This window comes from Aegilops tauschii, chromosome 2 (assembly GCF_002575655.3).
Source record: "Aegilops tauschii subsp. strangulata cultivar AL8/78 chromosome 2, Aet v6.0, whole genome shotgun sequence".
NCBI lineage: Eukaryota > Viridiplantae > Streptophyta > Magnoliopsida > Poales > Poaceae > Aegilops > Aegilops tauschii.
This window is the reverse complement of record NC_053036.3, coordinates 544,717,504-544,861,682: the sequence shown is the minus strand read 5'-3', so window position 1 is coordinate 544,861,682 and position 144,179 is coordinate 544,717,504.

The window sequence follows — 144,179 nt, the reverse complement described above, 5'->3', positions numbered from 1 at the left end:
GGAGGCCGATGTTGTGCTCGAAGGGCCCGGGGGAGGGCTACTTATAGCCGGGGCGAGGGAGGCCGAGCTCGGGTGTTGCCGCGGGGTCCGACCAAAGCTCTGACGAGCTCAGCAAGCACGGGAGGGCGCGGGAACATGACGAGCCATTGATTCAGAGATCACGGAGGGGTAGACGACGCCGGAGAGCAGAGGAAGAGGCCGAAGTGAGCTCGGAGCCAAACGGAGCACTGTGCCCCCATGGGCGCTCGACGGCGAGCGTCGGTGACCGTCGGTGAGGAAACAGACGGAGGGGGAGAGGGGTCCACGGGAACGGCGACGACGAGAGGAAGACAATGGAGACGGTCACGCGCGCGAAGGCGACGAGGGGAGGAGGTGCCGAAGCATAAACGACCACTACACACACAACGCGTGCACTGTGATGCCATTAACGCGGTCACCGCGTGCACTGGCATGTAGCGGGGGAGATGGGCTTGAACATGTTCTCTATTAGTAAGTTCTTCCAGGGGAGGTTTCAACTGCGGTGGTAGATCGATGAAAACTGCTCTGGTTAAATGGTAAGTAACCTCTGAAGTTTACTGCAGTAAACTTGGTCGTGAACTGCTGATCAACAGGAAGGAGATTGGGAGCAATGGAGTTGTCTGCGAGGTTTAGGGTAAGAAGGACTTTCATCCTGGTAACTTTGAGAAGATTTGGACCAATAATGAATATAGTTGCTTCACAACTGCATTTTTGGTCCAGAAATAAGATTTGGATGATGCACTCACATGGAGCATAAACTTGAGCTCAAATTTGGCATAGGATGATGATTTGATCATATAAAGATGCTGTATAAGTTTCATACCAATTGGATTCACCAAAATGGTACTTGCTTCACAAACATCCTTGCTGACCAGAAACTTGCAACAATTTTTGAGAAATATTGGCTTAATGAAATGGTGCCAAATTTGGTGGAGAGATGTTATATAGGTAGGAGCATGATCTGGTATTTTATCAGGATTTTTGAAGCAATATAAAATGCACTTGCTTCACAACCTGAAATTTTTACCAGAAGCAAAGATTTGGTCCTGTGCTCACATAGATGATTGTATGGGGCTGAAATTTGTAGGAGTGGGATAATATGAGCACATGAAGGAGTGTGCAAAATTTCAACTCATTTGGATAACCCTAGCTAGTACTTCCTTCATAATGCCTTCTGTCTGACAGAAGTTTGAAAATTGCTGAGGAAGATTGGCTAGGCAAATAAAGTTGAATTTTGGCATGAGGCCATGATTTGGACATAAGCAAATGCCCAAAAGGTTTGGGAGCAATCAGGAAAGGATAGGTGGCACTTCCTTCACAGAAAGCCACATTGGACAGAAATGAAGAATAACTTTTGGAGAATTATTCTTGGGCTAGGACAGGAAAGTTTGGGCATATTTGAGCAATATATTACCCAAAGAAATTATGAGAATTATTATGGAATTTTTCGATGGACAGAAATATAGGTTGCTTCACAACCTAGGGCAGACAGGGTTATTCCTTTAATAGAAAAAGGAATTTTCCCTAGAAAAAAGAAATTAGGGTTTGGTCAAGCAGTGGAGTGACATGATCTTGGCAAGGTTTTGAGAAAGATGAGCCACTAGGGAGGGGGAATGAGGATGATTTCCCAGGTGGCAAGGCCACAGAACCACTCCAAAAAGAAAAACAGAGCAAAAACCAATTAAATTAAAAGAAAAAGAAAAGGGCCAAACACCAGGCTGTTACAAACCTCCCCCCTTAAAGAAATCTCGTCCTCGAGATTTGGTTGCTCAAGGAACAAGTATGACTTTAGGACACCGTTTCCAACTCGGGTATCCTTTTTTCCTTTATTTATTGTTCTCTTAAGAATTTCGTATGATTAACTTACCTTGCTCTGGGGTGGCTTGCTTCACCTTTCCCCAAATTCTGACGGGTCTTTGCTCATATACCAATTCCTTTTTACTGGCGTTGATTCTCCATACATGGGGGGATATCCAATGGATCTGAGCATAAATTTTCTTTTTGGTCATGAAAACCTTTTTACTTTTGCTACCAGGTTACTCAAACAAGTACATGAATTCTTGGTTCCATAAATGTCGAGAATCATGGCCATCTTCTGACGGGATCTGACTGCTCATAAGTGGTACTGATTTATTTGATTTATTTCTTTGGCTCGATCATGGGATATCTACCAAAGATTTGACTGCCTTCTGTCGTGAGAAATATAACAGGGTATAAACTTATAACTGTAGCATACCTCAAATGTTAACATCTTGAGACTGTCCCGACAGGTATGCTGGTGGGAAGATACTTTTCCTGACTGGCTGTCCGGGTACTTGGTTACACAAGTGGATATACCTGGTCTGAGCTGATTGTTCGATTTTTTATTTGCCCATGTTGTCGGTATACCCAGATGTGGTAATAAGCTGTGTGATGCTTTATACTGTCGCTAAAGTCAAACTGCTGAGGTTGCGAAAGAACCTTGGACTTGACATAACAAATTTGGATATTCCGCACTAACCATTTTTTCTTTAAGCGGGTCAGTGGGATATGAAGTCCTTGTAGAGGAGAGTAATCCACTGAGGGTATGCCTTTGTGGCTCCATATGTAATCTGGCCACTAACTGACTTGGGTATCCGGACCCTGATGGTCGTGCAAAAATCATCATACCTTTGCTATCAGTCTCATCCTTTTGATAGTCATGATTTTCTTGGTCAGGATATCTTACTGAAATAAGTTGGCCACATAGATCCTTGATTCTTCGTATGACCATGGTCGTGGCTAGGGCAATATTTTCGTCATTATCCCTGGTGCTTGGGTTCCGCACTTATATGACATATTCTCGGGGCTTGTAGCTGTACAGAGCTCATTGTTGAGGCCAACCATACAAGAGTTCATGAGATCTCCTTGTCGGTGCGGGAATATTGACCTTGGTGGCCACTGTCAAGACTATTGATTTTGTGATGTCTTATCCAGATCTTGTAGATCCTTGTATTACACAAGATGTGTATCTCTGCATATCTTCATTTGCATCATTCATGAGGTTGGGGGATCCTTACTTTCCTTAGGTATATATGTTGGATCCTTGTCGTACCTCGTATGAGTGACTGATATGACTGGGGATGCATGCTCACCATATATAAGAATCATATGCAACCAAACACTTGATTCTTGAGGTAGACATATGTTTTGACTGATTTGTGCTCCTGACAAAATTATTGCAAATCTGACCCTTGAAATGTACTGCCATCTATTGCCAACTCACCGCATAATCTCCCAGGATGGTGCAATACGGTGGTATTGATGTGGACTGAGTGGCTTACGAGAGAAGCCATCCGAGTATCTTGCTGAGGAAGACTTGTTAACTTCTGCTCAAATCTTTTGTCTGGGTATCGTGCAGAGGAAGGCTCTATAGCTTACACCCGAAACTGGGTGTGATTATTGTGCTGGAGAAGCCTGAGTTCCATACTTGAGAAGCTTCTCCTCGGGTTTGCTTGTTGAGAAAATTCATTTCCGCCTGTCAGAAGCTTTTACTGAGGTGTCTTGCTGAGAAAGACCGGGTATCTTGGACCGGAAATTGTTCACATATTATGCTGAGGAAATTTGAGGAGCCTTGCATCATAAATTTCTTCCAATAACGTGTGGAAGAAGACTGAGTTTCTTACATCCAAAGCTTCATACTAATATACAGACTGAAATCTACACACATGTCCATAATATCTTGTGGCTGATTATTTACATGAGAAAATTTGTTTGACTGTCTTCCTTGAGCGTATCACATTCTGACTTTATTTCGGATGATAACATATTTCAAGAATCATGCATTGCTGATCCAAAATTTTGTATATGATCCATACCTTTGACTGGAAATATACCGTTGATCTTGTACCTGACTTGTCTTGCTGCTGACTTGATCATTACTGCTGTGAGGATTTTGTACTGATGTAGACCTGACTTATCAGTACTGTTGGGAGGAGTGCACACTGATGCAAAATTGATTATCAGCCTCAAAATCAGATATTCCCCATTTCACTATAGTCGGCTGAGAATTCCATTCTGTTTAGCTGAGTTTCCAAATATTTAAACTCCTTGTTGCTTCTTTGAGTCCGGTGTTGGTTGATGAGCAACTCTTTATAGGGAAAAAATAATGTAACACCGGGTCCCAAAAGAAAGAAGCAAAAGAAAACTCAACTAAACAAAAGCACACAGCAACAATCAATTCACACACAATCAATGGCACATATTACTACTAGTCACACAATATGCATGCCTACTTAAACACACAACTCTCGCGGGATCTCCGGTTCTACGATCTAGCATGTTGTGACGGTGTGCACGAGAACGAATAAATGTGTGGAAGAATTGGTGTAAACAGCGCTACACGAAGTGCTAGCTTAGCCAGGTAGCAACCTGGACTAGCTTGGAGGCGAGGACGCACTCGATAAACCTGCAGTGGGACACGAAGATCGCAACCACATTATTATCAAGCAGACGGAAAAAGATCCGTACTCGTCCAAGGAATAGGATAGCGGGGGAAAACTGAGGCTGCTGACATTGCCCTTTCTTGATAACTAAGATCATTAAGGGTTGCTAACATGACAAAATGAAAGAGTGATTCGGGATAGAAGCAGGTCCATCACCGAAATGATAGGCAGGGCTGAAAGGAGGATATCGGCGAGATACCTGAGCACCATTTTTGCAAACAGTGTCGGGATCACTTGGCATCACTCTGCTGGGACAGAAATGACACCAAACACCGAAGAACGAGCAAGAAAAGAAAACTGGAGAAATGCAAAGGTTGAGCTGTAGTGGATCTGAACCGATGCCAGCTACACTCACCAGATAAACCGTTAGCAACAAATACTAAGGCTATATGCATGTTATGCAACAAACAAATGCAATAAACGAGCCGGACTTTAAACTACCGATTTCTACCGCTCGCGCTGACTTGGGCATCCTATAGCCAGACCTGCTCTGATACCAAGCGCTGTGGCAACCCGGCTCAAAGAAACCGGAACGCCCCGTATTCTAGCCCAGAGATCGAGGAGAAGTCTTCTGGAATACGACACTGCTCAGCATAGAACAAAGCAACTTTCTATTATTACACGAATATGAATACAAGGTCTCCGATATTACAACGAATAACATCGGCACGGCGACACTACGCCATCCTCAGTTGCTCTATGCAAGCAGCAGAACAACTCGAAGCAGCGGAAAAACTACTGGCAGTGGAACAACGATGATGGTGGTGAACTCCACTCCGTAGCTACTCTGGCTGGAACGCTTATCCTAGCTCGCATGAACGGAAACCACGACAAGCAAGCAATCAAATCCGGCATGACCTGCAAACTGGCATGACACGCCAGGTCAGTACATTGAATGTACTTGCAAGCTCACAATTACCAGAAGCATTCAAGACATACAACAGCATGGCAATTACAGGTTAAGCAGGAATTATCATGAGATCATCAGGATGACATGGCATGAACAAGATGAACATAATACCGCTAGAACAATATGAGCATGGCATGAACATATAAATCTGACGATACTAGCATGCAACATGATGACACTATATGCACCACTTATTCTGCTCGGGTTATCTCATAACCATCACATGCAGGACTTACCAACCTCGGACATCATCATGATCATCTCAGGATCAAATCAAGCTTGGTATAAAAAATACCGTAGTAATCATTAAATGACCACAAGGAGCTTGATCTTTACCCACGATTCTCACACAACATCACGAATATCCAACAACTCGGTATCCTCGATACCACAGTGATCATCTCATGATCACGAACGGAACCACTCTTGGTTCAACGGGTTACCTCGTAACCAAACGGTGATCATTCCGGCGATCACAACCATGACCAACACTTGGTCTCAAACGGTGGTCTTTCCGGCGATCACAACCAACTTATCTCATCATCGAACCGTGGTTGTTATTAAGCACATCATTAATATTATTACTGTTGACTCATGGTGTGACCAACTACGAACTGGGCCCTTATCCGCGGGCGCGGCTATCGATAGATTTAATATACACTCTGCAGAGGTTAGTACACTGTACCCACACTACGGAACCCATGGCCTCGCACTCCCATTCGGGTGGACCGACGGCATTCCGACAAAACTGATCTACTGCCATGACACTCTCCCGGCCACTCCGACTCACTCCCCACTGGGCTAGTCCTGGGTGGCCCCGTGTCTACCAAAGACACCAACGGCCACCGTCGTGGCAAAACGGCCAACATCGTGGCAAAAATGGTCCCAAACGGGGACAATGATCCATAACAACAATAACGGGCACACAAGGCTTATGTCCGCCTACCTGATCAGGGTACCGCGCGCCCATAACCTTCCCTTGTTGGACGCACCGGTGAGAGGCATGACAATAAACCCAGTTAGGACCTTCCCATAAAGGTAAGCGTGGTTGCACTGGTCAGCTCGATATGGTGGCACCTTGACTCAGCCAACAGTTGTTCAAGTTCAATTTAATCTGGCTAAACTTGAATGCAATATGCTGAGCCATGATAAAAATAACATGATGCAATTACAAGGCATGATCATGCTATCAACATAAGCATGGGGGTGCAACATAACTATCCACCATATCAACAATGAATCATATCCAACTGAGCATACCATAATGTTGAGCATGAATATTAGAAGTACAACACTACTCATAACATGACCACTAGCATCAACAATGAATACCATGCAAGAACACATCAATAACATAACCGAGTAAATACTTATCCAACTAACAGCAAAGGAAACATGCATATTAAACGGTACTCGGTAACCGACGTTAGTCATGCCCCAAAGAACATGACCAACCCAACATGTACTATTATCAAGCATGGCAATATGAAAGTAATAGTAGCAAGTAGAACATAATAACAGAGTGCAAGAAAACGTAGCATGACGGTAACCACCGATCCATAAACATAACCGAAATAACGACAACAGTAGCAAAACAATCATACAGTTATTAAAGATTCAAGTTGAAAACCAAAGCTACTGCATGTCTATCATGCAAATGGTGGTTGTGGCTTGCCTGGGGTGGAAGAAATCACCGGGACAAAGTGCGAGAAGCTTGCGAAAAGAATCGCCGGAAAACGTTCTCTCTCGGAGGGGCTGATTAAGCATAAGGGCAAAATGGTCATTTTCAGAATGTCAAAACATCATGAAAATATTACCAACAGAACGGGCTCGATGAGACAAAGAAGTGGGCTTTGGATTCACCTGATTTGGAGCTATGGGTAAAAAGATATGATAGTTTTTCTGCCATGGACCTATCTGTAAAATGTTTTCTACAAACAAGCCCCTGACTGAGAAAACTTAAAACGCATTCGGGCGAAATACGCTTTCTGCAAAAAGAAAACGCACTTTCAGCCGAAGTAGACAGGGAATACGCTTTCGAACAAGGAAAACGTATTCTGGACACAGGCCGCGGAGGTTTACACTTTCTCTTACCAAAAACGTAAACACCGGAAATACGTTTCCACTTATCCCGCGTGGCAGCAGGGTCCGTGGTGCTGGGTCGCTGACGAGCGGGTCCCGCGGGCTTTCTCTCTCTCTCCTGGCTCCATTCTTCTTCCTCCCGCGTACGCGGGCCTGGCCGAGGGAGGAGCTCACCCCGACGGCGATTGCCGGCGGCATAGGTCACCTCAGACGGCGCCCGGCCTACCGGCGGGTTCAGGAGACCGAGGCACGCACGCCCATGTAGGTCTCGGCCGCTGTGGAGCTTGGGGAAAAGCGGGGCATCGACTGCAGCGGAGTATGCCGTCGGCCACCAGTGAGCTCGTGGCTACAAGCCACGGGAGGAGGAGGAGAGGCGATGGGGTGGTTCGGTAGTGGTGGTGGAGGCCTCTGGAGGTGGTGGAGCGGAGGGAGATGGCCTGGGTCATCGGAAAAGGGAGGACCCGAGGCGGCGGCCGAGGCAGGGAATGAAGCGCAGCGGAGCATCTTGAGCTCAAACGAGAGGCTGGGGAGGGTTAGTGGAGTGTGGGGAGGCCGATGTGTTGCTCGAAGGGTCGGGGGAGGGCTACTGATAGCCGGGGCGAGGGAGGCCGAGCTCGGGTGTCGCCGCGGGGATCCGGCCAAGGCTCTGACGAGCTCAGCGAGCACGGGAGGGCGCGATTCAGAGATCACAGAGGGGTAGACGACGCCGGAGAGCAGAGGAAGAGGCCGAAGTGAGCTCGAAGCCAAACGGAGCACTGTGCCCCCGTGGGCGTTCGGCGGCAACCGTCGGTGAGCGTCGGTGAGGAAACAGACGAAGGGGGAGAGGGGTCTAGGGGAACGACGACGACGAAAGGAAGACAATGGACATGGTCACGCGCACGAAGGTGACGAGGGGAGGAGGTGCCAAAGCACAAACGGCCACTGGATGCGGCCACTGCACACAGAGTGCGTGCACTGTGATGCCATTAACGCGGCCACCGCGTGCACTGGCATGTAGTGGGGAAGATGGGCTTGAACATGTCGTCTAGTGGTAAGTTCTTCCAGGGGAGGTTTCAACTGCGGTGGTAGATCGATGAAAACTGCTCTGGTTAAATGGTAAGTAACCTTTGAAGTTTACTGTAGTAAACTTGGTCATGAACTGCTGATAAACAGGAAGGAGATTGGGAGCAATGGAGTTGTCTGCGAGGTTTAGGGTAAGAAGGACTTTCATCCTGGTAACTTTGAGAAGATTTGGGCCAGTAATGAATATAGTTGCTTCACAACTGCATTTTTGGTCCAGAAATAAGATTTTGATGATGCCCTCACATGGAGCATAAACTTGAGCTCAAATTTGGCATAGGATGATGATTTGATCATTTAAAGATGCTGTATAAGTTTTATACCAATTGGATTCACCAAAATGGTACTTGCTTCACAAACATCCTTGCTGACCAGAAACTTGCAATAATTTTGGAGAAATATTGGCTTAATGAAATGGTGCCAAATTTGGTGTAGAGATGTTATATAGGTAGGAGCATGATCTCGCAATTTATCTGGATTTTTGAAGCAATATAAAATGCACTTGCTTCACAACCTGAAAATTTTACCAGAAGCAAAGATTTGGTCCTGTGCACATATAGATGATTGTATGGGGCTGAAATTTGTAGGAGTGGGATAATATGAGCACGTGAAGGAGTGTGCAAAATTTCAACTCATTTGGATAAACCTAGCTAGTACTTCCTTCACAATGCCTTCTATGTGACAGAAAGTTTGAAAAATTGCTAAGGATGATTGGCTAGGCAAATAAAGTTGAATTTTGGCATGAGGCCATTATTTGGACATAAGAAAATGCCCAAAAGGTTTGGGAGCAATCAGGAAAGGATAGGTGGCACTTCCTTCACAGAAAGCCACACTAGACAGAAATGAAGAATAATTTTTGGAGAATTATTCTTGGTCCAGGACAGGAAAGTTTGGGAATATTTGAGCAATATATGAACCAAAGAAATTATGAGAATTATTTGGGAATTTTTCGATGGACAGAAATATAGGTTGCTTCACAACCTAGGGCAGACATGGTTATTCCTTTAATAGAAAAAGGAATTTTCCCTAGAAAAAAGAAATTAGGGTTTGGTCAAGCAGTGGAGTGACATGATCTTGGCAAGGTTTTCAGAAAGATGAGCCACTAGGGAGGGGGAATGAGGATGATTTCCCAGGTGGCAAGGCCACAGAACCACTCCAAAAAGAAAAACAGAGCAAAAACCAATTAAATTAAAGGAAAAAGAAAAGGGCCAAAAACCAGGCTGTTACAGTATGTTACTTGCCCGAGATTCGATCGTCGGTATCTCAATACCTAGTTCAATCTCGTTACCGGCAAGTCTCTTTACTCGTTCCGTAATGCATCATCCCGCAACTAACTCATTAGTCACATTGCTTGCAAGGCTTATAGTGATGTGCATTACCGAGAGGGCCCAGAGATACCTCTTCGACAATCGGAGTAACAAATCCTAATCTTGATCTATGCCAACTCAACAAGTACCATTGGAGACACCTGTAGAGCACCTTTATAATCACCCAGTTACGTTGTGACGTTTGGTAGCACACAAAGTGTTCCTCTGGTATTCGGGAGTTGCATAATCTCATAGTCATAGGAACATGTATAAGTCATGAAGAAAGCAATAGCAACAAACTAAACGATCATCGTGCTAAGCTAACGGATGGGTCAAGTCAATATCATTCTCTAATGATGTGATCCCGTTAATCAAATGACAACTCATGTCTATGGCTAGGAAACTTAACCATCTTTGATTCAACGAGCTAGTCAAGTAGAGGCATACTAGTGACACTCTGTTTGTCTATGTATTCACACATGTACTAAGTTTCCGGTTAATACAATTCTAGCATGAATAATAAACATTTATCATGATATAAGGAAATATAAATAACAACTTTATTATTGCCTCTAGGGCATATTTCCTTCAGTAGTCCAGAATTTCCTGGCTGACTCTCCGGGCTGTTGAACTATGTGACTTAAGTCATCGGCATTTGGTGGCCGGACATATGTACCTTGGAAGTTGTCGCGGAAGGCTTCTTCCAAATCCTCCCAGCTGCCAATTGAGTTTTCAGGCAAACTGTTTAACCAGTGCTGAGCTGGCCCTTTGAGTTTTAATGGGAGGTATTTGATGGCGTGGAGGTCATCTCCACGGGCCATATGGATATGGAGAAGAAAATCCTTGATCCACACCGCGGGATCAGTTGTTCCATCGTGTGATTCAATATTCACGGGTTTAAACCCTTCTGGGAATTCATGCTCCATTACTTCGTCAGTGAAGCAAAGAGGGTGTGCGGCGCCTCTATATAGGGCCACATCGCGACGTAGCTCCGATGGAGTCTATCTGCGGTTTTCGGCCCGGGCGTGAGGCGGGGCGGGCTGGTGTTCGGCTTGAGTTGCCGCTTTATCCTGACCGCGTGGTGGTCGGTCAGCCGCATTACGCGATGATGGTACGGGCTCCGGTGCCTCATCATCGAACTGAGGTAGCAATTTGCGCTTCGGGTAACTTTTGGCTGGGCGCTTGAGGCCGTATTCTTCGGCTGCTAGGACATCAGTCCATATATCGTTGAGCAGATCTTGGTTAGCTTGAAGCTGCTGATGCTTCTTTTTCAGGCTCCTTGCAGGGCTATTAGCCGGCGCTTAAAGCGCTCCTGCTCGAGAGGTTCCTCAAGCACGATGAAATCCTTGTTGCCGAGGCTCACCTCATCCTCGGAGAGTGGAAGATAATTACTGTCCTCCGAGTTGTCGTGTATGGCCTGTTCATCAGGGCTAACTTGCCCATTTTTCCGTTCCTCCTATTTGGAAGTTATCTCCACGGGGTCTTCATTATCTTCGGCATCGTCCGGAGTATTATTTTCTCCCGTGCCAGTAATGCTGTCTTTTCCACGACGTGACTTAGAGCGGCGCCGCTGATGCCGACATTTTGGCTGTATCACAGGAGGTTCATCCTCAACTGGATCTTCTTTGTCATCGTCATTGGTTTTTTAGGTGTATCCACCATGTACACGTCGTAAGAAGAGGTGGCCATCCAGCGTCCGGTAAACGGCGGGTTTTGGCCCTGATCCTCATTGGCATCGTCGTCCATACCGTCGACGTCCTCGGAGCCGTAATCGAGCATGTCGGTTAAATCTTCGATAGTGGCTATGAAGTGGGCGGTGGGTGGGAAGCGAAGTTCTCCGTCATCAGGCTCCAGTTCGAATCGGATATAATTCGGCTACGAGCCCCCCGCTAAGGATAGTGCTTTTAACAAGTTTAACACGTCGCCCAAAGGCGAGTGCCGAAAAATGTCCGCGGAGCTGAATTCGACGATCAAAGACTGATTGAGCTCGATGCACGTGGACGCACATGGTTCGGAACCTATAGCCAGAAACGAGTCCGAGGCTCCGGTGACAGATTCCACTCGAGGTTTGGTCTGTGTGCGGCTCTAACGCCGCTGGGACTCCGGCATCCGTGGCGGGGTTGAGCTTCTCGTCTTCGGATGGCGCGATCTGCTCCGGATCTAAGGCCAGAGCAGTTACAGGTGCTATCTCCTGGGTATGGTCCGATGACAGATTCAAGTCATGTTCATCGTGGTGACGGGGAGCAGCTGCCGTGGTCTCGAATCCGTCGAATATCAAGTCTCCACGGATATCCGCGACGTAGTTCAAGCTCCCGAATCTGACCTGACGGCCAAGGGCGTAGCTTTCGATCTGCTCCAGATGGCCAAGCGAGTTGGCCTGCAGTGCGAAGCTGCCGAACACAAAGATCTGTCCGGGGAGGAAGACTTCTCCTTGGATAGCATTGTTGCAGATGATTGAAGGGGCCATCAAACCTTTTGAGGACGACACAGTGGAACTCTCAATGAAAGCACCAATGTCGGTGTCAAAACCGGCGGATCTCGGGTAGGGGGTCCCGAACTATGCGTCGAAGGTCGATGGTAACAGGAGACGGGGGACACAATGTTTACCCAGGTTCGGGCCCTCTCAATGGAGGTAATACCCTACTTCCTGCTTGATTGATCTTGATGAATATGAGTATTACAAGAGTTGGTCTACCACGAGATCGTAATGGCTAAAACCCTAGAAGTCTAGCCTGTATGACTATATCCGTCCTTCAGACTAAGCCCTCCGGTTTATATAGACATCGGAGGGGACTAGGGTTGTACAAAGTCGGTTACAGAGAAAGGAATCTTCATATTTGGATGCTAAGCTTGCCTTCCATGCCAAGGAGAGTCCCATCCAGACACGGGAGAGAGTCTTCGGTCTTGCATCTTCACAGCCCACTAGTCCGGCCCATGTCCAACAGGCCGGACGCCCGAGGACCCCTTAGTCCAGGACTCCCTCAGTCGGAGCTAGAAGAAGTTCAACTACATCAACCGCGTTGTCAAACGCTTCCGCTTTCGGTCTACGAGGGTACATAGACACACTCTCCCCTTTGTTGCTATGCATCTCCATGGATAGATCATTGCGTGTGCATAGAATTTTTTTGTTTTCCATGCAGCGTTTCCCAACAAATGCTTTAAAAATAACCTTTTTCAAAGTAACAATTTTTCCTGAGCAAAATTTTGCACTGGAGTAGGGCATTCAGACATGCATGTTGTATCTTTTTCTTCCATTTTTACTATTATATTGGATTTTACTGTTCATCCTGGTGCATATGCAACTCAGGAGCAGCTCGATGTCCCCATATATTGGTACTATTTGGTATTGAAATCTGCACCGGGCTTCCATGTATTTACAGTCAAGTACTCCCTCTGTCCCAAAATAAGTGACTCAACTTTGTGCTAACTTTTTAAAGTTTGTACAAAGTTGAACTTTGTACTATTTTGGGACGGAGGCTATGCAAACACCCCAAGGTTAGTACAAAGTTAAGCCACTTATTTTGTGACGAAGGAAGTACTATTTTATTGACGAAGGCTGTGCAAACACCCCAAAGTTTCTAGCTCAGTAAAGTGAAGTTCGATATCATCTACAAGATAAAGGTCAAGGTGGTTCTCGCCCAAAGAACCTGAAATAACCATTCAATGTAAGGCATGCCCGTCAATGGAACCATACGGAGCGTGCAGTTGGTGTCTAGAAGATGTGATTCCCAATTTTAAAAGTCGGCACGCATTACCCAATTGATACTCAAGTGAAAATTCTCATGGCAGCAATTGTATTTCACAACGTAATCTTGAGTCAGAGAGCTGATGAAGAATGGTTAAGTACACAACAAATGCAAATTGTCCCTCTTAAATTGTCTCTCCCTGATGGAAATTACAACATCAATCTTGAGTTTATATATGTTTTGAGTCTAGACTCGTAATAATAATTAGCAACATAAGTTATGTTCTCAAATATTAACTTCTACTCCAAGCACACGAATGGTTTGATTTACATGCACTTTATTAATTAGTAGCATTGTATTCATTCTTTAGAACAACACCGGTATTTACCTCATTGCAATCCATGATACATTATACTTTTTAGTGCAGGATCTATATGGAACCCCATGGCAATTTTGTGCAATTACCGCTTCTAATTGGTTCTAGTTCTTGCAAGCAATTTGATCCATTAAGGTCCTGAGATCTTTCTTGCAAATAACCTAGCAAGATTTTCTATAAGAACTATAAAAATGAGGGATATTTCAAAGAAACCAAATGGATGGTTGTTTGCCACTTGCCATCACAAGCTTTTGTTTACAACCTATCATGCATGTTGGGCTTTCATGTGCCGATTTCTTACGTTTACGTTGATATTAGCTATTATTTGTTGGGACCTTGAATTAATAGCTCCCATTTGTTATGGTTAAGAAAATAGAATAGCTCACCTTTGTTATGGTATACATCGCGATGTTCATTGTGATATGAATAAAGATGGTTTCATGGAAGTAGATCAACTAACATCATGTGTTTTATATCAAGTGTTGATCAACAATTTTGTTCAGCAATCAGGTCATACTAAGCTAACTTCCTAGTTTAGTTCACCTTCCCAGTTACGAGTGGATTATTTTCTCTTATCCAAACATTGGTTTACAACCTGAAAGGATGTCCCTTGTAAATACCGTGGTATCCTCCACGAGCAAGTGAAATACACTAGTATTATTTTTACGGGTGTAACATTTTACATGGCTTCCAATCAGGGCCTTGACGGGAAAATATAACTAATGTCTCAGAATTCATTAGTGACCCCCCGATCGACAAATTGTGAAAAACTTAGTACTCATTGTTCCACAAGAAAAAAAGGGATTTGTCGCTTTTCTTGTAGAACATAGTTAGGGCATCACAGAGTGTGGGGTGCACAGTGCTAGGAGTCGTAGGCCATTGGCCGAACCCATCGATGCATACGAAAAGGAGCTCATTGACCAACACCCCCATCCGCCGTCAGCATCGGAAGATAGAGTAAATTGGTAGTGGTTCTTAATTATGCTGTTTAAGCTTCATTCCTAATGCCTCCAAATCTAAAAGGTTCATGACACGTTGGTACCTTGTTGGATTTCCCCCACCAGTCGGTTGCATCAAAATATTGCGAACAAATGCGACAATGCAGACACACAACTTTAACCGAGGATACAAACAACACCCTCTGTTACATTATTTCTTCCCAACTAACATCTCACATGTGTAGTTTCACGTTGTTAAAAACCTCGAGCCCCCCCTAGTGTGCTTAAATATACACAAAACACCTAGGAACCAGACTCGACAAGACAAGAACACGCATAGATTAAATGACTCAAACCTACCTCCTCTTACGATAGCCGGGCATGATAATGCACCAATCCAAAGGCCATATGAACAACAATAGTAGTCCAACTAAAAAAAGTAGGAGGAAAATATGTTCGGTCTTGATTATTTAACACACATAGGTAGCAAACAACGACTTCAAATTAGACTCCCTTAGGGCAAGCTTATTTCCGATAACCTTTATTACTTGCCATCTCTTGTAATCCCTCGAATCTTGACTTGTTTAAGATTCATGACTTGTCGACATAACTCAATGCATTGACCGAGACAACCCGAATACACTAGCTCCCTCGTTACATATCGTTTGATGATCACACGGGCTCACGTAGAGATATGACCTCATTCGACATACTCGCCTTCATTAATTACCATTCCACTACTTCTCAAGCTTGATTTCTCGCGGAGACACATATACAACCACAAGGCATATTTTTTCCACACGCGTTTCGCCCAGAGTAATACACCTCACTGGATAGTGGTTCAACCGTGATACGCTTCAACTGCATTGGAACCAAAAATCAGAATGCACTTGGATATGAACACTTGACATGACATCGATTGGATGAGCTAGTATGCACGCACATGACTCCTTGATTTATCTGATTCCGCACAAAAACAATCTTGGCACACTCCCACCGATGAGGCTTGCGCCTCACTGATGACATCATTCTTGCTATCTTTGTCTTGTCAATCTACCGAACAGTGACCGACCACCTCAAATGCTTGCAGGGTTTTCCTCTATGCTGGAAGCATGGATTTAAACCTTAAAAACTTCTTGTGATACAAAATATTAGTTTTCTCTCATGGACCGGTCACACCAAAAAATCACCATCACACACAAATGCACAACTTTATGTATGGATGACTATGCAACCCCCTTTATTTAACCAAGCACAATAGATAAGCTGGGATAAACAATTTATTTCACCATTGATATGGAATTACTTATAAATCTTTTGGCCCCATCTACTCCACATTAGTTTGGGGAAATTTTGTTTTTGCCACTATAGTTTTTGCCAATTTTTTTCATGCCCCTCTAGATTTTGACATTTCACTTTTGGCACTCGTAGCTTTTGACAATTATCATAGTTGCCATTCCATGGCAAAAGCAAAATAAGTTTATTTCACGCTTGCCACTGTTAGCTTTTGAGAACGGACTCTAATTTTTTTGATTTTGCCACGAAATGGAAATTCTGGTAATTGTCAAAAGTTAAGAGTGGCAAAAGAGAAATGTCAAAATCTAGAGTGGCATAAGGAAAATTGGCAAAATCTAGAGTGGAAAAAACAAAAATTTCCCCATTAGTTTAGCTACTTAGAAGAAGAAAACTTCATGGTTATACAAGTTAAAAACAACATCGAACAACAAAACAATGTGATTCATAGAGTATTCATGACATGCTCTCTATGCTGCACTTATTGATCCATAATTATTTATAGATAAAGTCAAATAGTCGATATTGTCCACATGCCCACTCAGCTAGGCTACCAAGTGATTTTTTTGACCTGGACTAGTGCTGGACTAGTGACCTATCGTTTCTTCCTCCCTTGACCCAAATTCCACACCATCCGCCTCGGCCTCTCTCTCTCTTTCTCTCTCTCTCTCCCTCTCTCGCTCTTCCCCTCCAGCGGCTCGGAGCACCAGAGAGGAGGGAGAGGGAGGCTCGACCCCTGTAGTATGTATAGTAGGTTCCTTCCCGCCTCTAGTGAACCATATTTGTCTTCGGCTTTTCTCCTCGTGGGTTCGGTTGCGGCCATGATGGTTGGTAGTAGTCGTTACCCTTGGGATTTCGAACAATGTGAGGCCCTCTTCACGGGCTTCTCCCTTTTTTTCAACACAGTACAGACGCATGCGCTCACATATACGCACATACAGTCACCACACACACACACGCTACCCTATGGAACCTCCAAGAGACTGAGCCAACATTTCATCTTGAGATTGATGAAATCACCATAGGCGCCTTGTTGTCGACGGGAATGCCTCCTTCGACTGAACGAGCATCGCCAGAAAGCCTAAAATAAATCCAGAAAAATGTGAGCAGCAAGACTTGAACCCGGATGGGCTGGGGATACCACTATCCTACTAAACATCCAACCACAGGTTAGTTCACCACGGGCTTCCACCTGGGTGTGTTGGTATTATGGAATTTCACACTAGATATCGGGTAAACATAGCATTCTCTCCCCTTTTTCTTCACCACGTGGAGATGGAAGGAAGGAGGACGGTGGATCCGTGCGCTGCCCGCCTGAATATGGCTTTTGATGGGATTTGGAAGTTGGCATGGTCGTTCTTCGATTCTTCTTCATCCACTACTTGGACCTCAACAAGTGGACCTGCAGATCAAAAGAGTAAGATTGTCCATTGAGCTTCTTTCAACTTCCATGGCAAGGCCCTTTCCTCCTTGCTCGTAGATGGCTTGGTTTATGCTGGTAATGGTGGCCCGAGCATCACCGATGAGGTCGCTAGATGCTATAGGACTAGATTGCAATATATGTTTTACCTTTGGGGTCCTATGTCCAAAAATGAATGATGGATGTAATTTTTATTTCTTTAAAGGTCATTCATGTAGTGCTGTATCAATTGTGATATAATATATGCCATCTTCTGGTCCCTTCAGGTCCCTTCACTTGTTCAAAAAAAGCTAGGCTGGTATAATTAATTCATGTACCATGAAGCCATGACTACATGATTAATCTCAAGATTTGCAACGATTGCTCTTGCTCACGAGTCAAAACTTAGCTCTAGTGTCACAAGAAAAATGATACATTAGAGTATGATAAATGTATTTCCTAAGTGATCTTGTTCTACTTTTCGAGTATGATACATTTCTTGTAGTTTAATTAAATGCACTCTTGTTGTCCCCCCTCATCTCCTAATAGAAAAAATGTACTTGGTCTTTGTTTGACGAATTTACCAGTGTGGTATCTACTATCTACTATGCCATTTTACTACTTCAGGTGATCTTGTTTAGCCATTCCTTTGCAAAGTCTTGTGAAAATTTTAGTACAAAACTAAACCATCCTTAGCTTGATTGACCCCTCCTTGCCATTATATTTGCTTTGCTCGCATTGTTACATCTTGGAAAAACCTATAAGAATTCATATCAAAGCACTATAGAGTTGATATGTTGCAGTTTTGCTGACTCGTTTAATTTCATTATTTGTGTAGGTACCCTAACGTCAAGAGTGACAGGGAGATGATCTATAACAGGGATGATGGAAAGATCAACAAGCAAAGGATCAGATTGACCAACAAAAAGTCATTGAGGAGGGTTGCTTCTTCAACCATATGCGTCTGAGGCTCTTCTATGGTACAAATACATACTAAGTTGATTATTGCCATGTCAGCGTTCTTATCCGGGCATGGGAAAGCACAATATCATCTGCATCGAGGACCTTGTGCACAAGATCTTGACTAACAACCCCATTTCAAGGAGGCGAACAACTTCATGTGGCCATTCAAGCTGAAGGCACCCCTAGGTGGCCAGAAGAAGAAGAGGAACCACTACGTCGAGGGTGGTGACGCTAGTAGAACTACATCAACCGGCTACTTAGAAGGATGAACTAGTTTGAATGAGTTTTGATACGTCTTCAACGTATCTATAATTTTTGATTGTTCCATGCTGTTATACTATCAATCTTGGATGTTTTATAATCATTTTATAGTCATTTTATATCATTTTTTGTACTACCCTATTGACATAGTGCCAAGTACCAGCTGCTGTTTTTTGCATGTTTTTTACATCGCAGAAAATCAATATCAGACGGAGTCCAAACACAACGAAACTTCACGGAGATTTTTTTGGAACCGAAGGAACATAATGGGCCCTGGCTACGCCTGGGGGGTGCTCCGAGGAGTGCACAACCCACCAGGGCGCGCAAGGAGGCCCAAGCGCGCCCTGGTGGGTTGTGCCCACCTCGGGTGCCCCCCGGACTTCCTCTTTGCTCTATATATAGCCCAATATTCCCAAAACCCTAGGGGAGTCAACGAGATATTCATCCAGCCGCCGTAGAGTCCAGAACCACCAGATCCAATCTAGACACCATCTCGGATGGGGTTCACCACCTCCATTGGTGCCTCTCCGATGATGCGTGAGTAGTTCTTTGTAGACCTTCGGGTCCGTAGTTAGTAGCTAGATGGCTTCACATCTCTCTCTCTCAATTCTCAATACAATGGTCTCTTGGAGATCCATATGATGTAACTCTTTTTCGGTGTGTTTGTTGGGATCGATGAACTTTGAGTTTATGATCAGATCTATCTTTTTTATCCATGAAAGTTATTTGAGTTTCTTTGATCTCTTATATGCATGATTGCTTATAGCCTCGTATTTATTCTCTGATATTTGGGTTTTGTTTGGCCAACTTGATCTATTTATCTTGCAATGGGAAGAGTTGCCTTGTAGTGGGTTCGATCTTACGGTGCTTGATCCGAGTGACAGAAGGGGAACCGACATGTATGTATCATTGCTACTAAGGATAAAACGATGGGGTCTATCTCTACATAGATAGATCTTGTCTACATCATGTCATTGTTCTTATTGCATTACTCCGTTTTTCCATGAACTTAATACACTAGATGCATGCTGGATAGCGGTCGATGTGTGGAGTAATATTAGTAGATGTAGGCAGGAGTCGGTCTACTAATCTTGGACGTGATGCCTATATAATGATCATTTCCTGGATATCGTCATGAGTATTTGAAGTTCTATCAATTGCCGAACAGTAATTTGTTCACCCACCGTTTGCTATTTTTCTCGAGAGAAGCCACTAGTGAAACCTACGGCCCCCGGGTCTCTTTCTCATATATTTGCCTTTGCGATCTACTTTTTCCTTGCATTTATTTTCATATCTATTAAACAAAAAATACAAAAATATTTTGCTGCACTTTATTTTATTTGTGATCTATTTATTCAATCTACTACAATTTTGTCTCACGTCCGTTTGCGTATCTTGAGGCGCCGTACCCGGAAGGGATTGACAACCCCTTTAACACGTCAGGTTGCGAGGATTTCTTATCTGTGTGTAGGGGCTGTTTACATTGTGTTGCTTGTTTCTCCTACTGGTTCGATAACCTTGGTTTCATATCTGAGGGAAATACATACCGCCGCTGTGCTGCATCATCCCTTCCTCTTTGGGGAAATACCGATGTAGCTTCAAGCGACATCAAAAGGAATTTCTGGCGCCATTGCCGGGGAGGATCTTCAACATATACCAGGTTCCTAATCACGAATCTCATCTCCTCACAATTTATATTATTTGCCATTTGCCTCTCGTTTTCCTCTCCCCCAGTTCACAAAAATTTGCCGTTTTATTCGCCTCTCTTTTTCTTTTGCCGGTTTCTTGCTTTCCAGTCTTGATGGCTAACGTTCCTACTCCTCCTTTGTCACCCGATTTTGAAGTTCTTTACTTCAATCAAAGACAAGGAGAAAATTTGAAAGATGCATGGTATAGGCTTATGGAATCATATCGTATTTCCAATTTAAAGGGGGACGCTAAAGTTTTGCTTCGTAATTTTTACATAGGATTGGCTTTGCATCATAGAAAACTTCTAGATTTTGCCGCTAAAGGAAATTTCATTGAGCTTGATGGTAATGCTCCCTATGAAATTTTAGAAGGAATTTTGGGAATTCCACCTCAAAAGAAGGGGTTTCCTTTTACCCCTGAGGGAGCCAAAATGTTGGACAAACTTGGTGTTTTGCATAAACATATGGTTGAAATAGAGAAATATAATGAAACCCTCAAACACCTCAATGGTAGTATCAATCGCATGAATACCCTGGTTACTCTTTGCAATAAGCGATTGGATATTTTGGATCTTAAGATTTTTTCTTTCTCGGAGAATTTAGGGAAGCGTAAAGAGCCTCCTGGGTTTGAGAAAACCCTTACAAAAGTTGCCAAAACTTTGGAAGACAAAACTATGCTACTGTTATGATTGTGTTTTTTGTGTTTTAATTAGTGCTTGTGCGAAGTAGAATCAATAGGATCTTCTTGGGTGATAGTTGTTTGATCTTGCTGAAAAACAGAAACTTTTGCGCTCACGAAAACAATTCTCATTTTTTTATCAGAGTGTGATAAAATGCCAATTCTTTTTGCAGAAGATTAATATACAAATTACCCAGGCCGTCCTAGTTTTTCAGAATTGTTGGAGCTCCATAAGTATTTGAAATAGTCAGATTGCTACAGATTGTTCTGTTTTGACAGATTATGTTTTCTTTGCGTTGTGTGCTTATTTTGATGGCTCTATGGTTTTCTTTTATGAGTTTTTGCCATAGAGAAGTTGGAATATAGTAGATATAATGCAAAAACAAAATATGAATTGGTTTGGTACCGTACTTATTGAAGGAAATATGCCCTAGAGGCAATAATAAAGTTATTATTTATTTCCTTATTTCATGATAAATGTTTATTATTCATGCTAGAATCATATTAACCGGAAACTTAGTACATGTGTGAATACATAGACAAACAAAGTGTTCCTAGTATGCCTCTACTTGACTAGGTCATTAATCAAAGATGGTTAAGTTTCCTAGCCATATACATGTGTTGTTATTTGATGAACATGATCACATCATTATCGAATGATGTGATGGACAAGACCCATTCGTTAGCTTAGAATTATGATAATTTCAGTTTCATTGCTACTGCTTTATTCATGACTTATACATGTTCCTGTGACTATGAGATTATGCAACTCCCGAATACCGGAGGAACACTTTGTGTGCTATCAAACGTCACAACGTAACTGGGTGATTATAAAGATGCTCCACAGGTGTCTCCGAAGGTGTTTGTTGAGTTGGCATATATCGAGATTAGGATTTGTCACTCCGTGTATCAGAGAGGTATCTCTGGGCCCTCTCGGTAATGCACATCACTATAAGCCTTGCAAGCATTGTGACTAATGAGTTAGTTGCGGGATGATGCATTACGGAACGAGTAAAAAGACTTGCCGGTAATGAGATTGAACTAGGTATGAGGATACCGACGATCGAATCTCGGGCAAGTAACATACAAATGACATAGGGAACAACGTATGTTGTTATGTGCTTTGACCGATAAAGATCTTCGTAGAATATGTAGGAGCCAATATGAGCATCCAGGTTCCGCTATTGGTTATTGACCGGAGATGTGTCTCGGTCATGTCTACATAGTTCTCGAACCCGTAGGGTCCGCACGCTTAACATTCAATGACAATTTGTATTATGAGTTATGTGAGTTGATGTACCGAAGTTTGTTCAGAGTCCCGGATGAGATCACGGACATGACGAGGAGTCTCGAAATGGTCGAGACGTAAAGACCGATATATTGGAAGGCTATATTCGGACATCGGAAAGGTTCCGAGTGATTCGGGTATTTTTCGGAGTACCTGAGAGTTACGGGAATTCGTCGGGAGAAGTAATGGGCCTTATTGGGCTTTAGTGGAGAGAGGGGAGAAGGGCCAAGAGGTGGCGCGCGCCTCACCCCTGCCCAAACCGAATTGGACAAGGGGTGGGGCGCGACCCCCATTTCCTTCTCCCTCTCCCTCTCTTTCCTTCTCTCCTACTCCGAATAGGAAAGAGGAGGGGAATCCTAGTTGGACTGGGGAGTCCTAGTAGGATGCCCCACACCTGGCGCCCCCTTTGGCCGGCCACCTCTTCCCTCCCCTCCTTTATATACGTGGCCAGGGGCACCCCAAAGGCACTCAAGATTAGTCTTAGCCGTGTGCGGTGCCCCCCTCCATAGTTACACACCTCGGTCATATTGTCGTAGTGCTTAGGCGAAGCCCTGCGCCGGTAACTTCATCATCACCGTCGCCACGCCGTCGTGCTGACGGAACTCTCCTTCGGCCTCAACTGGATCAAGAGCCCAAGGGACGTCATCGAGCTGAACGTGTGCTGAACGCGGAGGTGCCGTACGTTCGGTACTTGGATCGGTTGGATCCCGAAGACGTTCAACTACATCAACCGCGTTACTAAACGCTTCCGCTTTCGGTCTACGAGGGTACGTGGACACACTCTCCCCGCTCATTGCCAAGCATCTCCTAGATAGATCTTGCGTGATCGTAGGATTGTTTTTGAAATACTGCGTTCCCCAACAGTGGCATCCGAGCCAGGTCTATGCGTAGATGTTATATGCACGAGTAGAACACAAAGAGTTGTGGGCGATAATAGTCGTACTACTTACCAGCATGTCATACTTTGATTTGGCGGTATTGTTGGATGAAGACCGACATTACGCGTACGCTTACGCGAGACTGGTTCTACCGACGTGTTTCGCACACAGGTGGCTAGTGAGTGTCTGTTTCTCCAACTTTAGTTGAATCGAGTGTGACTACGCCTGGTCCTTGTTGAAGGTTAAAATAGCACACTTGATGAAAAATCGTTGTGGTTTTGATGCGTAGGTAAGAACGGTTCTTGCTAAGCCCGTAGCAGCCACGTAAAACTTGCAACAACAAAGTAGAGGACGTCCAACTTATTTTTGCAGGGCTTGTTGTGATGTGATATGGTCAAGACGTGATGAGATATAAGTTGTTGTATGAGATGATCATGTTTTGTTGAAGTTATCGGCAACTGGCAGAAGCCTTATGGTTGTCTCTTTATTGCATAAGATGCAAGCGCCAAATAATTGCTTTACTTTATCTATGCGATAGCAATAGTTGCAAGAGAAATAGTTGGCGAGATGACCATGTGACGACACGTTGATAGAGATCAAGATGATGGAGATCACGGTGTCACGCCGGTGACGATAGAGATCATGACGGTACTTTGGAGATGGAGATCAAAGGCGCAAGATGATCATGGCCATATCATGTTATTTTGATTACATGTGATGTTTATCCTTTATGCATCTTATTTTGCTTAGTTCGGTGGTAGTATTATAATATGATCTCTCACTAAATTTCAAGGTATAAGTGTTCTCCCTAAGTATGCACTGTTGCGACAGTTCGTCGTGCCGAGACACCACGTGATGATCGGGTGTGATAAGCTCTACGTTCACATACAACGGGTGCAAGCCAGTTTTGCACACGCGGAATACTCGGGTTAAACTTGACGAGCCTAGCATGTGCTGATATGGCCTCAAAACACTGGAGACCAAAAGGTCGAGCGTGAATCATATAGTAGATATGATCAACATAGTGATGTTCACCATTGAAAACTACTCCATCTCACGTGATGATTGGACATGGTTTAGTTGATTTGGATCACGTGATCATTTAGATGACAAGAGGGATGTCTATCTAAGAGGGAGTTCTTAAGTAATATGATTAATTGAACTTTAATTTATCATGAACTTAGTCCTGATAGTATTTGCATAACTATGTTGTAGATCAATAGCTCGCGATGTAGCTCCCCGTTTATTTTTGACATGTTTCTAGAGAAAAACTATGTTGAAAGATGATAGTAGCAATGATGCGGACTAGGTCCATGATCTGAGGATCATCCTCATTGCTTCACAGAAGAATTATGTCCTTGATGCACCGCTAGGTGACAGACCTATTGCAGGAGCAGATGCAGACGCTATGAACGTTTGACAAGCTCGGTATGATGAGTACTTGATAGTTTGGTGCACCATGCTTTACGACTTAGAACCGGGACTTCAAAAATGTTTTGAACGCCACAGAGCATATAAGATGTTCCAAGAGTTGAAATTGGTATTTCATACTCATGCCCGTGTCAAGAGGTATGAGACCTCTGACAGTACTTTGCCTACAAGATGGAGGAGAATAGCTCAACGAGTGAGCATGTGCTCAGAATGTCTGAGTACTACAATCACTTGAATCAAGTGGGAGTTAATCTTCCCGATAAGATAGTGATTGATAGAGTTCTCTAGTCACTATCACCAAGTTACTAAAACTTCGTGATGAACTATAATATGCAAGGGATAACGGAAACGATTCTCAAAGCTCTTCGCGATGCTGAAATCGGCGAAGGTAGAAATCAAGAAAAAGCATCAAGTGTTGATGGTTGACAAGACCACTAGTTTCAAGTAAAAGTGCAAGGGAAAGAAAGGGAACTTCAAGAAGAATGGCAAGCAAGTTGCCACTCCCATGAAGAAGCCCAAAGCTAGACCCAAGCCTGAAACTGAGTGCTTCTACTGCAAAGGAAATGGTCACTAGAAGTGGAACTGCCCTAGATACTTGGCGGATAAGAAGGATGACATAGTGAACAAAGGTATATTGGATATACATGTTATTGATGTTTACTTTACTAGTGTTTATAGCAAACCCTCGGTATTTGATACTGGTTCAGTTGCTAAGAGTAGTAACTCGAAACGGGAGTTGCAAAATAAACAGAGACTAGTTAAGGGCGAGGTGATGATGTGTGTTGGAAGTGATTCCAAGGTAGATAGTGATACGTCTCCGTCATATCTATAATTTTTGATTGTTCCATGCCAATATTCTACAACTTTCATATACTTTTGGCAACTTTTTATACTATTTTTGGGACTAATATATTGATCCAGTGCCCAGTGCCAGTTCCTGTTTGTTGCATGTTTTATGTTTCGCAGAAACCCCATATCAAACGGAGTCCAAACGGGATTAAAACGGATGGAGAATTATTTTGGAATATTTGTGATTTTTGGGAAGAAAATCAACGCGAGACGGCGCCCGAGGTGGCCACGAGGGTGGGGCCCATGCCCACTCCAGGCAGGCGCGCCCCCACCCTCATGGGCCCCTCGTAAGGCGGTTGATGCTCTACTTTGGCCGCAAGAAAGCTATTTTTTGGAAAAAGATCTGGGCGAAGGTTTCAATCCAATCGGAGTTACGGATCTCAAGATATAAAAGAAATGGTGCCAGGGCAGAATCTCAGAACGCAGAAACAGAGAAAGACAGAGAGACATATCAAATCTCGGAGGGGCTCTCGCCCCTCCCACGCCATGGCAGCCAAGGACTAGAGGGGAAACCCTTCTCCCATCTAGGGAGGAGGTTAAGGAAGAAGAGAAGAAGGGGGGCCCTCTCCCCCTTGCTTTCGGTGGCGCCGGAACGCTGCCGGGGGCCATCATCATCACCGCAATCTCCACCAACAACTTCACCGCCATCATCACCAACTCTTCCCCCCTCTATGCAGCGGTGTAACCTCTCTCTTACCCGCTGTAATCTCTACTTAAACATGGTGCTCAACGCTATATATTATTTCCCAATGATGTATGGCTATCCTATGATGTTTGAGTAGATCCATTTTGTCCTATGGGTTATTTGATGATCAAGATTGGTTTGAGTTGCATGTTTTATTATTGGTGCTGTCCTATGGTGCTCTCTGTGTCGCGCAAGCGTGAGGGATCCCCGTTGTAGGGTGTTGCAATACGTTCATGATTCGCTTATAGTGGGTTGCGTGAGTGACTGAAACACAAACCCGAGTAAGGGGGTTGTTGCGTATGGGATAAAGAGGACTTGATACTTTAATGCTATGGTTGGGTTTTACCTTAATGTTCTGTAGTAGTTGCGGATGCTTGCTAGAGTTCCAATCATAAGTGCATATGATCCAAATAGAGAATGTATGTTAGCTTATGCCTCTCCCTCAAATAAAATTGCAATAATGATTACCGGTCTAGTTATCGATTGCCTAGGGACAAATAACTTTCTCGTAACAAAAAGCTCTCTACTAAAACTAATTTAGTTGTGTTGCTATCTAAACAGCCCCTAGATTTTATTTACGTGCTCTTTATTATCTTGCAAACCTATCCACCAACACCTACAAAGTACTTCTATTTTCATACTTGTTCTAGGTAAAGCGAACGTCAAGCGTGCGTAGAGTTGTATCGGTGGTCGATAGAACTTGAGGGAATATTTGTTCTACCTTTAGCTCCTCGTTGGGTTCGACACTCTTACTTATCGAAAACTGTTGCGTCCCCCTATACTTGTGGGTTATCAAGACCTTTTTCTGGCGCCGTTGCCGGGGAGTCATAGCGTGGGGTGAATATTCTCGTGTGTGCTTGTTTGCTTTATCACTAAGTAATTCTTATTTGCTGTTCTTAGTTGTTCTTTATCTTTAGTTATGGATATGGAACACAAAATACCAAAAAAATTAGGTGTACTTGCTGCTCATGGAGATGAGGAACCTCCTAAAACCCTCGATGCTCGTTATGTGACAGATATTATGTACTACTTTGATAATCCAGAGAAAACCCCATTCAATTTGGTAATGGGAGTAACGTTGGATCAAGTGAATACTTTAGGTATTATCGCTTGACACAAAAAGGGAAACTATTATGGGATCAAATTTATATGTTATATTGGTATGCTAGGCAACTATGCTCGAGATATGATTATACTTGTTGCTCTAGGATGAAGTCTCCACACCTTCCCTTTTCATGCGAATTTAATGATAATAAAACCTTAGCTTCTTATGCTAATGGTATATATGATTACTATGATGTGGAACAAATAGAAGAATTTGTTGCTTTTATGGGTGCTTATGAAATTGAATCTATGTTTAAAGAGTTTGAAGATTTTGATGATGCTGTTTATAGACCTGAAAATTTAGCTATCCTCAAATATTGTTATGATAATTATCAATACAATTACGAAATTAATGCACTTATTGAGAAAGTCTCCGCTGTCCAAGAAGAGACTAATATTTTGCAGGAATCTATGGAAGAAGAAGTTGATGAAACTGTGAGCTCATTGGATGAAAAAGATGAGGAGGAGAGCGAAGAACAAAAGGAGGATGAGCGGATTGATCACCCGTGCCCACCTTCTAATGAGAGTAACACTTCAAATCATACATTTCTTAATTCCCCTTCGTGCTTACCGAAGGATGATTGCTATGATGACTGTTATGATCCCTTTGATTCTTTTGAAATATCCCTTTTTGATGATGCCTGCTATGCTTGTGACCAAGATGCCAATATGAATTATGCTTATGGAGATGAAATTGCTATAGTTCCTTATGTTAAACATGAAATTGTTGCTATTGCACCCACATATGATAGTCCTATTATCTTTTTCAATTCTACAAACTACAATATATCGGAGAAGTTTGTGCTTATTAAGGATTATATTGATGGGTTGCCTTCTACTACTACACATGATGATTTTGATGAGTATAATATGCATGTGCTTGCTGCTCCTACTTGCAATTATTATGATAGAGGAACTATATCTCCACCTCTCTATGTTTCCAATACGATAAAATTGCAAGAAACTGTTTATACTATGCATTGGCCTTTACTGGGTGTGCATGAATTGTTCTTTTATGACATGCCGATGCATAGGAAGAGAGTTAGACTTCGTCATTACATGATATATGTTGCTTTGTTCTCACTACTAAATTACAAATCATTGCTAATTAAAATTGGCTTTGATATACCTTGGGATCCGGGTGGATTCACTACTTGAGCACTATATGCCTAGCTTAATGGCTTTAAAGAAAGCGCTGCCAGGGAGACAACCCGGAAGTTTTAGAGAGTCATTTATTTCTGTTGAGTGCTTTCATATAGTTTAAAAACAAAAAAAAAATAAAGAGGGGAACCTAAAAACTTTTTCAAAAAGAAAAGCGACAGTGAGAAAGACGAGCATTGTTAAAGTGGGAGCTAGCCTTGAACTTTGTTCATGCTCATGGAAACTTTGTGAATCTTGATTACAGAAACTTTTCAATAAAATAATTATCCCCTTGTACAATTACATTGTATTATAAAAATAATGTGCCAAGGTTTGCCTTTAGGATGTTTACAATGCTTGTTGGTTTGTATGGTGCAGGACAGAAACTTTGGCTGTAGTGCGCGATTTTACATTTTTACTGTAACTTCAAATGGTTATGATTCTTTTTGAAATGTCTTTCTATGCAAATTGTTTATTTTTCCTAATTCTGGCAGAATTTTTCAAGTATCATAAGTATGGTGAATGTTCAGATTATTACAGACTGTTCTGTTTTAGATACATTCTGTTTTTGATGCATAGTTTGCTTGTTTTGATGAAAACTATCGATTTATATCGGTGGATTAAGCCATGAAAAAGCTATATTACAGTAGACACAATGCATAAACAAAATATGAATTGGTTTGCAACAGTACTTAGAGTAGTGATTTGCTTTATTATATTAACGGATCTTACAGAGTTTTCTGTTGAAGTTTTGTGTGGATGAAGTGTTCGATGATCAAGAAGGTCTCGATGTGAGAAGAAGGAAGAGAGGCAAGAGCTCAAGCTTGGGGATGCCCGAGGCACCCCAAGTAAATATTCAAGGAGACTCAAGCGTCTAAGCTTGGGGATGCCCCGGAAGGCATCCCCTCTTTCTTGAACAAGTATCGGTATGTTTTCGGATTCGTTTCGTTCATGCGATATGTGCAATCTTGGAGCGTCCTTTGCATTTAGTTTTAACTTTTCTTTTATGCACCATTCTGGTATGAGATAGTCCTTGGTTGATTTATAGAATGCTCTTTGCACTTCACTTATATCTTTTGAGTATGGCTTTATAGAATGCTTCATGTGCTTCACTTATATCATTTGAAGTTTGGATTGCCTGTTTTTCTTCACTTAGACAACCGCCATTTCTAGAATGCTCTTTTACTTCACTTATATTTGTTAGAGCGTGGGCATATCTTTTGTAGAAAGAATGAAACTCTCTTGCTTCACTTATATCTATTTAGAGAGATGACAGGAATTGGTCATTCACATGGTTAGTCATAAATTCCTACATAAAACTTGTAGATCACTGAATATGATGTGTTTGATTCCTTGCAATAGTTTTGCGATATAAAGATGGTGATATTAGAGTCATGCTAGTGGGTAGTTGTGGATTGTAGAAATACTTGTGTTGAGGTTTGTGATTCCCGTAGCATGCACGTATGGTGAACCGTTATGTAACGAAGTTGGAGCATGAGGTATTTATTGATTGTCTTCCTTATGAGTGGCGGTCAGGGACGAGCGATGGTCTTTTCCTACCAATCTATCCCCCTAGGAGCATGCACGTAGTACTTTGTTCCGATGACTAATAGATTTTTTCAATAAGTATGTGAGTTCTTTATGACTAATGTTGAGTCCATGGATTATACACACTCTCACCCTTCCATCATTGCTAGCCTCTTCGGTACCGTGCATTGCCCTTTCTCACCTCGAGAGTTGGTGCAAACTTCGCCGGTGCATCCAAACCCCGTGATACGATACGCTCTATCACACATAAGCCTCATTATATCTTCCTCGAAACAGCCACCATACCTACCTATCATGGCATTTCCATAGCCATTCCGAGATATATTGCCATGCAACTTCCATCATCATCATATACATGACTTGAGCATTTATTGTCATATTGCTTTGCATGATTGTAAGATAGCTAGCATGATGTTTTCATGGCTTGTCCTTTTTTGATGTCATTGCTATGCTAGATCGTTGCACATCCCGGTACACCGCCGGAGGCATTCATATAGAGTCATATCTTTGTTCTAGATATCGAGTTGTAATATTGAGTTGTAAGTAAATAAAAGTGTGATGATCATCATTATTAGAGCATTGCCCCAGTGAGGAAAGGATGATGGAGACTATGATCCCCCCACAAGTCGGGATGAGACTCCGGACGAAAAAAATAAAAAAATAAAAAAGAGAAAGGCCACAAAAAAGGAGAAGGCCCAAAAAAGGAGGAAAAAAAAGAAAAAAAGAGAGAAAAACAGAGAAGGGGCAATGTTACTATCCTTTTACCACACTTGTGATTCAAAGTAGCACCATGTTCTTCATATAGAGAATCTCTTGAGTTATCACTTTCATATACTAGTGGGAAGTTTCATTATAGAACTTGGCTTGTATATTCCAACGATGGGCTTCCTCAAATGCCCTAGGTCTTCATGAGCAAGCAAGTTGGATGCACACCCACTTAGTTTCAGTTTGAGCTTTCATATACTTATAGCTCTAGTGCATCCATTGCATGGCAATCCCTACTCCTCACATTGACATCAATTGATGGGCATCTCCATAGCCCGTTGATTAGCCGTGTCGATGTGAGACTTTCTCCTTTTTTGTCTTCTCCACACAACCTCCACCATCATATTCTATTCCACCTATAGTGCTATGTCCATGGCTCATGCTCATGTATTGCGTGAAAGTTGAAAAGTTTTGAGAACATCAAAAGTATGAAACAATTGCTTGGCTTGTCATCGGGGTTGTGCATGATGTGAATATTTTGTGTGGTGAAGATGGAGCATAGCCAGACTATATGATTTTGTAGGGATAACTTTCTTTGGCCTTGTTATTTTGAAAAGACATGATTGCTTTATTAGTAGGCTTGAAAAATTATTGTTTTTATGTCAAATGATAGACTATTGCTTTGAATCACTCGTGTCTTAATATTCATGCCATGATTAGATACATGATCAAGATTATGCTAGGTAGCATTCCACATCAAAATTATCCTTTTTATCATTTACCTATTCGAGGACGAGCAGGAATTAAGCTTGGGGATGCCGATACGTCTCCGTCGTATCTATAATTTTTGATTGTTCCATGCCAATATTCTACAACTTTCATATACTTTTGGCAACTTTTTATACTATTTTTGGGACTAACATATTGATCCAGTGCCCAGTGCTAGTTCCTGTTTGTTGCATGTTTTATGTTTCGCAGAAACCCCATATCAAACGGAGTCCAAACGAGATAAAAACAGACGGGGAATTATTTTGGAATATTTGTGATTTTTGGGAAGAAAATCAACGCGAGACGGTGCCCGAGGTGGCCACAAGGGTGGGGCCCACACCCACTCCAGGCAGGCGCGCCCCACCCTCGTGGGCCCCTCGTAAGGCGGTTGATGCTCTACTTTGGCCGCAAGAAAGCTAATTTTTGGAAAAAGATCTGGGCGAAGGTTTCAATCCAATCGGAGTTACGGATCTCCAGATATAAAAGAAACGGTGCCAGGGCAGAATCTCAGAACGCAGAAACAGAGAGAGACAGAGAGACAGATCTAATCTCGGAGGGGGTCTCGCCCCTCCCACGCCATGGGAGCCAAGGACCAGAGGGGAAACCCTTCTCCCATCTAGGGAGGAGGTTAAGGAAGAAGAAGAAGAAGGGGGCCCCTCCCCCCTTGCTTCCGGTGGCGCCGGAACGCTGCCGGGGGCCATCATCATCACCGCAATCTCCACCAACAACTTCACCGCCATCATCACCAACTCTTCCCCCTCTATGCAGCGGTGTAACCTCTCTCTTAGCCGCTGTAATCTCTACTTAAACATGGTGCTCAACGCTATATATTATTTCCCAATGATGTATGGCTATCCTATGATGTTTGAGTAGATCCGTTTTGTCCTATGGGTTATTTGATGATCAAGATTGGTTTGAGTTGCATGTTTTATTATTGGTGCTGTCCTATGGTGCTCTCCGTGCCGCGCAAGCGTGAGGGATCCCCGCTGTAGGGTGTTGCAATACGTTCATGATTCGCTTATAGTGGGTTGCGTGAGTGACTGAAACACAAACCCGAGTAAGGGGGTTGTTGCGTATGGGATAAAGAGGACTTGATACTTTAATGCTATGGTTGGGTTTTACCTTAATGATCTTTAGTAGTTGCGGATGCTTGCTAGAGTTCCAATCATAAGTGCATATGATCCAAGTAGAGAAAGTATGTTAGCTTATGCCTCTCCTTCAAATAAAATTGCAATAATGATTAACGGTCTAGTTATCGATTGCCTAGGGACAAATAACTTTCTCGTAACAAAAAGCTCTCTACTAAAACTAATTTAGTTGTGTCTCTATCTAAACAGCCCCTAGATTTTATTTACGTGCTCTTTATTATCTTGCAAACCTATCCACCAACACCTACAAAGTACTTCTAGTTTCATACTTGTTCTAGGTAAAGCGAACGTCAAGAGTGCGTAGAGTTGTATCGGTGGTCGATAGAACTTGAGGGAATATTTGTTCTACCTTTAGCTCCTCGTTGGGTTCGACACTCTTACTTATCGAAAACTGTTGCGATCCCCTATACTTGTGGGTTATCAATAAGATCACCATCGCACACTCCCTTTACCTTCGGCATTAGTGTTGAACCTAAAATAAATGTTATTTGGTGTTTGCGTTGAGCATGAATATGATTGGATCATGTTTATTGCAATACGGTTATTCATTTAAGTCAAAGAATAATTGTTGTTCTATTTACATGAATAAAACCTTCTATGGTCATAAACTCAATACAAATGGTTTATTGAATCTCGATCGTAGTGATACACATATTCATAATATTGAAGCCAAAAGATGCAAAGTTAATAATGATAGTGCAACTTATTTGTGGCACTGTCGTTTAGGTCATATTGGTGTAAAGTGCATGAAGAAACTCCATGCTGATGGGCTTTTGGAACCATGCCTCATGGGCAAGATGACTAAGACTCCGTTCTCCGGAACAATGGAGCGAGCAACTCACTTATTGGAAATAATACATACTGATGTATGCTGTCCGATGAGTGTTGAGGCTCGCGGCGGGTATCGTTATTTTCCGACCTTCACAAATGATTTGAGCAGATATGGGTATATCTACTTGATGAAACATAAGTCTCAAACATTTGAAAAGTTCAGAGAATTTCAGAGTGAAGTGGAAAATCATCGTAACAAGAAAATAAAGTTTCTACGATCTGATCGCGGAGACGAATATTTGAATTACGAGTTTGGTCTTCAATTAAAACAATGTGGAATAGTTTCACAAATTCATGCCACTTGGAACACCACAGCATAATGGTGTGTCGGAACGTCATAACCGTACTTTATTGGATATAGTGCAATCTATGATGTCTCTTACCGATTTACCACTATCGTTTTGGGGTTATGCATTAGAGACAGCAATATTCACGTTAAATAGGGCACCGTCTAATCCAGTGAACTATGGTTTGGCTAGAAGCCTAAGCTGTCGTTTCTTAAAGTTTGGGGTTGCGATGCTTATGTGAAAAAGTTTCAACCTCATAAGCTCGAACCCAAATCGGAGAAGTGCGTCTTCATAGGATACCCAAAAGAAAATGTTGGGTACACCTTCTATCACAGATCTGAAGGCAAGATCTTTGTTGCTAAGAATGGATTCTTTCTAGAGAAGAAGTTTCTCTCGAAAGAAGTGAGTGGGAGGAAAGTAGAACTTGATGAGGTAATTGTACCTTCTCCTGAATTGGAAAGTAGTTCATCATAGAAATCAGTTCCAGTGATGCCTACACCAATTAGTGAGGAAGTTAATGATGATGATCATGAAACTTCACATCAATTTACTACCTGTCGGATCACGGGTTCCGGCAAAACCCTTGAGGTTCGAACTCTGGGGTGCGGGCGAAGTTATTTCCCTACCGATCCACGCCCTAGCTTGCTAAGATCTCGCGGAAGAACTCAACGAACTCACAACACAAGAGGCACAAGATTTATACTTGTTTAGGCCACCGTTGTGGTGTAATACGCTACTCCAGTGTGGTGGTGGTGGATTGCCTCTTGGGCTGGTGATGAACAGTACAAGGGGAAGAACAGCCTCTTGAGGTTGAGGTGTTCTTGTGCTTGGCGAACTTGTGTGTGTGAGTACTCGATCAGCTCAGGCTTGCTTGCCTTCTACTGCAGTGGCTAGTCCTATTTATAGAGGCCCTGGTCCTCTCCCCAAATACTGAGCGGGAAGGGAGCCAACAACGGCCAATTTGAAAGGGGACAACTAGTACAGCTTATCCTGACAAAAGTAGTCTTCGCCTGCAAAAGGCTCTAGTGGTGACGCCGCTTCGGGCTCCATGGTGACCTCCGTCTTGTCGTCCTGCTGGTCTCGGTCTCGTTGCACCGATATGGAAACCTTTGCTTGATGCCTCGGTACTCCGCGCCTGCGCTTGCTTCCTTAGCACCAAAGGGGAAACAAGGACACTGCGTGCGCTGGCGGCCGCCTGGCGCCCGCCTGATCTCGATCGTCATGGCTCACGTCACAAAAACCTCGCGAGGTTTGCCCTGCCTTGATCTCCCCACTCCTCGGGATCCAACCTAGTGAGGCCGCTCCTGAGGAGGTCTTGTGTCCTCCGCCTCGCGAGGCTTGGCCCCTCGCGAGGGTATTGAATGCCTTGTTGATGAAGATGGGCCGTACGGGCCCACGCGCAGAGCCACGCCATGGGCCGCAGGTAGGCAACTCTGGGGACCCCCGTTCCCAGAACGCCGACAGTATCCCCCGGGCCCAAGGCGCGCTTGGGCTTGGCTTCGAGGCAAAGCTAAAGGTCAAGCACGGAGCGCCGCGGGCCCCAAAAGCCTGCGGCCTTGGTCGACGCATGGCGGTTGATTGGACGTGGGCGTCTCCGCTTCCCCACGCTGCCTTGGAGTCTGCCTGGCTATGCGGCCCCTGCTACCTACACAATTATTCTTACATCGCCCTCGCCTTACTTCCCCAATTCCTCTGCTTCCCCGAGGCTCTGCTCCTCCTCTCCAATCTGACCTGTGCTCTGCCCGCTTCATCGCCATGGTGCCGAAACAAGTAGACAAGGGGAAGAAGCCTTTGTCTTCGCCATGTGCGCCTTCAGCCGTCAAGCCCGCAGTTGGCCGAGCGCTGGTGCTCAACGATGAGGCTATGGGCAAGGTGTGTCCCATGCTCACCACCAGCTTCAACAAGTGGGAAAAGACGGTGTCTTGGCCTGCGTCTCGCGCTCGCATTGACCGGGCAGCCACCAAGGTCCCAATCTTCATCGATGCCCTTTGGGCCGGCCTGATTCCCCCTTTCTCCGCCTTCTTCAACGTGGTGCTTGAACATTACCAGATACACATGCTGCATCTCGACCCCCAATCCGTGACTCTCCTTGCCGTTTTCGCCTTTGTGTGTGAGGCTATGGCGGGCATTGCTCCTTCCGTGGCCCTTCTCCGTCATTTCTTCTCATTGCATCTGATGGATCCTCTGGAAAGCTTGGGGTGCGTGAGCTTCCAGGCTGTGGCTGCGACGGCAAGCGCGGGGATCGACTTCGAGCTTCCTCTATCCATGAGCGAGTTTCGGACACGGTGGGTATTTGTCGACGCCGGGGTGCTCAGCCCTCTGCTCCATTGTCCATCAGCACCTGCCGTTCCTCCGGTTGGGGCCACGAGAGGCTCGCGAGCTCCTGTCTTGTCCCCGTCTGGCTCAGGCTGAGGAGGTTGAAGGACCGTGGCGTGACTGCGCCTATGGTGGTGAAGGAGTTCGTCAGGCGCCGAGTCGCTCCGCTTCAGCGCCATTCTCGCATGATGTGGGCTTTGCTCAGCAGTCATGACCATATGAGGCTTCAGGAGTCCGGGCTCCCTCTTGAGACACGGAAAACAGTGCTCGAGTTCCTGACGGGTGTCCCTTCGCCGGACAACATGCCTGGGAAGAGCTGTCTGCTGTACCGCTGCACGAACAAGGCTGAATTTGTAGAGAGCATGCCTTCCTTTGATGAGTGGGGGTTGCGCCCGAACGGCCTGGTGGGGTCCTGCGAGAACCCCGTCGACGTGGTTCCCTTCTTCGCCGCCGGCGCCGAGCTCGTCCCGAGTGTGGGTGCAGGGGGCGAGCTCTGACGGAGGCTGGTGGCCTGAGTGCTGAGGTGCATATGCCACTTGGGGATCTTGGGGCGTCGTCCACGGGAGCTCATGATTCCTCCCCTGGGGCGTCGGCTGCGGAGGCGACGTAGCCCGCGGCTCCCGAGGCCGAAGCTCCGGAGGCCTTGGGGGGTCGCGGTCAGACAGCGCCCGACTGCTCTTCTCAGCTCGGCGCCCCTGAAGCTGTCCCTCCGAGCGCTTCCCCGGTCTCGCCCCGCGCCGGCTGCCACATCCAGCGCTTTGGTCGGCTTTGCGTGCACTTCGAGGAGCTCCGCAAGAGGAAAGGATCCCCGAGCAGCAGCGGTATCTTCGGGCCATTGAAGCGGAGGAGGTACATCGCCGTTGACGGGTAAGTACTGTATCTTTGCGTCTTCTTGAGTGCCGCTTCCCTTCCTGACGTTAGTTCTTCAGGGTCCCTTCCGCCAACGCCGTTGCATCTCCTGAGGGGCAGCCCCCTTTCTCCTCGACTCCCCCGCTGGCCTTGAGCGCCCCGCGCCCGCGCGCCGTTCCCGGCGCGGGGTCGGTTGGAGAGGCGGGCTTCCCTCCATGGCGCCTTGAGCCCACGGCCTCGTGGTCCCTCCTTGGCGGCCTTGCTTGGAGCTTGGCGGGCGTCCCCAGAACCCCTCCTCTGGTCATGGACGGTGGCTGGTTGGCTTCGGTCTTCGGCTCCTCTTCAGGCAGCGGGCCCCGTATAGTTCGGGCCCCTCGCGAGGCCCGGCTGGCGCTTGGGGCAGCGCCAGCCCCCAACCCCCTGCCGAGAGGGGGTGCACCGCTCCAGGCCTTGCCCACAGCCCTCGTGGCGGAGGGCGAGATGGGCCGTGCGCTTGTGTTCGAGCACGGGCGGAGCGTCGTTCGTCATGAGCTCTTCTAGGAGGCGATGTGCGCGATGAACCGACTCGGTGAAGAACTCGCGGGTGTCGACGCGCGCCTTGAGGCCTAGGGTCTTCGGTTAGCGGAGGAGTAGCACAAGTTGAAGGTGGCTATCAACCTTGGCCGTCGTCAGTGTGATCTTGACAATGCGAAGGCTGAGGCGTCCCTTAAGGTCTCTCGTGAGGCTTGCTCCAGAGCTTTGGAGGAAGCTCGTGAGGCTGACCGCCGTCGCGAGGCTGCGGAGAAGCGCGCGTGGGAGCTCCAAGCCTGGAATTCGTCCCTGGAGCAGCAGGTGGAGGCGCGCAAAGCCGCCCTTGCATCGTTGAGGGGGACGCCCGCCGAGGAAGAAGAGGTCCGGAGGCGCAAGGAGGCGTTGGCTCTAGAAGCCGTGTAGCGTAGCCTCGAGCTTGAGCGGCTGGAGACGAGGGAGCGTCAAGTTGCCCAAGCGGAAGATGCATTTGGCGCACGCGAGGCCAAAGCTCAGGAGGAGGTCGATCGCCGGGTGGCCGAGGTTTGCGCGGGTCTTGAGGGTTGGCATGATCTGAAGTTGCAGCCTGCAGAGACAGAGGCTGCAGGTAGGGTCGCTGCCCTTAGGCCCGGGCTGGTTGAGGTAGAGAGGCGCGAGGAGGCCACAACGGCCGCCCTGGTTACGGCGCCGGCAGAGTTGGCTTCCGCCCGCGCCGAGCTGCTCTCTCTTCAGAAACGGGTTGATGGCGCCGAGGCGGTCGCGCGGCAGAACTGGGAGGAAGTGCTTCAGTGGCGGACATTGGAGCGTGAGCACGCGCCCATGCTCCAGGACCTCAGGGTCAGGGCCAACGCGGCGCTGGGCCACGTCTGTGACGAGAATGCACCGCATCCCCACTCGGATGACTACGCTAGTCACCTGCGCTTCTTCGCTGACGTGGTGGCGCGCCCGGAAGCCCGGTCGGATAGGGCTCACCAGCTCGTGAAAGAGAGGAGTCAGGGCCTGCTCGGGCGCGCGTTCTCCCGTGTCTTCAACCATCTTTGGAACACCTTCCCCAACTTCGACTTCGACGCCGCCATTGCCCCCGTACCGCAGGCCATCCGGGGCGACCTGGCGCGGTGGGTGGAGGACAACGTGGATGCGCTGGTCAGGGCCTTCGCTTCCGAAGACGACGCGGTGGTGGTCGCAGTAGACGAAGGCGACGTGGTCAACGACGGTGATGGAGGCGCCGTCGAAGGCGACGACGATGACGGCGAAGGTGACGACAATGTGAGCGACGCGTCCGAGGGTGATGCGGTGAGCGACATATCCGGTTGATCCCATGTCCCCTTCTGTTTTATCCTGTATGCAAAAACTCGGGCGCGGCCCCTAAAGACTGTAAGAGCATTTTGAGAGGGGGAGCCCCTCGTGTAAACAAACCACTCTCTTTATTCCTTTATGTCAAGCCGAGTATGCACCTTCGAGAATCCGTGGGTCCGGCGGCAAGTTTCTCGTTGCGGCTTACCTTAGCCGGGTAAGCCCCCGTGCTGGATCATGAGATCGTGAACTCCCGAGGAACTCCTGAAGAGTCTGCTGGCTCGCCCGAGAAGGCTTCGCGAGAATCCGGCGCCGATCGTGGTGCCGACGTGCGGCGTGTATGCTGCACCCTGCCCCGCTCGCGAGGAGCCCACGAGGGGGGCGGGGGGCAGCGGTCGTAAGGTCCAGGGCAAGGTAAGAAACGGATAGCAAAAAATCGCTCGAACGAGAAAAGGCACCCCCCGCGTGCATCAATGAAAATTCAACTTCAACTTAAATCCAAATCCAGAAGGCAAGGCTACAGAAAAGAGATCCAAAGCAAATGGCCGCATTCGGCGCCTAGTCTAGTCTTCTGGTCTTCGAGTCTTCTCACCAGCGCGGAGCTAAGTGCTGCCACTAGGACGTGGGAGGGAGCCCCCGAGGCCCGAGGGCGGCACTCCTGAGACTCCGGGGCGTGTACAACCCCACTCATTATTACGTGAGAGTGTCACGGGCGGCGATCTTCACAGGCGTGAGCCTTACTTCATATCGCCAGATGAGGGCCCCGTCTTGCGCCTCCCTCGGCCACCGTTGGGGACGACCGGAAACCAGGACGCCACCAAAGGGGCAAAGGGGATGCTAGCGGCGCCCTCGGCGACCACGGGTCCTCTGCCGGGGGTAGGCTTTTCAGCACCTCCCCAGCAGAGGGCCTACCTCCAGGGGGCGCCTTGCTCCGTGCGACGCGGGAAGGGATCTGCCTCCCGACTCCTCTCCTGCAGCCTCCAGCGCGACCCCCCTGGCGGAAGGGAGGCCGCCGAGCTGGGGCCGCCAGCCGCTGTGGTAACCTGATCCCCCTGCGACTCATGGTTAGTGTAAGCTTGATCCTGAGGGATTAGTGGTACCCTGTATCTGTTATCGACGGCGCGGTTGGTGGGGCTCTCTGGCGGCTCCTGGAAGGCTTCAGCTCCTAACGCCTCCTCCTCCCAACCTGGCCCGAGGAACGAGCCAGGGTCATCTTCCGGCGTGTACTCCTGGTCCATCATGCGGGGCACATAGGCCTCCGAGGCCGCTGCCCCGAAGACCTCGCCGAAGTGCCACACGCTCCATGTCGCCCGGCCCGTCATGCCGTCCTGAGGATGGCAGGGCAGCGCTCCGATGGGGCCGTATGCGGCAACGCTCGTGCCCGCGCCCACCTGGGATGGTGCGGGCGCGGCAGGGCGCCCCCCATCGTGGATCGTGTTGATGTCGACGAGGCCCCCGGGTGCACCCGGGTGCACGCGGGCGTGGCGTGGCCCACCGTGGGACCCAGCCGTCGCCTGAGGCGTGAGCTGATAGCAGAAGGGCGGCGCTCCCGTGGCCGCTGCGTCCAGTAGCTCGGCGACGCGTTCCATCAGCGCATCCCGGCCGCTCTCCATCAGTCGGCACCGCAGCAGGTCCCGCACCAGTGTGAGTGCGGCCCGCATGTTCGCCTGCTCCCGCCGAGTGTGTGGGGCCGTTGCCGCGGCGTGGCTTGCGACCCTTGCAGCGGCTCGCGCTTGTTGTGGAGTAAGGGTGGACGGCGCCTGGCCGTGCCGCCCGCGCCCAGCAGCGTTAGGTGGCGCCCGTGCCGCCTGGAGCGCGGGGTTGAGGTCTTCCTGGGCAGGCGGGGCGGCACCGCCCGAGCGGGCCAGGCTACCCAACGGTCGGCGTCGGCCCTCGGGTCGCCGGACATCGGAACCGGGGAGCGTCGGTGGATCGACTGGTGGGGAAGAGGCTCCGGCGCACCCCTACCTGGCGCGCCAAATGTCTGATCACGGGTTCCGGCAAAACCCTTGAGGTTCGAACTCTGGGGTGCGCGCGAAGTTCTTTCCCTACCGATCCACGCCCTAGCTTGCTAAGATCTCGCAGACAAACTCAACGAACTCACAACACAAGAGGCACAAGATTTATACTGGTTCGGGCCACCGTTGCGGTGTAATACCCTACTCCAGTGTGGTGGTGGTGGATTGCCTCTTGGGCTGGTGATGAACAGTACAAGGGGAAGAACAGCCTCCTGAGGTTGAGGTGTTCTTGTGCTTGGCGAACTTGTGTGTGTGAGTACTCGATCAGCTCGGGCTTGCTTGCCTTCTACTGCAGTGGCTAGTCCTATTTATAGAGGCCCTGGTGCTCTCCCCAAATACTGAGCGGGAAGGGAGCCAACAACGGCCAATTTGAAAGGGGACAACTAGTACATCTTATCCTGACAAAAGTAGTCTTCGCCTGCAAAAGGCTCTAGTGGTGACGCCGCTTCAGGCTCCATGGTGACCTCCGTCTTGCCGTCCTGCTAGTCTCGGTCTCGTTGCACCGATATGGAAACCTTTGCTTGATGCCTCAGTACTCCACGCCTGCGCTTGCTTCCTTAGCACCAAAGGGGAAACAAGGACACTGCCGCACGCTAGCACCCGCCTGATCTCGATCGTCATGGCTCACGTCACGAGAACCTCGCGAGGTTTGCCCTGCCTTGATCTCTCCGCTCCCCGCGAGCCAACCTGGTGAGGCTGCTCCTGAGGAGGTCTTGTGTCGTCCGCCTCGCGAGGCTTGGCCCCTCGCGAGGGTCTTGAACGCCTTGTTGGTGAAGATGGGCCGTACGGGCCCACATGCAGAGCCACGCCGTGGACCACAGGCAGGCAAGTCTGGGGACCCCTGTTCCCAGAACGCCGACACTACCGAACCTCGTAGGTCAACCAGAGTACGTTCCGCACCAGAATGGTACGGTAATCCGGTTCTGGAAGTCATGTTACTAGACCATGAAGAACCTATGAACTATGAGGAAGCGATGATGAGCCCAGATGCCGCAAAATCGTTTAAGCTCATGAAATCTCAGATAGGATCCATGTATGAAAACAAAGTATGGACTTTGGTGGAATTGCCCGATGATCGGCAAGCCATTGAGAATAAATGGATCTTCAAGAGGAAGACGAACGCTGATGGTAGTGTTACTATCTACAAAGCTCGACTTGTCGCGAAAGGTTTTCTAGAAATTCAAGGTGTTGACTACGGTGAGTTTTTCTCACTCGTAGCGATGCATAAGTCTGTCCGAATCATGTTAACAATTGCCGCATTTTATGAAATATGGCAAATGGATTAACAAAACTGCATTCCTTAATGGATTTATTAAAGAAGAGTTGTATATGATGCAACCAGAAGGTTTTGTCAATCCTAAAGGTGCTAACAAAATATGCAAGCTCTAGCGATCCATCTATGGACTAGTGCAAGCATCTCGGAGTTGGAATATATGCTTTGATAAGTTGATCAAAGCATATAGTTTTATACAGATTTGTGGTGAAGCCTGTATTTACAAGAAAGTGAGTGGGAGCACTAAAGCCTTTCTGATAAGTATATGTGAATGACATATTGTCGATTGGAAATGATGTAGAATTTTCTGGAAAGCATAAAGGAGTGTTTGAAAGAAGTTTTTCAAAGAAAGACCTCGGTGAAGCTGCTTAAATATTGAGCATCAAGATCTATAGAGATAGATCAAGACGCTTGATAAGTTTTTTCAATGAGTACATACCTTGACAAGTTTTTGAAGTAGTTCAAAATGGAACAGTGAAAGAAAGAGTTCTTGCCTTTGTTGCAAGGTGTGAAGTTGAGTAAGACTCAAAGCCTGACCAAGACAGAAGATAAAGAGAGAATGTAAGTCATTCCCGATGCCTCAGCCATAGGTTCTATAAAGTATGCCATGCTATATACTAGACCTATTGTATACCCTGCCCTGAGTTTGGCAAGGGATTACAATTTTGATCTAGGAGTAGATCACAGGACAGCGGTCCAAATTATCCTTAGAGGACTAAGGAAATATTTCTCGGTTATGGAGGTGATAAAGAGTTCGTCGTAAAGAGTTACGTCGATGCAAGCTTTGACACTGATCTGGATGACTCTAAGTCACAATCCGGATACATATTGAAAGTGCGAGCAATTAGCTAAAGTAGCTCCGTGGAGAGCATTGTAGACACATGGGTCTTAATCACATGGCGATGTGAACTAGATTACTGACTCTAGTAAACACTTTGAGTGTTGGTCACATGGTGATGTGAACTATGAGTGTTAATCACATGGTGATGTGAATTATTGGTGTTAAATCACATAACGATGTGAACTAGATTATTGACTCTAGTGCAAGTGGGAGACTGAAGGAAATATGCCCTAGAGGCAATAATAAAGTTATTATTTATTTCCTTCTTTCATGATAAATGTTTATTATTCATGCTATAATTGTATTAACCGGAAACTTAGTACATGTCTGAATACATAGACAAACAGAGTGTCCCTAGTATGCCTCTACGTGACTAGCTCGTTAATCAAAGATGGTTAAGTTTCCAGCCATAGACATGTGTTTTCATTTGATGAACGGGATCATATCATTATAGAATGATGTGATGGACATGACCCATTCGTTAGGTTAGCATTACGATCATTTTAGTTTCATTGCTACTGTTTTCTTCATCACTTATACATGTTCCTCTGACTATGAGATTAGGCAACTCTCGAATACCGGAGGAACACTTTGTGTGCTATCAAACGTCACAACCTAACTGGGTGATTATAAAGATGCTCTACAGGTGTCTCCGAAGGTGTTTGTTGAGTTGGCATATATCGAGATTAGGATTTGTCACTCCGTGTATCAGAGAGGTATCTCTGGGCCCTCTCGGTAATGCACATCACTATAAGCCTTGCAAGCATTGTGACTAATGAGTTAGTTGCGGGATGATGCATTACGGAACGAGTAAAGAGACTTGCCGGTAACGAGATTGAACTAGGTATGAGGATACCGACGATCGAATCTCGGGCAAGTAACACACATATGACAAAGGGAACAACGTATGTTGTTATGCGGTTTGACCGATAAAGATCTTCGTAGAATATGTAGGAGCCAATATGAGCATCCAAGTTCCGCTATTGGTTATTGACCGGAGATGTGTCTCGGTCATGTCTACATAGTTCTCGAACCCGTAGGGTCCGCACGCTTAACGTTCGATGACGATTTGTATTATGAGTTATGTGATTTGATGTACCGAAGGTTGTTCGGAGTCCCGGATGAGATCACGGACATGACGAGGAGTCTCGAAATGGCCGAGACGTAAAGATCGATATATTGGAAGGCTATATTCGGACACAGGAAAGGTTCCGAGTGATTCGGGTATTTTTGGAGTACCGGAGAGTTACGGGAATTCGCCGGGAGAAGTAATGGGCCTTATTGGGATTTAGTGGAGAGAGGGGAGAAGGGCCAAGAGGTGGCGTGCGCCTCACCCCTGCCCAAACCGAATTGGACAAGAGGTGGGGGCGCGGCCCCCCTTTCCTTCTCCCTCTCCCTCTCTTTCCTTCTCTCCTACTCCGAATAGGAAAGAGGAGGGGAATCCTACTTGGACCAGGGAGTCCTAGTAGGATTCCCCACACCTGGCGTGCCCCCCTTTGGCCGGCCACCTCTTCCCTCCTCTCCTTTATATACGTGGCCAGGGGGCACCCTAAAGGCACTCAAGATTAGTCTTAGCCGTGTGTGGTGCCCCCTCCACAGTTACACACCTCGGTCATATCGTCGTAGTGCTTAGGCGAAGCCCTGCGCCGGTAACTTCATCATCACGGTCGCCACGCCGTCGTGCTGACGGAACTCTCCTTCAGCCTCAACTGGATCAAGAGCCTGAGGGACGTCATCGTGCTGAACGTGTGCTGAACGCGGAGGTGCCGTACGTTCGGTACTTGGATCGGTTGGATCTTGAAGACGTTCGACAACATCAACCGCGTTACTAAACGCTTCCACTTTCGGTCTACGAGGGTACGTGGACACACTCTCCCCGCTCGTTGCTATGCATCTCCTAGATAGATCTTGCGTGATCGTAGGATTTTTTTTTGAAATACCGCGTTCCCCAACACTTATAGTTGTGATTTGCTTTCTTTTACTAACGGATCTCACGAAGGTTTTGTTGAGTTTTGTGTGATTGAAGTTTTCAAGTTTTGGGTTATCTTACGATGGAAGAAGGAATAATGAGTAGAAGAGCCTAAGCTTGGGGATGCCCCGGCATCCCAAGCTATTATCCAAAAATGAGCAACCAACTAAGCTTGGGGATGCCCCCGAGTGGCATCCCCTCTTTCTTCTAACGACCATCGGTATTTTACTCGAAGCTATATTTTTATTCGTCACATACTATGTTTTTTGCTTGGAGCGTCTTGTATGATATGAGTCTTTGCTCGTTTCATTTTGTGTTTTACGTCTTTATCCCTTGCTGGACACACGTATTTGGGAGAGCCAAAATTATGTCATGACTTGTTAGAATTGCTCTCTATGGCTTCACTTAATTTTTTATGAGCTATGGACTTGCTCTAGTGCTTCACTTATATCTTTTTGAGCATGGTGTGCTTAGTATTTTTGAAGAAATGCTCTCTTGCTTCACTTAGATTTATTTGAGAGTTAGTAAAATTTCCAAGAAATTCTCTCTTGCTTCACTTAAATTATTTTGAGAGAAAGAAAGAAAAATTATGCTCATGATCTTCGCTTATATTTGTTTGAGTTTATGAAAAGCAACACATGAAAATTAGTCCCAAAGTGCTAGATATCCAAGAAGGATATAATAAAAACTTTCATGAAGATCATTGGACAAAATAAACTTGATCCTTAGTAATAGTTTTGAGATATGATGATGTGATATGTGAGTTATGTTGATGAGTAATTATGCTTTATTAAGAATATTGGTGTTAAGGTTTGTGATTCCTTATGCAAGCACGAAAGTCAGAATTCATGCAATGAAATTATATCCTACTTGTGGTGCGTTATTCAGTGTTATTTACGCTTAATGCTTGCTTATGAGATTATCCGTTTCTTGGTTGGTAGCTTCTCAATCTTTTGCTAGCCTTCGTTTTGCACTAAGTATGATCTCTACTTGTGCATCAAAAACCTTTAAACCAGTTTTGCCACATGAGTCCACTATATCTACCTATATGCGGTATTCTTTTGCCGTCCTAAGCAAATTTGCATGTGCCATCTCTATTTTTCAAAATAAACTTCTCTTTTGTGCGTTCGTTTCGCTCGCGGAGCGGTGAAGGGTGGCTAATATTTTCTGTGCTGGATGTGTTATTCTCATGATGAGTGTTTATTCACTTGTCATTGCACGAGAGTAAGGCAACGGTTTTACGGATGCCCAGTTCCAAAATGAAAAAAATGAATTTACTGTATGTTGTCAAATAATAAATTCCTGGGAAAATATTGGTATGGAGGGCAACCGTGGATATGGCTAGCCATGAAAAGTGAAAGTATGATGGAAAAAGGAATAAACTTTATTTTCTGTTTGGGAACCGCCTATGATATATCTAGCATGGAAAGTGTTGGGCACTCTATGTTGTTTTCATTGGTGGGATGGATACACCTCCCAAAATGTTTTTATCTCTAAGTTTTTCGCTTTGAGCTCCGGCACCTCTACAAATCTCTACTTCCCTCTGTGAAGGGCCTTTCTTTTACTTTATGCAATTTTTATTTTGAATTTGAGTCTCCATCTTATCTTACAAAAGCACCAACTAGGAGGCAATATGATCGTACTTAAGTATTGGGTGTAACTAATATGCGAGTGTGTTTCATGAATGGATCAATGGTTGAGCATGATGGGCTAGGGATAACTTATTTTAGCGTTGATATTTTGAAAGACATGGTTGCTTATTGATATGCTTGAGTATTTAAATTATCATGTCAAAACTAGACTATTGCTTTGAATCACATAAAAGTCCAAATGTCCATGCTATAAAGAAAAGAATATGATATGCATTGTTAGGCAGCATTCCACATCAAAAATACTATTTTTATCACTTACCTACTCGAGGACGAGTAGGAGTTAAGCTTGGGGATGCTGATACGTCTCCAACGTATCTATAATTTTTTATTGTTCCATGCTGTTATATTATCATTCTTGGATGTTTTACAATAATTTTATAGTCATTTTATATCATTTTTTGTACTACCCTATTGACATAGTGCCAAGTGCCAGTTGCTGTTTTCTGCATGTTTTTTACATCGTAGGAAATCAATATCAGACGAAGTCCAAACGCAATGAAACTTTATGGAGATTTTTTTGGACCAGAAGGAACATAATGGGCCCTGGCTACGCCTAGGGGGTGCTCCGAGGAGAGCACAACCCACCAGGGCGCGCCAGGAGGCCGAGGCGCGCCCTGGTGGGTTGTGCCCACCTCGGGTGCCCCCTGGACCGCCTCTTTGCTCTATAAATACCCCAATATTCCCAAAACCCTAGGGGAGTCGACGAAATATTCATCTAGCCGCCGCAGAGTCCAGAACCACCAGATCCAATCTAGACACCATCTCGGATGGGGTTCACCACCTCCATTGGCGCCTCTCCGATGATGCGTGAGTAGTTCTTTGTAGACCTTTGGCTCCGTAGTTAGTAGCTAGATGGCTTCATATCTCTCTCTCTCTCTCTCTCTGAATTCTCAATACAGTGGTCTCTTGGAGATCCATATGATGTAACTCTTTTGCGGTGTGTTTGTTGGGATCGATGAACTTTGAGTTTATGATCAAATCTATCTTTTTTATCCATGAAAGTTATTTGAGTTTCTTTGATCTCTTATATGCATGATTGCTTATAGCCTCGTATTTCTTCTCCGATATTTGGGTTTTGTTTGGCCAACTTGATATATTTATCTTGAAATGGGAAGAGGTGCTTTGTAGTGGGTTCGATCTTACGGTGCTTGATCCCAGTGACAGAAGGGGAACCGACATGTATGTATCGTTGCTACTAAGGATAAAACGATGGGGTCTATCTCTACATAGATTGTCTACATCATGTCATCATTCTTATTGCATTACTCCCTTTTTCCATGAACTTAATACACTAGATGCATGCTGGATAGCGGTCGATATGTGGAGTAATAGTAGTAGATGCAGGCAGGTATCGGTCTACTAATTTTGGACAGGATGCCTATATAATGATCATTGCCTGGATATCGTCGTGAGTATTTGAAGTTCTATCAATTGCCCAACAGTAATTTGTTCACCCATCGTTTGCTATTTTTCTCGAGAGAAGCCACTAGTGAAACCTACGCCCCCCGGGTCTCTTTCTTATATATTTGCCTTTGCGATCTACTTTTTCCTTGCATTTATTTTTAGATCTATTAAACTAAAAATACAAAAATATTTTGCTGCACTTTATTTTATTTGTGATCTATTTATTCAATCTACTATAATTTTATCGCACGTCCGTTTGTATATCTTGAGGCACCGTACCCGAAAGGGATTGACAACCCCTTTAAAACGTCGGGTTGCGAGGATTTGTGATCTGTGTGCAGGGGCTGTTTACGTTGTGTTGCTTGGTTCTCCTACTAGTTTGATAACCTTGGCTTCATATCTGAGGAAAATACCTACCGCCGCTGTGCTGCATCATCCCTTCCTCTTTGAGGAAATACCGACGTAGCTTCAAGCGACATCAAGTTCCTTGATAATACCCTGTGTTGGAAGGATAACCTTGTTTCAGATTAGGAACTGGATGATGAATATGCATACACTTTTTGGATTCAGAACTAGACATGTTTGGATGAAATCTCACATTTCTTGTAGAGGTTTTGACTTATTTAACTTGTTTTTACTGTGGATCTCAAACATGATTTTGGTTTCTGTCCTCTACTATATAATTTGATATTATAATAGTTGGCTAATCGTTCTGCCTCTCACGTGCCCCTTGAGCTAAAGAAACTTGAATCTTCCTTCACTTTCAGCCTACTCTCCTGTCCAAGTCCTTTGTACTAATTTGCTATGTATGCAGAAGTCAATTGAGTGCAGACTTTTTGTGAACGCACTCCCGGGAGCCTGGTATTTCTTTAAAAAGAATCAGAAAACATTTAAAAGTAAAAAAATCCTAAAATTCCATGGAAACATATTTGTGTTCCGCACGAATATGTGAAATTTCGTTTAAAAATATTGTCATTGTGTAGGGTAAAAACACAAAATTCTGCGCAACAACATACATAAAGGGCCAATTTTGAAAATACATATTTATCTTTTTTCTATACGCCATGTGTGAAAGTGTAATGTTTTGAAAATTTGCACATACATAGTATACATGTGTATGTGTGTTTACAAAAAAAATTGTGCTGTGGAAATTTGAATTTTGGGAATGAGCTCCCTGTAGCTCAAGCTCCATTGGCATTTTTGGTAGTCAATTGTACTAATTTGCTCTATATACAGGAGTCACTTGTATCACTTTTGCTTTTACCAAGAGTCGACTTCTAATCTCATGTACTCCTTTCGTTCATAAATATAAGATGTTTTGAATATTTTAATCTAAACTACATATGGACTGAAATGAGTGAACAAACACAAAATGTGTCTATATACATCCGATTTAGAAAAAAAAAGATAGAACATCTTGTATTTGTGAACGAAAGGAATATTTTTAGGCCTCTTTGGAAATGGGAAGTAAGAGGACATATATTTCAATTGCTAATACAACCTCCGCCGCGACGGTTAATTTCTGACGAAGGGAGTAGGAAATAATTTTCCTATAGAATTATTAAAAGATTCTTGTAAACAAAGTGGAACTGAGGTATTGGAATCCTCGATCGACGACAAACTCCAGCAACCGCGAGCACTGTTTCATAAGTGCGAAAGGGAGTCGAAGCTGCTCTGTGGGAGCAAGAGGCAGGGCAACGCGAGTGGCAAACACGGGTGTCCTGCTGTTTAAGCGTCATTCCTAATGCCTCCAAACCCAAAAGGTTCGTAATATATTGGATCCCATATGTTGGATTTCTCTCACAAAACGTTTGCATCATAATAGTTGGATCCTATATGTTGGTTTTCTCTCACGAATCGGTTGTGTTAGAAGGGAGAAAGAGGGATTGTTGCGGAATACGATGGATGTATTATTGAGCCTCGAGGGCGATTATATTGAGTACAAGACTTGGAGGGCAAGACGCCAATCTTGGAGATAAGGTAGGAGACGGATTACAAATCCTAGACTACCAAATACAAGTATCCCAAATATATCTCTAACATCCCCCCGCAGTCGTAGCGGTAGCGTTGCGAACAACAGGAGCGTCGCAGACGGTCAGACTGGAGAGAATAGCAGCCGGCGGACTGACATCCCCCCGCAGTCCTAGAGGGAGCGTCGTGGACGGCGTCGCGTCGCGGACGCGTTGACTGTAGAGGAAGCCGACGAGTTGCTCAAGCGGATGATAGCCCTTTGTGCCGATGTCGATGTAGTCGAGAGCGTAGGGTGGTGTAGCCGTGGTCGAGGTAGCCCTGCGAAGAACGCCGTGGTCGATGTCGAGTCGGGGTAGCCGGTGTCGAGGGAGTCGCCGTGGAGCCGCAGGCGCAAGGAGGCGCCGAGTTAGTCATGGGCGCAGTGGTGCCAAAGAAGTGATGCGCCAGGAAGGAGAATGGTGTTGATGACGCGTCGCGCCGGGTTTGCCAACCCCGGGGACACATCGTAGACGAAGGCACACGTCGGTGTTGCCAGCACCGGACATGCGTAGACGGTCGAAGACGAAGTTGACGAAGCGCCCCACCAGGCTTGCCAGGCCCGGGGACACGTCGTGGACGAAGGCACGCGGCGGTGTTGCCAGCACCGGGCATGCGTAGACTGGGACCTGCACGAGCTGTACGCCATGTCGAAGAGGTCGGAGAAGCCAGCAAAGAAGGACTCGACGACGGTTGCGGCGCCAATCGGCGCGGGGCCAATGTCGCCCGCGGTTGTCGGAGTAGATGAAGCGGTCGGGGTAGATGACGGCGACGCTGGCGACGAGCTGGTGCTGGACGAAGACGAAGTGGGGTGGACGGGCGGCGGCGGCAGCTACGAAGGTAGTCACGGCGGCGGCCAAAGAAGAGCGGCGGCGGCAGCCTGACGGCGGCGGCGGCGGCTAGGTTAGGAGTGCGGCGAAGGTGCTCGAAGTAGGCGAAGAACCCTGACAGCGTGACGAAAACCGGCACGGACGGTGGCGTTCCCGCGCCAAGGGAGACGGCGCGGCGCATACCACGGGAGGTCGACGCGCGGTGAAGGCGGAGTGGACCACGGGCCGCGACACGACGGCCCGAAGGGGCAACGCAGCGGCGGCAGGCGGGTCGGGGCGACGGCGGGGACCGCGGGCCGTGACGCTGCGGCCCGAAGGGGCGACACAACGGCGGTTCGCGACGGTGCAACCGCGGGGATGGCCTCGGGGCGGCGGCGGGGACCGCGTATCGCGACACTACGGCCCGAAGGGGCGACGCAGCGGCGACGCACGAGTCGATGCAGCCGCGAGGAGAACCACGGGGCGGCGGCGCTGCGGCCCGACGGGGCGACGCAGCGGCAGCCTGATGCTCGATCGGTGGAGAGGCGCGCTGAACTCGGGGACGATCTTCTCGGGACCTGCGGAGGCGCGCGTAACCGACGGGCCAGGTCGCTCGCGCGGCGTAGATGAGGCGGATCGCGGCGGCGAGCGGATGATCAAGCCGATCGCGCGTGACGTCAGAGACGCCGGTCGGTGGAGGAGTGGTGGCGGCGGAGTCCGGGATGAGGCCGGCGACGACGGACGGTGGGGGACGTCTGCACCGGCACCCGGGCTACCAAAGCAGCGCCGACGCCCGGGCAGCGAGGCCCGAGCGACCAACGGAGCAGCGGCACCCGAGTTGAGGCGGCCGACGAGCCTGATGTAGCCGAGGACGAGGCCAGCGAGGTAGACCGCCAAGCCGCCGTGCAGACGCGGCGGAGGCGGGTGACGTGGATCGATGGGCGGGTCGGCGCGCGAGCGTCGGCTATGATTGGCCGACGCATGGCGTGAGGCTGCCAGGTCGCGGCGATGCAGGTGTCCCGGTCGAAACAGGGCGGTGACGACCGGCGCAGGGCGACGAGCGGACCGACGCGCGGACGGTGGCTGGCCCGAACGGGCCGCCTCGGCGCGCGTGGCCGCCGGGTCGGAGGAGAGGCCGGCTGGTCACGCCGGGGTCGGAGTAGAGGCGCACGGGGATCGACGGCGGCGGCGGGCGACGCAAACCGATCAAGAATAGATCGGAAAACCACAAAGAAAAACGCCGATCAAAAAACGACCGGCGAGAGAGCGAAAAAACCCGGAGCAAGGGCTCGGGAAAAAGACTCTCTAGGGCAGCCGACCAACACGGCCGGCGGACGAACCCTAGGTACGGGCGGCGCGGCCCCCGGCGGCGATTATGGAGACCGACCGCCCCGGGGGTGGCGCGGAGCGGAAGCGACGGCACGGCTAGGGTTTGGATCGGTTAGGCTGATACCATGTTAGAAGGGAGAAAGAGGGATTGTTGCGGAATATGATGAATGTATTATTGAGCCTCGAGGGCGAGTATATATTGAGTACAAGACTTGGAGGGCAAGACGCCTCTCCTGGAGATAAGGTAGGAGACGAATTACAAAACCTAGACTACCAAATACAAGTATCCCAAATATATCTCTAACAGGTTGCATTAGAATAGTAAAACACACGCGATGATGAAAACATGCAGCTTGGCCTTCCAGCTGCTTGGCTGAGGTCAGGTGTTCCTCCTTTGCAGGGGAGACAGTTTCGCTTTTGACCGCTCAGAGCAGGCTGGGGCAGCCTAATCCGGTGCGTCAGAGGTCCGCTGGTGGGGCGTGCTTTTTGACCGGGTTCGCAGGGGATGCAAGGGGCTCGCCCGCTTCGGTGAACATCCCAAGGCCGGCGCGCGTGGATGGAGCCTGTCTGTTGGTTGGGAGCCCGGGGACTGGCGTGGAGGCTTGCGTGCGGATCGGTGATGTTTCCTTGTCGCTAGGCGGCCCGGCCATCGAGGAGCCAATGGCGAGCAAGGATGGGGATCCAAGGTTTGGTGGGGCCGCACTTGCAGTGAGCATGTATTAGGCCGCACTTGCAGTGAGAATGTATTGGGCGAGGAACTGGACCTGTCCCCAGCAGCGGCGTCTCGGCAAGGCGTGGGGTTCGAGGAGGATCTGGTACAGGAGTTGGCGGAAACTGAGGCTGATTCGCCTGTGGGTGGTGGGCCAGCGCAGGCGCGGGTGCACATGGGAGACACATTCCTGGTCAGTCTCTCAGCGGATCCCGAGGATGCCACATGTGCGGCAACAACGGGTGGGGAGCCATGCAGTCCATGCAGCCCATGCATGGGCGGTGAGGTGCACTCGCCACGTACTCCTGTAGCGATGCAGGACAGGGTGGACTCCTTGTGCGCGGATTTGAGGCGCAATTTGATGCCACTTTTGACTGTGGTTCCCAGCCGTGGTGCTGCTGCTGATAAGAAGAGGCCTAGGCAGAAGAGGCAGCCGGTGTCCAACCCGAGGAGGAGCGTCCGATTGGCCAGGAAGGGGCTGGGTTCTAAGGCGTCTAAGCAACAAAACGTTCTGATTCGGAGGCTCTGTCTTGCAAATGAAGGCGAAACAATTAGCGACTCTGCGTTGCAGGCTTACGCGCAACTGTTTGATCGACCACTGACCGACACTCACATTACGGCGATCCTTGCTCTTTTCGGTTGGCAGCCGTCGGTCTTGCCGGTGTTCGAAGGGGAGCCCCTCGTGGAGGACTTGCACTAGGGTGCGGTACTGGTGGTTTGGTGGGTTAGCGCCATGAATTGTACGCCTTTCAAAACGCTGGTGTGGAACGTGCGGGGGCTTAATAGCCCGGCACGTAGGAATGTGGTAGCCCAGGTGGTGGCCACGGCAAATCCGAGTGTGGTGTGCCTGCAAGAAACTAAAATGGAGGTTGTAACTCTTGATATAGTTCGTCATTGCCTCGGCTATAAATTTGGTAACTTCTTTTACTTACCGGCGATTGGTACACGTGCTGGAATTCTGTTAGCATGGGACGAGTCGGTAGTGCGCGTGTCTAACCCGCACTACACGGATTACACCCTTACAGCCCTGATTATGCCGGTGGAGGGCCCGCAGTGGTGGTTGACGGGTGTTTACGGGCCGTAGCTCGACGAGGAGAAGCTGCTTTTCCTGCGAGAGTTGGAAGAGATCCGTGAGCTTCATGCTGGACCGTGGATGGTTGCGGGCGATTTCAACCTGTTTGTAAACCCTGAGGACAAGAGCAATGAGAGGATAAACCGCAGAATGATTGGCAAGTTTCGCTCTAAGCTGAACTCGCTTGAGTTGAAGGAGGTCTATTTGAATGGACGTCGTTACACTTGGTCTAATGAGAGGGTAAACATAACACTCGAGAAGGTGGACCATGTTTTCTGCACTGCGTCATGGGAAGAGCTACACCCGACTTGTTGCCTTAGTGTGGTGGGATCGGCTATATCAGATCATTGCCCACTATTGCTCGACGTGAACACGGACCTGTGCATGGGTTCACGCTTCAAGTTTGAGGCTTTGTGGACGAAGGCAGAAGGTTTTTTGGATACTGTAGCAGAAACCCGGGCCTCGGTTCCTCGTCAGGATAATCCTTTCAAGACTTTGGATATGAGGTTGAGGGCCACGGCGAAAAGCTTAAAGCGGTGGAGTGATCGATCGATCGGTAATGTGAAGCTTCAAATCACGATCGCGCTGGAAGTGATCCAGTGGCTGGACAAGGCGATGGACACGAGAGCTTTGTCTGAGCATGAGCGAGAGCTACGGAGAATTCTGAAACATAAGCTATTGGGGTTATGCTCGCTTGAACGGACCATCGCGAGGCAGCGATCTAGGATCCTTTTCTTATGGGAAGGAGAGGGTAACACACGGCTGTTCCACCAATCGACGTGTCACCGACAGAGGCGGAACATGATCACCTCGTTGTCTGATGGAGTTTCAGTGGCCACAAACCAGGATGAGATTGCAAGCATGGTAGATGGGTACTACAAGAATCTGTTTGGAACAGCCCAACAACGACTGACCTCTACCAACCTTGAAACGCTTCAGCCACCTTGCTTGGACATGCCGGGCCTTGACATTGCCTTCAATGAGGAGGAGGTGCGGAGGGTTGTTAATGCGATGCCTATGGACAAGGCGCCCGGTCCGGATGGATTCACGGGTCGCTTTTATGCTTCATGCTGGGAGATTATTAAAGAGGACATCATGGCCGCGCTTGCCTCTTTCTTCCGTGGTGATATGATTGGGTTGCATGCTATCAATAAGGCAATTGTTTCCCTGTTGCCAAAGGTGGATGGGGTGATCGACGTGCAAGATTTCAGGCCTGTGAGCCTAGTTCATGGGGTGATCAAGATTATTGACAAGCTGCTCGCGGGTAGATTAGCCTTGGAGCTGCCAGGGCTGGTTGGCAAACATCAGACTGCTTTTGTCAGGGGACGTTCCATACACGACAACTTCATGTTAGTGCAAAGTACAGCAAGGAGACTGCACACGCTTAAACAGCCAACCATCATGCTCAAGCTGGATATCTCAAAGGCATTTGATTCGGTTCAGTGGCCATTTTTGGTGGAAGTGATGAGGTGCATGGGTTTTAGCACTAAGTGGATCGACTGGATCTGCGGATTACTTGCAACATTGTCAACGAGGACGATGGTTAATGGTGTGCCGGGAGAGCCTATTTACAACTGCCAGGGCCTGAGGCAGGGAGACCCTGTTTCTTCGATGTTATTTATCCTCACAATGGAGCCACTACAGAGGATGTTTGGTGTTGCTCTCGAACGTGGTCTCCTATCCCCACTCGCTTCGAGAGGTTTAACCGAGAGAGTTTCTATGTTCGCGGATGATGTCATGATCTTTCTCAAGCCGGAGGTGGAAGATCTCACTACTTGTGCAACCTTGTTGCGTCTCTTTGGTGAAGCATCTGGTCTCAGAGTCAACCTGCAGAAGAGTGTTGCTCTGCCAATACGGTGCAATTTGGTGATCATGGAGAGGGTTGTGCAGGTGCTTGGCTGCCCGCAAGGTACTTATCCATGCAGATACTTGGGGCTCCCTCTCACCCTGCGAAAGCAAACGGCAGCTCAGCTGATGGGTATGGTGGATCAGCTGGCTCGATGCCTACCTAGGTGGATGGCCGTCAACATGCCGAAGAGTGGAAGAATGACACTTGTCCAGTCTGTGCTCTGTGCAATCCCTATACATATGATGATGGCATTGGACATCCCACAAAAGGTCATAAAGGCCATGAACAAGATTTGCCGTGGGTTCTTGTGGTGTGCCAAGGATCAGGCATCCGGTGGCCAGTGTAGAGTGGCTTGGGAGAAAGTGTGCTTGCCGAGGTGGGCAGGGGGACTTGGCATTCCCAACCTAAAGTGGCTGAATACGGCCAAGCAGGCACGGTGGCCCTGGCTGAAAAGAGTGGACCCATCAAGGCCGTGGGCAGAGTTTGATATCTCAGTCCCTCGAAGATCGATGCAAATCTTCCAGGCTGCCACCCATGCGACGGTGGGCAATGGAGAGAGCACGTTATTTTGGGAGGACAGATGGGTGGATGGATTCAGAGTGGAGGAGCTGGCGCCAGCACTTTATAGTACGGTACGGCAAAGGACTTGAGGCAGCCGTACAGTTAGACAAGGCTTGATGAACGGAGCTTGGGCTTTGGACATAGGACCTGAAGTGACGAATCAGATGCTCCAGGAGTACCTAAGCTTGTGGGATTGAATGGAGAGAGTTCAGTTGCATCAGGACTCGGTGGATTCAGTGAGGTGGGTGTGGGAGCCAAGCGGCTCCTTCTCCACGAGGTCGGCGTAGCATGCTAAATTTTGGGCTCGGGAGAAAGATCCAACGGCGCAGTTCACATGGAAGTCTAAGCCCCCCTTGAGGTGCAGATTCTTTACTTGGCTCGCAATGCAGAATAGATGTTGGACATCAGATAGATTAGCGAGCCGGAGACTAGAGCACGAGGAAGCATGCCCGTTTTGTGACCAAGTTGAGGAGAGTATGAACCACCTAATGCTCCGGTGTGTCTTCGCCAGAGAGGTATGGACGCGGGTGTGCACGGCTTGGGGTAAGCCACAATGGACACCGACGGCAACATCAAGTCTTGCAGAGTGGTGCGTGATCACAGCAGATGGCGCGGTTGAGAAGAAGGACACGCGGACGCTGATCATCCAGGTGCTTTGGGAGCTATGAAAACATCGGAATGGCATAGTGTTTGAGGGGGATGCCCCGTCGATCGTGTACGTAATGCATAGGGTAGTTGTAGAGTGCGCAGCGTGGAAGGCTGCAGGTTTGCCTAACGTGGATATAGATCGCTTTCTAGCGGCCTTGCAGGTGGGAGATGTCGTGAGGAATTAGTCTGTAAGTGTTTGAATGGGTGGAGTTGGGATTATGTAATGATGTAATCACCAAACGTGGAGGGGCACTTTCCCCCTTCTTCTAGAATATATAGGCCCTGTTTGGTTCAACTTTTATCGATGGATTCCGCTGCCGCGTAGTAGAATCTGAACCAAAGGGCAAACCCAGCAGAATCCGATTCCAGAAATCCGCTGCCAAAATCTGAACCAAAAGCGGAAGCAGACCAGGACGTGATTTCCAAAATCTGATTCCGCTGCGGGCCAAAATCTGAAAAAGCTGTACAGCTGGTTTGCCAAATGACCTACATATTTTTCACATCAGATTTTCCACAGCTGTTTTTCCACAGCAGATTTTTCACAGCTGCTTTTAGAAATCCACAGCCGAACCAAACAGGGCCATAGTACGCACACTCGTGCGTATTCGAGAAAAAAAACATGCAGCTTCAACCAATGCTGATACGAACTGTGCCCTTTATTTCTTTATTATTTCGTCTCAATTGACATCTCAAAGCTACTCCCTCTAGTGTGCTTATATACAAAGAACACCCATGAACCAGACTCAACGAGACAACAACATAAATATGCCAAATGACTCGAACCTACCTACTGGTAGGTCAATTGTTTCGATAATGATAATGCACAAAACCAAACACCATTAAATAGTTTTTCTTAAATGGAGGTAAAAGCTTTGCCTCATTTCATTAATAAAGAAGAAGAGAATTGCTCGGTTAATTACGAAGAACCGGAGAAAACCGTTACAACCCACAAAGGGGCACTACCAGCCAACCTGGCTATCCACACAAGATCCACACACGCCGCTGCCAACCAACTCCCTCTGCCGCCCGCAAACCATGGCGCCGCACCATCACGCGGCTGGACGAGGCTTGCCTGCTCCCTCCCCTCCTTGTACTCCCATCCGTGCTCCTACGCCCAGATTTTTTCATCCAACGGCTCCACCGTTTTCTCTCCTCAGCGCTCCTTTCCTAGGAATAGAAAATGCAAACAAATCACGAATTATATTCCCTCCGGTACTTCTTCTCTCCCGTACGTATATGCTTCTCTCCCAATCTTCTTCTCTCGTACTTCTTCTCTCCCAAGCCGATGCTGGAGGTAGCAGTGAGCAAGTACCTCGTCACGTCGATCTCCACTCCGCCCCTCGCCACTACTACCTTCTTGCCAATGGCGCCTCTCCGACCTGCCCGAGGCAACCAGTCTCGACACCACCATGAGCCGACCGTTCCGTGGGGACCCCATCGTCGATCGGTGCACTCCTATTCCTCCTCATTCTAGGTGTAAACGCCTGGCTCCGCACGCCGCACGATTCAGGCGGAGCTCGTCATGCCGGACTTCGCCGCGTCGTACGTCCTCTCCATCGACACTCTCAGCGTGTTCCTCTGGTCTAGGTCGACGACGTTGTGTACAACCCGACGGCGCAGCAGGACAGGTACTACCTTGCCGTGCTGGACGAGTCGTCCGGGACCTTCGTCTGGCCGCAAACCCTGCTGCACCTCTAGCTGGCCGGCGTGTCCGCCGAGGACGCCAACAGGAGCATCGTGTGATACATGCCGCCGTTCGCGTCCCCCGTGGCCGCGCTCCGCCTGGGCGACTACGGCAAACTTGCTCGACGGGCAGAACGTCATGCTCCGGCGCTTCGAGTTGCTCGTGCGTCGGCCGCGTCAGCCTAGGACCTGGCGGAGGGGGATTGCCACCTCAAAGTCACCACGGCCAGCGCCATCGCCGCCGTGCTTGCATCGATACGAAGCCATGTCCATCCAGGATCCGCGGCGGCACGGTTGCGTACATGGCCGTGAACGGCATGGGGCTATATGATGACGCCGCCATCGTTCGAGTCACGATGCCACCGACGGGGCTACAAATCGTTCAGCTCGGCCTGGGCATGGACTGGAAACTTTTTATATATAGTTAGTCTAATAAAAGGAACTAGGAAAGGAGTATAAATACGTACTCCCTTCGTTTCAAATTACCCATCGTGGTTTGAACTCCAAACCACGACGAGTAATTTGGAACGAAGGGAGTACAAGAGAGAAGTGCGGGAGGAAATAGAATTCGTGATTTGTTTGCACTTTCTATTCCTAGGAAAGGAGCACTGACGAGAGAAAACGGTGGAGACGTTGGATGAAAAAATCTGAGCGTGGGAGCACGGATGGGAGTACAGAGCAGGCAAAGCCTCGTCCCACGCTGCCACGCCACAGCACCGGCCCACGGCAGGCCGGCCCCAACATCAGCAGCAACCACATCCCAGCGACACCTCTTCGCAGCATACCACTCCGGCCACCATAGACTCTAGACGCCGCCAACCCCACCATCCTCGAGCGAAAAATGGACGCAGCTTGCCACAACACACCTTCCGCAGCTTGTGGCAGCCCAGCCACCACTGCACTGACCACTGTAGACCTCAACACTGACCAGGATGCCAGGTCCGCGCCACCAGCAACCAAGAACTGCCCCTGGGTGCCATCACTAGAGCGCCTCCCAGATCCGTGCTTGGGATGAGAGATCCGACACCCGCGAATCCCTGCGCATGCTCCTACGCACCGAGTCCCAAAGCCGTGCTCCCTCGCGCCCGCCATGGAACCTCCGGGAGAGCCGATGCACCTGGCTACTGCTGCAATGCCCACAACCGGACCTCCACCTCCCTAGAGTGCGACCAACACACACAGCCACACCAGCCTCGTTAGATCCACCACACACACGACCCTCCGCGCCAGATCGGAACACCCGCGAGATGCGCCAAAGAAAGAAGCCCGGCCGCGCCCTTCGGTGGCGACAAGGGGAGGATGGAGTACGGCAGAACGAGGCGGGCGCTGGATGGGGGCGCTCCGGTGCTGCTCGGGAGCAGCACGGGAGCGAGAGGTGTCTATTAAGAGCAACTCTAGCAGACCCCTCAAATCACAGACTTGTAATCTCAGTTTACAGTCCGCTCGCTACCTCGGATACAGGCCGAAAACCTCTGCGAAAGATCAGAAACCGTAAACAAAGTTGTAAAATTTGAATTCAGGACTTCCCGGTAGAAAATAGAATTTGTTCATACTGATCAGCATATATAGTTCATACATACACTACAAATTACACTAATTAGATGAGGATAGGCGATGGCCACCATAACCCTAAAGCCAAAATTAGGCTCACCGAAGCCATTCGGGTTTGGTGACAACGCTGCGGCGGCGGACATCCTTAGTCGTCGTCGTCGACGTAGATGGCCTCCTGCACCTTCTTCTCGCGGCGTCTCGCCTCCTCGCTCTCGAGGAATTCCTTCTCCTTGACGAGCCCCTGCTCGAGGAGGACGTCGTCGAGTACGGCAAGGGTTCGCCGGCGCCGCTCCTCCTCCTCCTCCTTCTCCCGGGCACTGCGCGACATGATTGTCCGCTCAAAGATGTCCGCCTCGGCCGGAGGGAGGAAATCATCCGGCCCGATGACTCCGCCACCCCGCAGCACCGACGACGGATCGAGCTCGCATTTCACTGGAGTGCGGAGCGGCGTGCGGGGACTCCCTGTCGGTGTCAAAACCGGCGGATCTCGGGTAAGGGGTCCCGAACTGTGCGTCTAGGATCGATGATAACAGGAGACGGGTGACACAATGTTTACCCAGGTTCGGGCCCTCTCTATGGAGGTAACACCCTACTTCTTGCTTGATTGATCTTGATGAATATGAGTGTTACAAGAGTTGATCTACCTCGAGATCGTAATGGCTAAACCCTAGAAGTCTAGCCTATGAGTATATGATAATGAATCTGTCCTATCCGGACTATGCTCTCCGGTTTATATAGATACCGGAGAGATCTAGGGTTACATGAGGTCGGTTACATAGGAGGGAATCTTCATAATAGGCCGCCTAGCTTGCCTTCCATGCCAAGTAGAGTCCAATCCGGACACGGGTATTGTCTTGGGCCTTCGTATCTTCACAGCCCATCAGTCCGGCCCATGGATAACAGGTCGGACGCCCGAGGACCCCTTAGTCTAGGACTCCCTCAGTAGCCCCTGAACCTGGCTTCAATGACGAGGAGTCCGGCGCGCAGATTGTCTTCGGCATTGCAAGGCGGGTTCCCCTTCTTCCGAACTCCAAGGTAGTCTGCGGACGCGATGATTGCATCCGGACCTGTTAAACACCATGCACAACCGCAGAGAGAATATATATATTTTACACGAGTTCCATCCGCTAACAGCTTTCTGCATTACGTCCGTTCGATCACAATTTCGAACCGTTTGTCCCACGTTTCGAGACGCGGTCGCTATTGGCACATCTTGTCGAAGCAAAGACCGTGTCCCCTTATTGCGGGATTCTCATCAATGCGGGCATGGGTAACCCAACCGTGCCATTTGCACAGCCTTTGGGAATAGGTGAATCTTAAGGCGAGCGAGGAGGCGTTTAATGTTTACTGCCTTTATAAGAGGATAAGGACCCCCTCTTCCTCTTCTCACGCTTTCTCTCCGTCTCCGCCTTCCCGATCTCGAGCTCCAGCGCCCAAGTTTTCATCTCCTTTCCACTCAAGCAACCATGTCCGGATCCGGTGGTCAGGGCAAATGGATGACAGAGGAGGACATTACTGAGCTCCGGGCGGCCGGATATTTGGCGAAGGAGATTGTCCACCGCCTACCGGCCGAGGGACAGATCGTCCCCACGCCGGAGCCCACAGAGAGGGTGGTATTCCTCCCCCATTTCTTTCGCGGGCTAGGGTTTCCACTCCACCCCTTCGTCCGTGGGTTAATGTATTACTACGGGGTAGATTTCCATGATCTGTCCCCGAATTCCTTCCTCAATATCTCAGCGTTTATCGTCGTATGCGAGGCCTTCCTCCGCATCCAACCCCACTTTGGGTTGTGGCTCAAAGTCTTCAACGTGAAGCCGAAGGTGGTGGATGGCCAGCACGTGGAGTGCGGAGGGGCAATGGTGAGAAAATTGTCCAACGTCTCTTGGCCCAAAGGCAACTTCGTGGATACGGTAAAGGAGTGGCAGAAGTAGTGGTTCTACATCACAGAACCACGCGGCACCACCTGGGCCGCGGCTGCCGAATTCCGCTCCGGCGCTCCTATGAGACTCACCTCCTGGGTCGAGAAGAGTCCAGACTGGAGTTCTACTGACGAGCTGATAGCGCTGCAGACGCGCGTTCAGAGCATGGTAACCAAGAGCATCAAGCTGGTTGACGTGATCCAGGTGATGTTAGTTCGCCGGATCCTTCCATGCCAGCGCCGAAGCCGCCCACTGTGGGAGTTCAATCCAAAGAGGCACCGGACCCTGGCGAGGCTCTTCGAGACTACGCACGAAGGCGCATGGAAATTGCTCTTCAAGGGCAATGAAAAACCACCGGCCACGGATTCAGACCGTGGTCACGATCGTACACACCCCGCCAGCACTTAGGTTATTTCGAATGAGTCCTCAACCTAATTGTTTCGAGGATGATGTCTGAGCTTTTATTGCTGCTCTTTCAGGACTGGACGGAGAGGGCGAAGCGGATCCAGTGTCCGGCTCCGTTGCCCGAAGAACCAGTCATCCCGCGCTTGGCGGAGATGCTAGTGTCAGCGCCATATAAGGCGCCAGAGAAGAAGGCCAAGAAGAAGGCAAAGGGGGCCAAGAGTGGCCTCCGTCGTAAGGGTATTTCGGACGCGGCGTCCGAAGACGACGAAACTCATTCCTCTGTCCTTGAGGAAAATGATGGGGAAGAGGACGAGGAGGAAGAAAACAATCCTCCCCCTGAGGAGAGGAAGAAGAAGAGGGCGGCTCCGGCGCATCTGGAGGCGGAGGCTCCCAAATAGGGGAAGGGCGTTCCGGCGGCCAACGCCGCGTGGGACGTTGATAGTAGTCCGAAACGACGCCCCCGCACTAAGCCCCAGGCCGCATCGTAAGTGATATGGCTTATTTATGCGCGCATCCAGCGCTTTCTCTCCATTATCTTGATGTAGTTAACTGTACCATTCCAGTCCGGCCCGCGACCTAATCCAGCGATCCTCGTCTGGAAGTTCGTTGGCTCCGCCGGAGATGGTGAGCCAGTCGCCACCGCCTGCTTATTCCCCCGTGGCCAGGGACGACACCGAAGTGCTGTCCCGGAGGGTCGATCCAAACCGGGGGAGGGCCCAGTGCGCTGTCCAGGAGGCGCCACGAGGCGAAGCCTCCACTGCCGGACGCATGGAGGAAACGATCCCCGTGGGGACTGGTGAAGGGGCCCGCAGCCAGCTCGGCCCTCAGCCGAATACGATTCCGGAGACCCATATGGCTTCGGAGTCGGGCAGGCAGCCCTCTTCGAAGGAGGGGGGTGCGCCACTTCCACCGGTGGTCCCTGTCCATCCAGGGGCGCCGGATAACCTGATGGAGGCGCTACGAGGCGCCTCCGTTATGGACGAGCACCGTGTTCTTATAAGCGCGGTGATCGAGTAGGTTCAGTCCGCCAAGATTGGACTGAACGAAGCCTGCAGCAACCTGTTGACAGGTTTCGAGGTAAGGGACAGAGAAAAAACCTCCTATAGTCAGTAGCCCCTGAGACACTGTCCGGTGCTCGGTAAGAGGAACCGGACGGAGGATCAATCCTCTAGTGTAGGACACTAGCGTGATATGTGTGCATGAACAGGCGTCGCTGTTGGCCGCGACCTCTCATGCTGCCGAAGTCTCTGAACTGAAGCAGAGGCTGGAGTGGACCGAGAATGAGCTCGGCGAGGTGAGAGTGCGGCTGTAGGAGAAGCAAGGTAAGTAACGTCTTGCTGTGTGTTTGAAAAGCGGAGACGCTATGTATTGACTGTAATGTCGAAATGTATGCAGGGGCCGCGACCGAGGTCGAGGCCCTAAGGAAGGCCCTGGGCGAGGCCGAGGAGAAGGCTGTCCAGCAGCAAGCCGCCCGTAAGAAGCTCAAGGCCCGTGTCAAGGAAATCCAGCAGGAGCTCCAAGATGCAGTGAAAAAATGTGAGACCTTGGAGAATGATGCGTCGGCTCAGGAGGCCGAACTCACCAAGGCTCGTCAGGGCGCGAAAACCGCGCGGAATGAGGCCCGGGCCATCATCCAGGAGATCCAGGAGGCCAGGAAAATCACGGTGGGTAAGGCTTTTAAGATGCAAAGCAAGTATGCGGAGAGGCAGTACCTTTTACTAACCCGGGTTCGGAGTTCCCCAGGAGCTTTTCCGGATCTACCACACAGCGTATCAGACGCTGCGGCGTTCTACCGAGCCGAAGGAGGAGGTTCTACGGAGAAGCTATTCTGGTCGCAGTATGCGACGCCGGAGCATCCCGTGTCCTTCACCGATCAGCTGAAGCAGCTGGTGGAGCTGCACAGGGTGGCCGAACTAGCCATGAAGGATTTGACAATCCGGCTATGGCCAGCCGAAGCTATACCCGGCAGCTACTTCGGACTCGTGAGGCGGCTGGTGGAAGCCTGTCCGTGGCTGGACGTCGTCAAGCGCTCTGCATGTATTGAGGGTGCCCGTATGGCCTTCGCTCGCTGCAAGATGTGGTGGGCGAAGATGAACGCTGTGGAAGTGGCCAGCGGGCCGCCGGAGGGCAAGGAGCACCGCACACCCGAGAAATATTTTACGGATGTCATAGAAGGGTCTCGACTTGTGGCAGCTCAATGTTTGCAGGACGTTATTTTTGAATGAATACATTCGTGTTGTCCTTTGGCTTGTATTATAAAGACAAAGCTTTGTTTTGTAATGTAATTTCGTTATGCTTTAAATTGTTTCCTCCTGTGCGGCCGTGTTATATGCAATCTGAGGGTTGGCCAGTCATCGGCTTCTGCCCTCACATAATTAGTACGAAGGTGTTCGGGATGGGATCTAAACAATCTTGATCCAATTATATGGTCCTTGAAGGCCACCCGGACTATTTAACATGCCGGGATCAAGAGGGAGCAGCGTGCGGGTCCTGGGAAATAAGTAAAAATACCGTCAAGAAGAACGTATGGGGTTTACCCTGCACACCTATGCTGCATGCCCCCTTTGTATGCCGATCCTTCGAAGGGGCTGGTGATCAGGCTCGCGGGAAAAGGAACCTGAAACAGAAAGGAAAAAGTGTATCCGGGGTCGGTCTAGCCGAACTGTAGATCCCGGGTTAGCTGGTGCCTCCGTCGATGTCCATGGAATTTGGAGTGCGTAACTATATACGCGTGGTACGAATGCCACTACTTCATCGGGACTGGGACGGAGGCCAAATTGCTAGTCGAGCTCTTGACGACCTTTGCTGTCCTGCTGCAGTGTAGTTCAGAACTTCTTGATGGTGTCCAGGGGCTCGGCAGCCGCACTATGGTGCTGCTTGAGAAGGCCGCTATGTACCTCTGCTGCTAGGGCGGCGGCGTGCTCCTCTGTTCGGAGGGAGCATTCCGTGTTGCCATTGACTGTGATGACGCTGCGTGGGCCGGGCATCTTGAGCTTGAGATAAGCGTAGTGTGGCACTGCGTTGAATCTAGCAAACGCTGTTCGTTCGAGCAGTGCGTGGTAGCCACTACGGAATGGGACGATGTCGAAGATTAACTCCTCGCTTTGGAAATTGTCCGGAGAACCGAAGACCACTTCCAGCATGATTGAGCCCGTACAGCGGACCTCGATGCCTGGTGTGACTCCTTTGAAGGTAGTCTTTGTTGGTTTGATTCGTGAGGGGTCAATGCCCATCTTCCAAACTGTGTCTTGATAGAGCAGGTTGAGGCTGCTACCACCGTCCATTAGGACTCGTGTTACGTGAAATATGTCGATGATTGGGTCGAGGACCAATGCGGCCGAACCGCCATGGCGGATACTGGTTGGGTGGTCTCGACGAACAAAGGTGACCGGAAATGACGACCATGGATTGAATTTGGGGGTGACTGGCTCTGCCGCGTAGACGTCCCTGAGTGCACGCTTACGCTCCCTTTTGGGGATGTGTGTAGCTTATATCATGTTCACCGTTTTGACTTCAGGGGGAAATTTCTTCTGCCCCCCAGTGTTCGGCTGCCGGGGCTCTTCGTCCTCGTCCTCACTTTGTGATCCCTTTTCTTTGTTTTCGGCATTTAACTTGCCAGCCTGCTTGAAAACCCAACAATCCCTGTTGGTATGATTGGCTTGCTTGTCCGGGGTGCCGTGTATTTGGCACGGACGGTCGAGTATGCGGTCCAGGCTGGAAGGTCCTTCATTGTTCCTTTTATAGGGCTTCTTCCGTTGGCCGGACTTAGAGCCAGTGAATCCGGCGTTGACTGTGGCGTCATCGGTGTTGTTGTCATTGCTTCGGCGTTTGTGTCTGCTGCGCCGAAGCTTCCCAGTGCTATTCTTGGCCTCCGAGGGGCTTGTCTCGCTGGCTGTGTTGTTACTACGGGCCAGCCAACTGTCCTCTCCCGCGCAAAAGCGGGTCATGAGTGCCGTGAGGGCTGCCATGGACTTCGGCTTTTCTTGGCCGAGGTGGCGTGCTAGCCATTCGTCACGGATGCTGTGTTTGAAGGCTGATAAGGCCTCGGCGTCTGGACAGTCAATGATCTGGTTCTTTTTGGTTAGGAACCTAGTCCAGAATTTTCTGGCTGATTCTCCAGGTTGTTGAACTATGTGGCTTAAGTCATCGGCGTCTGGTGGCCGGACATAAGTTCCTTGGAAGTTGTCTAGGAAAGCTTCTTCCAAGTCCTCCCAGGTGCCGATAGAATTTTCAGGCAGGCTGTTAAGCCAGTGCCGAGCTAGCCCTTTGAGCTTGAGTGGGAGGTATTTAATGGCGTGGAGATCATCTCCTCGAGCCATGTGGATGTGGTGGATGAAATCCTCGATCCACACTGCGGGATCGGTTGTGCCGTCGTATGATTCGATATTGACGGCTTGAATCCCTCGGGGAATTCGTGATCCAGTACCTCGTCTATGAAGCAGAGAGGGTGTGCGGCACCTCTGTACCGTGCCGTGTCGCGGCATAGCTCTCATGGAGTCCGTCTACGGCATTCGGACCGGGCGTGGTTAGGTTTGTCACGTCCGAATAGGTAGCCGTCTTCGTGCCTCGAGGCACGTTCTCGCGATTCATAGATCGATCTTGTATGTCCTGCTCTAATGTCCAGGGTCTGCTGGAGGTCATACGTGTGACCCCGAATTCTTCCGTCTTTATTTTTGCGGGGCGGTTGGGCAGGCTGCTGTTCGGCCTGAGTTGCCGCTTTATCCCGACCGCGTGGTGGCCGGTCGGCCACCCTGTCTCGACCATGTGGTGGTCGTTCCGCATTACACGAGGGAGATGTGTGCTCCGGTGCCTCCTCATCGAATTGAGGTAGCAGTCGCATTTTGGGTAGCTCTTGGTTGGGCGCTTGAGGCCGTATTCTTCCGCTGTTAGGACGTCAGTCCATCTGTCGACGAGCAGATCTTGTTCAGGTTGAAGCTGCTGCTGCTTCTTTTTCAGGCTCCTTGGAGTGGCTATGAGTTGAAGCTTAAAGCGCTCCTGCTCCAGAGGGTCCTCAGGCATGATGAAATCTTCGTTTTCGACGCTTGTCTCCTCTTCGGAGGGTGGACGGTAACTATCGTCCCCCGAGTCATCTTCTATGGCCTGCTCATCAGGGTTGTCTTGCCTGTCATCATGTTCCTCCTGTTCGGATGCAGCTCCGACAGGGTCTTCATTGTTTTCAGCGTCGCCCGGAGTGCTATTTTCTCCGGTACCAGTATTGCTATCCTTTGAGCGACGAGGCTTAGAACGGCGTTTGGGGCGCCGACGCTTGGACTGCGTCTCGGAAGTTCTATTCTTATCTGGCTCTTGTTTGTCGTCGCCAGATCCCTTGGGTGTATCAACCATGTATACGTCGTACGAAGAGGTGGTCGTCCAACGTCCAGTGAATAGCGGGTCTTGGCCTTGCTCATTGTCGGCATCGTCGTCCATACCGGTGATGTATTCGGAGCCATAGTCAAGCACGTCGGTTAAGTCGTCGACGGTGGCTATGAAGTGGGTGGCGGGTGGGAAGCAAAATTCCTCGTCGTCTGCCTCTAGCTCGAACCGAACATAGTTCGGCTGGGAGTCTTCCTCCAAGGACAAGTTCTTCAAAGAATTTAGTACGTCACCCAAAGGCGAATGCTAGAAGACGTCTGCGGCGCTAAATTCGAAAATTGACAATCGATCACGCTCGGTGTCCGCAAGTGTATCCGGTCCGGAACGTGCAGCCAGAAACGAGTCCGGGGTTCCGTTGACGCAAGCATTGCAGGACGTCGAGTCCGTGTGCGGCTCCAACGCCGCGGACTTTATGGCCTCGAAGGGCGCGATCTGCTTTGGTACTGAGGCCGTTGCAGCAACAGGATCCATCTCCTATGCGTGCTCGGATGACAGATTTAGGTCATGTTCATCGGAGAAAGAATAAGCGATCGCCGTGGTATCAAATCCCTCGAAGATCATGTCTCCACGGATATCCGCGACGTAGTTTAAGCTTCCGAACCTGACCTGGTGGCCAGGGGCGTAACTATCGATCTGCTCCAGATGGCCAAGCGAGTTGGCCCGCAGTGCGAAGCCGCCGAATACGAAGATCTGTCCGGGGAGGAAGGTTTCTCCCTGGACCACGTCATTACTGACGATCGAAGGGGCCATCGAGTCCTTTGTCGACGGCACAGTGGAACTCTCAATGAAAGCACCAATGTCGGTGTCAAAACCGGCGGATCTCGGGTAGGGGGTCCCGAATTGTGCGTCTAGGATCGATGGTAACAGGAGACGGGGGACACAATGTTTACCCAAGTTTGGGCCCTCTCTATGGAGGTAACACCCTACTTCCTGCTTGATTGATCTTGATGAATATGAGTGTTACAAGAGTTGATCTACCTCGAGATCGTAATGGCTAAACCCTAGAAGTCTAGCCTATGAGTATATGGTAATGAATCTGTCCTATCCGGACTATGCTCTCCGGTTTATATCGACACCGGAGAGATCTAGGGTTACATGAGGTCGGTTACATAGGAGCGAATCTTCATAATAGGCCGCCTAGCTTGCCTTCCACGCCAAGTAGAGTCCAATCCAGACACGGGTATTGTCTTCGGCCTTCGTATCTTCACAGCCCATCAGTCCGGCCCATGGATAACATGTCGGACGCCCGAGGACCCCTTAGTCCAGGACTCCCTCACTCCCCCCCGGCGGCGAAGCTGCCCGTGGTAGAGGAGGACCCCGCGGTAGAGGAGGAGATCAGCTCGTGGTGGAGGTCGTACTCTTCCGTCTCACGACGGAGGAGCGACTCCGGCGGCTTGAGGCCCCACTTCGTGTACTTTCATGCCGCGCGCTTCCTCGGCTGTCCGAATAGACACAACGCTGGCGCTCGGGGTCATCCCACTCGCCGGATCTGCAGCTGGAGCTCCACATGGTGGCGTTCGGCTGAGGGATTGGGATCGCCGACGGCTGATGTCTACTACACAACCTTCTTCTTGTAGACGTTGTTGGGCCTCCAAGTGCAGAGGTTTGTAGGAAAGTAGAAAATTTTCCTCAAGTGGATGACCTAGGTTTATCAATCCGTGGGAGGCGTAGGATGAAGATGGTGTCTCTCAAACAACCCTGCAATCAAATAACAAAGAGTCTCTTGTGTCCCCAACACACCCAATACAATGCTAAATTGTATAGGTGCACTAGTTCGGCGAAGAGATGGTGATATAAGTGCAATATGGATGGTAGATATAGGTTTTTGTAATATGAAATTATAAAAACAGCAAGGTATCAAGCGATAAAAGTGAGCATAAACGGTATTGCAATGCTAGGAAACAAGGCCTAGGGTTCATACTTTCACTAGTGCAAGTTCTCTCAACAATAATAACATAATTGGATCATATAACTATCCCTCAACATGCAACAAAGAGTCACTCTAAAGTCACTAATAGCGGAGAACAAACGAAGAGATTATTGTAGGGTACGAAACCACCTCAAAGTTATCCTTTCTGATCGATCTATTCAAGAGTCCGTAGTAAAATAACACGAAGTTATTCTTTCCGTTCGATCTATCCTAGAGTTCATACTAGAATAACACCTTAAGACACAAATCAACCAAAACCCTAATGTCACCTAGATACTCCAATGTCACCTAAAGTATCGGCGGGTATGATTATACGATATGCATCACACAATCTCAGATTCAGCTATTCGACCAACACAAAGAACTTCAAAGAGTGCCCCAAAGTTTCTACCGGAGAGTCAAGACGAAAACGTGTGCCAACCCCTATGCATAAGTTCACAAGGTCACTGAACCCAAAAGTTGATCACCAAAACATACATCAAGTAGATCACGTGAATATCCCATTGTCACCACAGATAAGCACATGCAAGACATACATCAAGTGTTCTCAAATCCTTCAAAGGGAAAACTCAATCCATTACAAGAGAGTAGAGGGGGAGAAACATCATAGGATCCAACTATAATAGCAAAGCTCGCGATACATCAAGATCGTGCCAAATCAAGAACACGAGAGAGAGAGAGAGAGAGAGAGCAAACACATAGCTACTGGTACATACCCTCAGCCCCGAGGGTGAACTACTCCCTCCTCATCACGGAGAGCGCTGGGATGATGAATATGGCCACCGGTGAGGGATCCCCCCTCCGGCAGGGTGCCGGAACAGGGTCCCGATTGGTTTTTGGTGGCTACAGAGGCTTGCGCCGGCGGAACTCCCGATCTAGGTTATTTTCTAGAGGTTTCTGTATTTATAGGAATTTTTGGCGTAGGTCTCACGTCAGGGGGGGGGGTCTCCGAGTCGTCCACGAGATAGGGGGACGCGCCCAGGGGGGTAGGGCGCGCCCCCGCCCTCGTGGGCGGCCTGGGACTCTTCTGGCCCAACTCTTTTACTCTGGGGGCTTCTTTTGGTCCATAAAAAATCATCAAAAATTGGCACGTCAATTGGACTCCGTTTGGTATTCCTTTTCTGCTATACTCAAAAACAAGGAAAAAACAGAAACTGGCACTGGCTCTAGGTTAATAGGTTAGTCCCAAAAATCATATAAAATAGCATATAAATGCATATAAAACATCCTAGATGGATAATATTATAGCATGGAACAATAAAAAATTATAGATACGTTGGAGACGGATCAAGCATCCCCAAGCTTAATTCCTGCTCATCCTTGAGTAGGTAAATGATAAAAACAGAATTTTTGATGTGGAATGCTACCTAACATATTTTTCAATGTAATTTTCTTTATTGTGGCATGAATGTTCAGATCGGAAAGATTCAAGAAAAAAGTTTAATATTGACATAAAAATAATAATACTTCAAGCATACTAACTAAGCAATTATGTCCTCACAAAATAACATAGCCAAAGAAAGCTCATCCCTACAAAATCATATAGTTTGGCCATGCTTCATTTTCGTCACACAAAATTCTCTCATCATGCACAACCCCGATGACAAGACAAGAAATTGTTTCATACTTTAGTATTCTCAAACCTTTTTCAACGTTCACGCAATACATGAGCGCGAACCATGGACATAGCACTATGGGTGGAATAGAATATGATGATGGAGGTTGTGTGGAGAAGACAAAACGGGAGAAAGTCTCACGTCAACGCGGCTAATCAACGGGCTATGGAGATGCCCATCAATTGATGTCAATGCGAGCAGTAGGGATTGCCATGCAACGGATGCACTTGAGCTATAAATGTATGAAAGCTCAACAAAAGAAACTATTGGGTGTGCATCCAACTTGCTTGCTCACGAAGACCTAGAGCATTAGAGGAAGCCCATTGTTGGAATATACAAGCTAAGTTCTATAATGAAAAATTCCCACTAGTATATAAAAGTGACAAAATAGGAGACTCTCTATCATGAAGATCATGGTGCTACTTCGAAGCAAAAGTGTGGAAAAAGGATAGTAACATTGTCCCTTCTCTCTTTTTCTCTCATTTTTTGGGCCTTTTTTTATTTGGCCTTTATTTGGCCTTTCTCTTTTTTTTTTTTTTTTATTTCCTCACACGGGACAATGCTCTAATAATGATGATCATCACACTTTATTTACAACTGAAGAATTACAACTTGATACTAGAACAGAATATGACTCTATATGAGTGCCTCCGACGGTGTACCGGGATGGGAAATGAATCAAGAGTGACATGTATGAAAAATTATACATGGTGGCCTTGCCACAAATACGATGTCAACTACATGATCATGCAAGACAATATGACAATGATGAAGCGTGTCATAATAAACGGAACGGTGGAAAGTTGCATGGCAATATATCTTGGAATGGCTATGGAAATGCCATAATAGGTAGGTATGGTGGCTGTTTTGAGGACGATATAAGGAGGCTTATGTGTGATAGAGCGTATCATATCACGGGGTTTGGATGCACCGGCGAAGTTTGCACGAACTCTTGAGGTGAGAAAGGGCAATGCACGGTACCGAAGAGGCTAGCAATGATGGAAGGGTGAGAGTGCGTGTAATCCATGGACTCAACATTAGTCATAAAGAACTCACATACTTATTGCAAAAATCTACAAGTCATCAAAACCAAGCACTACGCGCATGCTCCTATGGGGATAGATTGGTAGGAAAAGACCATCGCTCGTCCCCGACCGCCATTCATAAGGAAGGCAATCAAAGAACACATCATGCTTCAAATTTGTCACACAACGGTTACCATACGTGCATGCTACGGGACTTGCAAACCTCAACACAAGTATTTCTGAATTTCACAATTACTCAACTAGCACGACTCTAATATCACCATCTTTATATCTCAAAACAATCATCAAGTATCAAACTTCTCATAGTATTCAATGCACTCTATATGAAAGTTTTTATTATACCCATCTTGAATGACCATCATATTAGGAATACTTTTATAGCCAAAGCAAATTACCATGCTGTTTAGGACTCCCAAATTAATATAAGTGAAGTATGAGAGTTCTTCTATTTCTCCAAAACAAAACCACCGCCGTGCTCTAAAAAGATATACGTGAAGCACTAGAGAAAATGACAAACTACTCCAAAAGATATAAGTGAAGATCAATGAGTAGTCGAATAATTATGTAACTATGTGAAGACTCTCTAACATTTAAGAATTTCAGATCTTGGTATTTTATTCAAACAGCAAGCAAAACAAAAGAAAATAAAATGACGCTCCAAGCAAAACACATATCATGTGGTGAATAAAAATATAGCTCCAAGTAAAGTTACCGATGAATGAAGACGAAAGAGGGGATGCCATCCGGGGCATCCCCAAGCTTAGGCTCTTGCCACTCCTTATTCCATAGTCCATCGGATCTTTACCCAAAACTTGAAAACTTCACAACACAAAACTCAACAGAAAACTCGTAAGCGCCGTTAGTATAATTAAATAAATCACCACTTAGGTACTGTTGTGAACTCATTCTAAATTCATATTGGTGTAATATGTACTGTATTCCAACTTCTCTATGGTTCATACCCTCCGATACTACTCATAGATTCATCAAAATAAGCAAACAACACATAGAAAACAGAATCTGTCAAAAACAGAACAGTCTGTAGTAATCTGGTAACTTTCCATACTTCTGTAACTCCAAAAATTCTACCAAATTAGGAAAACCTGAGAAATTGGTGTACCAATCCAGAGCAAAAAGAATCAGATCAAAATCACGTTTCTTTGAATTATCAAAACTAATTTACTGGGCGCAAAAGTTTCTGATTTTCAGCAGGATCAACACAACTATCACCGTAAGATATCCTAAAGGTCTTACTTGGCACTTTATTGAAACAAAAGCTATAAAACATGATTATTACAGTAACTTAATCATGTGGACACACAAAAACAGTAGAGGTAAATATTGGGTTTTCTCCCAACAAGCGCTTGTCTTTATTGCCTTTTTAGCTAGGCATGATGATTCCAATGATGCTCACATAAAAGATAAGAATTGAAACATAACGGGAGCATCATGAAGAATATGACTAGCACATTTAAGTCTAACCCACTTCCTATGCATAGGGATTTTGTGAGCAAACAACTTATGGGAACAATAATCAACTAGCGTAGGAAGGCAAAACAAGCATAACTTCAAAACTTTTAACACATAGAGAGGAAACTTGATATTATTGCAATATATAGAAGCATATGATCCTCTCTCATAATAATTTTCAGTAGCATCATGAATTAATTCAACCATATAAGCATCACATAAAGCATTCTTTTCATGATCTACAAGCATAGAATTTATATTACTCTCCACATAAGCAAATTTCTTCTCATGAATAGTAGTGGGAGCAAACTCAACAAAATAACTATCATGTGAAGCATAATCCAATTGAAAATTAAAATCATGATGACAAATTTCATGGTTATCTTTATTCTTTATAGCATACATGTCATCACAATAATCATCATAAATAGGAGGCATGCTTTCATCATAATAAATTTGCTCATCAAAACTTGGGGGACTAAACATATCATCTTCATCAAACATAGCATCCCCAAGCTTGTGGCTTTGCATACTAACGACATTGCAATCATGATCCTATGCATAAGTTCACAAGGTCACTGAACCCGCAAGTTGATCACCAAAACAAACATCAAGTAGATCACGTGAATATCCCATTATCACCACAGATAAGCACATGCAAGACATACATCAATTGTTCTCAAATCCTTAAAGACTCAATCCGATAAGATAACTTCAAAGGGAAAACTCAATCCATTACAAGAGAGTAGAGGGGGAGAAACATCATAAGATCCAACTCTAATAGCAAAGCTCGCGATACATGAAGATCGTGCCAAATCAAGAACACGAGAGAGAGAGAGGGATCAAACACATAGCTACTGGTACATACCCTCAGCCCCGAGGGTGAACTACTCCCTCCTCGTCATGGAGAGCGCCGGGATGATGAAGATAGCCACCGGTGAGGGATCCCCCTCCGACAGGGTGCCGGAACAGGGTCCCGATTAGTTTTGGTGGCTACAGAGGCTTGCGGCGGCGAAACTCCCGATCTATGTTATTTTCTGGAGGTTTTTTTATTTATAGGAATTTTTGGCGTAGGTATCACATCAAGGGGGTCTCCGAGTCATCCACGACATAGGGGGACGTGCCCAGGGGGGTAGGGCGCGCCCCCCACCCTCGTGGACGGTCCGGGACTCTTCTGGCCCAACTCTTTTACTCCGGCGGCTTCTTTTGGTCCATAAAAAATCATCAAAAATTGGCACGTCAAAATTGGACTCTGTTTGGTATTCCTTTTTGCGATACTCAAAAATAAGGAAAAAACAGAAACTGGCACTGGGCTCTAGGTTAATAGGTCAGTCCCAAAAATCATATAAAATAGCATATAAAACATCCTATATGGATAATATAATAGCATGGAACAATCAAAAATTATAGATACATTGGAGGCGTATCAACAGCGTCCAATCGGAGGTGGGCTTGGGGGATCACGGGGAAACGCGTTTGAGGGGGATAGGGGTTTGACCCATATCTGCTCTGCAAACCCGTACATATACCGGTCCGGGGGGCGGTTTATGGCCCACTGTAAATTCTTTTACAGGCCGGGCGGGTATACGGGCTCTGCTCTGGCCAGAAAATTGGGCCGAGCCCGTATACTCGCCGAATTTTTGCGGGTTCGCGCGAGTTGAGGGGTCTCCTAGAGTTGCTCTAAGAACATTATAACACCATCAAGTAGTAGTACTAGCAGAACCTACTTGGCCTCGACTCCCGAACATGGCAATCAATGACTTCGGATTGGACTTCGTCAAGGCAAAGATAAAATTAAAGTGCCTTTGAAAATCAAGGTATTTATGTGGTGTGTGCATAAGCGAGTAATTTTGACAAAGGATAATTTGGCCAAGCGTAGTTGGGAAGGAAGTAAAAGATGTTACTTTTGTGATCAAGATGAAATAATAGAACATCTTTTTATCCAATACCCACTTGCTAAGTTATTGTGAAGAACAATTCAGGTTGCTTTTAACGTTGTTCCGCCCAGCACGATATCGCATTTATTTGGGACTTGGTTAACTGGGATAGAGCCTAAGACAGCGACAAACATTTTAGTTGTAGTGTGTGCATTACTTTGGGCCATATGGAACTGTCGAAATGATGTTGCCTTTAACAGACAAACTATCACAATTTTTTTGCAGGTCATCTTCAGGGCATCTACTTGTATCCGTATGTGGTATTTACTCAGCCATGTGGACCACATGGAGCATATGGATATTGGGTGCAACCGATGGGAGATGGTTGCACGGGATACTTACAACCGGTTTGGATGGCAGTCTAATAATAGGATATGTGTTTAGTCATCTTACCCTATTTTCGCTGGCTGTGGCAAATTTTTTGTTTTCAGCTTCGTACTACTTCTTAAGACTTTGTTTTGAACATGGATTATTAATAAGATGATTGGGTGCATCAAGATATGCAGAGGCGGGGGGCATTCCTCCTTTTCGAAAAAGGGCAAAGATATTTCGAACATTCTTTCTGGCCGTCTCTTGTGCTCCCAAAAACCCTAACTGGTTTAAGGTTCACGACTTGTCAATGCAAGTCAATTTAATCAGGACAACTGACTACACCCTTTTCAAGGATACACCATGTAGACATGTGGCATATTACTTATTTAGCTGGTGTTGTTAAATGTTCACACAAACTATATGCAAGCATCACATATGCATGGCCATCTACCAAGATCTGAAGTGATGCAAGTCAGATCACTAGAAAGTGGATATGATGCTACAGTGTTGCTGACTTGTATACTTTCATTATCTGTCTAGGTACCCTAACCTCAAGATGTCATGGAGTTGATCTACAAGAGCGGTTACAGAAAGCTCAGCACGCAAAGGATCCCATTGATCAACAACAAAGTCATCGAGGAGGTCTGCTTCTTCAACCATATGCCCCTGTAGGTCTTCTGTGCTCTAAATCTGTGCTTAGTAGAATTAGTGCCATTTTTGTGTTCTCACTAGGGTTTGGGGAAGCACAATATCATCTGCACCGCGGACATTGTGCATGAGATCTTGATTTTTGGCCCACACTTCAAGGAGGCAAACAACTTCTTGTGGCCATTCAAGATGAAGGCACCACTCAATGGCCCGAGGAGTAAGAGGAACCACTACGATGAGAGTGGTGAGACCGGTAACCGTGAGAACTACATCAACCAGCTCATTAGAAGGATGAACTAGGTTGATGAGCTCCTTGATAATACCTTGTGTTGGAAGGATAAACTTGTTTCACATTAGGAAGCGGATGATGAATATGCATGCGTTTTTTGTATTCAGAACTAGACATGTTTGGATGAAATCACACATTTCCCGTAGAGGTTTTGAGTCATTTAACTTACTTTTACTGTGGATCTCAAACTTGGTTTGGTTTCTGCCTCTACCATATTATTTGGTCTTATAGTTGGATGATCATTCTGCCCAGTTCCCCATGCCCCTTGAGCTAAAGAAACGCAAATCTTCCATCACTTTCAGCTTACTCTCCTAAGTCCTTTGTACTAATTTGCTTTGCATGTAGGAGTCAGTTCTACTAATTTGCTTTGTATACATGAGTCATTTGTATCCCTCTTCCTGTGTATACAGGTGTCAACTTCTAATATCGTGTATTTCTTAGGGTTCTCTAGGTATAGGAAATAAGATGGCATCTATCTCAATTCCTGATATAAAATAATTTTCCTATAGAATTCCTAGAAAATTCATGTAAACCTAAGTGGAACTGAGGTGTCACTACAAAAAAAGACACATCCGTGACATTTTGGGCCGAAGAATTTTTTTCTGTCATACTTATGACACTTCTATGACGATAATTGTGACAAAACCCGGTATCATCATAGATGTGGCGGGGTCCTACTTCTGTGACAAAAAATCATGACAGAAAATGGGCTTTTCGTCATGGGCGGGCCGGAGACGTAGCTGCATGACATTCTTTGGGCCGTCCATGACGGAAAAACCCGTGGTAGAAGCGAGGGTGAGGAAAATATCGGGGTGTTCCCGATTACGGTGGGTGGTCGGGGCTGAGCGATGCACGTTTCTCTAGTAAACGCACGCGCGTGGGTGCGAGACGTTGGGCTCTAACTGAACCCGAGCGAGGCGTTGGGCTCTAACTGAACCTGAGCGATTGCACTGCAGGCTACGCGTTACTGAACCCGAGCGATCGATCGATGGCTGTTAACTGAACCCGATCGGGCGATTCCTTCGCTACTGCTGCTAACAGAAGCCGATCGATGCTGCCTCTGGATGAACAGTGAGCGTTGCTGGGGGGTTTGGATGAACAATTCCCGTTGGGGGTGGATGAACAGGACCCCGTGGTGTTGCCTCTGGTTGAACAGTGAGCGTTGCTGGGGGGGGGGGTTTGGATGAACAATTCCCGGTGGGGGTGCATGAACATGACCCGATGGTGTTGCCTCTGGATGAACAGGACCCCGATCGATCGAGCCGGTTTGGGCTGGATGAACAGGACCTCGTGGAGGGCTGGATGAACAGGACCACCTCGTGGAGGGCAGGATGAACAGTAGGCGGTGGAGGGCTGGATGAACAGTAGCCCGTGGAGGGGTGGTTGAACAGGAGCCCATGGAGAGGGCTGGTTGAACAGTAGCCAGTGGAGTAGCGCGCGGTGGAGGCTGGATGAACAGGAGCCAATGGATGAATAGTCGCAGGTGGAGGTTGGAGTAGGTCGACGGTGGATGAACAGTGGCCCGTGGAGGCTAGAGGGGGTCGACGGTGGAGATGAACAGTATCCCATGGAGTCCCGTTTTGCGGTACGCCACACCCCTCCCGATGAACAGGACCCCCGTTTCGACCGTAGCGCTCCAACACAAGTCCGTTTCCTCTGTTTTGCGGTACGCCAGACCCCTCCCGATCAACAAGACCCCCGTTTCGACCGTAGGAGGTCCGTTTCCTCCGTTTTGTGGTACGCCAGACCCCTCCCGACGAACAGGATCCCGTTTTGAACGTGCTCGGTCGAACATAAGGGCGTTTCCTCCGTTCTGCGGTACGCCAGGCCTCATTTCCATCGGCTGTTCCGTCCAAGCCCTCCCGATGAACACGACGACGCATTCCATTCCGATCCAGCCGGTTGGCTCCCCATGAACACGACGACGACGCTGTTTCTCCGTTCCGACCCAGCCATGTACACGAGCCCTGGCCGTACGTACGCGCGAGTAGGCGTTTGAGACCCCGCCTGTATGTACGTACGTGGCTGTATTTACTTTCTTGCACGCTGGCTGCTGTACGTACGTGTACATGCTACGTGCACACCTCTACTACGACACATGCACGCCTCTACATCGATCAGTGTGTATGTACACGTTCACGACCAGAATGACAACGTTACGTACGCTTCGACCAGGTGGGTCCCGACTGTCAGGCACTTCCTTGCCTGCGAAGATGTAGCTGGTGGGTCCCAGCAGTCAGGGGGGCGAATCGTTTTTTTTGCCCGGACGCACTTCCTTGCGTGCGAAGATGTAGCTAGTGGGTCCCAACAGCCAGGGGAAACGTTTTTTTTCACGAAATACGGTGGCCCGTCCGGTGGGTCCCCGCTGTCAGGTGGAGGAATAATTATTTTGCGCGTAACAAGGAGGCACTTCCTTCCTGCGGCCGTGGACCCAGCTGTCAGCCTCTCCATGTACAGTACTCTTCCGATGGAAGTCGTTCCTTGACCATGTTGACCATGCCGCGCCGAGAGCACCAGGGCGGTGGATGATGGCGAGGTCTAGGAAGGGGATGACACGGTACCGGGGAAGACGCGGTAGTGGAACCCCATGCGGAGAGGAGTACGAGGGTTCACTGGTTCAGTTGTGGTGTGAGGCTGCCGTCGCCGCAGGGCCTGGCCAGCGGTGAGAATAGTAGGGGGCGGTGAGGCCTCCGCGGCAGCACAACCGGCCACGGGAGGCAGGAGCATGCGGCACGACCGGCGCTGCTTTGGGCGGCTCGAGCAAGAAGACTAGAGGTTGAAGAAGCACTACGGCCGTTGGATGGACATCGTACGGTCACTGGAGCTAGAATCGTTCATATTGACTAAGTTAACAAAGCACTCCGTCCCCGTCAACTTAGTAGGCCCACAAGTCAGCCTCCCACCAAGGTGGGTCCCAACTAGCAGGGGGAGTATTCATTTTTTTGTGCATAATAAGGAGGCACTTCCGGTGGGTCCGAGCTGACAGCGGGGGGGGGGGGGGGGGGGACGTTTTTTTCGTGAAATACGGTGGCCCGTCCGATGGGTCCCAGCAGTCAGGGGAGAAACCTTTTGTTCGCCAAATACGGTGGCCCATCCGGTGGGTCCCTGCAGTCAGGTAGAGGAATAATTATTTTCCGCATAATAAGGAGGCACTTCCTTGCGGCTGCCATGGACTCAGCTGTCAGCCTCTCCACGTACAGTACTCTTCCAATGGAAGTCGTTCCTTGACCACGTTGACCACGCCGCGCCGAGAGCACCATGGCGGTGGACGACGGCGAGCAGCGAGGCATAGGAAGGGGACGACGCGGAGCCGGGGAAGACGCGGCAATGGAAGTCCGCGCGGAGAGGAGTACGAGGGCTCACTGGTTCGGCTGCGGTGTGAGGCTGTCATTGATATGTCTCCAACGTATCTATAATTTTTGATTGCTCCATGCTATATTATCTTCTGTTTTGGACACTATTGGGCTTTATTATACACTTTTATATATTTTTTGGGACTAACCTATTAACCGGAGGCCCAACCCAGAATTGCTGTTTTTTGCCTATTTCAGAGTTTCGCAGAAAAAGAATATCAAACAGAGTCCAAACGGAATGAAACCTTCGGGAACGTGATTTTCGGAATGAACATGATCCAGAGGACTTGGACCCTACGTCAAGAAAGCTACCAGGAAGCCACAACGTAGGGGGTGCGCCTACCCCCTGGGTGCGCCCTCCACCCTCGTGGGCCCCATGTTGCTCCACCGACGTACTCCTTCCTCCTATATATACCTACGTACCCCCAAACTACCAGATACGGAGCCAAAAACCTAATTCCACCGCTGCAACCTTCTGTACCCGTGAGATCCCATCTTGGGGCCTGTTCCGGAGCTCCGCCGGAGGGGGAGTCGATCACGGAGGGCTTCTACATCAACACCATAGCCTCTCCGATGATGTGTGAGTAGTTTACCTCAGACCTTCGGGTCCATAGTTATTAGCTAGATGGTTTCCTCTCTCTTTTTGGATCTCAATACAATGTTCTCCCCCTCTCTTGTGGAGATCTATTCGATGTAATCTTCTTTTGTGGTGTGTTTGTTGAGACCGATGAATTGTGGGTTTATGATCAAGTTTATCTATGAACAATATTTGAATCTTCTGAATTCTTTTATGTATGATTGGTTATCTTTGCAAGTCTCTTCGAATTATCAGTTTGGTTTGGCCTACTAGATTGATCTTTCTTGCAATGGGAGAAGTGCTTAGCTTTGGGTTCAATCTTGCGGTGTCCTTTCCCAGTGACAGTAGGGGCAGCAAGGCACGTATTGTATTGTTGCAATCGAGGATAACAAGATGGGGTTTATATCATATTGCATGAGTTTATCCCTCTACATCATGTCATCTTTCTTAAAGCGTTACTCTGTTCTTATGAACTTAATACTCTAGATGCATGCTGGATAGCGGCCGATGTGTGGAGTAATAGTAGTAGATGCAGGCAGGAGTCGGTCTACTTGTCTCGGACGTGATGCCTATATACATGATCATACCTAGATATTCTCATAACTATGCTCAATTCTGTCAATTGCTCAATAGTAATTTGTTCACCCACCGTAAAATACTTATGCTCGAGAATCCACTAGTGAGACCTATGGCCCCCGGGTCTATTTTCCATCATATTAATCTTCCAACACTTAGCTATTTCCTTTACCTTTTATTTTGTTTTGCATCTTTATCACAAAAATACCAAAAATATTATCCTATCATATCTATCCGATCTCACTCTCGTAAGTGACCGTGTAGGGATTGAGAAGCCCTTATCGCGTTGGTTGCGATTTATTTGTTTGAGTAGGTGCGAGGGACTCGTGCGTGGCCTCCTACTGGATTGATACCTTGGTTCTGAAAAACTGAGGGAAATACTTACGCTACTTTGCTGCATCACCCTTTCCTCTTCAAGGGAAAACCAACGCAGCGCTCAAGAGGTAGCAAGAAGGATTTCTGGCGCCATTGCTGGGGAGGTCTACGCAAAAGTCAACATACCAAGTACCCATCACAAACCCTTATCTCCCGCATTACATTATTTGCCATTTGCCTCTCGTTTTCCTCTCCCCCACTTCACCCTTGCCGTTTTATTCGCCCTCTCTTTTCCGTTTGCCTCTTTTTCGCTTGCTTCTTGTTTGCTCGTGTGTTGGATTGCTTGTTTGTCACGATGGCTCAAGATAATACCAAATTATGTGACTTTACCAATACCAACAATAATGATTTCCTTAGCACTCCGATTGCTCCTCTTACCGATACTGAATCTTGTGAAATCAATGCTGCTTTGTTGAATCTTGTCATGAAAGATCAATTCGCCGGCCTTCCTAGTGAAGATGCCGCTACTCATCTAAATAGCATCGTTGATTTGTGTGATATGCAAAGGAAGAAAGATGTTGACAATGATATTGTTAAATTGAAGCTATTTAGTTTTTCGCTTACAGATCGTGCTAAAGCTTGGTTTTCGTCTTTGCCTAAAAATAGTATTGATTCTTGGAATAAGTGCAAAGATGCTTTTATCTCTAAGTATTTTCCTCCCGTTAAGATTATCTCTCTTAGAAATGATATTATGAATTTTAAGCAACTTGATCATGAACATGTTGCACAAGCTTGGGGGAGGATGAAATTAATGATACATAATTGCCCCACGCATGGTTTGAATTTGTGGATGATTATACAATTTTTTTATGCCGGATTGAATTTTGCTTCTAGAAATCTTTTAGATTCGTCCGCGGGAGGCACTTTTATGGAAATCACTTTAGGAGAATCTACTAAACTCCTAGATAATATTATGGTTAATTATTCTCAATGGCACACTGAAAGATCTACTAATAAAAAAGTGCATGCAATAGAAGAAATTAATGTTTTGAGTGGAAAGATGGATGAACTTATGAAATTATTTGCTACTAAGAGTGTTTCTTCTGATCCTAATGATATGCATTTGTCTACTTTGATTGAGAATAATAATGAATCTATGGATGTGAATTTTGTTGGTAGGAATAATTTTGGTAACAATGCGTATAGAGGAAACTTTAATCCTAGGCCTTATCCTAGTAATTCCTCTAATAATTATGGTAATTCCTACAACAATTCTTATGGAAATTTTAATAAGATGCCCTCTGAATTTGAGACTAGTGTTAAGGAATTTATGAATTCGCAAAAGAATTTCAATGCTTTGCTTGAAGAGAAATTGCTTAAGGTTGATGAATTGGCTAGGAACGTTGATAGAATTTCTCTTGATGTTGATTCTTTAAAACTTAGATCTATTCCTCCCAAGCACGATATCAATGAGTCTCTCAAAGCTATGAGAATTTCCATTGATGAGTGCAAAGAAAGAACCGCTAGGATGCGTGCTAAGAAAGATTGCTTTATAAGAGCGTGTTCCTCTAGTTCCTATGAAAATAAAGATGAAGATCTAAAAGTTTTTGATGTGTCCCCTATTAAATCTTTGTTTTGCAATATGAATCTTGATAATGATGGGACTGAATATGATCCACCTTTACCTAGAAGGCGTTCCAAAAATTCGGAGTTTTTAGATCTTGATGCTAAAATTGATAAAAGTGGGATTGAAGAGATCAAAACATTAGATGTTAATGAACCCACTATTTTGCATTTCAAGGAATTTAATTATGTTAATTGCTCTTTGATAGATTGTATTTCCTTGTTGCAATCCGTGCTAAATTCTCCTCATGCTTATAGTCAAAATAAAGCCTTTACCAAACATATCGTTGATGCTTTGATGCAATCTTATGAAGAAAAACTTGAGTTGGAAGTTTCTATCCCTAGAAAACTTTATGATGAGTGGGAACCTACTATTAAAATTAAGATTAAAGATCATGAATGCTATGCTTTGTGCGATTTGGGTGCTAGTGTTTCCACGATTCCAAAAACTTTGTGTGATTTGCTAGCTTTCCGTGATTTTGATGATTGCTCTTTAAACTTGCACCTTGCGGATTCCACTATTAAGAAACCTATGTGAAGAATTAATGATGTTCTTATTGTTGCAAATAGGAACTATGTGCCCGTAGATTTTATCGTTCTTGACATAGATTGCAATCCTTCATGTCCTATTATTCTTGGTAGACCTTTCCTTAGAACGATTGGTGCAATTATTGATATGAAGGAAGGGAATATTAGATTCCAATTTACATTAAAGAAAGGCATGGAACACTTCCCTAGGAAGAAAATAAAATTACCGTATGAATCTATTATGAGAGCCACTTATGGATTGCCTACCAGAGATAGCAATACCTAGATCTATCCTTGTTATTATGCCTAGCTAGGGCGTTAAACGATAGCGCTTGTTGGGAGGCAACCCAATTTTATTTTTAGTTTTTTGCTTTTTGCTTCTGTTTAGGAATAACTATTTGTTCTAGCCTCTGGTTAGATGTGTTTTTATGTTTTAATTAGTGTTTATGCCAAGTTAAACCTATAGGATCTTCTTGGATGATAGTTATTTGATCTTGCAGAAAATTCCAGAAACTTTCTGTTCACGAAAATAATTGTTAAAAATAACCAGAACGTGATAAAATATTGATTCCAATTGCTTCTGATCAATAAACAAATTTTCTAGGTCTTCCTATTTTGGCTGATTTTTTGGAGTTCCAGAAGTTTGCGTTAGTTACAGATTACTACAGACTGTTCTGTTTTTGACAGATTCTGTTTTTCGCGTGTTGTTTGCTTATTTTGATGAATCTATGGCTAGTAAAATAATTTATAAACCATAGAGAAGTTGGAATACAGTAGGTTTAACACCACTGTAAATAAAGAATGAGTTCATTACAGTACCTTGAAGTGGTCTTTTGTTTTCTTTCGCTAACGGAGCTCACGAGATTTTCTGCTGAGTTTTGTGTTGTGAAGTTTTCAAGTTTTGGGTGAAAGATTTGATGGATTATGGAACAAGAAGTGGCAAGAGCCTAAGCTTGGGGATGCCCATGGCACCCCCAAGATAATCTAAGGACACCAAAAAGCCAAAGCTTGGGGATGCCCCGGAAGGCATCCCCTCTTTCGTCTACTTCCATCGGTAACTTTACTTGGAGCTATATTTTTATTCATCACATGATATGTGTTTTGCTTGAAGCGTCTTGTATGATCTGAGTCTTTGATTTTTAGTTTACCACAATCATATTTTCTGTACACACCTTTTGAGAGAGACACACACGATTCAGAAATTATTAGAATACTCTATGTGCTTCACTTATCTCTTTTGAGTTATATAGTTTTTGCTCTAGTACTTCACTTATATCTTTTAGAGCACGATGGTGGATTTATTTTATAGAAACTATTGATCTCTCATGCTTCACTTAGAATATTTTGAGAGTCTTAAATAGCATGGTAATTTTCTTAAATAATCCTAATATGCTAGGTATTCAAGATTAGTAAAAAACTTTCTTATAAGTGTTTTGAATACTAAGAGAAGTTTGATGCTTGATGATTGTTTTAAGACATGGAGGTAGTGATATTAAAGTTGTGCTAGTTGAGTAGTTGTGAATTTGAGAAATAATTGTGTTGAAGTTTGCAAGTCCCGTAGCATGCACGTATGGTAAACGTTATGTAACAAATTTGAAACATGTGGTGTTCTTTGATTGTCCTCCTTATGAGTGGCGGTCGGGGACGAGCGATGGTCTTTTCCTACCAATCTATCCCCCTAGGAGCATGCGCGTAGTGCTTGGTTTTTGATGACTTGTAGATTTTTGCAATAAGTATGTGAGTTCTTTATGACTAATGTTGAGTCCATGGATTATACGCACTCTCACCTTTCCATCATTGCTGGCCTCTTCGGTACCGTGCATTGCCCTTTCTCACATTGAGAGTTGGTGCAAACTTCGCCGGTGCATCCAAACCCTGTGATATGATACGCTCTTCCACACATAAACCTCCTTATATCTTCCTCAAAACAGCCACCATACCTACCTATTATGGCATTTCCATAGCCATTCCGAGATATATTGCCATGCAACTTTCCAGCGTGCCGTTTATCATGACACGTTCATCATTGTCATATATGATCGTTCATAATTCTTTCATACATGTCACTCTTGGTTCATTGCATATCCCGGTACACCGCCGGAGGCTTTCATATAGAGTCATACTCTGTTCTAGTATCGAGTTGTAAATAAATAGAAGTATGATGATCATCATTTTTTAGAGCATTGTCCCAAGTGAGGAATAAAAAAAAGAGAAAGGCCATAAAAAAAAGAAGGCCCAAAAAATGAGAGAAAAAGAGAGAAGGGACAATGTTACTATCCTTTTACCACACTTGTGCTTCAAAGTAGCACCATAATCTTCATGATAGAGAGTCTCTTGTTTTGTCATTTTCATATACTAGTGGGAATTTTTCATTATAGAACTTGGCTTGTATATTCCAACAATGGGCCTCCTCAAGTGCCCTAGGTCTTCGTGAGCAAGCAAGTTGGATGCACACCCTCTTAGTTTCTTTTGTTGAGCTTTCATATATTTATAGCTCTAGTGCATCCGTTGCATGGCAATCCCTACTCCTTGCATTAACATCAATTGATGGGCATATCCATAGCTCATTGATTAGCCTCGTTGATGTGAGACTTTCTCCTTTTTTGTCTTCTCCACATAACCCCCATCATCATATTCTATTCCACCCATAGTGCTATATCCATGGCTCACGCTCATGTATTGCGTGAAGGTTGAAAAAGTTTGAGATTACTAAAGTATGAAACAATTGCTTGGCTTGTCATCGGGGTTGTGCATGATGAGAGCATTCTTGCGTGACGAAAATGGAGCATGACTAAACTATATGATTTTGTAGGGATGAACTTTCTTTGGCCATGTTATTTTGAGAGGACATAATTGCTTAGTTAGTATGCTTGAAGTATTATTATTTCTATGTCAATATTGAACTTTTATCTTGAATCTTTCGGATCTGAATATTCATACCACAATTAAGAAGAATAACATTGAAATTATGCCAAGTAGCATTCCACATCAAAAATTGTGTTTTTATCATTTACCTACTCGAGGACGAGCAGGAATTATGCTTGGGGATGCTTGATACGTCTCCAACGTATCTATAATTTTTGATTGCTCCATTCTATATTATCTTCTGTTTTGGCCATTATTGGGCTTTATTATACACTTTTATATTATTTTTTGGGACTAACCTATTAACCGGAGGCCCAGCCCAGAATTTCTGGTGTTTGCCTATTTCAGAGTTTCGCAGAAAAAGAATATCAAACGGAGTCCAAACGGAATGAAACCTTCGGGAACGTAATTTTTTGAACGAACATGATCTACAGGACTTGGACCCTACGTCAAGAAAGCTACCAGGAAGCCACGAGGAAGGGGGCGCGCCTACCCCCTTGGGCGCGCCCTCCACCCTTGTGGGCCCCACGTTGCTCCACCGACGTACTCCTTCCTCCTATATATACCTACGTACCCCCAAACTACCAGATACGGAGCGAAAAACCTAATTCCACCGCCACAACCTTCTGTACCCGTGAGATCCCATCTTGGGGCCTGTTCGGGAGCTCCGCCGGAGGAGGCATCGATCATAGAGGGCTTCTACATCAACACCATAGCCTCTCCGATGATGTGTGAGTAGTTTACCTCAGACCTTCGGGTCCATAGTTATTAGCTAGATGGCTTCCTCTCTCTTTTTGGATCTCAATACAATGTTCTCCCCCTCTCTTGTGGAGTTCTATTCGATGTAATTTTCTTTTGCGGTGTGTTTTTTGAGACCGATGAATTGTGGGTTTATGATCAAGTTTATCTATGAACAATATTTGAATCTTCTGAATTCTTTTATGAATGATTGGTTATCTTTGCAAGTCTCTTTGAATTATCAGTTTGGTTTGGCCTACTAGATTGATCTTTCTTGCAATGGGAAAAGTGCTTAGCTTTGGGTTCAATCTTGCGGTGTCCTTTCCCAGTGACAGTAGGGGCAGCAAGGCACGTATTGTATTGTTGCCATCGAGGATAACAAGATGGGGTTTATATCATATTGCATGAGTTTATCCCTCTACATCATGTCATCTTGCTTAAAGCGTTACTCTGTTCTTATGAACTTAATACTCTAGATGCATGATGGATAGCGGTCGATGTGTGGAGTAATGGTAGTAGATGCAGGCAGGAGTCGGTCTACTTGTCTCGGACGTGATGCCTATATACATGATCATACCTATATATTCTCATAACTATGCTCAATTCTGTCAATTGCTCAACATTAATTTGTTCACCCACCGTAAAATACTTATGCTCTTGAGAGAATCCACTAGTGAAACCTATGGCCCCCGAGTCTATTTTCCATCATATTAATCTTCCAACACTTAGCTATTTCCGTTACCTTTTATTTTGTTTTGCATCTTTATCACAAAAATACCAAAAATATTATCCTATCATATCTACCAGCTCTCACTCTCGTAAGTGACCGTGTAGGGATTGACAACCCCTTATCGCGTTGGTTGCGAGGATTTATTTGTTTGTGTAGGTGCGAGGGACTCGTGCGTGGCCTCCTACTGGATTGATACCTTGGTTCTCAAAAACTGAGGGAAATACTTACGCTACTTTGCTGCATCACCCTTTCCTCTTCAAGGGAAAACCAACGCAGTGCTCAAGAGGTAGCAGCCGTCGCCGCAGAATAACAGGGGGTGTGGGTGAGTGGAGGGATGGCCTGGCCAGCGGTGGGAGTAGTAGGGAGCGGTGAGGCCTCCGTGGCAGCACAGCCGGCCACAGGAGGTAGGAGCAGGCGGCCCGACCGACGCTGCTTTGGGCGGCTGGAGCAAGAAGTCCAGAGGCTGAAGAAGCACTACGGCCGTTGGATGGACATCGTACGGTCACTGCAGCTACAATCGTTCATATTGACTAAGTTGACAAAGCCCTTGGTACGCGTCAACTTAGTAGGCCCACGGGTCAGCTTCCGAAACGGTGCGCCCAAGATGGCAGGGGGGAATCATTTTTTGGGCGGGTGAAGCTAGAATATCCGAGATTGAAGAAGAAGCACGGCATCCGTTGGATGGACATCCAACGACCACTGCTGCTAGAACCGTGTGTTGACTATAATAAGTTGACAAAGCCTTGCATACGCGTCAACTTCTTTTTTTAGGGGACGCGTCAACTTAGTAGGCCCACAAGTGTGTGGCAGAGAACTTATATCCCATTTGCCATTCGTAAGAATGTACAGCCCATTTTTGAATTCTAATGGAATTTACTACTGCCCATTTACAGTTTGTTAAAAGTACAACCCATTTTCTAGCTAGGACAACGGTTAATAATTTCAACCAACCGTTCAAGACATAATTCAATAAAATTTCCCACATTTTGATGGGATCCGAAATATTTTTATCCCGAAATTTCTAGTCAGATTAAATATAAATTTGTATTACGTAAAAATCTAACGAAACATTGCGCGTGCAACAATTAAAAATTAAGATTTTCAAAATCCATAAATAATATTTTATAAACTAATTTCGTGCTTGGTGCATTTTTTTATAGTTACTGCCCAGTTTTTATAATTACATCCCATTTATTATTTTTAAAGCCCATTTTCCTGTTAAGCCTAATGCATCCCTCCTAGGAAAGATTTGCAGCCCAGCGGGGCGGAGAATAACAAGTTGACCTTGCCTGTGTATTCCTAAAAAAAACGTATAGCTAGGCTAGCCATTTTCATCTTGAAAAAAATTAATATCTGGGCTGGATATCTGTGCTAGGCTAGACGGGCCATAGCCTGCCCAGTTAATACCCTGCTCTCCTCTGAACAACAACGAAAACATCGCCAAGAAAAACTCTGCGGTGCTCATGCCTCAAAAACACAAATACTGCTCGAGCTGCTTGGTCCCAGCTGTCGGCCGCACCTTGTGAAATTCTCTCGTTTATATTGACTATATAGGTTGACAATGGTGTGGGACCGTGATGTCAGGAAACCAGGAGGAAGCAAAAAAATATAGTTGTACATAATAAGGAGGCACTTGCGTACGTACGGCTACGGCCCTAGTGGGTCCCTACTGTCAACCAGTCAAAATAAAGTCATCTCCTGAATCCTCATGTTCATTGACCATGTTAACAATGATCGGCACCACGACGAGCCCAACCACTCGAAGGACGACGGAGAGGGCCTCGCGGGCCCTACGGATGGTCTGGTATAGCGCCCGCTGCTCATTCAGGAAGCCAGGATCATCGGACACCTATGAGCACCTTTGAGAGACTGAGACGGCATGAAACGGTAAGGCCGCGGTTGGGAGCTCTGGTTTATTTCACACATGTATTAAGATACAAGTGTAATTTACTCGTCATCGGAAACAACGCGTAAAATACAGCCGTAATGAAACCGAGGGCCCGAGGTCTGTAAGTAAAACCGGCTGGTTACGCATGTAATTTGAGAGACCGGTGTATATTTTACTAGTCGAAATCGACCAACGAAGCGCTTCGCTCGAGACCATCTGCTTTTATTTACAAGCGTCAGTTTTACAAGCGGTTTTGGTTGGAAAACGACGATCCAATCACGGCCTAAGATGATGAGTTGGTCGGAAGATCATATGGTTTCACGTCTAACCTACCCGACTTGTCGTATAGGCTATGAATGAAACATAATACGATGAACTTCTTAAGCACGGAAACAACAGAAGAGGATGATCTTCCTAACAAGCAAATCATTGGCATTAGATCGACATGCAAAACAATACGAAGCATTATTCTCAGGAGGCACGGTGAACAGCTCGTGATGCCGTATGCCACAACATTCCAAGCTCAACTTTGCAATCAAACACAAGGCCTGGCATTACATTGACAATATTCAGAACAAACTCTTAAAATATCTTACATAAGTCAACATTCATGTGACTATGCATCTCAGCAGAGTAAATATTTACTTCCGAACTGAAGACAGGAATAGGAAAAAAGATCGACGTTGCTCACAGCAAAGGGCGTCCCACACAAAAATATCAAATGCATGTCTTCTGGCTAACATCAATGAGCAAAAGTTGACAAGGTTTTCCAATTCCAATATATTAAACTAATGTCAACTTTGACAAGCTTTTCCCATTCAAAATATGTAGTGCCTATGATTGTGGAACAGGCAGGGTTTGTTATCAGTTTGTCATCTGATAGTCCGGTGGCTCAAGGTGACGATGAATGATTAGAGAACCATTCGATGTATTGTGCATGATGAAGTATTATTATGGAGGACACGAACCATCTGAACATTTTGTGCAGTTCCACTAAAATCAAGCTGAGCATCCCTGTGGATTTCGTATTTATATGCTGCCAGAAAACAAAGACACATCAGCACACACATGAATATTGGCCCCAGTGTCAACCCACCAATCGGTGGACTAACAAACTGAAAGTACGGTAAATAGATTACCATACCCAGATGCCCCATCATTGTTGCTTAGAGTGACATTGACAGACTTGGAGTCCTGTCCTGGCTTCTTGGTACTTGTTTGGGCACTTGTTTGCCCAGTGTTCCTCCGAACCACAAGTAAAGCAGCCATCTCTCTTTTTGTCTTTCTTCTTACCCTTCTTAATGGCCGACGCTGGCAGCACCATTCAAACATATAGTCCGGTTGCTCAAGGTGACGACGAATGATTAGAGAACCATTTGATGTATTGCGCATGATGAAGTATTATGGAGCACACAAACCATCTGGACATTTTGTGTAGTTCCACTAAAATCAAGCTGAGCATCCCTGTGGATATCGTATTTATATGCTGCAAGAAAACAAAGACACAGCAGCACACACATGAATATTGGCCCCAGTGTCAACCCACAAATCGGTGGACTAACAAACTGAATGTACGGTAAACAGATTACCATACCCAGATGCCCCATCATTGTTGCTTAGAATGACATTGACAGATTTGGAGTCCTGTCCTAGCTTCCTGTACTTGTTTGGGCACTTTTTGCCCAGTGCACTCCACGTGTTGTAGAGTTTCCTATGTGCTCTCTGCAAACTAGTCATGTCACCAGCGTCTACTAATACTCTGTAAAGCTTCTCGGTCATTCCTTGTGTAATGTAGCGCAAACAGTGACTGCTTCTTTCTGCAAAGTGGTAAGACCAACTGGACCCACTAATGCAGCAGTTTGCCTTGGACACATTGGCTCCTTTTGTGCAGTTCAACTAAAATCAAAGTCAGAATAAAACCGAGCTTTAATTTTGATATCCCTGTAAGCAACAAAAGGTATAAGGGAAACAATTACTGAGAAATAACGGTTGATGAGTTGTACTCCCAGAAGAAATACATCTACTGATCTACCTTATCTTAATGGGAAACAAAGCAGGAGAGTAGCAATTCTCAATCAGTGTGATTCATTCATACTAACTAAGACATTATCTTAACAATGCATTGTTTCAACATGTATAAAGAACGACAAAGCAGAAAAGTATCATTCCTAAAACAATGCGACTGATTCATTTTAATAGAGACATTATCTTAACAATACCTTGGTTAAACATGTAGAAAGAACTACAAAGCAGGATAGTACCATTTGTAAAACACTGTAACTGATATATAATAACAGAGACATTATCTGAACAATACATTTCTTAAACACGTACTTCGGCCGATCCCTAACAGAAATTGTACTCCCGCCGATCCCTAACAAGTGTTGCAGTTTTGAACTAGGATTCAGTAGTTAATTCTGAGGAAATTCGGTACTGACCTTTCAAGACCAAGATTTGAAACAACTCGTGAGGAAGACCTTAGAGAGATCTCAACACATATATGGAAATCCGGTCTCATTTTGTGCAGTTCCACCAAAATTAAGCGAAGCAAAATGTCGCAATAGCAACAAGTTGAATAGATATCCCTGTTTTAACAGAGGCAAAAAAGGAATCAATTACTGGCTAATAAAGGAGGATGAAACATGCGGCCACAACAATGGTAATCCCGCCAATCCCTAAGAAGTGTTGCAGTTTTGAAATAAGGTTCAGTAGTTAATTCTAAGAGTGGCATTGCTTAATTTTACCAGCGGCATTAGATTAACAAAAAGCATAAATAGTTCCAGGGGAGAGTGGGCGCAACAACAACATGTGCTTCCATCTACTTATAAAGGGGGTGATGCAGAGTTTGTTGTAGCAAAGCAACAAGCATAATGTCCGGGTTGGTCCCATTTTTGTTCACTACTTAATGGGAAAAGACAGCAATACAATAGCTTCAATTCAACATTTATTTCAAATAGTACCAATACAAGTAGCACAGCTTCTCAAAACACACTGCCCGATCATGTGGATGAAGGCAAGTACCAACCTGTCATGACGCACACAAGATCACGCACGAATCTGCCAACACGAATAGGAAATCCAATCTCGTTTTGTGCAGTTACTCTGAAATCAAGTAAAGTCGCCGGTGTGACATTTAAGTTTGCTATAGCAACAAGTTGAATAGATATCCCTGATTTAACAGAGGCAAAAAAGGAAACAATTACTGCCAATAAAGGAGGATGAAACATGCGGCCACAAAAAGAAGCATCTACCTTATCTTGATGGAAAACAAAGTATAGGACAGTAGCATTTCTAAAACGGTTGCATTGATTCATATTAATAGAGAAATTCTCTTAAAATAGTTCAGTAGTTAATTCTGAGAGTGGCATTTCTTAAAATACAGTAGCTTCAAGTCAACATTTATTTAAACAGTACCAATAAAAGTAGCGAAACATCTCAAAGCACACTGCACGATCATGTGGATGGGACATGGGACATGCCAGCACCATGTGCGTCCACACGTATAAATGGGTGATGCAGAGTATCTAGCCAAGCAACATATCTGCGTTGGTCCCATATTTGTTCTCTTTGAAACTTTTTCCGATGTGAGGGCAGCAAATCTAGTCCTGCACAAACTACCCGACCCCCAGTTTCTTTCCCTTTTCAACAAAGAGTTCGGTTCCTTACATATGTGTGTACTGGGTTACCCCCTTTTTCCCTTTTCGACCAACAAAGCGGCTAGATAGCTAGTCTATACTACTTTCCCTCCCTCCTTCCCTCATTGAACCACGTCCTAGATTCATGCTCCACCCCACCGCACCCTTCTTTCCTCTTTGAACCAAGACCTAGATTCGACTACAGAATAAAAAAGATCAGCATGCAGCTAGACCAATGACGGTTTCAAAGAAACTTATACCTTAGGGTCGTCGGGATGTGGCAAGGCGTGCGCGGGAGGTCGGATCTGCCCACACTACGTACGGCAGCGAGGAAGAAGGGGTCGGTGGCCCTCCCGCACAGGCGCTAGGTGAAAGAGAAAAGCGCAGCCGGCAGTGGATTGCCTCCCTCGCCGAAGGCGATAGAGTGAATGCCGTACCTCCTCCCCTTCCCGGTGCGACAGGATTCAGACGCCTCCTTCGCCAGCTGTCTGTGAGGGGGGTGAGAGAGACAGAGGCCACATTGCAGTCTTGTTTAGATCTGGTGAAGAGGGTGAGAGACAGTGAATATAGCAAACCTAGCAAAGGAACGCTGAGCCTCCAGCGTGTATATATATATGTAGTGCGGCGAGAGTGTGGAGAGTGCAAACCCTAGCGAACAAGCGCTGAGGCTCCAGCTTATATATATACTGTAGTACGGACTGAGCTCCGGTGCCTTAACTGCACTTGCTTTTGGCTGTATGACAGGTGGGCCAGCCACATTTTGGGCCCACCTGTCATAAACCCAAAGGCAGGTGCACTAAAGTCAATGAAGCTGCGTCCATATAGTACTCGTGTATACAACTAATATATAGTTGAGTGGTTTTCTTATTCTCTCCATAACAATCGTTTTAAATTGTGTAAGTACGAAACGAAACTCTTTATTTAACGTACCAGTGAAGAAAACTACTACTCCCTCTGTTCCTAAATATTTGTCTTTCTGGAGATTTCAACAAATGACTACATACGGAGCAAAATGAGAGTATCTACACTGTAAAAAATGTCTATATACATCCGTATGTGGTAGTCCATTGCAAACCACTTGAAAGACAAATATTTAGGAACGGAGGGAGTACTTCCGATGAACTAACGATCCACGTGTCCTGGTCGCACTTCCTGTCCTTCACGTGCGGTACACTACCCTCCCTTAAGTGAACAACCACACATGCGCAAAATTATCGGAAACGTGTGAGAGTGTGTACAAATAAAGAATTTTAATTTCAATTATCAGAAAGGTTTGAGAGTATGTAAAGTTTGCCCTCTCTAATAATTATGGTTTGTTGTGTTCGGCCTAAACTTGGTTAAACTTTACAAAGTTTGACTTCAGTCAAATCTAATATGCGGAGTAAATAAAAATGGAGGGCTACTACGTCCATCCGGGTTTTTAGTCCACACCATTTTTTAATCAAAGTAAATAGCTGGACAAATAAAATTACAGGGGAGCTGGAGACAAAGTTGTGAGAAGGCTTATAAATCAATACAAAACTTATGCTCTTAGTACCAACGTCGATCCTTCATCGAGGAAACATTTGGTTCATAGCCAATTGTGTGATAAAATTGCACCAACGTGAAAGACGACTGCGTCTCCAACGCAACCAAGGTGAACTGACGAAGGATATCATCTTTTTGGGTAACAAGCAAAGAGCACTGATGGAAGACAACTTGTTTTTCATTGAAAATCGATCAGCTTCACCAGCTGATGCAACCATGAGGCGCAACCATGAGCATCGATAGGTCATCGTGGTGATGCATCATCCATTTGGCATCAAGTTTGGGTGAGGCACCTATGAAGTTCGAGAAATCCTCACTGTGGTCTATTTCTTCTTAGTAGTCAAGCTCGAGGAAGGAAGAACCACGTGGCAGAGGACGGTGAGGCGGAACAACAATGGCCATCCAATTTTTGTGGAGTTCCACTAAAATTTAGGAAGACATGCCCGGGTATGGACATACGCATCGTTGTTTCCAAAAATATAAAAAAGGGATATAGTGTTGTTACTTTGTTTTACAAGATTAACAACGACATCTCAATTGTCAATAAGAATTATGAAAAGAACACCAACAAACAGAAGCATCATGATTATCTTGATGGGAACTAAACCAGGATACCCGAGAAAAAACATTTCTTCATTTAACCAGTGATAGTATTAGATTAGCAGTAGCAATAGGAGCATACGGACAATGACCACACAACCACCATGTACTTTTTGTCGAAACAACATGTATACCTCCATCGAGGGATAAATCAGGACAACTTTTCAAGTGGCATTTCCTCTATAATAGTAGGTGATGTTGGACCAGCCCACGAACCCAAGCTACTATACATGGGGAGCTGGGGAGTAGTCGCATAGAAGAAAACCCGCATGCAGCAACCTAGGGAGCTTGACCAGTACAAGAAGTTATACCTCACGTGGGCGAGATGTCGCTTAGGCGGGCGGGCGGGATCTGCCCACACGACGACAACGAACAAGGGCGCGGAGGACCATCGTCCGCGCCAGCGCCGGCTCCGAGAGGACGGTGCGCATCGGCTTCCTCCATCGCCGACGGCGACAATGTCAACGCTGCACCTCCTCACCTCCCGCAGCAGACGGGATTCGGCCGGATCTGTGACCACCGGTGAGGAGAGAGATAGTGTGGACACTGTCATTTTGTTTTGATATGGAGAGGGTGAGAGAGCGAGATGCGAGAAACTCTATCAAACAAGAGACTATAATGGAGTAAAACAATCTCTTCATAGCAGTGGTTTTAAATAGAGTACGTGCATTCCCGGAAAAAAGAAACGAAAACTGGCGGACAATTTTTTAACGTACCAAGAAAGAAAACTCGATCAAAAACACGCCCCCGCTTCCAGGTCGCGAGAGTCGTCGCACACACACACATATACATAGACATGCATATCCGTGTTTACGTAAAATTCCATTTCCATCTCCATCTCCAATCATATTTGTCCAACTGGCACATTATTTACGTTGTTAATTATATATGCGGCAATATTAACGTACAAGATCTCTTGTTTGCGGGCGTCCGGACCGCTGCCACGGCCGCTCCTGACCAACCCGAACCCTCTTCATCACCCGCGCGTGCTTCCCGCCCGAAACGGTCAGTGCCGCATTCATGCCCAGCCAGAGCGGACGTGACCTCTCACTGGCGCCGACATTGAAGCGGCGCGCCGGCTGAGAGAGCGTCGCCCGCGCCGCTTCCTGGTGCACGCGACTGCTCCGCGTTCAAAGGTCGCAATAGCCGGCCACAGCATGCATGTAAAAAGTTCTTGGGAGTCCGTGCTACAGCTAGCTATCCTCCCCCAACTCGTCAATCTCTTCTAGTAGTACTACTACTCCATGGCGCGATCCATCAACAAGCAGGCGGGAAAGTTATCGTATACTCGGTTTGCGGCGAGTGACATGCCGAGCGACCGTGTGGGGTCGAGCCGTGGAGGAGGGTGAGACACGAACGCGGCAGACGTGATTTGAACGTTGGTTTTGCTCGATGGCGCGATCCAACAAAACGAAACGTTGGTTTCTCTCCGTTTCCATTTTTTCTCCGGAAAAACGGAAACTTTCCACTCTATTTCATTCCTACTCCAAGGTTGCCCCGTTACAACATTCCATCAAATACAAAGGAAAACTAACACGCATCCTGATGCATCTCAATGAGTCACAGATCATAGCCAATATTTACTTCTCAACTAAAGACAAAAGTTGTGAGAGCGTGTACAAAAGAAAAACTACTGATGGCGCCACTACGACTTAAACCCTAAACCGTAAACAGGATTTAATTTCCTGGCCAGGTAGAACATGTCGAAGAAAAGACGGCTAGCACCCTCGGATCATACGATGCTTTTGTGCAGTTCCACTAAAATCGAGCTGAGCATCCCTGATGGCAAAGATATTGAAGAAGTGTGATTAGAATAATAGTAATGGCACTAGTTCATGAGACATAAACTCATCACAAGTAGAAGCCGGTAGAAGTAGAGAAAGATCGACATGGAGCTGGAGCTACGTGGGGAGCTACGGCAGTGGAGGAAGCCGGCTCCAAAAGGAAGATGGACTACCTGGGACGTCGGGCTGTAGCTAGAAGGGCAGTTGGGACGCGGTATTGGCCCATACCGCGGTGACCCCCGATTGGGACGCACCGACTGTGGATTTTCTCCCTCGCCGATGTCGACCGCGTCTACGCAGAACATTGTTCCCTTCCCCCAGCTGCGGGATCAGGCCGGATATGTGACCAGCGGTGTGGCCACCGTCATTCTATGCTTGTGAAGAGAGCAACCCAAGCAAGCAGGCTTGTAGCTTAGGCTCCTGCTAGTGTATATATAGTGGTTTTCTTTTTTTCTCCATATTAACCATTTTATATTGCGTACGTGTCATTGAAGAGTGAAATGATGGTTGCTTCTTCCGACTAACTTACTGTGTGATTTGACTGCTCCTTTAGTGGCCCCTAACGTACTCCCCCTACGTGTATGCAACAGTCACACGTACACATGGACGCAAAAACGCGCGCGACGCCCTAATGCATGCATGTCCGAGCACACGACGGAACACACACGGTCACGCTCAAGTGCTCAACCTACACGTGCATAAACACCGGAAAATGTATATATTGAGCGCAATGAGCGTATTATGAAGTCCACTGACCGTATTTTTACAAATATACAGTGACAGACAGTGTATTTATCTCATTTGAAAGTAAGCCATATTAACCGGAGAGGAGGCAGTATGGACTAACATTACTTTGTTGTGTCCCGTCAACTTGCCGAACGAGGAGAAGCTTGCGCGCGGTGGCTCACAGGACAAGGAGAAACTTTTGACTAATGCAAGCTGTCCTTCGCTCAGGCGGTGGACGTGCAACAATTAATTCGGTGTCAGATTGCCAGAAGCATACACTATACTAGTACTATTATTGTTGCACTTCCCGAAGAGGCGAACAGTCAAGCGCAAAGTTTACTAGTACTAGTACTACTACTATAGTCTATAGAGGTATGTACTACTATACTAGTACTAGGAACCGGATGGAGGAGCGTCTGCACTCTTATTATATTTTTAAAATGTGATAAAGCAATCTTCAACACATTTGGTTCTCTTCGAGGGTTCTCGCATGTGATAATGGAAGTTGATTGCATGGAACACTCGCCACAATTCTCGCTTAATTCTGGCTCATATCCTGTTACAAATAGGAGCGCTCGGTAATATTTCCTCTTTTTGTTGTTATTCAGCATGTAAAAGGGTCAGCAAACCTTGTGGCACATCTTTGTGCGAACCGTGCTTGCTGCACTTTGAATGTGGTCGAGAGCTGGCTTGATGAAACACCTCGCTTCCTACTTCTTTTTTTGCGGGGTACCTCGCTTCCTAGTGACCAGTGTCTTGGCTGATCGTCCTAAGAATGCTTATATATGAATAAAGCTCTCTCATTTACCCGCAAAAAAGATTAAGCCATATTAACCGGAAAGGAGGGAGTATGGACTAGCACTACTTGTTGGTGTGTCCCGTCAACTCGCGGAACGAGGAGAAGCTTGCAGGACAAGGTGAAGCTCGCTTACGCCTTTTGACTAATGCAACGTACCCTCGCCCAGGCGGTGGACATGCATCAGTTCATTCGGTGTCAGATTGCCAGAGGCATACACTGTAGTACCGAACATGCGGAGTACCATCATTGTTCGACTTCACGAAGAGGTGAAGAGCCAAGTGCAAGGTTTAGTAGTACGAGTAGTACTACTACTAGAACCACATGGTGGAGCCTCTGTACTCTAATTTTGTTAATCTCTGATAAAGTACACATTTATTCCGGAGAAGGGCGGAAAACGGCAGCCCAACAGATAATGATGATATCGATCAACCATGCTCGAATATATCTTGGCCTTCGTGCGAGCCCGTCTGTGTGTTCTCGCTCCTCGTCTCTCTCAAGGAACGGCGGGTTGGCCATTTTGCCGTCAATTGAGATCGGTTTGCTCACACTCCGGTCCCACATGTCGGTGATATGCCAAGAGGAGGTGTGTTGACCGACTGGCCATACGCGTACTTGGTTTTGCACCTTCATACTACTCCTCCCTCCGTCACAGTTTACAGGGCGCGCTTCATTATGATGCATTTCTCTCAATGCATTTCCACCACCAGAGAAACTTTAGATGCGTTTGGTTTAATCCTCAATTAATTAGGGCGTGGTAACCGCAATTTTCTCTCGATGTAGTACTACAGAGTGGAGTAAGTGCATGCATGTGTGTACCCGGGATGGTAGCATTGCATGCATGTGTGTACGCATTATTTCCTCTAGTAATAGACGCCGTGCTATAACTACCAATACTATTTTTCAGGCCGATCGCTAGTCGCCTTGGTCCCAGAGATTTTCTCTTTTTCTGAAGCGCGCTCTATAAACAGTGACGGATGCAGTAGTATGAGCGGATCGAAAGAAGAGCGTATTGATGGTTGCTTCTTCCGGGCAACTTACAGTGGGAAAGGTGGGGCTTATGATTTGACTACTCATTACTCACCATTAATGCGCCGCAACGACCGGTCTGGGTCTCCCATGCGGCTGTGCACTACCCCCTCGGTTCTTAAATATACTCCGGAGTATTTGTCTTTCTAGACATTTCAACGAGTGACTACTCAAATATTTGTCTTTTTAGAGATTCAAATGGACTTCTACATACAGATGTATATAGACATATTTTAGAGTGTAGATTCACTCATTTTGCTCCGTATGTAGTCACTTGTTGAAATCTCTAGAAAGACAAATATTAGGAACGGAGGGAGTACACATACGAAGCAAAATGAGTGAATCTACACTCTAAAATATGCCCATTTGAAATTTGTAAAAATACAAATATTTAGGAACGAAGGAGTATAATTTTGTGCATGGCACATGGACCCGGATGCCGAAGAGGCTTCTGGCAATGCTATCAAGCTTCCAACATTTGTTTACATAATTGACGTACTACACAAATAATTTTCCAGCGACATGAAATTGTACAATGGTGTGAGCTTTCAGCTTTTGTTTCGTGTGTCTTGCCATCGATGCTCTTTCGGAAACAATAAAAAACTAACTTCCTTGCTAATCGGAGCTAATATTTACATCACAACTGAAGACAAAGTTGTGAGAAGGTGTTAAATTAAAATTGATCCATGCTTTCATTGGCAGCAGGGTCCCCCCAGCTCTGTCTAAATCAACAAGGCATGTTTGGAAAAAAGTAGCTGTCTGGAGCATGCAACATTCCGATCATTTTGTGCAGTTCCACTAAAATAGAGCTGAGCGTCCCTGTTCCAAAGATATTAAGTGTGATTACGATAATAGAGGACTGCTGATGAAACAATAAACACACAAATAGAAGCCGGTCACCTTTGCAGTCTCTCTTAAGACTAACTAGTTGGAGAAGATTAGGCTCGGAGTTGGATGAGGAGGATAGAGCAAAACCAATCTCCCTTTGTGCAGTCGCACTGAAATGTAGAGACGTTGCCCATGTGAAATTTTGGTAGAACTGCAGAAAACACTCTTAAGAAAAAAGTGATTTGTGGAGTTCACCAAAAGGTCGCAATAGCAACGAGGTGAAATGGATAGCCCTGTTTGCAAAAAAGAGGTAGAAATGAAACAATTACTGGCCAATAACAGTTGATGACACATGCGACGACAAAAAAGAAGCATATTCCTTGTCCTAAGGGAAGATAACAACACGGTTGTGTTTGTCTAAAACGGTGTGAGGATGAGATTGCAATATGGAAAGTACGCCGGATGAGCTACGTTTTGGGCAAAGAACTATGGAAGATCCACATGCAGCAACGTGGGAAGACGGGCAGTGGAGCAAGGCCGGAGGGGATACCTGGAGGTTGTCGGCATGTAACTAGGTGAGCGGCGGCGGGCGAAATCTACCCATACTGTGGCAGCGAGCAGGTGGCGTAGGCCCTACCATGCCGGAGCTTGGTCAGAGAGAACGGCGTGTACCGCAGATCGGGACGTGCTGCCTCGGCGCCGTCGAACGGAGAAACGATGCACGTCCTCCCTTTCCGCCGGCAGACGGGATGCGGCCGGATCAGTGACCAACGGTGAGAGAGAGAGAGGCCACCGCAGCCTTGTGTGAGATACTCTGAAGAGAGACAAACCAGGCAGGCAGGCTCCATTGTATATAGTGGAGCGGACTACCTTTTTCTCCATAAAAATCGTTTTATATTCTGTGTACGTGCCATTTATCGATATAACTTTATTTAAAAGTAACGCGCCACGCGCCAACGCATCAAGTCGAACTTTGTTTCGTGCACGCGTGGTACACGACCTCCGTAGGTAAACAACCGCTACACGCGTTCAAATTAGCACGTGGGCTGCCATTTCGTACAGAAATGAGCTCCACCGTGTACCCGCGCGGGTGTGGCTGGGCACGAAGCGTGAGTATGTGCATGGTGCACCTATTCTCTTCTTGTATACGTACACCACCTACGTGGGGTTGTGTGAGAGAGATACAAACGTAGAGAGATATAGTGTGTGGGTTCGTGAGGGTTTTTGGGGGGGGGGGGTGGGGTCAATAAAAAATGTAACATATGCAATGTGTGTGAAATAGAGTCCTGGATATATCATATATATAGAGGGGGCGATCCACGAGAAGAGAGTGGAGGTATCATCGGCTTGAGGTGTCCATAGAATCGAAGAGAGGGATGATGTGTGTGTGTGCGCGCGCGCGATCGATAAAGAGTGCCATCGAATTTGTGTGTGCCCACGTCAAAGATATAGAGTGGCTGGCCTACTGGAACGTGAGAGGAGACAGGTGCAGTTTGTCTCTGTGGCATGGATACCTACCTACAGCGCTCGACTATCGGTGTGTGGTGGGGGGGGGCGAGGGAGGCCTAATTAACTATAGAGGTACAATGGCTGGTATATGTGTGGAGGAGGGGAGAGGCCTACCTCATATGTTAAGGGAGATCGATCTACCTCATGTATTAACGGAGATCGATCAGCATCCATGCATATGTGTAGGAGAGGAATAAGGTTGCGAGAGAGACAGAGCTAGAGTGTTGGAGGGGGTGGTAGTGGAGTTGCTTCTAACAAATGATGGGATAGGCTTGCTAGACAACTGGAGGGCACGCCTGCAATATCAATAAGAGAGGGGATGGCTACCTGTCTGTGCACGTGCGTGTGAGAGACGGGTCAGGAGGCATGCACGAATGATGGGGGGGGTGATATGGCTGTCGTAAGCAGACATAACTACATAGGAAGATCAATCGTCCTTTGTCAGAGAAAGGAGAGACATAACTTGTGAGGTACGTCGATCGATGGGGGGAATAGTTAAAGTCGACCTAGGGATATGTTGGGAGATCGATCGGTATACATGCATGTGTGTGTTAGAAGCAAATGAGGCACGGGGAGAAGGATAGAGAGAGAGGGATGCATCTAGGAGGTGGTGCGAGAGTCATACTATATTGAGGGGGAGGAGTGTGCGAGTACGAGATCGATGAAAAGAGTGGTGAGAGTGAGGCATGGCCGGTGATAAGAGAAGAGGGGAAGCTTGTGTTTTGTGCTAGGCACACCTGGCTAGAGAGGCATATCGATCGATGTGTGCCGTAAAGAAGGAGCTGGGGTCCTACACACACCGTGGGTGAACGACCTAAAGTGAAAAGACAAATTTGCGCGATGGAGCTAGAGAATGCTGAGGGAGGGTGAGAGGGATGCGGGCGTCTGCATGCACGACAGAAAGTTAGCGCTAGCTAGCTACAAAGATAAGAGGATTGTATGGGTGTAAAAGACGAATAGAGATCATACTTCATTATAAAAAGCGAATTCGGATATTTGAAGAATTTATCATAGTGTTTTAAACCTACGCATGTGTGAATATATATAAGGGTGATACACATGGTGTGGTTATGAACATGTTATACTACACATAATATATTTTATCTCTGCTCTTATAAAAAACGGAGTTGTTGATGATGGTGCCATCCTGCAATATAGGCCGTCCGATTTATATCTGACGGATACGAAGGAAACTATGGCAATTTTGAAAAAAGATACCCACACCCCTCTCCATATTTGCAAATTAGGCCTCCCCTTGATCATGTTGATGTTCTGTGGAACGCATGGGCATCTTGCTAGTACTACGTATAACATATAGAACATTGATCATAATTTGGGCTAATGTGTGGCTTTTGCAGCTCAGGTCTAAATACTTGTCATAATGTAGGGGGTGGGGCACTATACTATGTGTGATAAACACGGTGTACATGTATGGAACATGGTTTAGATTATGAATATATAGTTAGTACATCAAATGTACTATTATTTGGAATCAACATCAAGTGTATTCATAAAATAGAATTCGAGTTCATGTAGTACACATAGTTCATATCTATCTCTATAGTAATCATGTGGTGTGTTATTAAGGTAATACATGAATGATGGTTGAAGTTGGCAACAATCATGATTGTAGATTGTTATTGAAATAGAGAAACGAATTCAAATTCAGTTCGAATTGCAGCGGTAGTATAGACATTTGGAATGCACTAAAATGTTGGTATGAGTATGTTACATGCATTATACAGCAAGCGAAAAAATATAATTGGACATAACATGGATTCATACTACCGAATAGCATTTAATTGCACTAAATTGTTGGTACGAGTAGCTTTAAATAGCATTTTTATAGTAAAACGGGGCAAGACTCTCTCTTTGTGTGGTGTGAATTGTTTTATTTTTTTCATTTTCTTTTTGGTTGAGGGAAGTGCGAACTTATTTGGTACGTACAAGTACAATATTACACGTTAGGCTTGTCCCTAAAATTCAACCCGCGCCTTGTTATATCCCAAAAATTCAGATATCGTGCTCTCAAAACTGGCGCCTTCACAACCCGTGCCTTGCTATCCCGAAATTACAACGTGCGCGAAAACTCCCTCCAGCTGCCAAATCCCGACACGCGAAATCCCCCTTCTAACCCTGAGCCAAAAGGGCCGCTAGTTCAAGTCGGTGGGGGGTACTTTTGTAACACACCCTACATTTTGGACAAGCGCGTCCCTAAGTCATGGTTCACCCCCTCCCATCGCCTCCTTTTTGCCATTCGAAATCCCAGGCCGCCATAACCTCTCCGCTCCAGCCGTGAAATCCCACCCTCCTCCGTCCGCCACCTCACCGCTGCCCAGCCGGAGCCTCTTCCCCGACGACGTCGTCCACCGCAATAGCTCGACGTCCCTCGTCCACCTCCCCGGATGAGGATCCGTCGTCCATCTCATCGTCCCGCCGGTTCAGCCGCCCCGTCCTCCACCTCCAAGGAGCTGCTCCGATGATCACCTCGTCTATCGCGGCTGCTCCATCCCCACAGCGCCGCCTTAACCTGCTCCACTAGAACCGCAACATCCTCACCGACTCCTCGGACGAAGCCGAGGCCTACTCGGCGCCACCAGAGAGGTTGTACACTCATCGCATCGCACCTTCTCCTTAGCTCGACCTCCCGGCGCCGACGGTGCTCCATCCCGCACCCCCATGGAGCGGCTACCTAGAAGCCGGCGCCGCGGGCGACATCTCCATGACGGCTCTCCCCCAGTGCGAGGCCCCTTCGGCGGCGGCGTCCAGACCAGCCGGATCTGCTACTGCCGCTCCGGCTCTCGCTCGCTCGCTCACGCTGCTGCTGCTGCTCCGGCTCTCGCTCGATCGCTCGCTCGCCCAGCTACTGCTGCTCCGGCTCTCGCTCGCTCGCGCTGCTGCTGCTACTGCTCCGGCTCTCGCTCGATCACTCGCTCGCCCAGCTGCTGCTGCTCCGGCTCTCGCTCGCTCGCTCGCGCTGTTGCTGCTGCTCTCCCTCTCGCTCGTGCTGCTGCTCTCCTCCGATTTAGCAACACTTCAGTCGACTGAATCGACTTTTGGGTCGGTCAATTTCAGGGGGTGGGGGGCTCACCGGTGTTAAGGAAGAACCACCCGCAGCAGGGATGGCGACTCGCCGGAGAGGTACCCCACTATCTATCTTAGGGTTCAGGGTGGGGGCGGGGGGCCTATAGGCTGGCCGGGGCGGCGGCGGACCGGCGGTGGGGAGTTGCTTCGGGGCGGCGAGGCGGCGCCGGAGCCAGCGGTTCGGCCGGTGGTGGCTGGCGGCTCAGGGGGGTGCAGGTTGAAGATGAACTGCAGGCCCTCCCTAAACTACATGTCAAGTGCCTCTCTGCTACCGTTGCGTTCAGTTTCGACAGTAACATTCAGATTCCACAGTAAATTTCAGTTTCGACAGTTAAGTTCAGAGTCAACAGTTTTTACCTCATCTGTTGTAGTCAGGTGGTTTTTGGTGATGTAAATTTTACATCTATTTTACATCATCTATTGGAGATGCTATTAGAATCCCACTTGAGATTGACGATGTCTGTCTTGTGCTGCTTCAGCCTTGACGTCTTACGGCTCACCGGGGCTGCTCCAACGACAGAACAATCCATCACAACAGAGCAGTGCCCTAGACGCCGTCTACAGATTCCTCAGATCTTCCTCCACACCTCCGACAGCCACCTCTGCCTCAACTGCTTCAGCGACCAACCCAGTGATGCTGAGGTCGACACGGCCATGGCAAAGAGGTTGTACACTTGTTGCATCACTTATTACTATACATTCATGTCGATCCATTAGGGCTATTTTGGTTCGATGGAAAAACATAGCAATAGGGAATTTTCCAATGGCACTCTACTATTCAATTATTCATGCATTTTGTTGAAAGGAATGAAGCAAAACATCCACCTGGACCTACTTTTCAAAATCCTATGCATGAAAACAAGACCAAGTGCATTAGTGGCAGAATAACATTCTAACTGTACACGCTGTCATATGGTTTCACTTTATTTTGGCCATGTTTCTTTGCATTCCTCTGCTCTTCCAATTCCTGTAAACCAAACACCCAAGTTGACAGAAATCCTGTGTTTACAAATGCTCTGTTTACCATGTGCATTCCTACCCTATTCCGGTGTTTTTCCTATCCCTGCGTTTTTAGAATCATGCAAGCGAAATGAGCCCTTACAGAATTACATCAGTTACAGGTAGGTGTCGAAGGGAACTTTGTGTGGTTTGTCCTGCTCCTGCCGTGACGTCGTCCACCTCACCTGAGGTGCTCCATCGCCGCGTCAGATCTCCTTCCCTGCCGCCGGCACCCACCGCAACGGCATCACCATCATCGACTCAGCAGATGAACCTGAGGAGTACACGGGTCCACAAGAGAGGCCACACTCTTTTGATTCTGCTTATGTTATGCATTGCTTAAAATTACCTGCTACTTTATCGTCCTGTTCACCTCTTGGACTCCAATTCAGGTCCAAATTAATGTTCAAACTTGAGTTCTAAATTAGTTGTGGGGCACATATCGAGGAAGCAATGAATAGTATATCTGTCTAATATCTGGTTCACCTAGGGTATGCCTATGTTGTTCATCTTGGGTGGGAAACAAATAGTAAAGCAATCATCATCTGTCTTTTTATTAAATTAAAGCAATCATCAGCCTGCTATCATTATTTTTGGATCCATCCACTGGTTGTTACCATCACTCTAAATTTCTGCATGCTCTCCTTACATAATCTCACCATATATTTTTCGTATGCATGTCAGATATTGTACACAGTCATGCTGAACATGTAGAGAAAAAGAGAAGAGTTTTGCCCGGCAATACAATGTCATGCAGACATCGCTCCATGGTGGGTTCAATGGAAAACCCTCCCCACCCCTCTCCAGATTGTAATCCAGAGGAAGATATCTGTTCTGAGGCGGAATCAGACGCCGTTGACCACTCCTATTTACCCCCCAAGGTATTTGCTCTACCTTGACATGATGATGTTAGTCATATCATGCATATGTTGCCTTGTAGTGCCTAGTTTTGACATCATATATGTCATCTGCTTAGTTTAGACATGTTCTGTCGTCACCTGTTTAGTTTCTATATCATATATGGGAATTATGCAGTCTCATGTCTTTTAGCCAGCCATAATATATGTGAAATGTGCAATGCCATCCTGTTTAACCAGGCATCATATATTTGAATGATATCTTGCCCATCCTTTTCTTCATTACATTTCCATTTGTCGACAATGTTTGTACATTAAACTACTCTTCCTGTGAATCAGCCATTTGGGTGGGAGATTGAAAAATCTGGAGTGAAAACAAGGCCTTCAGAGCAGACAGTGCTACCTGTCGAAGCAGATCTCTTGGTGGGTCCCGATAGCTCCTCAGAGATGTCTTCAGAGACAGATGACCAGTCCTATTCCCCCACCGAGGTGTATGCTCTAACTTGCCACGGCGTTTTAGTTATTCATCATATCTTTGAATTATGTTATGCTATCCAGTTTAGATAGACATCATATATGTGAAATTATGTCATGCTATCCATTTTAGTTAAACAATATACATGTCAACTATTTCATGTCCTCTTTTTTCCACACTATCTATTGCATCTGTCTCTCATACAACGTCTGTACATTCAACTATGTTTCCTGTTTATCAGCCATTTGAATTGGAGCGGGTAATGCGAGCATCTAGCGGACTAAAAACATGGTCTTCAAATAAAACAGTGCTACCTCTTGGTGGAGATAGCACCCCGGTTGTACATGCACGAGAACCAGCCCTACCACACATAACCCAAACTCTCGCAGATTGTACCCCTACTGCGATGGACAGAGAACCAGCTTCACCCAATCTAACCCCAACCCCAGCAGATAGTAACCCAGTTCCTGTTGACCCAACACCATCTCCACCACAGAGCTCCCAAACAAGAGCAGTTAGTAAGGCAGCTCCAGTGCCCAAAGGGCCAGTACTACCATGGCGAACCCCAACTCCACCAGTTAGTACGCCTATTCCCATGGAGGAAGCACAACCAGCTAGTCGTACTTTAGCATCTATCGCATTTGATGTTGTTAAATCGTATGTGCGTATCTTCCCATCTTGGAAATATTATACTGAAGATGAAGGAAAATGCCAGTTGCAGGTGTTTGTCCAGGAGTTATGTGTAAGTAATGTTATTCATGGCAATTACTTTGGTTTGCCCCATACATCCTACCTCCATGATGGTTATAATACAGCAAATTTTCCCATTTTTCTCTATAGAGAAGGACCGATTTGGAAACTCAGAATGAGGTAACCTGTGCTAATACCTCTGCTATCTTCAAGAATGCTTGGTGGTAGTATCGGAATTACCTAAAGAAAACGTACTTCACCGCCAAAGAAACTCATCAAATTCCCTTATGTTCTCCCGAGACACATTTACTGGACGATGACTGGGAACGCCTTGTTCTGTACTGGTCCCGAACCAAGAATGTGGTAAGGTCTATGAGCTCATTTTCTATTTTTAAGTGCTATATTCTTGCGTTTTACTGTACTCTGTTCATGTAGAGCAAGTTCCTAAACCTGAAGAACAACTGTTCTAATTTAAGATTCCATTGCTATCATAGTTCCAAAAAGCGCTAGGCGTTAATTGTGCGTTTTGCCACCGCCTTGCGCTTTACTGAACAAAGCGCATGCTTATGCGCAGTTTATGCACAGATTAAGCGTAGTTATGCGCAATGCGTTTCGCCAACGCCTAGAGCCTAGGCACGCTTAAGCGCTCGCTTAGGTGCGCCTTTTTTAACTATGATTGCTATCGTGCATACTGCTTTCCTCTTGTATCACTTTATTTACTCATACAAACTTATTTTTAAATTGAAGGTCCAATCGAAACTCCAATGGCACAGCAGGTATGTTCACGCATGTTTCTTTAACAGGCTTGCTCTTCTCAATAGCTCTGTTGATTTCAATTTCAATTGTGTATACAGTTGACTTCTCATATCATGCACATTACTAGCATCACAACAAACCAAATAGTGTTGTTGTACATGTAGACCCGTGGTACCCATCTGAAATCTTGTCGTGCCGTGTAGTTTCCCACGCTTTGTATTCTTTCACTGCTGCTTTGTCTTGAACTGATATGATTTGAACCCGTGTCTCTATTTTGATTTGGCAAGACAATGCAGTGACCATAGGACATAGATATATGTTTGTTTGACGCTTTTATTATGTACTAGTACTTGGCAATAGAAGACTTGGTAGTTTAATCATGTCCACCTTACTAATGAACTGGTTCACCGAAATGAGTTTCATATACTAGTACATGCTAAACTGTTATGTATCTGCTTGTTTCTTCTTTTAGAATGCTGACAAAATATTGGGGAAGAGTGCCTTATTTAGCAATGGTAAAGGAAGTAATGCAGATAAGGTTCAGGATAGTGACACATCCTTGTTGGTCTCTGTCGGAGCAAATGGCCACGGGTAGCCTAACCGACTCCCCCTGGCTCTTCGAAAAATTATCAGGCCATTCAAGCCTTCAAGCATACAAAGCATAGGGCCGCCTTCCCCCGGCCGGCTATCCCCAGGGCCGACTCCCAGAAGCCGGCCATGAAGAAAGCCGACTCCCAGAAGCCGGCCAAGACTGCACCCACTAAGACTGTACCCACATAACGGCGATAGGATGGGGCGTGGCCGCAGTACAGCCCACTACCCCCGAATCCCGGAACAGGCATGGCCATAGGGCGCCGTACGGGCCAGCCATCCCCCGTACGGCGTGGCACTGTAGCCGTGTTGGCCTCGATGTCACCCACGACAGGCGCCAGTACGGCCCGTAGGCGGCGGGCCCCTTTTGCCAGAGAGACACCTGAAGGCGGCCTGGCCTCCTCTAGTCGGCCAGGGGTGTGGCCGGCTCCCAATAGCCGGCTACCTCCCTCCCTCGAAACATGTGCCTCATTAAGGAGACAAGACGAGGTAAGACTACAGTGAGAGCCCGCAAGGCGGCGACACTGTAGCCACGACTACCTCAACAAAGCTCTCGTCATCAGAGGCGAGGCAACAGTAACCAGCCGCCGACAAAGCCCCCAAGCGGTGGGGCCGGCCTGTCGGCCAAGAGGCCGGCAGCCGGCGGGACCCACCAGTCGGCGGGCCCCAATGACCGGTGGAGAAGCCGGCGTGCATAGACGCTGACGGCTGGGACCCGCGCCCAGCCAGATTACCATTGTACCCCCGGGGGGTAGGCTTATATAAACCCTCCGGGACACCCATGCAAAGGGTTGATCTCATAGAATTCCACACACCACATAGAGAGAAAAGGAGAGCTAGCCTTGCCCTTCTTCTTCCTCTAGCCAAACAGCTCAAGGAGCGCTTGTAGCTACTTGTATTGATCTAGTGATCATGCGGAGACCCCGCAGAGCAGGACTAGGGGTGTTATCTCCACGGAGAGCCCCGAACCTGGGTAAGATCCGCTGGCGTGCATGTCTTCGCCTCATTCCGTTTCCAGGCACCGGCGATGTTTTACTGGCTCCCACTATGATAAGCCATCCGTTGGCATATGTCGCACCTACCACCCGACATTCTCCAACAAAGCTGATAAAACAGCTAAGAAAGACTATCTCGAAGACATTGAGACAACCCCAAAGTCCTGTCTTGGTTTAGTGTTGGAGTTACTCGCCACTACCGCTTGCACAAGCTATTCAAACTCACTATCTGAATCAGTTCGGTTTCTTGAGTCTCAACTACAAGCTGAAAGACATCGATCAGCTATGCTGCGACAAGAAGCGGAAGGACTGCGGAAGTCCTTGGAGCATTCAGATGCGTACTTTCTGGTGCAACAGCAAGCGTTGGAGGATTTTAGCGCCAAACAGGACAAAGCTAATAAGCTTGCTAAGCTTATTGTCAGCATGGTGGATACCACGTTTCTTGAGCTCTTCTGAAGTTGTTTCAGTTATGCTCTAGTTTTGCTGCCCCGTTTATTTGCACTGGTGGCCAATTTTGATGGCCAGTGTATGTAATATGCTGCTTTGTTCCCTATATTTGCACTGGTGGCGAACTTTGATGCCCAGTGGATGTAATATGTGTAATAGCGGTAATAGGCTAGCGTTAATTGCTTGCTTATTTATTTCCTAATTGTCTTGTTTAGTTGTTTGCTTGTAGTCACCGCAGTTCTTTTTCTGTGTTTTTCAAGTGGCCACAATAACCTATCTTTGGAAACTAGGCCAAAATAATCATGGCAACACACGGACTGTTGTAACCATGGGCCTCCTGTGGGCCGTATGATCCATGGGCCTTCTACGGGCCGTAGGATCCATTGGCCTTCTATACGGGCCGTTGGATCCATGGGCCTTCTACGGGCCGTATGATGCATGGGCCTTTTACGTGCCGTAGTATCCATGGGCCTTCTACGGGGTGTATCATCATTTCTCCAATCATGGGTTGTACTATTCGTGGACAATAACGGGCTGTTAATAGGCCGTATCTGATAACTCTATGAAAAAAAACAACCCAACGGTTTTTTTGACAGGAAAATGGCCCAACGTATTATCGGGCCACAAACGGGCCGACTGTAACCACGAGCTGAATTTGGCCCACAAGCAGAAAATGACAGTAACGGGCCGTAAGTAAACGAATGTGGAAATGAGCCCAAGAATAAATGGGCCCCGAGAAGGCCGAAAGATAACATGGGCTGGAAACGGCCCAACGGAATAATGAGCCGTTAATGGGTATAAAGTGATACACTGTTCATTACGGCCCAGTTTTACCACGGGCCGTTAATGGGTATAAAGTGGTACACGGTTCATTACGGGCCAGTTTTACCACGGGCCGTTAATGGGCCGAGAGTAATAAGGGCCTCATATTGGCCGAAAGACGTCATGGGCCATACATGGGCCGGATGTTAAAACGGGCTGGAATTATATTGGACGGCCCAGATGACGCTACTGGGCCTAATTCGGATAGGCCGTAAACGGGCCCTGGGTTTGCGGGATGTAAATGGGCTATATGCGAACAGGTCGTTCACAGGCTTGCCGTGAGCCGGGCCGCCACCTTTTGACCAAGTCAAACGGGCTGGCCTTTTCACAGGAATGGGCCTTTTTTGGGCCGTGCCACGTGTCGATGTATCATAGGCGTTTTGGGTCCAATGAGTGGATGACATCTGTCCCAACATTGAGCCGACACGTGTTTCCTCCAGGCAATGATGATTTTACACATGGAAAATCCCCATTGGTCGGGGCTGTTAACGGGTTATCGGACCCAAAACCGGACCCGATAGCTTAACGGCATTCCGTTATGGTGGATGCCACGTGTCGGTCACCCTTGACGAAAGCACTTCTGTGACGCGCGATTTATCGTCATGGAAGTGGACACTTCCGTGATGATAATTTTGGTAATGTCATGGAACACTTCTACGACAGCACAGGTATGACTATCTTGATTCTGTCATAAATTTGTCATCGATGTACATGCATGACAGAAAACGTGACCTACTGTGACAAACACGTATCATCACGGAAGTGTATTTTTTTGTAGTGTGTATTCAATTCCATTAGTAATCATCGGTCGACAAAGCACTATATCACAAGTGCGAAAGGGATATGAAGCTGTTCTTGTAGAGGAGAGACAGGGTACCACGAGTGCAGGTTAGATCAGGATGGTGCTTGTGATACCTCTTTATGGCGTCAATGCCGGAACACAACCACAAGTTCCAGTAGAAAGTAGTTCTGCTGTTTAAGCTTCGTTCCTAATGCCTCCAAATCGAAAAATTTAATAACACATTGGATCCCATATGTTGGATTTCTCCTATGAGTCAGTTGTATCAGAATAGCAAAGCGCACGCGATGATGAGAACATGCAACTTCAACCAATGCTGATACGAACCATGGCCTTCATTTCTTTATTTCTCCCCAATTGACATCTCAAAACTCCTGCCCCTAGTGTGCTTATATACAGAGAACACCCAGGAACGAGAATCAATGAGACAACAACATGAAAAGGGAAAAGGATTCCAACCTACCTACTGACACGTCAATTGATTCTGTAGTGATAATGCACCAAACCAAACACCATTTAAACAGTACTACTAGCAAAACCTATTCGGCGTCAACTCTCGAACATGGCTTGTACGTGATGTTGTACATTGTAACCCATGGTCCCATGCCCACAACAATAACCATCATCAAACGACACATTGCCCCAATCCTAGCCAAAGAGTCGACGAGGCTACCACCTCCAGCAAGAACTCTAGTAGAATCCCTCTACACTTTTGCAACACCTCCAAGGAAGGGATGACGTTGTGGCGCTGATGCTACCTGGCCAGCAAGCCGACCTATGGTTTCCCCTGGTGCCCAAGCAGGACACAAACATGGCCAAGCTGATGCCCCCAAGGAGGACATACATCAGGCGGCAACGATGGCGTCGTCGTCTGCAATGTCCGCCGCCACACATGGATTTCACTCGACCCAGTTGGGACCCCTACAAGGCCGTCAAAGTAGCACCATTCGGAGGAGGAAGCAAGCCGTCTACTTGGAACCCACCACGATGAGGGAGACGCTGGTGGCTGCCGCCTCACCAGCCTGCACCTCCACCACCTAGCCTTCCTAGAAGCAGTTTGTGAGGCTACCGTGCCGTCGCGCGAAACCCACACCCCTACCACGCCTGATCTGGAGCCCATCCAGAGCCCCATCGTGCATGTGTGCCTTTGCAAGGCACCCACCACGCAGCCCACCAGAGCCCGTCATGCAACATGGAAGTTCATCTCTGCGCTGCTAGCAACGACGCACAAGCTGTCACCTCAAAACTGTCACCACCCCGCCCTGAACGACTGGATTCACCACTCCATGAACACCAGCGAAGGGCCCCACAGCCACCTTCGCAGAGCCAGCGCGGACTTCTTCAACGGCCCTACAGTGGTGGCGATAGTGGGGGGGGAGGGCGGAATGACGGGAGGGGGCGTTGCATACTGCCCAACCCGACTACACTACCTCCCTTGTTACATACGGACCGATGATCATATGGGATCACGTAGAGATATAGCCTCACCGAACATACTCAATTTTGCTAGCTACACTCCATTGCATGCTTGAGATTGATATCTCTTCGAGACACATCGACAATCACATGCCATGTTTCTTTGCACATGTTTTCGACGGGTAATACACCTGACTATGTAGTGATTCCACCGTGACACGCTTCAACTGCAAGGGAACTACAAATTGACATGCACTTGAATATGAACACTTGCCACAATGTTTTCTGGATGAGCTATTGTGCATGCATATGACTCAATGATTTATCTAACTCACCACGAATATAATGTTAACACGCTCCCGCCGATGAATAGTCCATCCCATCTTTGTCTTGTCAATCTATCAAATTCCCTCCTCGAGATGCTAGAGGTTGCCTCCGTGTTGTAAGCGTTTATTCAAACCATAAACCTTTATGTGATACGAAATATTAGGTTTCTCCCATGGAGCGATCACACCAAAATATCACCAACACACGTGAATGCACAACTTTATGCATGCGTGTCTATGCGCACGAACTCTGTTTAACCAAGCACATAGATAAGAATGGGATAAAGAATTGATTTCATCATCACAGATGGAATTACTTAAAAATCTTCCGACACCAGCTACTACACATTAGCTTAGCCGCTAAGAAGAACAACAAGAAAAGTTCATGGGTGTACAAGTTAAAAGAAATACCGAAACAACAAAATGGTGTGAGTCTTAGAGTAGTCATGCCAACTCAGCCAGGCTGCCCGAATTTAATTCATGTATCATGAAGCAGTAACTGCATAATTTATTTCAAGATTCGCGACATTACTCTTTGTCATGTGTTAAAACTTAACTCTCGTGTCACAAGAAGAATGTAAACTGTAGAAATAAAAACATTGATGCATCGGTGGGTGCAACAACAATGAAACTACTATGGTCTAGTCACTCTAGTAGGCAGTAGTGAGCACCCTACCCCTAACACGGCAAAGACAAACTTCGCCACATCGATTTGTGATCGATGCACCTGAGAGGTAGAGCGATGATGACCCAAGCACCAGTGTTGTGTCCTCTTATTTCTTCAAATCATTCCATGCATCATACTGAAAAGGACATGAAACATAATTCACTAGCTTAGCTACTTCATTACAATTGGTCCTCCCCAAGCCGCCCGCCTGTTCGACACCTAATCTTGACAAGCCATCAGCTGGTCGATGAGGTGGAGCGGCCGAAGAGCGAGAGCGGGAATTTCCCGGCAAGGAGCTTGTCGGGTCCTGGCTTGCCGGTGCTGAGCTTGCCGGCAACTGGAGTCTTGATCTTCAGTACTTACTTAGTACTTCTCAATGACCTGCCGGGAGGTCTTTTCACGGTCTTGGTCGCCCAAGTCTTGAGTCTTGGGTAGAGTTGTCCTCCGGCAAGCCCTTGCCTGCCAGAGGGCTACAACTGCCTGTGCACAAGTCTGAGGTACTAAAGGACCCCTGATTTAGTACACCAGCATTTCTTTCGATTCCTCATAATTTCATTTTTAGCCCTCTAGAAAAAGGAAAGTATCCCTCCCTAATTGCTTGTATCTCTAATTGTGGAGAAAAAGAAGGAAATTATCTCTCTCCTGATTTCGTGTATCTCTCCCTTTCCTGGTCTAAATGATTTACTTGCCACCAATCAACGAATTAACCAAGGACAATTTCATCCTAAATTTTCTATAATTATGTGCTTTGGTCACCGCACCAAAAATAATACACCTTGCGTAAAGGTATGGAGGGAGTATGTTAGAGTTTCCATTGCAAATTGATGGAGAGATGCCACATCGTATTTCAAGTTGCAGCTTTCCACCTAAATCAAATTAATTTAAAAAAATTCTAGCATGTTCAATGGACAGGAGCTGATGCTATTTGAACCCAACTTGCATGCACAACAAATGTTGCATGATTTAAGGTCTTGAGTCAAAAGTTATGCAAGTTTTCATGCAAGATGTGAGATAATTACTTGCCGCGTGAGGGCTTCATAAGTTTTCATGCAAGATATATTATTCCGACAGTGCACAACATTGGTCTCATGAAGTAATCCTTCATTTGAGACGTGTTCGCACCTAACTAGGTGCCTCTACCATAAGTATTCCTTAAATGTTCCTTGTAAGCTGGGGATAAGATTTCTTACTTAGGAGTTTTGTTTGCAGACAACCGGCGATATTGGTACCAACACTAGTTTATGTTCAGTGTTGGCTCTTTTGTGTTTACTGAAGGGTTTGTGCTTCATTGATATTATGATCTTCGTCATCATGTCTAGTTATTCTCCCTAGGTTTAAAAGTTTTATGGCTTTGGCTATGTCTTTGTAAACCAAGCTACTCGATAAATATTAGTTGTTGTTGCTCTTCATTTGTTCTGTACGGTGAAAGATTGTCATGAAAACGTCCCACATCAAACAATCTTTCACGATACACCTAGTGAAGGATGTAATGTATGGTAATATGCTATTGAATTTTTGTGGCTATCGACCTCTAATTTGTATGCTGCTGACAATCTAAAACTTTTTCTCTATGATCCATATGCATGTGTGGGTGGTGATGGATATTGTCATAGATGTGTTTGTGTGGTGATGAAAAATTAGTGCGCACACTAATTCCGGTGGGAAATTAGTGTACGAATCTTTCTTGTCCATGTAAATGTCCCCGGCCTGGGCTTGCCAGTGGTGGGGTGCAAGATAACACCACAGACGCATAAATAGACTCAACGACGCAGATTTTTTGGGTCCAAAAGGACCACCTCGCCATATGAGTTGACAAAAAAGGCTACCTGTGGATCAAATTGACAAAAAAGACCTCCCCAGCCATGGCGGCAGCCGCCACGCCAGGAGGCGGTGGGCCCTGCCGCCACACAATGAGGCGGCCAACTACGAATTTCATATTTAGGGGTTAGCCTCTCGCCGGGACGGAACAGGGCAGGCCCGGTGGGCCCTGCCACCATGATACGAGGTGAAATGCGCTGGTGCTGCCGCAGACCGGCCGACAGGGCTGTTGCACGCCTGACGAGATGGTGAGCCACGCCGCCAGTGCTTGAGGCGGCCGCACTGTTGTTGCTGCATGCGGACCGGCAGCCTTTGGTGTTCCTTCGGCGGGAATCCACACCGTTTCTTTTTTTATGCGCACTGATTCGCTGCTGCCCGAGGAATTAGCTGGCTTTTGCTTGACTGGATGCGACGGCACTCCGGGACTCATCGCTGGTTTTTGCTTCAGAGGATGCGACGACACTGCAGGAATACACTCACTCGCCGCGGGAACCCGAGGCTGCGGTAGGTGAGTTTTAACCTGTTATGCCGACACTACAGGGATCCCCTTCCTTTTATATGCTATGCTTCTACTCCGTGCACAAGCATACTCTCTGTGGGCTTGTTCCTCTGCTCTCTAAGTCTCTAAGAACACAGAGAAAGAAAAGCTCAGTACGCACTTTCACTCGTGATTTAGGGCGATTTAGAGTTGGATTTGGAAGATGTTGAAGTTGAAGGAAAGATAGATCAAGGTAAGATCTATCCATTTTTGTTGGTTTCGTTCGCATGTTTGATGTTTTTACTCTTTTTGATTAGTTCATAACTATGTATTCCCTATAGTGTTAGGCATTATTTCATCACTTTTTGGAGTCATTTAGAGATTCAGGAGTAGGATTTGGCGTGCGAAGTGAACTACGAAGTTGAAGATCGAGGTACGAGCTTTGCAATACATTGATTTTTTTGTGCATGCACGGTGGTAATTAGTTAGTCTTTTAGCTCGTCATTACCTATGCGATGTTAGTGCTTAGAAGTTAGAAATAATTTCAAATGAAATATGTTGCATTTATACTATTTTCTTAGAAGAGTAGGTTGAAGATGTTGTATCAATTTTAGCTGCGTCCATTAGTATTAATTCTTAATTAGTACTTCTGTTGAATGTTTAGGTTCCATTAGAGCTAGAATTTGGACAGCAAATATTTGACGGTATTGTAGATCAACATTAGGCTTTTGAAATGCATAAATTTAGTTTGACATGCGAGAAGATCTTAATATGGTAATTAAGAAAAAAGTTTGTACTGTAATTGGTCATTGCATGTGGTATGTTTATTAATAAATCTATAATTAGGAAACCGTAGGTCTACTTTGTTATGTCGCAATAATCTAAATTTTCTATGTTAAGATTACATGCTAATGTACTTAATGATGTATGTGTCGGATGTGGGGTTCCGGCAAATCCTTAAGGTTCAAACACTGGGGTGCGCGCGAAGTCTTTCCCTCCTACCGATCTACGCCATAGCTCGCTAAGATCTCACGGACGAACTTGATGAACTCGCAACACAGAAAGACACGAGGTTTATACTGGTTCGTCCACCGTTGTGGTGTAAAACCCTACTCCAGTGTGGTGGTGGTGGATTGCCTCTTGGGTGGATGATGAACAGTACAAGGGAAGAACAGCCTCCTGAGGTTGAGGTGTTCTTGTGCTTGTGGACTTGTGTGTATCTCTGGATCCGATGAGATGCCTACTACTGTGGTGGCTAGACCTATTTATAGAGGCCCTGGTCCTCTTCGCAAATATCAAGTGGGAAGGGAGCCAACAACGGCGGGCAAATTTGAAGGGGGACAGCTAGTACAAGCTATCCTGACAAAAGTGGTCTTCGCGTGTGAAAAGCTCTTGTGGTGACGCCGTCTTGGGCTCCACGATGACCTCCGTCTTGCCGTCCTCTTGGTCTTGGTCTCGTTGCACCAATATAGCAACCTTTGCCTGATGCCTTGGTACTCTTCGCCTGCGCTGTCCTCTTTAGCACCAAAGAGGAAATAAGGACGCTGCGCGCGCTGGCGCCCGCCTGGTGTCATGCGTCATGGCTCACATCACGAGGGCCTCATGAGGTTTGCCCCGCCTTGATATCTCCGCTCCTCGTGAGCCTGTCTGGATAGGCTACTCCAGAGGAGGTCTTGCGTCGTCCGCCTCGCGAGGCTTGGACCCTCGCGAGGGTCTTGGATGCTTTGTTGATGAAGATGGGCCGTACGGCCTGCTGGCTTAGCCGCGCTGTGGGCCACAGGCAGGCAAGTCTGGGGACCCCCGTTCCCGGAACACCGACAATAGCCCCCGGGCCCAAGGTGCGCTCGGGCTTGGCTTCGTGGCGAAGCCAAGGGTCAAGTTCGGAGCACCGCGGGCCCCAAAAGCCTGCGGCCTTGGTTGACGCGTGGCGGTTGATTGGACGTGGGCGCCTCCGCTTCCCCACGCTGCCTTTGAATCCGCCTGGCTATGCGGCCCCTACGGCCTACACAGTTATTCCTCTGTCGCCTGCGCCTTGCTTCCCCAATTTCCTTGCTTCCTTGTGGCTCTGCTTCCCTTCTCCGATCCGACCTGCCCTCCTCCTGCTTCGTTGCCATGGTGCCAAAACAGGCGGACAAGGGGAAGATGCCAATGTCTTCGTCCGACGCACCTCCAGCTGTCGAGCCGGCGCTAGGCCGATCCCGGGTGCTCAACGACGAGGCCATGGACAAGGTGCGTCCGATGCTCGCTTCCAGCTTCAGTGAGTGGGGAGAGATGGTGGATTGGCTTGCGTCTCGCACCCGCATGGCTCGGGCAGCCACCGAGGTCCCAATCTTCATAGATGCCCTCTGGGCTGGCCTGATTCGTCCCTTCTCTGCCTTCCTCAATGCGGTGCTAGAGCATCACCAGATCCACATGTTGCATCTTGACCCCCAATCGGTGACTCTTCTTGCTGTCTTCGCCTTCGTGTGCGAAGCCATGGTGGGCATCGCTCCTTCGGTGGCCCTCCTCTGTCACTTCTTCTCATTGCATCTGGCCGACCCTCAGCAATGCTCGGGGTGCGTGAGCTTCCAGGCCATGGCTGCGACCGCGGGCGCGGGGATTGATTTCGAGGTCCCTTCATCCACGAGCGAGTTCCGTACGCGATGGGTGTTTGTCGATGCCGGCGTGCTCAGCCCCCTGCTTCATGCTCCGGCGGGGCCTGCTGTTCCAAACTCCGGTTGGGGCCATCAGAAGCTCACAAGCCCCCGTCTTGCTCCTGTCTGGGCCAGGCTGAGGATGTTGAAGGACCGCGACGTGACTGCGCCTATGGTGGTGAAGGAGTTCGTCAAGCGCCGAGTCGCTCCGCTTCAGCGCCATTCCCGCCCGATGTGGGCCTTTCTCAGCAGTCAGGACCACATGAGGTTTCAGGAGGAAGGGCTTCCTCTTAAGACGCGGGAGACGGTGCTCATAGTTCTGACGGGTATCCCTCTGCCGGACGACATGCCCAGGAAGAGCTGCCTGCTGTACCATTGCGAGAACAAGGATGAGTTTGCCGCGAGCATGCCCTCCTTTGATGAGTGGGGCCTACGCCCGATCGGCCTGGTGGGGCCCCGCGGGAACCCCATCGACGTGGTCCCCTTCCTCACCACCGGTGCCGAGCTCGCCCCAGGTGAGGGTGCAGGAGGGCGAGCTCCGATGGGGGCCGGCGGCCCTAGCGCTGAAGAGCACATGCCGGATGGTGATCCTGGGGCGTCGTCTTCTGGGGCCTGCGCCCCCCCTCCTGAGGCGCTAATTATTTAGGAGGCGCAGCATGCGGCTCCCAAGGCCAAGGCTCCAAGGGCCTCGGGAGGTTGTGGTGAGACGGTGCCCGGCTGTTTGCCGCAACCAGGCACCTCCGAAGGTATCCTTCCAGGCTCTTCTCCGGCCCCTCTGCGCACCGGCCGTCACATCCAGCGTTTCGGTCGTCTTTGCGTGGACTTCGGTGAGCTCCGCAAGAGGAAAGGATCCCCTAGTGGTAGCAGCATCTTCGGGCCGCTGAAGCGACGAAAGTACATCACCATTGACCCGTAAGTACCTTGTTGTCATGGCTTCCTACGTGTTGCCTTCTTGTCCTGATGTCGGTTCTCTAGGGCTCCTTCTGCTGAAGCTGTTGCGTTTCCCGAGAAGCGGCCTCCTCCTTCATCAACTTTTCCTCCGGCCTCGAGCGCTCCGAGTCCGCTTGTCGCCCCCGGAGCAGGGTTGGTTGAAGCGGCACTCCTGCCTTCTTGGCGTGCTGAACCTGCGGCCCTGTCGCTCCTTCTCCCTGGTTTGGTGTGGAGCTTGGCAGGCGTGCCCATGACTCCTCCGCTGGTCATGGACGGCAATCTGTTGGCTTCGATCTTCGGCTTCTCTTCAAGCAGCGGGCCCCGATCAGCTTGGGCTCCTCGCGAGGACTGGTTGACGTCAGGCTCGGCGTCGGCCCCCAGCCCCCTGCCTGGAGGGGGCGCACCACTTGGCGTCACATCCGCAGCTCCCGAGGCGGAGGATGAGGTGGGCCGAGCGTTCGAGCTCGGCGGGCGGAGTGTGGTTCATCACGAGCTCTTCCAGGAGGCGATGGGCGTGATGTGTCGACTTGGTGAAGAGCTCGCGAGTGTCGATTCGCGTCTTGAGGCTGAAGGTCTCCGGCTGGCGGAGGAGCAGCGCAAGCTGAAGGTGGCCATCAACCTCAGCCGCTATCAACGCAACCTTGAGAACGCGAAGGTTGAGGCGTCTCTCAAGGTTTCCCATGAAGCCCGCTCACGAGCTTTGGACGAGGCTCACGAGGTTGACTGCCGCCGCGAGTCTGCGGAGAAGCGCGCGTGGGAGCTCCAGGCCTGGAGCGTGTCTCTTGAGCAGCAGGTGGAGGCGCGCAGGGCCGCTCTTGCGTCGCTGAGGGGGACGCCCGCGGAGGAAGAGGAGGTCCGGAAGCGTGAGGAGGCGCTGGACCTGGAGGCCATGGAACGCAGCCTCGAGCTCGAGCATCTGGAGATGAGGGAGCATCAAGTTGCCCAAGCAGAAGATGCCGTCGGGGCTCGCGAGGCTAGAGTCGAGGAGGAGGTTGATCACCGGGTGGCCGAGGTTCGCGCAGATCTGGAGGGTAGGTACGACCTGGAGCTGAAGCTCGCAGGCGTGGAGGATGAGGGCAGGGCCTCTGCCCTCAGGCCCAGGTTGGACGAGGCTGAGAGGCGTGCGGAAGCCACGGCCGACGCCCTGGTTACGGCGCAGGCGGACTTGGCTTCCGCCCGCGCCGAGCTGCGTTCCCTCCGGAGGCGGGTTGATGACGCAGAGGCCGTCGCGAGGTAAAACACGGAGGAAGTGCTCCAGCGACGAACGCTGGAGCGCGAGCATGCCCCTATGCTTCAGGATCTCCGGAACAGGGCAAATATCGCCCTCGGCCATATTTGCGACGTGGAGGCGCCGACCCCTCACTCGAATGATTATGCCAGCCACCTGACCTTCTTCACCGAGGTGGTGGCGCGCCTGGAGGCTCGATCTGCCAGAGCTCGCCAGCTTGTGGAGGAAAGGGGGCGTGGCCTGCTCGAGCGCGCTTTCTCCCGTGTCTTCAGCCACCTCCTGAATGCCGACCCCAACTTTGATTTCAACGCCGCCATCGCCCCCGTACCCACGGCTGTCCGGGGCGACCTAGCGTGTTGGGTTGAGGACAATGTGGACGCGTTGGTCAGGGCCTTCACTTCGGAAGATGACGGGGTGGTGATCGCTGTAGACGGAGGCGACGTGGTTGACGACGACGTCGGGGGCGTCGCCGGCGGTGGCGACGTTGCCGATGAAGACGATGACGACGCGAGCGACGCATCCGAGGGTGACGTAGCGAGCGACATTTCTGGTTGATCCCATGTTCTCCTCTCATTTCATCCTGCACACGAAGCTCGGGCAGGGCCCTTGGAAGAATTGTAAGAGCATTTTGGGAGGGGGAGCCCCTCATGTAAGCAAATTGCAGTTTTTACTTTCCCATGCGATGTGAATTTGTTTCCTCGTGAACTTGTGAATCCGGATGCGAGTTCTCTGCCTTGGTTTACCTTAGTCAGCCCCAGCTTTGAGCTGGGCTGCGATGTGTCGAGTTCGTGAGAACCCTGCGGAGCTCGTCGCCCCATCAGAGGGGGCCCACTAGAGCTGAGCACCAGTTGTAGTGCTTGCACGCACTTGGCATGCGCGCTTCGCGCTGTCCCGCTCGCGAGGAGCTCGTGAGGGAAGGCAATGGACATGAGTCCCAGTCAAAACGAGATCCAGAAGGCAAGAAATTGCTCGAACAAGAAAAGGCTCCCCCCGCGCGCATCAATAAAAACTCAGCTTCAACTCAAATCTAGATCCAGAAAGCAAAGCTATAGAGAGAGAGATCCAAAGCAAAAGGCCGCGTCCGGCACCTAGTCTAGTCTTCTGGTCTTCAAGTCTTCTCACCAGCGCGGAGTTAAGTGCTGCCACTAGGCGTGGGAGGGAACCCCAGGGCCTGAGGCCGGCACCCCTGAGACTCCGGGGCGTGTACAACCCCAACTCATTATTACGTGAGAGTGTCACGGGTGGCGAGCTTCACAGGCACTAGGCTTTCTTCACAGGTACCGGCCTTGCTTCATATCGCCAGACGAGGGCCCCGCCTTACGCCACCCTTGACCTCCTCTGAGCCGACCGGTCACCAGGACGACACAAAGGAGGGAAAGAGGACGCCATCGCTTCCCTCGGCGACCATAGGTCCTCTGCCGGGGGAAGGGTTGCCGAAGCCTCCCTGACAGAGGGCCTACCTCCGGGTGTCCCCTGGTTTTGCGCGCCGTGGGGAGGGGCCTTGCTCCTGGCTTCCTCCCGGCGGCCCCTAGCGTGTCTCCCTTGTTGGAACGGATGCTGCCATGCTAGGGTCGTCGATCGACGCTGCAACCTGAGTCATCTGCAGCCCATGGTTAGCATAAGCCTGTTCCTGAGAGATTAGTGGTACCCTGTAGTTGTCGTTGCCTGCATGACCGTCGTGGTTCTCCGTTGGTTTTTGGAAGGCTTCGACTCCTAGCGCCCCCTCTCCCCAATCTTGTCCAATGAACGAGCCAGGGTCGTCCTCTGGTGCGTACCCTTGGTCCATCATGCGGGGCACGTAGGCTTCCGGGGCCGTCACCCCGAACACCTCGCCGTGGTGCCCCACGCTCCATGTTGCTCGGCCCATGGTGGCGTCCTAGGGATGACAGCATGGCATCCGGCTGGGACCATGGAGGGCGACGCTTGCGCCCGTGCCCGTCGCGGGCGGCATGGGGGAGTCGGAGCCCCCTACGCCGCTGGCCGTGCTGATGTTGATGAAGCCCCCGGGCGTAGTTGATGGCGCGCGGATGTGGTGAGGTTCGCCACGCGGCCCTGCAGTGGCCCGGGGAGGAAATCGATAGCAGAAGGGTGGTGCTCCTGATGCCGCTGCATCCAGTAACTCGGCAATGCGCTCCAGCAGTGTGTCCTGGCCGCTTTCCATCAGTCTGCACCGCAGCAGCTCCCTTGCCACGGTGAGCGCTTCCCGCATGTTTGCTTGCTCCCGCCGCGAGGGCGGCGCCGTTGCTGCGGCATGGCTCGCCGCTCTTGCAGCGGCTCGTACTTGCCGCGGGGTGAGGGTGGACGACGCCTGGCCGCGCCGCCCGCGCACGGCGGAGTTTGGCGGTGCTCGTGCCGCCTGGAGCGTGGGGTCGAGGTCTTCATGGGCAGGCGACGCTGCCCGGGCTGACCAGGCTGCCCAGCGGTCGGAGCCGGCCCTTGGGTCGCCGGACATTGCGACGGTGGAGCGTCGGCGAGTTGGCCGGTGGAGGGGGAGCTCCGGCGCACCCCTACCTGGCGCGCCAAATGTCGGATGTGGGGTTCCGGCAAACCCTTAAGGTTCGAACACTGGGGTGCGCGCGAAGTCTTTCCCTCCTACCGATCTACGCCCTAGATCTCGCGGACGAACTCGACGAACTCGCAACACAAAAAGACACGAGGTTTATACTGGTTCGGGCCACCGTTGTGGTGTAATACCCTACTCCAGTGTGGTGGTGGTGGATTGCCTCTTGGGCGGATGATGAACAGTACAAGGGAAGAACAGCCTCCTGAGGTTGAGGTTTTCTTTTGCTTGTGAACTTGTGTGTATCTCTGGATCCGATGAGATGCCTACTACTGTGGTGGCTAGACCTATTTATAGAGGCCCTGGTCCTCTTCCCAAATATCGAGCGGGAAGGGAGCCAACAACGGCGGGCAAATTTGAAGGGGGACAACTAGTACAAGCTATCCTGCCAAAAGTGGTCTTCGCCTGCGAAAAGCTCTGGTGGTGACGCCATCTTGGGCTCCACGATGACCTCCGTCTTGCCGTCCTCTTCGTCTTGGTCTCGTTGCACCAATATAGCAACCTTTGCCTGATGCCTCGGTACTCTTCGCCTGCGCTGGCTTCTATAGCACCAAAGAGGAAATAAGGACGCTGCGCGCGCTGGCGCCCGCATGGTGTCGTGCGTCATGGCTCACGTCACGAGGGCCTCGTGAGGTTTGCCCCGCCTTGATATCTCCGCTCCTCGTGAGCCTGTCTGGATAGGCTACTCCAGAGGAGGTCTTGCGTCGTCCGCCTTGCGAGGCTTGGACCCTCGCGAGGGTCTTGGATGATTTGTTGATGAAGATGGGCCGTACGGCCTGCTAGCTTAGCCGCGCTGTGGGCCGCAGGCAGGCAAGTCTGGGGATCCCCGTTCCTAGAATGCCGATAGTATGTTAAGATTACATGCTACTGTATTTAATGATGTATGTAATCTCAGGTTGCATGGAGGATGGAAGAAGCTACAACATAAGAGTGAATCATACATGAAGATTGCAGCAGAACATATTTTTGTATGGACTACCGACAGCGAGGACAAAGACGATATCTTCATGCCCAGCACCAAGGCCAAGACAACCACATCATCGAAGGGCAAGAGTTCTGTATCATCAAAGGGCAAGAGTTCTGCATCGAAGGAGGATGACGATGATGCCTTCATGTAGTTTTTAAGCTGTATTTTTAATTATTAAGTTCAGTTCTACCGTTTCATTCATATGTACTTGCATCATTAGTTTGTATTCTCTTATTGTAGGGGCATTATGTTCTATCTTAATTTGATGTTGTAGTTGTTGCACGACGTTCGATAATTAGTTTGTATTATGGCGGGAAAGAAGGAAAAATTGGTGGGAAAGAAAATTGCAGGAAAGAAAATGACGGGAAGAAAATGTCACATTTTATTCCAAACTTACATTTTTTATGACGACATGGTACAACTGAAAATAAGATACATTGTACGATTGAAATAAAGCTACATTTAACTATTGAAATAAAGCTACATTAAACTGCCAAAATTAAGATACAAACGGTTGCGAAATTTAAAACACTACCACAGGTATCTACTGAGTCCAGCGTGGATATTTTCCTTTTCCATCACCAGCTTCTTCTGCTGTCTTGGCCTCACAAGCCCTTTCTTTCTTTCTCCGTCGACGAATGACCCCGACGACGGGTCAGATAAAGGACAAGGCCCAAGGCCCAGAAGGCCGGTTCATGGTAATGGTGGGCCGGTTTATGAGGAAAGCGTAAGGACTATTCCCTTACAAAGGAAGCAAGACTAGGACTCCACTTGTAATAGAGTAATCCTAATCCAACTAGGACTAGTCATGTAAACCGCCCCTTCAACATATATAAGGAGGGGCGGGGCTCCCCAAGGAGGGGCAAGCAAGAAGAAACAATCTCTAGGGCAAGACACAAAGAGCCGGTTTACCGGCGACTCTCTCATGAGCATAATGAGACCTAGCCACAAACAACATGTAGGGTTATTACTGGATAATGTTTCCCGGGGCCCGAAGCTGTCTAAATCCTTGTCTTGTGTGTTGTGTCTCTCGTCCCGATCAACCCCTCTCTAGCTACCACATAGATGCGTTGGCGTCACGACTAAGTCCTCACACTAGGACATCTGCCGTGACAAGTCCTTGACAGTTGGCGCCCACCGTGGGGCCTGCGCACGGTGGTGTTGAGTTCTTAGAGGGATCCTTCCCAGGGATCGAGAGGTTCACGATTAATCCGGACGACCATGGACAGAGTCGGAAAATTTATTGTCGGGAGATCAGAATTATGGTTAAATTTTTTGGAGCAAGCAGATACAAGATCCGTAGAGTTGTTAGGGTTTGGCTACGGCGCCTCACGCGTTGCACAGCAACCCATTGGATCCGAGCACAGATCGTATTGTTCGCTACAGATGAGACATGACAAGAGTCTGATTCGATGTCACCAAGTAATCAGGTTGATGCGTTGGTTTTAGGCAGAGGCCGCAAATCCCTCGGCTTGATATGCGTCTTTTCAACTGCAAGTACATGCATTACAGTATCCGGGTCAGATTGCTACTCCTCTTTGTGTCCACATCAGTACGGATGAAGCCTGATAATGAGTGTTTAATTCGGCTGCAAAAATCCAAGGAATCAACTAGTACTTGCACTAGTACGTGACCAAGACTAGTACTAATTGAGTGCCGCATTGTTTAAGTACTACTACATCTACAGCCACGAAGGCACCTACCAGATCATGGATAAAGAGTGTTTTTTCTCCGCGGTGTCCAGAGCGATCAGCAATCTGCTGGCCGTGTTCATCGAGTTGCGAGCTGCTGTCGTCCATGAAGGAAATATGCACTAGAGGCAATAATAAAGTATTATATATTTCCTTATATCATGATAAATGTTTATTATTCATGCTAGAATTGTATTAACTGGAAACATAATACATGTGTGAATACATAGACAAACAAAGTGTCACTAGTATGCCTCTACTTGACTAGTTCGTTAATCAAAGATGGTTATGTTTCCTAGCCATAGACATGAGTTGTCATTTGATTAACGGGATCACCTCATTAGGAGAATGGCGTGATTGACATGACCCATTACATTAGCTTAGCACCCGATCGTTTAGTATGTTGCTATTGCTTTCTTCATGACTTATACATGTTCCTATGACTATGAGATTATGCAACTCCCGTTTACCGGAGGAACACTTTGTGTGCTACCAAACGTCACAACGTAACTGGGTGATTATAAAGGTGCTCTACAGGTGTCTCCAAAGGTACTTGTTGGGTTGGCGTATTTCGAGATTAGGATTTGTCACTCCGATTGTCGGAGAGGTATCTCAGGGCCCACTCGGTAATGCACATCACTATAAGCCTTGCAAGCATTGTGACTAATGAGTTAGTTACGGGATGATGTATTACGGAACGAGTAAAGAGACTTGCCGGTAACGAGATTGAACTAGGTATCGAGATACCGACGATCGAATCTCGGGCAAGTAACATACCGATGACAAAGGGAACAACGTATGTTGTTATGCGGTCTGACCGATAAAGATCTTCGTAGAATATGTAGGAGCCAATATGGGCATCCAGGTCCCGCTATTGTTTATTGACTGGAGAGGTGTCTCGGTCATGTCTACATAGTTCTCGAACCCAAAGGGTCCGCACGCTTAAAGTTACGATGACAGTTTTATTATGAGTTTATATGATTTGATGTACCGAAGGTTGTTCGGAGTCCCGGATGTGATCACGGACATGACGAGGAGTCTCGAAATGGTCGAGACGTAAAGATTGATATATTGGACGACTATATTCGGACACCGGAAGTGTTCCGGAGAAGTTTCGGATTAAACCGGAGTGCCGGAGGGTTACCGGAACCCCCCGGGGAAGTATTGGGCCTTAGTGGGCCTTGAGGGGAGAGAGAGGGCAGCAGCCAGGAGGTGGTGCGCCCCCTCCCAGAGGAGTCCTAGTTGGACTAGGAGAGGGGGCGCAGCCCCCTTTCCCTCTCCCTCTCCCTCTCTTTCCTTCCCCCCTTCTTTTCCTAGTAGGACTAGGAAAGGGGAGTCCTACTCCTACTAGGAGGAGGACTCCCCCCCTCTCCTTGGCGCGCCCCATAGGCAGCCGGCCTCCCCCTTGCTCCTTTATATACGGGGGCAGGGGGGCACCTAAGAACACACTTGATATACGATATTTTAGCCGTGTGCGGTGCCCCCTCCACCAGATTACACCTCGATAATACCGTCGCGAAGCTTAGGCGAAGCCCTGCGTCGGTGGAACATCATCATCATCACCACGCCGTCGTGCTGACGAAACTCTCCCTCAACACTCGGCTGGATCGGAGTTCGAGGGACGTCATCGAGCTGAACGTGTGTAGAACTTCGGAGGTGCCGTGCGTTCGGTACTTGATCGGTCGGATCGTGAAGACGTTCGACTACATCAACCGCGTTGTGATAACGCTTCCGCTGTCGGTCTACGAGGGTACGTGGACAACACTCTCCCCTCTCGTTGCTATGCATCACCATGATCTTGCGTGTGCGTAGGATTTTTTTTTGAAATTACTACGTTCCCCAACAGTGGCATCCGAGCCTGGTTTTATGCGTTGATGCTATGCACGAGTAGAACACAAGTGAGTTGTGGGCGATATAAGTCATACTGCTTACCAGCATGTCATACTTTGGTTCAGCGGTATTGTGAGATGAAGCGGCCCGGACCGACATTACGCGTATGCTTACGCGAGACTGGTTTCACCGTTCGGAGCACTCGTTGCTTAAAGGTGACCGGCGGGTGTCTGTCTCTCTCACTTTAGTTGAACCGAGTGTGGCTACGCCCGGTCCTTGCGAAGGTTAAAACAGCACCAACTTGACAAACTATCGTTGTGGTTTTGATGCGTAGGTAAGAACGGTTCTTGCTAAGCCCGTAGCAGCCACGTAAAATATGCGACAACAAAGTAGAGATCGTCTAACTTGTTTTTGCAGGGCATGTTGTGATGTGATATGGTCAAGACATGATGTGATATAATGTGTTGTATGAGATGATCATGTTTTGTAACCGAGTTATCGGCAACTGGCAGGAGCCATATGGTTGTCGCTTTATTGTATGAGATGCAATCGCCATGTAATAGTTTTACTTTATCACTAAACGGTAGCGATAGTCGTAAAAGCAATAAGTTGGCGAGACGACAACGATACTACGATGGAGATCAAGGTGTCGAGCCGGTGACGATGGTGATCATGATGGTGCTTCGGAGATGGAGATCACAAGCACGGTGCTTTGGAGATGGAGATCACAAGCACAAGATGATGATGGCCATATCATATCACTTATATTGATTGCATGTGATGTTAATCCATTATGCATCTTATCTTGCTTTGTTTGACGGTAGCATTATAAGATGATCTCTCACTAAAATTTCAAGATAAAAGTGTTCTCCCTGAGTATGCACCGTTGCAAAAGTTCTTCGTGCTGAGACACCACGTGTTAATCGGGTGTGATAGGCTCTACGTTCAAATACAACGGGTGCAAAACAGTTGCACACGCGGAGTACTCAGGTTAAACTTGACGAGCCTAGCATATGTACAGATATGGCCTCGGAACACAGACACCGAAAGGTCGAGCGTGAATCATATAGTAGATAAGATCAACATAGTGATGTTCACCATTGAAACTACTCCATCTCATGTGTTAATCGGACATGGTTTAGCTGCTTTGGATCACGTAATCACTTAGATGATTAGAGAGATGTCTATCTAAGTGGGAGTCTTAAGTAATATGATTAATTGAACTTAAATTTATCATGAACTTAGTACCTGATAGTATCTTGCTTGTCTATGTTAATTGTAGATATATGGCTCGTGCTGTTGTGCCGTTGAATTTTAATGCGTTCCTTGAGAAAGCTAAGTTGAAAGATGATGGTAGCAATTACACGGACTGGGTCCGTAACTTGAGGATTATCCTCATTGCTGCACAGAAGAATTACGTCCTGGAAGCACCGCTAGGTGCCAGGCCTCCTGCAAGAGCTACGCCAGAAGTTATGAACGTCTGGCAAAGCAAAGCTGATGACTACTCAATAGTTCAGTGTGCCATGCTTTACGGCTTAGAACCGGGACTTCAACGACGTTTTGAACGTCATGGAGCATATGAGATGTTCCTGGAGTTGAAGTTAATATTTCAAGCAAATGCCCGGATTGAGAGATATGAAGTCTCCAATAAGTTCTATAGCTGCAAGATGGAAGAGAATAGTTCTGTCAGTGAGCATATACTCAGAATGTCTGGGTATAATAATCACTTAATTCAACTGGGAGTTCAACTTCCGGATGATTGCGTCATTGACAGAATTCTTCAATCACTGCCACCAAGCTACAAGAGCTTCGTGATGAACTATAACATGCAAGGGATGAATAAGACGATTCCCGAGCTCTTCGCAATGCTAAAGGCAGCGGAGGTAGAAATCAAAAAGGAGCATCAAGTGTTGATGGTCAGTAAAACCACTAGTTTCAAGAAAAAGGGCAAAGGGAAGAAGAAAGGGAACTTCAAGAAGAATAGCAAGCAAGTTGCTGTTCAGGAGAAGAAATCCAAGTCTGGACCTAAGCCTGAAACTGAGTGCTTCTACTGTAAGCAGACTGGCCACTGGAAGCGGAACTGCCCCAAGTATTTGGCGGATAAGAAGGATGGCAAGGTTAACAAAGGTATATGTGATATACATGTTATTGATGTGTACCTTACTAATACTCGCAGTAGCACCTGGGTATTTGATACTGGTTCTGTTGCTAATATTTGCAACTCAAAACAGGGGCTACGGATTAAGCGAAGTTTAGCTAAGGACGAGGTGACGATGCGCGTGGGAAATGGTTCCAAAGTCGATGTGATCGCCGTCGGCACGCTACCTCTACATCTACCTTCGGGATTAGTTTTAGACCTAAATAATTGTTATTTGGTGCCAGCGTTGAGCATGAACATTATATCTGGATCTTGTTTAATGCGAGACGGTTATTCATTTAAATCAGAGAATAATGGTTGTTCTATTTATATGAATAATATCTTTTATGGTCATGCACCCTTGAAGAGTGGTCTATTTTTAATGAATCTCGATAGTAGTGATACACATATTCATAATGTTGAAGCCAAAAGATGCAGAGTTAATAATGACAGTGCAACTTATTTGTGGCACAGCCGTTTGGGTCATATCGGTGTAAAGCGCATGAAGAGACTCCATACTGATGGAATTTTGGAATCACTTGATTTTGAATCACTTGGTACTTGCGAACCGTGCCTTATGGGCAAGATGACCAAAACACCGTTCTCCGGAACTATGGAGAGAGCAACAGATTTGTTGGAAATCATACATACAGATGTATGTGGTCCGATGAATATTGAAGCTCGTGGCGGATATCGTTATTTTCTCACCTTCACAGATGATTTGAGCAGATATGGGTATATCTACTTAATGAAACATAAGTCTGAAACATTTTAAAAGTTCAAAGAATTTCAGAGTGAAGTTGAAAATCATCGTAACAAGAAAATAAAATTCCTACGATCTGATCGTGGAGGAGAATATTTGAGTTACGAGTTTGGTCTACATTTGAAACAATGCGGAATAGTTTCGCAACTCACGCCACCCGGAACACCACAACGTAATGGTGTGTCTGAACGTCGTAATCGCACTTTACTAGATACGGTGCGATCTATGATGTCTCTTACTGATTTACCGCTATCGTTTTGGGGTTATGCTTTAGAGACGGCTGCATTCACTCTAAATAGGACACCATCGAAATCCGTTGAGACGACGCCTTTTGAACTATGGTTTGGCAAGAAACCAAAGTTGTCGTATCTTAAAGTTTGGGGTTGCGATGCTTATGTGAAGAAACTTCAACCTGATAAGCTCGAGCCTAAATCGGAGAAATGTGTCTTCATAGGATACCCAAAGGAGACCGTTGGGTACACCTTCTATCACAGATCCGAAGGCAAGATATTTGTTGCTAGAAATGGATCCTTTCTGGAGAAGGAGTTTCTCTCGAAAGATGTGAGTGGGAGGAAAGTAGAACTTCATGAGGTAACTATACCTGCTCCCTTATTGGAAAGTAGATCATCGCAGAGATCAGTTTCTGCGACACCTACACCAAGTAGTGAGGAAGTTAATGATAATGATCATGAAACTTCAGATCAAGTTATTACTGAACTTCGTAGGTCAACTAGATCAAGATCCGCACCAGAGTGGTACGGTAATCCTGTTCTGGAGGTCATGTTACTAGACCATGGCGAACCTACGAACTATGAAGAAGCGATGGTGAGCCCGGATTCCGAAAAATGGCTTGAAGCCATGAAATCCGAGATGGGATCCATGTATGAGAACAAAGTATGGACTTTGGTTGACTTGCCCGATGGTCGGCAAGCCATTGAAAATAAATGGATCTTCAAGAAGAAGACTGACGCTGATGGTAATGTTACTATCTATAAAGCTCGACTTGTTGCGAAAGGTTTTCGACAAGTTCAAGGAATTGACTACGATGAGACCTTCTCACCCGTAGCGATGCTTAAGTCTGTCCGAATCATGTTAGCAATTGCCGCATTTTATGATTATGAAATTTGGCAAATGGATGTCAAAACTGCGTTCCTGAATGGATTTCTGGAAGAAGAGTTGTATATGATACAACCGGAAGGTTTTGTCGATCCAAAGGGAGCTAACAAAGTGTGCAAGCTCCAGCGATCCATTTATGGACTGGTGCAAGCCTCTCGGAGTTGGAATAAACGCTTTGATAGTGTGATCAAAGCATTTGGTTTTATACAGACTTTTGGAGAAGCCTGTATTTACAAGAAAGTGAGTGGGAGCTCGATAGCATTTCTGATATTATATGTGGATGACATATTACTGATTGGAAATGATATTGAATTTCTGGATAGCATAAAGGGATACTTGAATAAGAGTTTTTCAATGAAAGACCTCGGTGAAGCTGCATATATATTAGGCATTAAGATCTATAGAGATAGATCAAGGCGCTTAATTGGACTTTCACAAAGCACATACCTTGACAAAGTTTTGAAGAAGTTCAAAATGGATCAAGCAAAGAAAGGGTTCTTGCCTATACTACAAGGTGTGAGATTGAGTAAGACTCAATGCCCGACCACTGCAGAAGATAGAGAGAAGATGAAAGATGTTCCCTATGCTTCAGCCATAGGCTCTATCATGTATGCAATGCTGTGTACCAGACCTGATGTGTCCCTGGCTATAAGTTTAGCAGGGAGGTACCAAAGTAATCCAGGAGTGGATCACTGGACAGCGGTCAAGAACATCCTGAAATACCTGAAAAGGACTAAGGATATGTTTCTCGTATATGGAGGTGACAAAGAGCTCATCGTAAATGGTTACGTTGATGCAAGCTTTGACACTGATCCGGACGATTCGAAATCGCAAACCGGATACGTATTTACATTGAACGGTGGAGCTGTCAGTTGGTGCAGTTCCAAGCAAAGTGTCGTGGCGGGATCTACGTGTGAAGCGGAATACATAGCTGCTTCGGAAGCAGCGAATGAAGGAGTCTGGATGAAGGAGTTCATAACCGATCTAGGTGTCATACCTAGTACATCGGGACCAATGAAAATCTTTTGTGATAATACTGGTGCAATTGCCTTAGCAAAGGAATCCAGATTTCACAAGAGAACCAAGCACATCAGAAGACGCTTCAATTCCATCCGGGATTTAGTCCAGGTGGGAGACATAGAAATTTGCAAGATACATACGGATCTGAATGTAGCAGATCCGTTGACTAAGCCTCTTCCACGAGCAAAACATGATCAGCACCAAGACTCCATGGGTGTAAGAATCATTACTATGTAATCTAGATTATTGACTCTAGTGCAAGTGGGAGACTGAAGGAAATATGCCCTAGAGGCAATAATAAAGTATTATATATTTCCTTATATCATGATAAATGTTTATTATTCATGCTAGAATTGTATTAACTGGAAACATAATACATGTGTGAATACATAGACAAACAAAGTGTCACTAGTATGCCTCTACTTGACTAGTTCGTTAATCAAAGATGGTTATGTTTCCTAGCCATAGACATGAGTTGTCATTTGATTAACGGGATCACCTCATTAGGAGAATGACGTGATTGACATGACCCATTACATTAGCTTAGCACCCGATCGTTTAGTATGTTGCTATTGCTTTCTTCATGACTTATACATGTTCCTATGACTATGAGATTATGCAACTCCCGTTTACCGGAGGAACACTTTGTGTGCTACCAAACGTCACAACGTAACTGGGTGATTATAAAGGTGCTCTACAGGTGTCTCCAAAGGTACTTGTTGGGTTGGCGTATTTCGAGATTAGGATTTGTCACTCCGATTGTCGGAGAGGTATCTCAGGGCCCACTCGGTAATGCACATCACTATAAGCCTTGCAAGCATTGTGACTAATGAGTTAGTTACGGGATGATGTATTACGGAACGAGTAAAGAGACTTGCCGGTAACGAGATTGAACTAGGTATCGAGATACCGACGATCGAATCTCGGGCAAGTAACATACCGATGACAAAGGGAACAACGTATGTTGTTATGCGGTCTGACCGATAAAGATCTTCGTAGAATATGTAGGAGCCAATATGGGCATCCAGGTCCCGCTATTGGTTATTGACCGGAGAGGTGTCTCGGTCATGTCTACATAGTTCTCGAACCCAAAGGGTCCGCACGCTTAAAGTTACGATGACAGTTTTATTATGAGTTTATATGATTTGATGTACCGAAGGTTGTTCGGAGTCCCGGATGTGATCACGGACATGACGAGGAGTCTCGAAATGGTCGAGACGTAAAGATTGATATATTGGACGACTATATTCGGACACCGGAAGTGTTCCGGAGAAGTTTCGGATTAAACCGGAGTGCCGGAGGGTTACCGGAACCCCCCGGGGAAGTATTGGGCCTTAGTGGGCCTTGAGGGGAGAGAGAGGGCAGCAGCCAGGAGGTGGTGCGCCCCCTCCCAGAGGAGTCCTAGTTGGACTAGGAGAGGGGGGCGCAGCCCCCTTTCCCTCTCCCTCTCCCTCTCTTTCCTTCCCCCCTTCTTTTCCTAGTAGGACTAGGAAAGGGGAGTCCTACTCCTACTAGGAGGAGGACTCCCCCCCTCTCCTTGGCGCGCCCCATAGGCAGCCGGCCTCCCCCTTGCTCCTTTATATACGGGGGCAGGGGGGCACCTAAGAACACACTTGATATACGATATTTTAGCCGTGTGCGGTGCCCCCCTCCACCAGATTACACCTCGATAATACCGTCGCGAAGCTTAGGCGAAGCCCTGCGTCGGTGGAACATCATCATCGTCACCACGCCGTCGTGCTGACGAAACTCTCCCTCAACACTCGGCTGGATCGGAGTTCGAGGGACGTCATCGAGCTGAACGTGTGTAGAACTTCGGAGGTGCCGTGCGTTCGGTACTTGATCGGTCGGATCGTGAAGACGTTCGACTACATCAACCGCGTTGTGATAACGCTTCCGCTGTCGGTCTACGAGGGTACGTGGACAACACTCTCCCCTCTCGTTGCTATGCATCACCATGATCTTGCGTGTGCGTAGGAATTTTTTTTGAAATTACTACGTTCCCCAACAGTCCACGCACGTTGGCTCACCGGCCATGCCCGCGCCCTTGCCCCTCCTCTGTCGGGCCCAGTCTTAAGCCGCCGGTGCGCTGCCTCTGCCCCCAAGGCTGGTCTACCCTTCCAGTGAGCTGGTTCTGAGGCCACAAGTCACTGCTACCAAGTGGCCTCGTCGGCGTGTCAAGCCGCCCCAGCCACGCCGCCTCGCCTCGCTTCCAAACCACCGCGCACTGAGTTTTCTACTGCTAATCTACCGCAGCACTATGGATTGGACAACTCCGACCACACGGATCCGCTAGTCACGACCCGGACATGGATGGTCCACGGGCTCGGTCTTTTACTGCGATTTGCATCGTTGAACCGCCGGGCTCCATCGTCGCCAGCTCGAACCTATAAACCGGCCCCCAACAACCATTGACTTTCCAAAGCATATCACTTGAAAGTCTGCGTACGGACCATCTGTCGAATGGACATGATGTACGATTACACACATATCATCTACCGTCCAGATCATCAGGTGACATCCATCTAAGTTTATTTCATTAGCGCATATTGTTCTTTGTCAAAGGACAATTACTTTGATCTATACATTTTTGTATAAAGGATAATTGTTCACTACAAAAGAGATTTGTACGGACGCTCGCCCGTGTTGTGCTGCTGAATGTATATGTGAGCAAATCGTCGCCCCCTCTCCATCAACACACGGGACTGAATCGTCGTCCGTGCCCGCGGCCGGCTCACCCGTGTCCGTGACGTTTTTCCAACATCGCTGCCGACTCACCCGTTTGTACCGGTTTACGATGCCGCGGCCAACTCGTTCGTCCAACAAAAAAATACTAGGTGCTATCCTTTCTATGTATTTTATCAGCACATATTAAATCATTTGAGAACAATTACTCTGGTCTGTGATATTTTTTTTCGCAGGACCATTATTTCTTACAAAAAGGTGTTGCAAAAGGGGCGTGGGCAAGTATTATTTGCACTAGCGCTCATCCTGCGCAGGTTGCCACCCCCGCTATATCAACACACGTGATTGACTTATTGTCCGCCCCCACGGCCGATTCTCCTGCCCGCACTGGCTTACAACGCCACGGCCGACTCATCTGTCTGTGCCGTCTCTGATGTTGCGGTCATCTTTTCCGTCCGACTCTCGCGGCTTGGTCTACATCAACACACCGGGCTACACCTATCTGCATGAGCTATTTATTGAGTATGAGCAAGTCACTGCTTGGGTAGCCCGGTTTTTCTTCCAAATTGGAGGCAAATTATCATATATTATCAGCCACCGTCTGCACTGGATGGCTCAATGTGCAGGCACACAAGTCGTCTCCACTACAGTTTGGTTAACTTCAAATAGCCAGTTGGAAGGAACCACTGGCCGAGTTGCTGACACGGCTCATATGGGATCATTTATAACCCGCTGCAGTCACCTCAACCTTCTGTGGATTCACATCATGCTATCAACACCAATGATATACAACTTATGCCGGTTTATATCACGGTCAAATATGGAGAATCTCAAGCCAACTCCTCGAGTCACCTTGAGACTCGGGGGCTACGATGACATGACTCAGCAAATCTTGACAGTTTCAGCAAATTTAAGAACCCCAGGACGATGGAGGGAAAGATAGCCCGGCCCCGGAGGCTACTATTATATTGGTAAAAATTTAAAGGCCGTCAGAAAATTTCCGGCTTAGAAAGTATATGGCAGTTACAAAATCCTGGCTCAATGAAGAAGTTCCGGGTCATCAGAAGGGATTCTGGTTTAAAATCTGGCTCAAGGAAAGTCAGTCTCACTGAAGCTTTCAAATATCCGGTTTACAATCCGGTTCAAGGGAAATCTGTCTCCCACAAAGCTCTGAAGGCTCTCAATTCCGGTTTAAGAATTTCTGGTTCAAAGAATTAATCTATCACAAATTTGAGTTTAAAGGCCGTCAAAAAAATTTCGGCTGAAAATGAAGATTCCGGTTTAAGATCCGGTTCAAGGGAAAGATGTCTCCCATAAAGCTCTGACGCTCTCAATATCCGGTTCAAAATCCCGGTTCAAGAGGAATTTATCTCTTGCAAAAAGTTAAAGGTTGCCGAAGAGGACTTGCTGCCATGATGCGCGGTTCAAACATGGGTATCCTGCCTTATTGGCTTATCATATTATTGATCACGTGGGGGTTTCTGTTTATAAAGCGGAGTTTTGATTACCCATTGATCAGGCTTGTAAAGCCATATATAAAAATCACTTGGGGGCTTGCTCGTACCCGAACCATAGCTATACCTCTTGATCGGCGCAAGGCCACCAGAAAAATCACGTGGGGGCTTGGTCGTGTCCGAACCATAGCTACACCAGAAAAGTACTTAGGGGCCAAAGAGAGTGTTGCAAAAGAACAACTCAAACATAGGCACCAACTGAGCACATCTCAAAATATTGCTTGGGGATTCTTTGGTATCGCAACGAACAAAGAATCTACACTTGTAATAGGCTATCAAGCCACGACTTGGAAGCCTGGTCTATACACCTAAAACCCCGGGTTAGCCTGCCTTTTTTAAGTAAGTCACTCCGTCCAGGTAAACCTGGTATGACCCGCTGAACTTTGACAAGTCAATCTCATAAGACCCTGAACTTGTCAAAGTTAAAACGATGATTTGTTAAGGATTGAGGACCATCTTAAAAGGCTTTGTGAAATGGTTTAACTCGGTGGCCTGGCAGCCCATGAAAAGCCTCAAATTTGGGGCCTGGTAGCCCGTGAAAAGCCTCGACTACAAGTTTTCATATGCTTTTATTTGCCATGTTTTTTCTCCTTTGATGAGATTTATGATGTTTTTGATAAACCGGCGTTCATTGACCCGGCTTGGCTTTCAACTACAAGTTGTCAGTACATGATCAGTTATAAACCGGTATTTATTAACCCGGCCTGGCTTTGACTATAAATCGCCTGTATATATTTGGATTGCGCCATTAGAATCATGCGCTTATAAATCATTGGGTTATATTATTCAAATAGCCAACATGGCTGGATTTTTATTATGGTTATCAATAACCAATATTATGATTGAGGTTTTCAAAGTCGCTTTAGCGCAATGGATATATTTTTATCGATGGATATGATTTATTCTACAATGGAAGGAATAGTCCCGAGTCGCTGCAGGCTTACGACCCGGCACTTGGGGGCTACATTATTCAAATTGAGATTACATCAAATATGCAAGCCCCATGTCACTGCCAGCATGCACCATGGCACTTGGGGGCTAATTTAAAGTCATTTTTTCATCACCTTATTGAAGACCTGACTCGTCACATTGTAATGAGCCAGCCCTTGGGGGCTACCAAATGCTCCTGTCAACAATTCAAGGTACACAAGTTTTAATCCATTATATTGAAGGGTCCACTCCTTAGTTGGTAAAGCACAAAGCTCTTAACCTTGTGGACGTGGGTTCAAGCCCCATGATGGGAGTTACATTATATGATGTTATTTTCAATGAAGTATATATAAAGTCCCAGCTCAATATTATCTTACTGAGCCGGCCCTTGGGGGCTACACGTTGCTGTTCAATTCTACATGATCATATTTATAAAGTCCATGCTCATTATTGCATAATGACCCGACCCTTGGGGGCTACACTGGTTGAATTTTTTTTAGCATCATTCAATTACAAGTCCCAAGTTGGTGCAAGCATGACAACCCGGCACTTGGGGGCTACAGGTAATATGCATATAAAGGAGGAACATCTTCAAATTCCCAGTTTTGGGCAAATCAGGAAGATTAATTGTGTGACCCGGTATTGGCAACAGTCATAACCCGGTGTCTATAAACGGTCATGACCCGGGATCATCAGTTTTTATAACCCGTTAATTTTGGCAATGATAAGCCGGCAAGTTCTACATTTTCAAACTGGCTGATATCAGTTGAATATTTGAAAACCAATATTTTTGTCAAATCAGAGCATTGAAGGCCGATTCAAATGGATTCTTTATTTACAAAATATCTTCTGCAAGCATATTGATTATGAAGCTGGTATATTGACTTGGATTTTTCAGAAGGAAGAAATGACAAGGACTTAAGGATGATAGTGCCGGTTTATAAGAATATTTAAACCGGAGCACAACCCGCCAAATTTGTTCTTCTGTTTATGTTGCAGATAAGTTTAACATGGATAAATCCAAATTAAACAGGGAGCTAATGTCGGGGATATACCCCGCGGCGTAATCCGGTCGGAAGTATAACCCGGCCGGACTTGGCGCTTCATCATAACCCGCCAGGGGATTGGCGATTCATGGGTCTGACGGTTCACTGGTCTGATAATTTACGAACCTGGCGATTCACGAATGACCCCAACGATGGGTCAGATAAAGGACAAGGCCCAAGGCCCAGAAGGCCGGTTTATGTTAATGCTGGGCCGGTTTATGAGGAAAGCATAAGGACTATTCCCTTACAAAGGAAGCAAGACTAGGACTCCACTTGTAATAGAGTAATCCTAATCCAACTAGGACTAGTCATGTAAACCGCCCCTTCAACATATATAAGGAGGGGCAGGGCTCCCCTAGGAGGGGCAAGCAAGAAGAAACAATCTCTAGGGCTAGACACAAAGAGCCGGTTTACCGGCGACTCTCTCATGAGCATAATGAGACTTAGCCAGAAACGGCATGTAGGGTTATTACCGGATGATGTTTCCCGGGGCCCGAAGTTGTCTAAATCCTCGTCTTGTGTGTTGCGTCTCTCGTCCCGATCAACCCCTCTCTAGCTACCACATAGATGTGTTGGCCTCACGACTAAGTCCTCACACTAGGACATCTGCCGTGACAAGTCCACGATACTGTCTCTCTGACTCACGATCCTTCTTTCGCTATCGTTCCTGCTCCTCCATACGACGAGCATCTTCCCTGTTTTTCTTCAGTAAATCCTGAAAGTAACCCTTTTGCTAGGTATAGTATTCTTTTAACTCTCTCTTGCTCTGCTTTCTCCTCTGCTTCTTCCTTTTCGCGTCGCTCTTCCGCGTAGAAACTATCCCATGCACGGCGGCTTCTTTCATGAATCTCAGTCACTGCCCAACTCGGCATCTCTGTGTCAATCCGAAGATAGTACAAGTATAGAGGCGGATGAGACTACAACAAGAACAAGAATGTTAATAAAGAATCAACCAAAAAACCAACAATATATCTATTCGTGATGGTTAAAGCATACCGGAGGCTTGTCGTACTTTAAACTAGCTACTGATGGATATTCCTCATAATTGGCATACATGAAAAACTTCATGCCCAACCAATCTAAAAAATCTGTCACCTCCTTCACCTTGCAAAGATCGTCACACCAACACAGCAGGATTGCCACCCCTGGAGGCAAACTTGCATTCTTCATTTTCCTCGGCCTAATGCTTTGATCCGAGCAAGGCAAACTCATACCGACTGAAAACAAAGTGTGACACACTTTGCGTAGTGGAGATTTCGAGGGTGGCTGGACATCGTATGACGAGAGCCTGAGTGCCTCGTTTTATAGGCTCAGACGACAAATGATGGCGAGAAAATAAGCGCGAACAGACGAAATTTTAGGCGGAAAATACACGTGATCCAAAATAGTGCAACCAGTGTCGGCATAGCCTGCCTCGGTGCCGTCGCGTCGGCCGCAGTAATAGATGAACAAAACTTTAGGCGGGAATCACGCACTACTTTTAATCTGTCTCGTCTACATAGAAAGCAGTGGCAATTATCAGATAGCGGGCAACACCACAGCGGGATCAGTGTCAGCACAACAGGTTAAAACTCACCTACCGCAGCCTCGGATTCCTGCAGCGAGTGAGTCTATTATTGTAGTGTTGTCGCGTCCTCTGAAGAAAAATCCAGCACTGAGTGAGTGATTCCCGCAGTGCCATCGCGTCCGCTCAAGCAAAAGCCGGCTGATTCCCCGGGTAGGAGCCAATCAATGCGCATAAAAAAGAAACAGCATGGATTCCCGCCAAAGGAACAACAAAAGCTATCGGGCCGCATGCAGCAGCAACAGTGTGGCCGCCTCAAGGAGTGGCAGCATGGCCCACCATCTCGTCGGGTGAGCAGCAGCCCTGTTGGCCGGCCTGCGGCAGCACAAACACATGCCGCCTCGTATCGTCACGGCAGGGCCCACCTGGCCTACCCCATTCCGTCCCGGCAAGAGGTTGGCCCCGAAATACGTAATCCGCAGTTGGCCGCCTCATTGTGTGGCGGCGGGGCCCGCCGCCTCCTGGCGTGGCGGCAGGGCCCATGTGTCGGATGCCGCGCCGCCACGGCTGGGGGGGGGGGTTCTTTTTTGTCAATTTGATCCACAGGTAGTCCTTTTTGTCAATTTATCTGGCCAGTGGTCCTTTTGGACAAAAAATCAACGACGCATGCCGATGACCCAGCCTCCAGTCTTTAGAGAATCTACAGTTGGACCTCTCAAAGCCGCCTCATACGCCCGGGCGGGCTGTCCGGTCACGTTTTTTGGACCCAGACGGACGCCTCAAGTGGGCCTCATACGCCCGGACTGAACGACACCCCCATATCCAGCCCAAATATGGGGCGGATATGGGGTGGCCCAGGCATGCTCGAGCGCGCCCGCCCGACAAGCCCGACCCATCACCGACCCTACAAAAAACCCATCGGCCTCGTCAGTCCGAAACCCTAGCTCACTCGCTCTCCTCTCTCGTTCCGTCCTCTCCTTTCCCCTCACTGATTCCGATCGAATCTGGCGCAATGTCGAGATCCGGCAGCCGCTCCGACGATGAGGTGGATCCGGAGTATGAGCTTGGCCTCCGCATCGCCTTGGAGCGGTCCAAGGTGGAGACCGAGGGCAGCTCCGGATCTACAGCATCGCCGCAACCGCAGCTTCCCCGTCGGCGCATCTCGGACGCCGGCGCTAGCCCCTCCCGGCCTATGGGCAGCTCTGATAGGCGGCCAGTGCAATCGGTGTCTCCCCTACGCCGTCCCCTCGCCCCGCAGGCTGCTGCTTCCCCACGCCATCCCCTCGCCCCGCCGGCTGCTGCCCTCCTCGTGGGCGGCGGTGGGTGCTTGTGCCCACCCAGCCGCCCCGGACGCGCACGACGGAGTCGAAGGCGCGCCGCCCGCTGCGAGAGGCAGTGGGCAAGGGAGAGGGAGCTGTGGAGAGCTCTGTCCGCCGCCGGCATGGGTTACCGGTGGAGCCCGACGAGGACGAGCGGCTCCTCGCGTGGATCTACCGCCGGTCGCTTACGACCGCTGAGACGGACGCTTGGCGGCTCCACCAGAAGAAAGCCAAGGCTCTTCGGCTTGCCATCCAAGCGGGAGGCATTGGAGAAGGTGAAGGAGGTAGCTCGGCTAGCCAAGCTCAGGCACCAACAGGACCGTGCCGGCCAGTGCCTCAAGGGCCTTGTCATCGTCGGCTCCTCCTCCAATGACGACCACGGCTCCTCCT